This window comes from Oncorhynchus mykiss, chromosome 1, assembly GCF_057628025.1.
Source record: "Oncorhynchus mykiss isolate SJ-2025 chromosome 1, ASM5762802v1, whole genome shotgun sequence".
In the NCBI taxonomy this organism is placed as follows: domain Eukaryota; kingdom Metazoa; phylum Chordata; class Actinopteri; order Salmoniformes; family Salmonidae; genus Oncorhynchus; species Oncorhynchus mykiss.
In genome coordinates, this window is record NC_143022.1 from 85434634 (window position 1) to 85578812 (window position 144179).

Sequence of the window (144179 nt, forward strand, 5' to 3'; positions counted from 1 at the left end):
GTTACCTTTTCTCCCCCGCTTTCCCCCAGCTGTTCCTTGTCTCCTCCTAACTACCCATTCACCCCGTTTCCCACCTGTTCCCTTTTTCCCTCTGATTAGGTCCCTATATCTCTCTCTGTTTTTGTTCCTGTCCTTGTCGGATTCTTGTTTGTTGTGTTTCATGCCTGAACCAGACTATCGTCATGTTTGCTGTAACCTTGTCCTGTCCTGTCGGAATCTGCCGGTCTGTCTGAACCTACCTATGTTTGGTTATTAAAGAAGCTCTGTTAAGTTAATTCGCTTTTGGGTCCTCATTCACTCACCGTGACAGAAGAATCCGACCAAGAATGGACCCAGCGACTTCGGATCCTCTCCACTCAGCCGTCGAGATCCAGGGAGCGATGCTAGGCAGACACGAGCAGGAATTGTCTGCTGCTCGACATGCCGTTGAGACCCTGGCCACCCAAGTCTCCAACCTCACAGAACAGGTTCACCATCTCCGCCTCGATCCACCGGCCACTTCCAGGGCTTTCGAATCTCCGGAGCCCAGAATCAATAACCCGCCGTGTTACTCTGGGGAGCCCACTGAATGCCGCTCGTTCCTCACCCAGTGTGATATTGTGTTTTCTCTCCAGCCCAACACTTACGCCAGGAGCACTGCTCGTGTCGCCTACGTCATATCTCTCCTTACTGGACGGGCTCGTGAGTGGGGCACGGCAATCTGGGAGGCAAGGGCTGAGTGTACGAACCAGTATCAGGACTTTAAGGAGGAGATGATACGGGTTTTTGATCAATCTGTTTTTGGGGAGGAGGCTTCCAGGGCCCTGTCTTCCCTATGTCAAGGCAATCGATCCATAACTGACTACTCTATTGAGTTTCGCACTCTTGCTGCCTCCAGTGGCTGGAACGAGCCGGCCTTGCTCGCTCGTCTTCTGGAGGGTCTCCGCGCAGAGGTAAAGGATGAGATTCTCTCCCGGGAGGTTCCTTCCAGCGTGGATTCCTTGATTGAACTCGCTATTCGCATTGAGCGACGGGTTGATCTTCGTCACCGAGCTCGTGGAAAGGAGCTCGCACTCTCCGTTGCCCCCCTCTCCGCATCACTACCATCTTCCTCTGCCGGCTCGGGAGCTGAGCCTATGCAGCTGGGAGGTATCCGCATCTCGACTAAGGAGAGGGAACGGAGAATCACCAACCGCCTCTGTCTCTATTGCGGTTCTGCTGGTCATTTTGTCACTTCATGTCCAGTAAAAGCCAGAGCTCATCAGTAAGCGGAGGGCTACTGGTGAGCGCTACTACTCCTGTCTCTCCTTCAAGATCCTGCACTACCTTGTCGGTCCATCTACGCTGGACCGGTTCGTCAGCTTCCTGCAGTGCCTTAATAGACTCTGGGGCGGAGGGCTGTTTTATGGACGAGACCTGGGCTCGGGAACATGACATTCCTCTCAGACAGTTAAGGGAGTCCACGGCCTTGTTCGCCCTGGATGGTAGTCCTCTCCCCAGGATTCAGCGTGAGACGCTACCTTTAACCCTCACTGTTTCTGGTAATCATAGCGAAACCATTTCTTTTTTAATTTTTCGTTCACCTTTTACACCTGTTGTTTTGGGCCATCCCTGGCTAGTTTGTCATAATCCTTCCATTAATTGGTCTAGTAATTCTATCCTCTCCTGGAACGTCTCTTGTCATGTGAAATGTTTAATGTCTGCTATCCCTCCTGTTTCCTCTGTCTCTTCTTCACAGGAGGAGCCTGGTGATTTGACAGGGGTGCCGGAGGAATATCACGATCTGCGCACGGTGTTCAGTCGGTCCAGGGCCACCTCTCTTCCTCCACACCGGTCGTATGATTGTAGTATTGATCTCCTTCCGGGAACCACTCCCCCCCGGGGTAGACTATACTCTCTGTCGGCTCCCGAACGTAAGGCTCTCGAGGATTATTTGTCTGTAGCTCTTGACGCCGGTACCATAGTCCCCTCCTCCTCTCCCGCCGGAGCGGGGTTTTTTTTTGTCAAGAAGAGGGACGGGTCTCTGCGCCCCTGCATAGATTATCGAGGGCTGAATGACATAACAGTGAAGAATCGTTATCCGCTTCCTCTTATGTCTTCAGCCTTCGAGATCCTGCAGGGAGCCAGGTTTTTCACTAAGTTGGACCTTCGTAACGCTTACCATCTCGTGCGCATCAGGGAGGGGGACGAGTGGAAGACGGCGTTTAATACTCCGTTAGGGCACTTTGAATACCGGGTTCTTCCTTTCGGCCTCGCTAACGCTCCAGCTGTCTTTCAGGCATTAGTCAATGATGTCCTGAGAGACATACTGAACATCTTTGTTTTCGTTTACCTTGACGATATCCTGATTTTTTCACCGTCACTCCAGATTCATGTTCAGCACGTTCGACGTGTCCTCCAGCGCCTTTTAGAGAATTGTCTTTTTGTGAAGGCTGAGAAGTGCACTTTTCATGCCTCCTCCGTCACATTTCTCGGTTCTGTTATTTCCGCTGAAGGCATTAAGATGGATCCCGCTAAGGTCCAAGCTGTCATTGATTGGCCCGCCCCTAAGTCACGCATCGAGCTGCAGCGCTTTCTCGGCTTCGCGAACTTCTATCGTCGTTTCATCCGTAATTTCGGTCAGGTGGCAGCTCCTCTCACAGCCCTTACTTCTGTCAAGACGTGCTTTAAGTGGTCCGTTTCCGCCCAGGGAGCTTTTGATCTCCTCAAGAATCGTTTTACATCCGCTCCTATCCTTGTTACACCTGACGTCTCTAGACAGTTCGTTGTCGAGGTTGACGCGTCAGAGGTGGGCGTGGGAGCCATTCTTTCTCAGCGCTCCCTCTCTGACGACAAGGTCCACCCATGCGCGTATTTTTCTCATCGCCTGTCGCCGTCGGAACGTAACTATGATGTGGGAAACCGCGAACTGCTCGCCATCCGGTTAGCCCTAGGCGAATGGCGACAGTGGTTGGAGGGCGCGACCGTTCCTTTTGTCGTTTGGACTGACCATAGGAACCTTGAGTACATCCGTTCTGCCAAACGACTTAATGCGCGTCAGGCGCGTTGGGCGCTGTTTTTCGCTCGTTTCGAGTTCGTGATTTCTTATCGTCCGGGCTCTAAGAACACCAAGCCTGATGCTTTATCTCGTCTCTTCAGTTCTTCAGTAGCCTCCACTGACCCCGAGGGGATTCTCCCTGAGGGGCGTGTTGTCGGGTTGACTGTCTGGGGAATTGAGAGGCAGGTAAAGCAAGCGCTCACTCACACTCCGTCGCCGCGCGCTTGTCCTAGGAACCTTCTTTTCGTTCCCGTTCCTACTCGTCTGGCCGTTCTTCAGTGGGCTCACTCTGCCAAGTTAGCCGGCCACCCTGGCGTTCGGGGTACGCTTGCTTCCATTCGCCAGCGTTTTTGGTGGCCCACCCGGGAGCATGACACGCGTCGTTTCGTGGCTGCTTGTTCGGTCTGCGCGCAGACTAAGTCCGGTAACTCTCCTCCTGCCGGCCGTCTCAGGCCGCTTCCCATTCCCTCTCGACCGTGGTCTCACATCGCCTTAGATTTTGTCACCGGACTGCCTTCGTCAGCGGGGAAGACTGTTATTCTTACGGTTGTCGATAGGTTCTCTAAGGCGGCTCATTTCATTCCCCTTGCTAAGCTTCCTTCTGCTAAAGAGACGGCACAAATCATCATCGAGAATGTTTTCAGAATTCATGGCCTTCCGTCAGACGTCGTTTCGGACAGAGGTCCGCAATTCACGTCTCAATTTTGGAGGGAGTTTTGCCGTTTGATTGGGGCTTCCGTCAGTCTCTCTTCCGGCTTTCACCCCCAGTCTAACGGTCAAGCAGAACGGGCCAATCAGACTATTGGTCGCATCTTACGCAGTCTTTCTTTTCGCAACCCTGCGTCTTGGTCAGAACAGCTCCCCTGGGCAGAATACGCCCACAACTCGCTTCCTTCGTCTGCGACCGGGCTATCTCCTTTTCAGAGTAGCCTCGGGTACCAGCCTCCGCTGTTCTCATCTCAGTTCGCCGAGTCCAGCGTCCCCTCCGCTCAGGCTTTTGTCCAACGTTGCGAGCGCACCTGGAAGAGGGTCAGGTCTGCACTTTGCCGTTATAGGACGCAGACTGTGAGGGCTGCTAATAAGCGTAGAACTAAGAGTCCAAGATATTGTCGCGGTCAGAGAGTTTGGCTCTCCACTCAGAACCTTCCCCTTAAGACGGCTTCTCGCAAGTTGACCCCGCGGTTCATTGGTCCGTTCCGTATTTCTCGGGTCATTAATCCTGTCGCAGTTCGACTTCTTCTTCCGCGATACCTTCGTCGCGTCCACCCGGTCTTCCATGTCTCCTGTATCAAGCCCGTTCTTCGCGCCCCCGCTCGTCTTCCCCCCCCCCCCCATCCTTGTCGAGGGCGCACCCATCTACAGGGTCCGCAGGATTTTGGACATGCGTCCTCGGGGCCGTGGTCACCAGTACCTCGTAGATTGGGAGGGGTACGGTCCTGAGGAGAGGAGTTGGGTTCCCTCTCGGGACGTGCTGGACCGTGCGCTGATCGAGGATTTCCTCCGTTGCCGCCAGGTTTCCTCCTCGAGTGCGCCAGGAGGCGCTCGGTGAGTGGGGGGGTACTGTCATGTATTGTCATGTTGTGTCTTTCTGTCCTTTCCTTTCACCCTGTCTCCCTCTGCTGGTCGTATTAGGTTACCTTTTCTCCCCCGCTTTCCCCCAGCTGTTCCTTGTCTCCTCCTAACTACCCATTCACCCCGTTTCCCACCTGTTCCCTTTTTCCCTCTGATTAGGTCCCTATATCTCTCTCTGTTTTTGTTCCTGTCCTTGTCGGATTCTTGTTTGTTGTGTTTCATGCCTGAACCAGACTATCGTCATGTTTGCTGTAACCTTGTCCTGTCCTGTCGGAATCTGCCGGTCTGTCTGAACCTACCTATGTTTGGTTATTAAAGAAGCTCTGTTAAGTTAATTCGCTTTTGGGTCCTCATTCACTCACCGTGACATTGTGACATCAGCTGATGTAAGAATGGCTTTATAAATACATTTGATTGATGGTCTCCATGTGTGTTTGTTTTGAACTATTATTTTAGGGTGAGGGACAAGATATCGACCACTCCTTATGTAGATGTTTCATAAGAACACTTTCCTCCCAATGTGTTTTCCAAACACCACCCCATGATGTAACAGTGGAGTTTCCAATGTGTCAGCCATAGGGAACCACTGTTTGAAGCTCACTGTATGCAGTAAAGAGGGTCAAATAATACATACAAATACTAGATGTGTAACACAGACACTGGGAGTTAGGAAGCAAGTACAAGGGGTGAATGTAATAACAAATAGAATAATACAAAACAAGAGTTTAGCATCTGGACATGAGGAAGATAACTAATACTGTCTGGGGACACAACCAAAGGGAATGACAGATAAAGGGGAGGTAATCAGAAGTGATGGAGTCCAGGTGAGTCTCATGAGATGGGGTGCGCCTTACGATGGTGGCAGGTGTCCATAATAATAAGTAAACTGCCGACAATGAGGAGAGGGGAAGGGGGAGTAGACGTGACAGTACCCCCTCCCTGAAGCGGGGCTCAAGAAGCAGGACGCCGACCAGAGGAACGGTCCCGAGTACCAGGAGCAGGCCGGTCACCTCTGATGAGGCACGGGAACCTGAAGAGCCAGCTGAAGCGCGGGACCAAGTCGAGCCGGCTGAGGCATGGGAAACAGTCGAATCGGCTGAGGCGCGGGAGCCTGACGGACTGTCTAAGGTATCCCCGGTAGCTTCGGCAGTGGCCCTTGGACCTGACATTACCAGCAAAAAATTATTACAAAAAAATGTAAAATCACTTTTGCTTCCATTTGTTGTGGCAGTATTCTGTAACGCAGACACTGGGAGACTGCAAGCAAGTACAGGGTGTAAAATAAATAATAAATGGAACAATATAAAACAAGAGTAGCATCTAGAAATAGAAACATAACTAATACTGCTTGGGGAACGAACCAAAGGGAATTACAGACATAAGGTAGGTAATCAAAGAAGTGATGGAGTCCAGGTGAGTCTCATGAGGTGCAGGTGCGCATAACGATGGTGGCAGGTGTGCGTAATAATAAGTAAACTGGCTACAAAGAGTGCTAGAGAGGGGGAGCAGGAGTAGAAGTGACAAGAAGTGCCATGCATTGCCCCCTGGTCGCATAACATTGGGGTTGAGTATGAGCAACACTGTTCAATCAAACTAGGCAGAAAGTCCAGTTCAAGATCTGACCCTTGTCCGCCTAAAATATCCAAATCTAACTGCTTGTAGCTCAGGACTTGAAGCAAGGATATGCATATTCTTGTTATTATTTCAAAGGAAACACTTTGAATGTAGGAGAATATAACACATTAGATCTGGTAGAAGATAATACAAACAAAAAAACATGTGTTTTCTATTTTTCTTGTTACATCATCTTTGCAATGCAATAGAAAGGCCAGACAGTGATGTATGATTCTAGGTGTAATTTAGATGTTGTCCACAAGATGAGGGCAGTGTGTGCAAAGTTTACTGATCCAGTAAAGAACTACATCACTACGCAATATGCTGTTTAATTTCTTCCAGGTGTTTGCCCAAATGTGCCAAATTGGTCAATTTATACATTTTATTTGTTATTCTTTTTTAACCCCTTTTTCTCCCCAATTTCGTAGTATCCAATTGTTTAGTGGCTACTATCTTTTCTCATCGCTACAACTCCTGTACGGGCTCGGGAGAGACGAAGGTTGAAAGTCATGCGTCCTCCAATACACAACCCAACCAAGCCGCACTGCTTCTTAACACAGCGCCGTCCAACCCGGAAGCCAGCCGCACCAATGTGTCGGAGGAAACACTGTGCATCTGGCAACCTTGGTTAGCGCACACTGCGCCCGGCCCGCCACAGGAGTTGCTGGTGCGCGATGAGACAAGGATTTCCCTACCGGCCAAACCCTCCTTAACCCGGACGACGCTAGGCCAATTGTGCGTCGCCCCACGGACCTCCCGGTCGCGTCCGATTACGACAGAGCCTCGGCGCGAACCCAGAATCTCTGGAATGAGAAAGATTGGCACCATTACAATACAGCTAACATTGCAGCATTTCCCTTAAACTATCTCAACCCATCTTTGGCTGGGTTAAGACAATAGAGTATGGTTTTAGTTTGCAATTCAGTCACACTGTTTCCCTTTAACTATCTCACAACTTGCTGTGTTCTATTTTAATTTTACTAGGCAAGTCAGTTAAGAACAAATTCTTATTTTCAATGACAGCCTAGGAACAGTTAACAGTTAACTGCCTGTTCAGGGGCAGAACGGCAGATTTGTCAGCTCGGGGGGTTTGAACTTGCAACCTTCCGGTTACCTTCCGGTTACTAGTCCAACGCTCTAACCACTAGGCTACCCTGCTGCTCATTTAATTTATGTGAACTTGTTGGCAAGGAACTTTTGTTTGCATCCCTGCATCCATAATTGGGGAATTGACATAGTAAGACAGAGGAAGCTTGCTGTCCTTGCTGTGTTGTGAAACAACAACTCTAGTTTAACTTCTAGGGGTAGGGGGGGACTTTTCAAAACAGTTTTGAAAAGTCCTCTCCCTTCCCCTAGAAGTTAAACCAGAGTTTCCTCTGTCTTCCTCTGTCAATTCCCCAATTATGGATGCAGGGATGCAAACAAAAGTTTGTTGCCAACAAGTTCACCTAAATTAAATGAGCCAAGAAATGGGCCAATAAAAGGGCACTATAAAATGTGCAGTTTTGTGACACAGCACAATGCCACAGATGTCTCAAGTTTTGAAGGAGCGTGCAATTGGCATGTTGACTACAGGAATGTCCACCAGAGCTGTTGCCAGATAATTTTATATGAATTTCTCTACCATAATCCGTCTCCAAAGTTATTGGAATTTGGCAGTACGTCCAACTGGCCTCACAACCGCAGACTATGTGTAGACCTTACAGTGAAATACTTACTTACGAGCCCTTAACCAACAATGCAGTTTTAAGAAAATACCTAAAAAAAAGTAAGAGTAACAAATAATTAAAGAGCAGCAGTAAAAAACAATAGCGGGGCTATATACAGCGGGTTCCGGTACAGAGTCAATTTGCGGGGGCACCGGTGTCGAGGTAATTGAGGTAATATGTACATGTAGGTAGAGTTTTAAAGTGACTAAACTTAGATAATAGTAGAAAGTAGCAGCAGCATAGGGAGGGGGGGGTGTCAATGCAAATAGTCTGACTAGCCATTTGATTAGATGTTCAAGCTTGGGGGTAGAAGCTGTTTAGAAGCCTCTTGGACCTAGACTTGTTGCTCCGGTACCACTTGCCGTGCGCTAGCAGAGAGAACAGTCTATGACTAGGGTGGATGGAGTCTGACAATATTTTGGCCGTTTCTCTGACACCGCCTGGTATAGAGGTCCTGGTTGGCAAAAAGCTTGGCCCCAGTGATGTACTGGGCCGTATGCACTACCCTCTGTAGTGCCATGCGGTCGGAGGCCGAGCAGTTGCCATACCAGGCAGTGATGCAACCCGTCAGGATGGTCTCGATGTTGCAGCTGTAAAACCTTTTGAGGATCTGAGGATCCATGCCAAATCTTTTCAGTCTCCTGAGGGGGAATAGGTTTTGTCATACCCTCTTCATGACTTTCTTGGTGTCCTTGGGCCATGTTAGTTTGTTGGTGATGTGGAAGCCAAGGAACTTGAAGTTACCCTTACCCTTCAGGAAGTCCAGGATCATGTTGCAGAGGGAGGTATGCAAATTGGAATGGGTCCAGGGTTTCTGGGATAATGATGTTAATGTGAGCCATGACCAGACTTTCAAAGCATTTCATGGCTACAGACGTGAGTGCTACGGGTCGGTAGTCATTTAGGCAGGTTACCTTAGTGTTCTTGGAAACAGGAGCAATGGTGGTCTGCTTGAAACATGTTGGTATTACAGACTCAGACAGGGAGAGGTTGAAAATGTCAGTGAAGACACTTGCCAGTTGGTCAGCGCATGCTCGGAGTACACGTCCTGGTAATCCATCTGGCCCTGCGGCCTTGTGAATATTGACCTGTTTTAAGGTCAAGGTCCGGAACAACTGATGCTCTCATGCATGTTTCAGTGTTATTTGCCTCTAAGCGAGCATAGAAGTTATTTGATTGATTTCCTTATATGAACTGTAACTTATTATGTTGTAGTTATATTTTTGTTCAATATAAAGTGTTCAACCGTGAGTTTCTACCATGCTTTGGGGAAATAGGATGCGGGCAAAGGGGAGATTTATTTTGAATTCAGCCTAGTGCTGTTGGAATTCACCTGCTTCTACATATGGGAGAAATTATGAGAAATTATATATGTGATGCCATCTTATCAGGTGAAATACAGCACAGTATGTAAGAATAGCTGGAAACAGAAGTGCTCTTCAAATAGCATTTATTGCTCAGCACATTCAGGCATGATCAAATCACATTATCAACCATTCTCATTATCATCCCTATGCACACTATCATCCATTAATGAGAAGTAAATAGATACAGCAAAATACAGCTTTTGATTTGTTACATTCAATATTACAGTACATCTCTCTTGCAGGAGTTCATTAATTGTGCCTCATAATCAGGGGCGGGGGGGGGGGGGTGGGGCGACATGTCCCGTCCCCATCCCCAGTGAAAGTTGCGTCCCTGGTGATAATTGATAACCATGATACTTTACATGTTAAGTGTCAGTTAGTATTTTAAGGCGGAGCAGTTCTCATATTGCTTTATAGGCTTGCACTAACCATGCACCTCCTGTAAAGCTGTTCTAGTCTATTTAAAATTGCACCTGTTCTGTTATCTTCTCATCAACTGTCTGATCTTTCAAACCCACGGCTGATACATCCTGTTCTTTCACTGGTGATATCTTTGTAATAGATATCTCAACATGTTCAGGTTTTAACTCAGAGGCCTTGGTCTTCACGCTAACTGTATTTGTGGGTCCATCTTTGGGATCTGTAACCTTCTCAGGCTCTTTGTCCATACTTTCCTCTGGTTTCTCTTGAATTGTGTTGCTTTCTGGTGCCCCCCTGTGTGAGTCCTTGCTCTCTGCAACTGCAGGCATCTGTTTCTCTGGTGGTGTGATTGTCTTAGCTTTGTCACCACTGCCCATCATTTCACTCTCTTCTGTAGGGGTGGTCGTTGTTTCTGGGGTGAGGGTTGAGTCTGGTTTAGGGGTGGTTGTTGATTCTGGGGTGAGGGTTGAGTATGGTTTAGGGGTGGTCGTTAATTCTGGGGTGAGAGTTGAGTCTGGTTTAGGGGATATTTCCTCTTTAGGGGTGATGGTTGGGTCTGGTTTTGGGAAAGTTTCTACTTTAGGGGTGACTGCTGGTTCTGGTTTTGGGGAAGTTTCTTCTTTAGGGGTGACTGCTGGTTCTAGTTTTGGGGAACTTTCTTCTATATGTGTGACTGCTAGTTCTGGTTTTGGGGAAGTTTCTACTTTAGCGGTGACTGCTAGAGATGATTTTGTGGAAGTTTCTTCTTTAGCGGTGACTGCTGGTTCTGGCTTTGGGGAAGTTTCTTCTCTGGTTGTGACTGCTAGTTCTGGTTTTGGGGAAGTTTCTACTTTAGTGGTGACTGCTCGTTCTGGTTTAGGAGATGTCTCCTCTTTAGGGGCAACAGTGGGGAACGGTTTAGGGGATGTTTCTTCTTTAGTGGTGACAGTGGGATACGGTTTAGGGGATGTCTCCTCTTTAGGGGCAATAGTGGGGAACGGTTTAGGGGATGTTTCTTCTTTAGTGGTGACAGTGGGATATGGTTTAGGGGATGTCTCCTCTTTAGGGGTGACTGTTGGTTCCTGTTGCGGGGATGTTTCTTCTTTAGCGGTGACAGTGGGGTACGGTTTAGGGGATGTCTCCTCTTTAGGAGTGACAGTTGGCTCTGGTTGCGGGGTTGTTTCTTCTTTAGGAGTGACAGTGTGCTCTGGTTTTAGGGAAATTTCTACATTAGTGGTGACTGCTGGCTTTGGAGAAGTTTCTACTTTAGCGGTGACTGCTGGTTCTGGTTTTGGGGAAGTTTCTACTTTAGGGGTGACTGCTGGTTCTGGTTTTGGGGAAGTTTCTTCTTTAGGAGTGACAGTGGGGTCTGGGTTAGTGAATGTTTCATTTTTAGGGGTGACTGCTGGTTCTGGTTTTGGGGAAATTTCATCTTTAGGTGTGACTGCTAGTACTGGTTTTGGGGAAGTTTCTACTTTAGCCGTGACTGCTAGTTCGGGTTTTGGTGAAGTTTCTACTTTAGGGGTGACTGCTAGATCTGGTTTTGGGGAAGTTTCTTCTTTAGGGGTGATGGTTAAATCTGATTTTGGGGAAGCTTCTTCTTTAGGGGTGACTGCTGGTTCTGGTTTAATGGAAGTTTCTTCTTTAGGGTTGATAGTGGGGTACGGTTTAGGGGGTGTCTCCTCTTTAGGAGTGACAGTTGGCCCTGGTTGAGAGGTTGTTTCTTCTTTAGGAGTGACACTGGGCTCAGGGTTAAGGAATGTTATATTTTTAGGGGTGACTGCTAGTTCTGGTTTTGGGGAATTTTCTTCTTTAGGGGTGATTGTTGGTTCTGGATTTGGGGAAATTTCTTCTTTAAAGGTGATGGTTGAGTCTGCTTTTGGGGAAGTTTGTTCTTTAGTGGTGACTGCTAGATCTGGTTTTGGGGAAGTTTCTAATTTAGCGGTGACTGATAGTTCTGGTTTAGGGAATGTCTCCTCTTTAGGTGCGACTGTCGGGAATGGTTTTGGGGATGTCTCCTCTTTAGGGGTGACAGTTGGCTCTGGATGCGGGGTTGTTTCTTCTTTAGGAGTGACAGTGGGGTCCGGTTTAGGGAATGTGTCATCTTTAGGGGCGACTGCTGGTTCTGGTTTTGGGGACGTTTCTTTTTTAGGGGTGATGGTTGAGCTTTGTTTTGGGGACGTTTCTACTTTAGGGGTAACTGCTAGTTCTGGTTTGGGTGAAGTTTCTACTTTTGGGATGACTCCTGGTTCTGGTTTTTGGGACGTTTCTTCTTTAGGGGTGACTGCTGGTTCTGGCTCTGGGGAAGTTTGTTCTTTAGGGGTGACTGCTAGATCTGGTTTTGGGGAAGTTTCTAATTTAGCGGTGGCTGATAGTTCTGGTTTAGGGAATGTCTCCTCTTTAGTGGCGACTGTCAGGAATGGTTTTGGGGGTGTTTCCTCTTTAGGGGTGACAGTGGGGTATGGTTTAGGAGATGTCTCCTCTTTAGGGGTGACAGTTGGCTCTGGATGCGGTGTTGTTTCTTCTTTAGGAGTGACAGTGGGGTCCAGTTTAGGGGATGTGTCATCTTTAGGGGTGACTGCTGATTCTGGTTTTGGGGACGTTTCTTCTTTAGGGGTGATGGTTGAGATTGGTTTTGGGGAAGTATCTACCTTTGGGATGACTCCTGGTTCTGGTTTTTGGGACGTTTCTTCTTTAGTGGTGAATGCTAGTTCTGGTTTTGGGGAAGTTTCTAATTTAGCCGTGACTGCTAGTTCTGGTTTTGGGGACGTTTCTTCTTTAGTGGTGACTGCTATTTCTGGTTTTGGGGAAGTTTCTTCTTTAGTGGTGACTGCTAGTTCTGGTTTTGGGGACGTTTCTTCTTTTGCAGTGACTGCTGGTTCTGGTTTAATGGAAGTTTCTTCTTTAGGGGTGACAGTTGGGTCGGGTTTGGGGGATGTCTCAGATTCTTTCCTTTTTTCCTCACCCATTGAGACATCTTTTGTGACCTTTTCACTGCCAACAATTTTTACACTATCATCCTTGCTGCTCACTTTTTGCTCTGTCGGACCCACCTCCTTTTTAGGAATCTTTTGCACAAGGTCTTCCTTACACTCACTTGTTGTGCTGAGAATTCTGTCTGGCATTTTACCTCCTACTGTTCTCTCATCTTGTGTCGTTTTTACACCAGAATCATCAGGTGACTTCACCTGCTCCACTGTCTCCTTGGTTGAACTGGTGTTGAGCTCTGCAGTGTTATCAGGGGATTCCATGTCCTTCTCTGTGGGCTCAGGGAGATCCTCTTCTTGTGTTGTCACAGCACTCTCTGCCTCTTGAGGTTGGTCTGACTCTCTGTGCTCCTTCTGATCAGGTTTCTGCTCCAGTGTTGGGGCACTCTGGTCTGTCAGATCTACCTTTTTCCCCTCTTTGATGGGACTTTCTTTTGGGCTATCTTGTTGTTGCTCTGTTGGGGCACTCTCCTCTTTCAGATCTACCTCTTTTTTCTCTTGTAAAGGGCTTTCTATTTTTCTCTCCTCTGACACCTTTTTGGGTTCTTTGGAGATGTCCTCTGTGGGGACCTGTGGTTCACCCTTTATTGAACTTCCTGTTTTGCTATCCTCTGACTCTGACGTTTTGGGTTCTGTTGAGATGTCACCATTCATGGGAACCTCTAGTTGGGATTTGCCTTGTTTTGGGGTGTCATCTTTTTCTAATGTCTCGTTTATCTCGCTGTCTAGCTTCTCTGTTGTGTCCAGTTTTTCCTTCTCTCCCTCACTGGTGGCCTCAGCTGATTTGACTTCACTTTGTGTATTTTCACCTCTGTCAATGTCCTCTGTCTTTTTGATTGCATCTGGCTCACCCCCCTTTTCCTCCTCTCTTTCATCATCTCCCTCCTCTCCATTTTCTCCCTCACTAGGGCTAACTCCATCTCCATTTACCTCGACCTCTGCTGATGTGACCATCTGCTGTCTCTTAGACTCTTCCTCCTGTTCACCCTCTTCCTCCGGGGCGTCCACTTCAACATCCACTTTACCTCTAGCTTTCTCTTTATGCTCATCCACCTGTTCCCCACTTCTCCTCTCAGCTTTGTCACTCTCTTCTCCCTGCTTCTGTCTCAACTTGTCTCCCTCTCCCCCGACCGTCTCCTCGGAGCCTTTCTCCTCAATCTCGGACATCTCCATGTCTCTGGTGGTCTCAGAGATGATCTCCTCAACAAACTTGTACTGGGGTTCAGACCTGCGTGTGGGCCCTCCCTGCCGGGCCAGGCAAGGCAGGGTGTAGACGGGGGACTGGCGGTAGATGCAGGGCATGGAGATGTGGGTGTCAGAGATGGTGTACAGATGGGACTCCTCACCCTCCAGGAGTTTCCTATAGGGAGGCAGAGAGACGTGTTATTACCGTCATGACTATAATATGGATATGTCCCAATGTGTTAGCCTCGTAAATGCCAGACTGATCAATTCTGCACACATCCATGTCAGCTTGTGAGAACAGTGTGTGTGGATATGTCTGAATATCCATATCATGATTAAAGTGTCATTCTGTGTTGTGAAATGGTCTATGTTCATTTGATGTTAAATATGAAATCAAACTATTTCAATTAAATGTCTACTGTTTAATTTGATTAGTCTTTATTTATTATTCACTATTGACTGTGTTTTGTAGTAATCTCTCACCATCGCTATGACACTATTGCACAGTTTTGCTGTAACACAGCACTGAGTTGAATCAGATGTGTTAGCGCTGGGCTAGAATAAAATGTCCACACCCCGGTTATCCTCAGAAAAAGATCCAGGAACACACTAAAAATATACGGTAGAGTTGATGTCTCTTACCTGTAAGAGAGAATCTCCACATCCAAAGCCATTTTGACATTCAGCAGGTCCTGGTTCTCTCTCAGGTAGCCAGACATGTCTAGTTTAGCATTGGTCAGCTCATTCTCCAGCTGCCTGATAGTGTCCTGGACAGAAAAGTACACAATAAGAGTCAATAATAGGGTCAACCAGCCACTTTGTCTGGTATGAAAACCAGGATATATTTAGGGGGGGAAATATTGTTCTACCCATATGGTCCAATATGAGAAAATTATATTCCAATAATGATACAGTTCACATGGGGCCTATATTTGTGGCCTACACCTAGTACATAGCCCTGAATACAAATATGAATCATCAAAATGTGTATGTTTACTTACATTTGTTAGAGGTACAAAATAAACCACAGTCTACCTGGTAATGAATCAATTCTGCATAGTGACGCTCCTCCAGCTCTTGTAGTTGTTTTTCCAGGGCCTCTCTCATTCCTTTACCACAGTCCAGTTCAATTGTCTTCCCCTGCAGGTGCCTTCTATTCTCCTGGATCTCCTGTTGGGTTGCCTTCAACGCCTCCCTGTTACTTTCTGCCGCTTTGGTTAACTTTGCGAACTGGACACGGAAGCCCTCCTCGGCCTGCTGAATGTCGGAAGTGGCGTGACCTTCTAACTGCACACGGATGTCCCGGAGAGCCTCTGTGATGTCAGGTTTGCCAAAGTTGTATGCCTTGACCGTTACTTGAGCCTCTTGGATCTGGGCCACCATTTCTGATATCTCGTCCTCATGGTTGTTCTTCAGGAAGTGGATCTCGTCCACCAAAGACTGCGCTTTGTTGTCCAACTGAAGTTTGGCAAGGTATGCATCGTTGGCGTCCTTTTTCAGCACAAGGATACCGTTCTCTGCGTTCGAGCGGTCACGTGCCTCCTGCTCATACTTGTCTCTCAAGATGAGGAAATCTTCCTCCAGGTTCTGATGCTCTATCTCGATCTGACGCTTCTGAAGGGAGATGTCATGAACTAGGTTCCTCAGGTCCATAAGCTCCGGCTCGTGCTCCTGGGCCAGAGACGCAGGGGACTGTGCCTTTAGTTTGATTTCCTCGATTTCCCTCTCAAACAATTCATTTTCATGCTCCAAATGACGCACCTTCTCTATGAATCCGGCGAAACGGTCGTTCAGCCCATGGAGCAGTTCTTTCTCATTCATTTTTGTCAAAACCTCGGTAAATGGGTTTGATAAATCGAAAAGGCTCTCCGATGATCTCGGAACGGATCCGAATTCGCTCTTCAGCGTCGTCGCATATCCTCTGTTCGTGTATGTGGTAGTCGACTCAAAGCCAACGGTCCTGGATGCAGAGGGGGATCCGGTCAGTTTGGGTTGATAGCAGCAATACTCAGCTTGAGCTCCCCTATGCGGAGAACCCGAATGATAGTCCATTCTGTGGCTCATATTGCCTCAGTAAACTATACAGTGTCAGTTTGCAGGCTAAGCAGCGCGGCTCCTACCTTTTTATACCCCCTCTGTCTGCTCGCACTGCAGAATGGAACTGTCTATAGTGCTGAAAATGTATAGCATCAGCTGTAGGCTTGACTGTCTGCCAACGCTTGCGCCCTCACCTGTGTTCTCTCTCTCTCCGTCTCTCTTTCTCCCTCATCGTTTTGTCTCAGACAGCATTGACGGATAGGAGATCATTTCACTTCAAAACGTCGGCAGTCTACAATGACACCTCAAAATTAAAAGTCATATGTCTTCAATAAATTGTCAGGTGTTCAGACTATTGTTTTATCCAAGGGGCTATATATCTTTCTTTGTTTGGTTGATTTTTTAAATATTATAGAAAGGGGTTGCAGAATCTGGATTGGCTGAATGTGTCTGCCTTGTAATATAACTGTATATTACTGTATATAAGAGACAGTAATGCAAGTGTAAAATAGTCATGTAAGAATGACCCTAAGCCAAGACATAACTGCTTCCATTTCTCAGTCAAGCAGCACTTTTCAAGGGCATTTCAAACACTTTTCAACCTCATATTCATCATCTCCAGCACCAAACCAGTGAAAATTAGGTTGGAAATGGGTGGAGTTGCCCTTTAATCTTGAACCTTTTTACAAATGTCTACATGAGGAAAATGCATGGGTCTGCTTGGCTTGGCGGAGACAGACTGGCTGAAAGGGGTTGGCCTGGATGTGTTCCAGTGATACAGCTTTCATTTACACCTCACAGTATACGGTAGGTTGCTCCTAGAAATCAATGATGGATTTCAGTGAATAATGTGAATATGATATCGCATGATATTTACACTCTTAATCAGACATGAAAATCTCTATAGAGAGAGATTAGTAAATAGAACATGTGACTAAACAATGTCTCTGCAAACATATTTTTTATTGTAAAATAGTGTATCATCACTAAAATAAACACTACATTAACTCATGTCACTTGATAGATGTATGTTAGAAAAGGATACACAGTGATTCACATATTTTAACACATTTCATATTCAACATTTTTATAATTTCGAGGTATTGTAATATGTAACACCTAACTGTCCTCACCCCACCCCCTATACAAACATAAGTGTTGAGAAAGTGCTTTTAGATCAGGTGAAAGTCACTCAGTAGATACACTGACTGTACAAAACATTAGGAACACCTTCCTAATATTGTGTTGCACTCAATTCATCAGTGCATGGACTCTACAAGGTATTAAAAGCATTCCACAGGGATGCTGGCCCAAGTTGATTCCAATGCTTTTGTCACTGTCAAGATTCTGTCAAGTTGTCTGAATCTCCTTTGAGTGGTGGACCATTCGTGATATGCACGGGAAACTGTTGAGCGTGAAAAACCCAACAGCATTGCAGTTCTTGACATACTAAAACCGGTGCTCCTGGTACCTACTACCATACCCCATTGAACGGCACTTAAATATTTTGTCTTGCCCATTCACCCTCTGAATGGCACACACAAAATCCATGTCTCAAGTGTCTCAAAGCTTAAACGTCCTGAAAATCTGTGATACATCTCCTTTGCATAGAGTTGATCAGGCTGTTGATTATGACCTGTGGAATGTTGTCCCACTCCTCTTCAATGGCTGTGCGGAGTTGCTGGATATTGGCACAAACTGGAACACGCTGTCGTACAAGTCGATCCAGAGCATCCCAAACATGCTCAATGGTTGGCATGTCTGGTGGGTATGCAGGCCATGGAAGAACTGGGACATTTTTAGTTTCCAGAAGTTGTGTACAGATCCTTGCAACATGGGCCGTGCATTATCATGCTGAAACATGAGGTGATGAATGGCATGATATTGTGCCTCAGGATGTCGTCAAGGTATCTCTGTGCATTCAAAATCCCATAAATAAAATGCAATTGTGTTTGTTGTCATCCGTAGCTTATGCCTGCCCATACCATAACCACACCACCACCATGGGGCTCTCTGTTCACACCGATGACATGAGCAAACCACTTGCCCTCGCGACACAGTACACGCTGTTTGCCATCTGCCCGGTATGAATGTAACCTGCATTTATCCATGATTTATCCACTTCTGCAGCATGCCAGCGGCCTTCTAAGGTGAGCATTTAACCACTGAAGTGATTACGACGCCAAACTGCAGTCAGGTCAAGACCCTGGTGAGGACGACGAGCACGCAGATGAGCTTCCCTGAGACTGTTTCTGACAGTTTATGCAGAAAGTCTTCGGTTGTGCAAACCCATAGTTTCATCAGCTGTCCGGGTGGCTGGTCTCAGACGATCCTGCAGGTGAAAAAAACGGATGTGGAGGTCCTGGGCTGGCGTGGTTACACGTGGTCTGCGGTTGTTAGGCCTGTTGGAGGTACTGCCAAATTCTCTAAAACGATGTTGGAGGCGGCTTATGTTAAATAAATGAACATTCAATTATCTGGCAACAGCTCTGGTGGACGTTGCTGCAGTCAGCATGCCAATTGCACGCTACCCAAAAAACTTTAGACATCTGTGGCATTGTGGTGTGTGAACTCAACTGTGAATGGTCCTGGAGCACCAAGAAAAAGTGTCAAGGGAAGCCAGTTTGGATTTGGCTTCCCTCCTATCACATCACATCGAGAGCAATACATCATTGACAAAACAACTTGTTGTTGTAGCTAACTAGCTAAAATTGACCCTTTCCTAAATTAGCCATGGATGGAGATAGGGGTTTGGACTTGTGTTTTTACTTAATTCTAATACTGGTCAATGATTATAACGCTGATTCTGATCTACCCATAAATTCATACATTGTTGTGCATTGTTGTAGCTAGATGTAGAAGGCTAATGTTAACTAGTGTGACGTCCCTGGGTTTTTCAGCGGGGATATCGACAATGCCGCTGGAGCATGCTTTTGCGGCACAGTCTATAGCGCCCTGGACTTTGGGTTAGAAGGTTATTACAAAAAATACAAGTGTGCACTGTACGACAGAGTCATAGTCCGTTTGTCAACATGAAAGAGAGGATGTCATTGACGTTTCTCTACAGGTAGATTGAGTCAACATTTGTTTTCAACTTGCATACACACACACACACACACACACACACACACACACACACACACACACACACACACACACACACACACACACACACACACACACACACACACATATATATATATTTAGCTTATATTGATTGGACTAAATCATTTTTGGTATCTTTTAGTTGTCACTGTATTAGACTAAGCAATGTGATTTGATGATGTTGAATTGTTTCAGTTGAAGTGGTGCTGGATCGAACTGACCAAGTGTCGTCCGGGTTAGGGAGGGTTTGCCCCGGCAGGGATATCCTTGTCTCATCGCGCACTAGCGACTCCTGTGGCGGGCCGGGCGCAGTGCCCGCTGACCAAGTTGCCAGGTGTAAGGCTGGCAGGTCTCAAGGCTTATGAACTAACAGGTTATAGTGCAAACAACGCAATTATCACAACACATCGGTTGTAATATGGCTTTATTTTCTGTTGTGATAATTGTGTTGTTTGCTCTATAACCAGTGATTTTACCAACACAACTCTACTGATTACAGTCTGTGGCTCCAGGAAACTGTGCAGACACAGTTACCTGAGCTATATGATTGGCCACCGGTTGCTCTCTGGGCCTGCCGGGTAGGTGGAGTTCTACATTCAGACACATGAAATGGTAAAAAAATGTGAACACTTTGCCTTCCCGGTGCTAGGGATGCTGAATCAAGTGCACCTACCCCCAACAGCAAAAAAATACATTTAAAAAAAGAACCAAAGTCTTTATCGTTTGGTTTTTTACAGAATTGTTTGGTGATCGACTAGGAATGCATTAGAGATCGACCGGTTGGGGACAACTGCTGTACTTTAAATGTATTTAGGAAAGTTCAGTCGGTAAGGCTGGTTTGAATGGACCAACTCTATAATTCACATTGCTTGCTTCCTATCTCACTAGTCAGCATAGCAGGTATTTGTATGTTAGTGTATTTATTGACACCTCATCAGGATAGCCTCACGTCTCTCTTCCTCTTTACCATTAGCAAGCGGGTGGAATGTCCTTCACCTATTAACTTCTGCCAATGAGCATGGCACACTAATGCATTTCCACCATGCTTGCTGATTAACCTATGGACTCACTTGTGCAATAATCAGACTGGGACTGGGAACCCTCGTTACGGGCTCCGGACTGACGAGGCTGGGGAGACCTACTGGAGGCCTGGTCCGTGGAGGAGGCACAGGATGAACCGAGCTTTGGGGGAGCACTGAAGATCTGGTGCGTAGCCTTGACGCCACTCTTCCAGGCTGAATGCCCACTCTAGCCAGGCACCTCCAGAGCGCAGGCACAGGTCGAACTGGGCTGTCCATTGAGGATTTTCAATGTGCTTTAAGTTACATTTTGATTTGATTCCGAGTTTAGATGGTTTGAAGCAGACGATACCAACCATTTTCTGTCACAACTGTTGACCTGTGTTGTGTCCAGTAGTATTTCTACTGTTGGGGTTTGGAGGGGGGCATTAAGTTCATTGTAGTGCTAGGCTTTGCACCTTTCGTTGACACATTCTTCTGAGCAGACAGCCTCACTACTCCACCCACAGCATTTTGTGAAGTCTGACTGACAGATGTTAGATACAGAATATGCTATATTGAAGCTTTTGGGGAGACAATCAATGTTTCTGAATTCCAACGGCTTGAATGGGTTTAGATGTTGCATTGGGGTTGAATACTGGACAAACAGATCTAATTCCTGTCTAGAGGAATATTGGAGCAAGTAAACTAGCTGAATGATTAGCGGCATGTTGATCTGACCTCTTTAAAGAAAGGTTTAGCAATGTTCACGTATTCGTCGTCTATTTCACATGCTACCACTTGACCACTCTCTGGTACAACCAACGCCATGTTCAGGGTGTTGTACCCTGTGTACATCCCTGGAGAGAGGAAAATATTAATATTAGTCTCTTCTGATATTATAATGAGGGCAGTTCATTCAGAATTAGTGAATGTTGAAAAGATTGGCACAATGAAATATGTTACATATAATATAGTAACATTAAATGTTTTCAGGATTAAGCTTGTTTTATCATTACATACCAATTTCAATGGTTTTGCTGGCATTGATCAGTTTGGCCAGATTTGCCATCAGTTGTGCTTGTTCACTAGCAACCAGCATGATGCTCCATGGGTCCTCAAGGGTTTTCTGCAACATGAAGGAAGGAGGATTTTAATTGTATTTATTTTATTTAACCTTTATTTAACTAGGTAAATCAGTTAAGAACAAATTCAATGATGGCCTATCAAAAGGCAAAAGGCCTCCTGCGGGGACGGGGGATGGGATTAATGTTTTGTTTTGTTTTTATTTTTTTTAAATATAGGACAAAACACACATCACAACAAGAGAGACAACACAACACTGCATAAAGAGAGACCTAAGACAACAACATAGGAAGGCAGCAACACATGACAACACAGCATAGTAGCAAAACAACATGACAACAACATAGTAGCAACACACAACATGGTACAAACATTATTTGGCACAGACAACAGCACAAAGGGCAAGAAGGTAGAGACAACAATACATCACACAAAGCAGCCACAACTGTCAGTAAGAGTGTCCATGATTGAGTCTTTGAATGAAGAGATTGAGATAGAACTGTCTAGTTGAGTGTTTGTTGCAGCTCGTTCCAGTCGCTAGCTGCAGCGAACTGAAAGACGAGTGACCCAGGCATTGTGTGCTTTGGGGACCTTTAACGGAATGTGACTGGCAGAATGGGTGTTGTATGTGGTGGATGAGGGCTGCAGTAGAAGGTTTTATAAATAAGCATCAACCAGTGGGTCTTGCGACGGGTATACAGAGATGACCAGTTTACAGAGGAGTATAGAGTGCAGTGATGTGTCCTATAAGGAGCATTGGTGGCACATCTGATGGCCGAATGGTGAAGAACATCTAGCGAGAGCACCCTTACCTGCCGATCTATAAATCACATCTCCATAATCTAGCCTGGGTAGGATGGCCATCTGAATTAGGGTTAGTTTGGCAGCTTGGGTGAAAGAGGGGCGATCACGATAGAGGAAACAAAGTCTAGATTTAACTTTAGCCTGCAGCTTTGATTTGTGCTGAGAGAAGGACAGTGTACAGTCTTGCCAAACATGACCTTTGTTAAGGAGGTGTTCAGAACAAGGTTAAGGGTTGAGAAAGCTTGTTGGACACTAAGAAAGCTTTGTTATAGAGTGTTTAACACAACATTTGATTTCAAACATATACAAAAAAACATTACTTTTTTATGACATAATCTAATCAAACAATGTAATTACGCTGTATTGCAGCTTCAGCACAGTGTTTGTATAGTACTGTGCTGACCTCTAGTGGTTATAGTAGCCTATTTAACTGTCATGATACTGTAGAAAACCAGAATCTCTCTGTATCTATCTGGTTTGTATGTACAGTACATTCCTGCTTTTCATCTCATTAACACCCTGGTTCTCCCCAGTCTTACAATTCCAACCCTAGCCCTAGTTTCATGTCCTCATCCCGGTTCAACCCTAACACTAGCCTCAACCTCAACCCTAACCCTGGCTCTAACCCAGCCCAGCCTTACCAGTCTGAGTTTGGTCATGACAGGATGTTCTCTCAGTGAGTTGTTCACGACATACTGCAGCACTGGGTTGTTCTTCCCTCCACTGTGGCTCTTACCTGGCAGGGCAGATCCTATTCCTGTGCCTGACCAAAAAAACATCAGTTACAAATTTAGTTTGGCATGGTAACCCATCTAAACATCATTTTGATTGTCAGCCCCAAAGCCATGTTCACAACCATGGCTAATATTGATTACAGCGGGTTCAGGATTTAGCAAGTTAACCTTTGTAAAGAATTCTTTACTGTCAACATCAGGAAAAGAAATTGAAGTGCTTAAAGATGTTACAAAGATGGATATTCTCTGAGTCTGTGCCCTTGTTTGGCATGTAAGGAAAAAACAGAATGGTGTGGGCTTACTGGTTAAAAACAGCTGAATTTGCCAGCTCAGCCAATGAGATGTGCATGAACTTGGATATTCAAATGATCTACCAACTCAGAGTTCCATGTGGGGACAAGCTGCTCTGGCTGCACCTGATGTCCAGCATGCAGACTTGCCTTTGCAGCTTGTAAACCACGTTGTGTGGAGATTCTGTTTTACCACTCTTTCTTGTTGGCTAGCCATCTATCTACGTTTGCAGCGATTGCTAGCTAAGTGTTTCTTAACAGCAAACTACGCTGCTGCACTGCGTGAATTCTAGAACATTGTCAACTCACAGTGATGGCCATAACTTACACACTTCAATGCAAAATGTCATATGTCTATTCACCTGTTAAATACATTCTACTGTATGTTATAAACCAGCTTCCTTTCTGTGCATAGAGCAAAATACTTGAATTAATAGCGTATCTAATTGGCCCAGTTAAATGAGAGATGCGCATGGTAATTGTTTGTAGTCTGTGGCTACTTCGGGAATATGAACCCATCATGGCCGAAAAGGTTTAAGAATTTATTCTGCAATGGTTCTGAAAATATGTATTATGTGTATAAACGCAATATTGTCTACTAGAGAAATGTGAAATTACAGTATTCAGACGAAAACTACAGAAGTAACCTACAACCATCTGTGCCACAGTTAATAAACTGTGCTCTGGATCCGAGCTCTGGATCGGATGGTTTAGAGTAAAATAGCTTGTCTATTTACTACTATGAAGTGGGTGCAATTAAACGAGATATGGGACAAATAGTATACAGTACTTGTTCTAGGTCTATGTGCTAGCAACCTGGTGAGTATGAAACCATCACAGAAACGGTGAGGAATTTATTATGCAATGATCATGTAAATTAAATAAATAATAGCCTATAAAATGTATGCCTATTTCTAATTATTTTAAAATGCAAAGATGAATTAAATAGATTTTCTCTCTACTCACTAACAGCAAATTATTAACCTGTTTATTTTTATGAACAAGCATGTCCAGTATATTTCCCACATGCACAACATACTAATCTACTTGCCTGCTTGCAATGCAAAACTTCAACCACTAGAAAGTGCATACACAGTCTAAAGTTTGCTGGAAGGTGAGCACATTTTCAAGTCAAGTTCAGTTTTTATAAATTCTAACTTTTGTGTGAAAACTGGTACATGCACATTTTGGGGTATATTTTGTATGTAAATGTTTATAAATGAGGCCCCTGAGCCTAGGTCTCCCCCTAGTCAGCAGGTACTGTAGCCTAGTAGTTAGAGCCGAAAGGTTGCTGGATCGAATCCCCGAGCTGACAAGGTAAAAATCTGTCATTCTGCCCCTGAACTAGGCAGTTAACCCACTGTTCCCCGGTAGGCTGTCATTGTAAATAAGAATTTGTTCTCAACTGACTTGCCTAGTTAAATAAAGCTTAAATAAAAACATTTGTCTCCTCTCTAATGGAAAAATTGCACAGCGAGATATTTACCTGTTAGTGCAAGAACAAGCTGAAAGCAGAAATACATCTTGATATCTGGAGCCATTTTGGAAGTGTCTATTCAGCTATATAGAGTGAACACCAAAGAGACATTATTGAAGGAATGTGGGTCTACTATTTAACCAGAGTGGATGGGAAAGTCCACTGGCCTCCATGTGTGTTTGTTTTGAACTATCTTTTAGGGTGAGGGACAAGATATCGACCACTCTGTATGTAGATGTTTCACAAGAACACTTTCCTCACAATGTGTTTTCCAAACACCACCCCATGATGTAAGAGTGGAGTTTCCAAGGTGTCAGCCATAGGGAACCACTGTTTGAGGCTCACTGTATGCAGTAAAGAGGGTCAAATAATACATACAAATACTACATGTGTAACACAGACACTGGGAGTTAGGAAGCAAGTACAGGGGGTGAATTTAATAATAACTAGAACAACACAAAACAAGAGTTTAGCATCTGGACATGAGAAAGATAACTAATACTGCCTGGGGACACAACCAAAGGGAATGACAGATATAGGGGAGGTAATCAGAAGTGATGGAGTCCAGGTGAGTCTCATGAGGCGCAGGTGTGCATAATGATGGTGGCAGGTGTGCATAATAATAAGTAATGAGTGCCAGAGAGGGGGAGCTGGAGTAAACGTGACAAGATGTGACATGCTTTGCCCCCCGGTGGCATAACATTGGGGTTGAGTATGAGCAACACTGTTCAATCAGATTGGGCAGGCAGCCCAATTAAGAATCAGGATCCTTTTTTTCAATTTCCGGCTAAAATACCCAAATCTAACTGCCTGTAGCTCAGGACCTGAAGCAAGGATATGCATATTCTTGATACTATTTTTATTTTATTTTATTTTTATTTCACCTTTATTTAACCAGGTAGGCAAGTTGAGAACAAGTTCTCATTTACAACTGCGACCTGGCCAAGATAAAGCAAAGCAGTTCGACACATGTAACAACACAGTGTTACACATGGAGTAAAACAAACATACAGTCAATAATACAGTAGAAAAATAAGTCTATATACAATGTGAGCAAATGAGGTGAGATAAGGGAGGTAAAGGCAATATATAGGCCATGGTGGCGAAGTAAATATAATATAGCAATTAAAACACTGGAATGGTAGATTTGACAGTAGATGAATGTGCAAAGTAGAAATACTGGGGTGCAAAGGAGCAACATAAATAAAGAATGGAACTGTCTATAGTGCTGAAAATGTATAGCATCAGCCGTAGGCTAGACTGTCTGACAACGCTTGCGTCCTCACCTGTGTTCTCTCTCTCTCCGTCTCTCTTTCTCCCTCATCGTTTTGTCTCAGACAGCATTGACGGATAGGAGATCATTTCACTTCAAAATGTCGGCAGTCTACAATGACACCTCAAAATTAAAAGTCATATGTCTTCAATACATTATCAGGTGTTCAGACTATTGTTTTATCCAAGGGGCTATATATCTTTCTTTGTTTGGTTGATTTTTTAAATATTATAGAAAGGGGTTGCAGAATTTGGTTTGGCTGAATGTGTCTGCCTTGTAATTTAACTGTATATTACTGTATATAAGAGACAGTAATGCAAGTGTAAAATAGTCATGTAAGAATGACCCTAAGCCAAGACATAACTGCTTCCATTTCTCAGTCAAGCAGCACTTTTCAAGGGCATTTCAAACACTTTTCAACCTCATATTCATCATCTCCAGCACCAAACCAGTGAAAATTAGGTTGAAAATGGGTGGAGTTGCCCATTCATCTTGAACCTTTTTACAAATGTCTACATGAGGAAAATGCATGGGTCTGCTTGGCTTGGCGGAGACAGACTGGCTGAAAGGGGTTGGCCTGGATGTGTTCCAGTGATACAGCTTTCATTTACACCTCACAGTATACGGTAGGTTGCTCATAGAAATCAATGATGGATTTCAGTGAATAATGTGAATATGATATCACATGATATTTACTCTCTTAATCAGACATGAACATCTCTATAGAGAGAGATTAGTAAATAGAAAATGTGACTAAACAATGTCTCTGCAAACATATTTTTTATTGTAAAATAGTGTATCATCACTAAAATAAACACTACATTAACTCATGTCACTTGATAGATGTATGTTAGAAAAGGATGCACAGTGATTCACATATTTTAACACATTTCATATTCAACATTTTTATAATTTCGAGGTATTGTAATATGTAACACCTAACTGTCCTCACCCCACCCCCTATACAAACATAAGTGTTGAGAAAGTGCTTTTAGATCAGGTGAAAGTCACTCAGTAGATACACTGACTGTACAAAACATTAGGAACACCTTCCTAATATTGTGTTGCACTCAATTCATCAGTGCATGGACTCTACAAGGTATTAAAAGCATTCCACAGGGATGCTGGCCCAAGTTGATTCCAATGCTTTTGTCACTGTCAAGATTCTGTCAAGTTGTCTGAATCTCCTTTGAGTGGTGGACCATTCGTGATATGCACGGGAAACTGTTGAGCGTGAAAAACCCAACAGCATTGCAGTTCTTGACATACTAAAACCGGTGCTCCTGGTACCTACTACCATACCCCATTGAAAGGCACTTAAACATTTTGTCTTGCCCATTCACCCTCTGAATGGCACACACACAATCCATCTCTCAACTGTCTCAAGGCTTAAACGTCCTGAAAATTTGTGATACATCTCATTTGCATAGAGTTGATCAAGCTGTTGATTGTGACCTGTGGAATGTTGTCCCACTCCTCTTCAATGGCTGTGCGGAGTTGCTGGATATTGGCACAAACTGGAACACGCTGTCGTACAAGTCGATCCAGAGCATCCCAAACATGCTCAATGGTTGGCATGTCTGGTGGGTATGCAGGCCATGGAAGAACTGGACATTTTTAGTTTCCAGAAGTTGTGTACAGATCCTTGCAACATGGGCCGTGCATTATCATGCTGAAACATGAGGTGATGAATGGCATGATATTGTGCCTCAGGATGTCGTCAAGGTATCTCTGTGCATTCAAAATCCCATAAATAAAATACAATTGTGTTTGTTGTCATCCGTAGCTTATGCCTGCCCATACCATAACCACACCACCACCATGGGGCTCTCTGTTCTCACCGATGACATGAGCAAACCACTTGCCCTCGCGACACAGTACACGCTGTTTGCCATCTGCCCGGTACGAATGTAACCTGGATTTATCCATGATTTATCCACTTTCGCAGCATGCCAGCAGCCTTCTAAGGTGAGCATTTAACCACTGAAGTGATTACAACGCCAAACTGCAGTCAGGTCAAGACCCTGGTGAGGACGACCTTTGCCTTCCCGGTGCTAGGGATGCTGAATCAAGTGCATCTACCCCCAACAGCAAAAAAATAAATTTAAAAAAAGAACCGAAGTCTTTATCGTTTGGTTTTTTACAGAATTGTTTGGTGATCGACTAGGAATGCCTTAGAGATCGACCGGTTGGGGACAACTGCTGTACTCGAAATGTATTTAGGAAAGTTCAGTCGGTAAGGCTGGTTTGAATGGATCGGCATTTCATTCACCTTGTAAACTCTATAATTCACATTGCTTGCTTCCTATCTCACTAGTCAGCATAGCAGGTATTTTTATGTTAGTGTATTTATTGACACCTCATCAGGATAGCCTCACGTCTCTCTTCCTCTTTACCATTAGCAAGCGGGTGGAATGTCCTTCACCTATTAACTTCTGCCAATGAGCATGGCACACTAATGCATTTCCACCATGCTTGCTGATTAACCTATGGACTCACTTGTGCAATAATCAGACTGGGACTGGGAACCCTCGTTGCGGGCCCCGGACTGACGAGGCTGGGGAGACCTACTGGAGGCCTGGTCCGTGGAGGAGGCACATGATGAACCAGGCTGGGGAGTCCTACTGGAGGCCTGGTCTGAGGAGGAGGCACAGGATGAACCAGGCTGGGGAGACCTACTGGAGGCCTGGTCTGTGGAGGAGGCACAGGATGAACAAGGCTGGGGAGACCTACTGGAGGCCTGGTCCGTGGAGGAGGCACAGGATGAACCGAGCTGTGGGGGAGCACTGAAGATCTGGTGCGTAGCCTTGACGCCACTCTTCCAGGCTGAATGCCCACTTTAACCAGGCACCTCCAGAGCGCAGGCACAGGTCGAACCGGGCTGTCCATTGAGGATTTTCAATGTGCTTTAAGTTACATTTTGATTTGATTCCGAGTTTAGATGGTTTGAAGCAGACGATACCAACCATTTTCTGTCACAACTGTTGACCTGAGTTGTGTACAGTAGTATTTCTACTGTTGGGGTTTGGAGGGGGGCATTAAGTTCATTGTAGTGCTAGGCTTTGCACCTTTCGTTGACACATTCTTCTGAGCAGACGGCCTCACTACTAGCATTTTGTGAAGTCTGACTGACAGATGTTAGATACAGAATATGCTATATTGAAGCTTTTGGGGAGACAATCAATGTTTCTGAATTCCAACGGGTTGAATGGGTTTAGATGTTGCATTGGGGTTGAATACTGGACAAACAGATCTAATTCCTGTCTAGAGGAATATTGGAGCAAGTAAACTAGCTGAATGATTAGCGGCATGTTGATCTGACCTCTTTAAAGAAAGGTTTAGCAATGTTCACGTATTCGTCGTCTATTTTACATGCTACCACTTGACCACTCTCTGGTACAACCAACGCCATGTTCAGGGTGTTGTACCCTGTGTACATCCCTGGAGAGAGGAAAATATTAATATTAGTCTCTTCTGATATTATAATGAGGGCAGTTCATTCAGAATTAGTGAATGTTGAAAAGATTGGCACAATGAAATATGTTACAAATAATATAGTAACATTAAAAGTTTTTATCATTACATACCAATTTCAATGGTTTTGCTGGCATTGATCAGTTTGGCCAGATTTGCCATCAGTTGTGCTTGTTCACTAGCAACCAGTGTAACCGATGTGAAATGGCTAGCTAGTTAGTGGTGATGCGCGCTAATAGCGTTTCAATCGGTGACGTCACTCGCTCTGAGACCTGAAGTAGTTGTTCCCCTTGCTCTGCAAGGGCAGTGGCTTTTGTGGAGCGAAGGGTAACGATGCTTCGTGGGTATCAGTTGTCTATGTTTGCAGAGGGTCCCTGGTTCGAGCCCGGCGAGGGGACGGACTAAAGTTAAACTGTTACGTTGATGCTGTTGACCCGGATCACTGGTTGCTGCGTAAAAGGAGAAGGTCAAAAGGGTGGTGAGTGTAACTGATGTGAAATGGCTGGCTAGTTAGCAGTGGTGCGCACTAAGAGCGTTTCAATCGGTGATGTCACTCGCTCTGAGACCTGAAGTTCCTTGCTCTGCAAGGGCCGCGGCTTTTGTGGAGCGATGGGTAACGATGCTTCGTGGGTGAATTTTTATTTTATTTAACCTTTATTTAACCTTTAAGTAAGTCAGTTAAGAACAAATTCAATGACGGCCTATCAAAATGCAAAAGGCCTCCTGCGGGGACTGGGGCAGGGATTCAGTTTTACATATATATTTTTTTAATGTAAGACAAAACACACATCACGACAAGAGAGACAACACAACACTGCATAAAGAGAGACCTAAGAAAACAACATTGGAAGGCAGCAACACATGACAACACAGCATGGCAGCAACACAACATGGTAGCAACACAACATGGTAGCAGCATAAAACATGGTACAAACATTATTGGACACAGACAACAGCACAAAGGGCAAGAAGTTAGAGACAACAATAGATCAGGCAAAGCGGCCACAACTGTCAGTAAGAGTGTAAGTCTTTATTGAAGACTCATCTCTTCAGTAGGTCCTATGATTGAGCCGCCCTTGCTTTGTCTGCCTGACCGGTTCCCCTCTTTCCACTGGGATTCTCTGCCTCTAACCCTATTACAGGGGCTGAGTCACTGGCTTACTGGTGCTCTTCCATGCCGTCCCTAGGAGGGGTGTGTCACTTGAGTGGGTTGATCTTCCTGTCCGGGTTGGCGCCCCACCTTGGGTTGTGCCGTGGTGGAGATCTTTGTGGGCTATTCTCGGCCTTTTCTGAGGATGGTAAGTTGATGGTTGAAGATATCCCTCTAGTGGTGTGGGGGCTGTGTTTTGGCAAAGTGGGTGGGGTTATATCCTGCCTGTTTGGCCCTGTCCGGGGGTATCGTCGGACAGGGCCACAGTGTCTCCCGACCCCTCCTGTCTCAGCCTCCAGTATTTATGCTGCAGTAGTTAATGTGTAGGGGGGGCTAGTGTCAGTCTGTTTTATCTGGAGGATTTCTCCTGTCTTATATTTTATTAATATTTTAATTTCACCTTTATTTAACCAGGTAGGCTAGTTGAGAACAAGTTCTCATTTGCAACTGCGACCTGGCCAAGATAAAGCAAAGCAGTGTGACACAGACAACAACAGAGTTACACATGGAGGAAACAAAAAACAAGCCAATAACACAAACAAGTCAATGACACAGTAGAGAAAAGAAAGTCTATACACAGTGTGTGCAAAAGGCATGAGGAGGTATGTAATAAATAGGCCATAGGAGCGAATAATTACAATTTTAGCAGATTAACACTGGAGTGATAAATGAGCAGATGATGATGTGCAAGTAGAGATACTGGTGTGCAAAAGAGCAGAAAAGTAAATAAAATAAAAACAGTATGGGGATGAGGTAGGTAGATTGGGTGGACTATTTACAGATGGACTATGTACAGCTGCAGTGATCGGTTAGCTGCTTAGATAGTTGATGTTTATTAAAGTTGGTGAGGGAAATAAAAGTCTCCAAATTCAGCGATTTTTGCAATTCGTTCCAGTCACTGGCAGCAGAGAACTGGAAGGAAAGGCGTCCAAATGAGGTGTTGGCTTTGGGGATGATCAGTGAGATATACCTGCTGGAACGTGTGCTACGTGTGGGTGTTGTTATCGTGACCAGTGAACTGAGATAAGGCGGAGCTTTACCTAGCATAGACTTATAGATGACCTGGAGCCAGTGGGTCTGGAGATGAATATGTAGCGAGGGCCAGCCGACTAGAGCAACAGGTCGCAGTGGTGGGTGGTATAAGGTGATGTGGTAACAAAATGGATGGCACTATGATAGACTGCATCCAGTTTGCTGAGTAGAGTGTTGGAAGCTATTTTGTAGGTGACATCGCCCGAAGTCGAGGATCGGTAGGATAGTCAGTTTTAATAGGGTAAGTTTGGCGGCGTGAGTGAAGTAGGCTTTGTTGCGAAATAGAAAGCCGATTCTAGATTTGATTTTGGATTGGAGATGTTTAATATGAGTCTGTAAGGAGAGTTTACGGTCTAGCCAGACACCTAGGTATTTATAGTTGTCCACATATTCTAGGTCAGAACCATCCAAGGTGGTGATGCTAGTCGGGCGGGCGGGTGCAGGCAGCGAACGGTTGAAAAGCATGCATTTGGTTTTACTAGCGTTGAAGAGCAGTTGGAGGCCACGGAAGGAGTGTTGTATGGCATGGAAGCTCGTTTGGAGGTTAGTTAGCACAATGTCCAAGGAAGGGCCAGAAGTATACAGAATGGTGTCGTCTGCGTAGAGTTGGGTCAGGGAATTGCCCGCAGCAAGAGCGACATCATTGATATATACAGAGAAAAGAGTAAGCCAGAGAATTGAACCCTGTGGTACCCTCATGGAGACTGCCAGAGGTCCAGACAACATGCCCCCCGATTTGACACACTGAACTCTGTCTGCAAAGTAGTTGGTGAACTAGGCGAGGCAGTCGTCAGAAAAACTAAGGCTATTGAGTCTGCCGAAAGGAATACGGTGATTGACAGAGTCGAAAGCCTTGGCCAGGTCGATGAAGACGGCTGCACGGTACTGTCTTTTATCGATGGCAGTTATGATATCGTGTAATACCTTGAGCGTGGCTGAGGTGCACCCATTACCGGCTCGGAAGCCGGATTGCACAGCGGAGAAGGTACGGTGGGATTCTAAATGGTCAGGGCAGGATGGATATCCGGTGTCCTGTGTGAATTTAAGTGTGCTCTCCTTAAGACCATGCCTCAGGACTACCTGGCCTGATGACTCCTTGCTCACCACTGCTGCTCCAGATTCAACTGTTCTGCCTGCGGCGATGGAATACTGACCTGTTCACCGGACATGCTACCTGTCCCAGACCTGCTGATTTCAACTCTCTAGAGACAGCAGGAGCGACAGAGATACTCTGAATGATCGGCTATGAAAAGCCAACTGACATTTACTCCTGAGGTGCTGACCTGTTGCACCCTCGACAACCACTGTGATTATTATTATTTGACCCTGCTGGTCATCTATGAACATCTTGGCCATGTTCTGTTATCATTTCCACCCAGCACAGCCAGAAGAGGACTGGACACCCCTCATAGCCTGGTTCATCTCTAGGTTTCTTCCTAGGTTCTGGCCTTTCTAGGGAGTTTGTCCTAGCCACCGTGCTTCTACACCTGCATTGCTTGCTGTTTGGGGTTTTAGGCTGGGTTTCTGTGCAGCACTTTGTGACATCAGCTGATGTAAGAATGGCTTTATAAATACATTTGATTGATGGTCTCCATGTGTGTTTGTTTTGAACTATTATTTTAGGGTGAGGGACAAGATATCGACCACTCCTTATGTAGATGTTTCATAAGAACACTTTCCTCCCAATGTGTTTTCCAAACACCACCCCATGATGTAACAGTGGAGTTTCCAATGTGTCAGCCATAGGGAACCACTGTTTGAAGCTCACTGTATGCAGTAAAGAGGGTCAAATAATACATACAAATACTAGATGTGTAACACAGACACTGGGAGTTAGGAAGCAAGTACAACGGGTGAATTTAATAACAAATAGAACAATACGAAACAAGAGTTTAGCATCTGGACATGAGGAAGATAACTAATATTGCCTGGGGACACAACCAAAGGGAATGACAGATAAAGGGGAGGTAATCAGAAGTGATGGAGTCCAGGTGAGTCTCATGAGACGGGGTGCGCCTTACGATGGTGGCAGGTGTCCATAATAATAAGTAAACTGCCGACAATGAGGAGAGGGGAAGGGGGAGTAGACGTGACAGTACCCCCTCCCTGAAGCGGGGCTCAAGAAGCAGGACGCCGACCAGAGGAACGGTCCCAAGTACCAGGAGCAGGTCGGTCACCTCTGATGAGGCACGGGAACCTGAAGAGCCAGCTGAAGCGCGGGACCAAGTCGAGCCGGCTGAGGCATGGGAAACAGTCGAATCGGCAATGCAATAGAAAGGCCAGACAGTGATGTATGATTCTAGGTGTAATTTAGATGTTGTCCACAAGATGAGGGCAGTGTGTGCAAAGTTTACTGATCCAGTAAAGAATTACATCACTACGCAATATGCTGTTTCATGTCTTCCAGGTGTTTGCCCAAATGTGCCAAATTGGTCAATTTATACATTTTTTTTTATTTGTTATTCTTTTTTAACCCCTTTTTCTCCCCAATTTCGTGGTATCCAATTGTTTAGTGGCTACTATCTTGTCTCATCGCTACAACTCCTGTACGGGCTCGGGAGAGACGGAGGTTGAAAGTCATGCGTCCTCCAATACACAACCCAACCAAGCCGCACTGCTTCTTAACACAGCGCCCTCCAACCCTGAAGCAAGCCGCACCAATGTGTCGGAGGAAACACCGTGCATCTGGCAACCTTGATTAGCGCGCACTGCGCCCGGCCCGCCACAGGAGTCGCTGGTGCGCGATGAGACAAGGATTTCCCTACCGGCCAAACCATCCTTAACCCGGACGACGCTAGGCCAATTGTGCGTCGCCCCACGGACCTCCCGGTCGCGGCCGATTACGACAGAGCCTCGGCGCGAAACCAGAATCTCTGGTGGCGCATCTGGTGCTGCAGTACAGCGCCCTTAACCACTGCACCACCCGGGAGGCAATTTATACATTTTCAAGTAACTATAGCGAACATACAACAATGCTATGGTAATAAAATTGTTTAAGTTTACACACTCCCAGGAATGTCATACATGATGGGTCATTAGCTTCCTTACAGAAAACCTTCACACATCTAGAGGGCTGGGCGGGGTGTGTGTAGAGCCAGAGAAAGCAGTGGGGTCAAACTGCGGAACCCAGTTCCTACATTTGAATATAAAAATATATATTTTTAAACAAGACAATACTACATTTTTTATCTGGGACCCTTAGGATGACAAATCAGAGCAAGATTACTGAATGTCAGTACATTATTTACCTTCAGAGGTGAATGTATCAAACCAGTTGCAATGATAAAAGTGTTTTGTTGTTGTGCACTATCCTCAAACAATGGCATGGTCTTTTTCTGCTGTAATAGCTACTGTAAATTGAAAACAGCAGTCAGATTAACAAGAATGTAAGCTTTCTGCTCACATAAGACATGTCTATGTCCCGGAAAGTTGGCTGTTGTTTACAACGTCATTCTAGTAACATTATCACATACTGAGCAACAACTGTCGTAGTATTAGGGACACCAATCCCGTAGAGGTTAAAGACTTTGTTAAAGGGTAAGTTCACCCTAAGATCAAAGTTTCTTAGTAAACAATCTATCTAAAATCAGCCTTAGTTGAGCTGAATCTATATTACATAATACACATTTCTTGTAGATGTCTTTTAGTGTTTAGGCCTCAATCACAACTGAATGAGAAAGATTGGCACCATTTCAATACAGCTAACATTGCAGCATTTCCCTTAAACTATCTCACATCTTCCTATTTGGCTGGGTTAAGACAATAGAGTATGGTTTTTGTTTGCAAGTCAGTCACACTGTTTTGCCCCTGCGTGTTTCCCTTTAACTATCTCACAACTTGCTGTGTTCTATTTTAATTTTACTAGGCAAGTCAGTTAAGAACAAATTCTTATTTTCAATGACAGCCTAGGAACAGTGGGTTAACTGCCTGTTCAGGGGCAGAACGACAGATTTGGAGCTTGTCAGCTCGGGGGGTTTGAACTTTCAACCTTCCGGTTACTAGTCCAACACTCTAACCACACTCTAACCACTAACCGCTACCCTGCTGATCATTTAATTTATGTGAACTTGTTGGCAAGGAACTTTTGTTTGCATCCCTGCATCCATAATTGGGGAATTGACATAGTAAGACAGAGGAAGCTTGCTGTCCTTGCTGTGTTGTGAAATAACAACTCTAGTTTAACTTCTAGGGGTAGGGGGGGACTTTTCAAAACAGTTTTGAAAAGTCCTCTCCCTTCCCCTAGAAGTTAAACCAGAGTTTCCTCTGTCTTCCTCTGTCAATTCCCCAATTATAGATGCAGGGATGCAAACAAAAGTTTGTTGCCAACAAGTTCACATAAATTAAATGAGCCAAGAAATGGGCCAATAAAAGGGCACTATAAAATGTGCAGTTTTGTGACACAGCACAATGCCACAGATGTCTCAAGTTTTGAAGGAGCGTGCAATTGGCATGTTGACTACAGGAATGTCCACCAGAGCTGTTGCCAGATAATTTTATATGAATTTCTCTACCATAATCCACCTCCAAAGTTATTGGAATTTGGCAGTACGTCCAACTGGCCTCACAACCACAGACTATGTGTAGACCTTACAGTGAAATACTTACTTACGAGCCCTTAACCAACAATGCAGTTTTAAGAAAATACCTAAAAAAAGTAAGAGTAACAAATAATTAAAGAGCAGCAGTAAATAACAATAGCGGGGCTATATACAGCGGGTTCCGGTACAGGTAGGTAATATGTACATGTAGGTAGAGTTATTAAAGTGACTAAACTTAGATAATAGCAGAAAGTAGCAGCAGCATAGGGAGGGGGGGTGTCAATGCAAATAGTCTGACTAGCCATTTGATTAGATGTTCAAGCTTGGGGGTAGAAGCTGTTTAGAAGCCTCTTGGACCTAGACTTGTTGCTCCGGTACCACTTGCTGTGCGCTAGCAGAGAGAACAGTCTATGACTAGGGTGGCTGGAGTCTGACAATATTTTGGCCGTTCCTCTGACACCGCCTGGTATAGAGGTCCTGGTTGGCAGAAAGCTTGGCCCCAGTGATGTACTGGGCCGTATGCACTACCCTCTGTAGTGCCATGCGGTCGGAGGCCGAGCAGTTGCCATACCAGGCAGTGATGCAACCCATCAGGATGGTCTCGATGTTGCAGCTGTAAAACCTTTTGAGGATCTGAGGACCCATGCCAAATCTTTTCAGTCTCCTGAGGGGGAATAGGTTTTGTCATACCCTCTTCATGACTTTCTTGGTGTCCTTGGGCCATGTTAGTTTGTTGGTGATGTGGAAGCCAAGGAACTTGAAGTTACCCTTACCCTTCAGGAAGTCCAGGATCATGTTGCAGAGGGAGGTGTTCAGTCCCAGGGTCCTTAGCTTAGTGATGAGCTTTGAGGGCATTATGGTGTTGAATTTGAGTTGTAGTCAATGAATAGCGTTCTCACTGTAGTTGTTCCTTTTGTCCAGGTGTGAAAGGGCAGTGTGGAGTGCAATAGAGATTGCATCATCTGTGGATCTGTTGGTGTGGTATGCAAATTGGAATGGGTCCAGGGCTTCTGGGATAATGATGTTAATGTGAGCCATGACCAGACTTTCAAAGCATTTCATGGCTACAGACGTGAGTGCTACGGGTCGGTAGTCATTTAGGCAGGTTACCTTAGTGTTCTTGGAAACAGGAGCAATGGTGGTCTGCTTGAAACATGTTGGTATTACAGACTCAGACAGGGAGAGGTTGAAAATGTCAGTGAAGACACTTGCCAGTTGGTCAGCGCATGCTCGGAGTACACGTCCTGGTAATCCATCTGGCCCTGCGGCCTTGTGAATATTGACCTGTTTTAAGGTCTTACTCACATCAGCTGCAGAGAGCGTGATCATACAGTCGTCCGGAACAACTGATGCTCTCATGCATGTTTCAGTGTTATTTGCCTCTAAGCGAGCATAGAAGGTATTTGATTGATTTCCTTATATGAACTGTAACTTATTATGTTGTAGTTATATTTTTGTTCAATATAAAGTGTTCAACTGTGAGTTTCTACCATGCTTTGGGGAAATAGGATGCGGGCAAAGGGGAGATTTATTTTGAATTCAGCCTAGTGCTGTTGGAATTCACCTGCTTCTACATATGGGATAAATTATGAGAAATTATATATGTGATGCCATCTTATCAGGTGAAATACAGCACAGTATGTAAGAATAGCTGGAAACAGAAGTGCTCTTCAAATAGCATTTATTGCTCAGCACATTCAGGCATGATCAAATCCCATTATCAACCATTCTCATTATCATCCCTATGCACATTATCATCCATTGGTCAGAAGTAAATAGATACAGCAAAATACAGCTTTTGATTTGTTACATTCAATATTACAGTACATCTCTCTTGCAGGAGTTCATTAATTGTGCCTCATAATCAGGGGCGCATCTTTGATTTTAGAAGTGGGGGGGGGCGACATGTCCCGTCCCCGTCCCCAGTGAAAGTTGCGGCCCTGGTGATAATTGATAACCATGATACTTTACATGTTAAGTGTCAGTTAATATTTTAAGGCGGAGCAGTTCTCATATTGCTTTATAGGCTTGCACTAACCATGCACCTCCTGTAAAGCTGTTCTAGTCTATTTAAAATTGCACCTGTTCTGTTATCTTCTCATCAACTGTCTGATCTTTCAAACCCACGGCTGATACATCCTGTTCTTTCACTGGTGATATCTTTGTAATAGATATCTCAACATGTTCAGGTTTTAACTCAGAGGCCTTGGTCTTCACGCTAACTGTATTTGTGGGTCCATCTTTGGGATCTGTAACCTTCTCAGGCTCTTTGTCCATACTTTCCTCTGGTTTCTCTTGAATTGTGTTGCTTTCTGGTGCCCCCCTGTGTGAGTCCTTGCTCTCTGCAACTGCAGGCATCTGTTTCTCTGGTGGTGTGATTGTCTTAGCTTTGTCACCACTGCCCATCATTTCACTCTCTTCTGTAGGGGTGGTCGTTGTTTCTGGGGTGAGGGTTGAGTCTGGTTTAGGGGTGGTTGTTGATTCTGGGGTGAGGGTTGAGTATGGTTTAGGGGTGGTCGTTAATTCTGGGGTGAGAGTTGAGTCTGGTTTAGGGGACATTTCCTCTTTAGGGGTGATGGTTGGGTCTGGTTTTGGGAAAGTTTCTACTTTAGGGGTGACTGCTGGTTCTGGTTTTGGGGAAGTTTCTTCTTTAGGGGTGACTGCTGGTTCTAGTTTTGGGGAACTTTCTTCTATATGTGTGACTGCTATTACTGTTTTTGGGGAAGTTTCTACTTTAGCGGTGACTGCTAGAGATGATTTTGTGGAAGTTTCTTCTTTAGCGGTGACTGCTGGTTCTGGCTTTGGGGAAGTTTCTTCTCTGGTTGTGACTGCTAGTTCTGGTTTTGGGGAAGTTTCTACTTTAGTGGTGACTGCTCGTTCTGGTTTAGGAGATGTCTCCTCTTTAGGGGCAACAGTGGGGAACGGTTTAGGGGATGTTTCTTCTTTAGTGGTGACAGTGGGATACGGTTTAGGGGATGTCTCCTCTTTAGGGGCAATAGTGGGGAACGGTTTAGGGGATGTTTCTTCTTTAGTGGTGACAGTGGGATATGGTTTAGGGGATGTCTCCTCTTTAGGGGTGACTGTTGGTTCCTGTTGCGGGGATGTTTCTTCTTTAGCGGTGACAGTGGGGTACGGTTTAGGGGATGTCTCCTCTTTAGGAGTGACAGTTGGCTCTGGTTGCGGGGTTGTTTCTTCTTTAGGAGTGACAGTGTGCTCTGGTTTTAGGGAAATTTCTACATTAGTGGTGACTGCTGGTTTTGGAGAAGTTTCTACTTTAGCGGTGACTGCTGGTTCTGGTTTTGGGGAAGTTTCTACTTTAGGGGTGACTGCTGGTTCTGGTTTTTGGGAAGTTTCTTCTTTAGGAGTGACAGTGGGGTCTGGGTTAGTGAATGTTTCATTTTTAGGGGTGACTGCTGGTTCTGGTTTTGGGGAAGTTTCTACTTTAGCTGTGACTGCTGGTTCTGGTTTTGGGGAAGTTTCTACTTTAGGGGTGATGGTTGAGCTTTGTTTTGGGGAAGTTTCTACTTTAGGGGTAACTGCTAGTTCTGGTTTCGGGGAAGTTTCTACTTTTGGGATGAGTCCTGGTTCTGGTTTTTGGGACGTTTCTTCTTTAGGGGTTACTGCTGGTTCTGGTTCTGGGGAAGTTTGTTCTTTAGGGGTGACTGCTAGATCTGGTTTTGGGGAAGTTTCTAATTTAGCGGTGACTGATAGTTCTGGTTTAGGGAATGTCTCCTCTTTAGGGGCGACTGTCAGGAATGGTTTTGGGGGTGTTTCCTCTTTAGGGGTGACAGTGGGATACGGTTTAGGAGATGTCTCCTCTTTAGGGGTGACAGTTGGCTCTGGATGCGGTGTTGTTTCTTCTTTAGGAGTGACAGTGGGGTCCGGTTTAGGGGATGTGTCATCTTTAGGGGTGACTGCTGGTTCTGGTTTTGGGGACGTTTCTTCTTTAGGGGTGATGGTTGAGTTTGGTTTTGGGGAAGTTTCTACTTTTGGGATGACTCCTGGTTCTGGTTTTTGGGACGTTTCTTCTTTAGTGGTGAATGTTAGTTCTGGTTTTGGGGAAGTTTCTAATTTAGCGGTGACTGATAGTTCTGGTTTAGGGAATGTCTCCTCTTTAGGGGCGACTGTCAGGAATGGTTTTGGGGGTGTTTCCTCTTTAGGGGTGACAGTGGGATACGGTTTAGGAGATGTCTCCTCTTTAGGGGTGACAGTTGGCTCTGGATGCGGTGTTGTTTCTTCTTTAGGAGTGACAGTGGGGTCCGGTTTAGGGGATGTGTCATCTTTAGGGGTGACTGCTGGTTCTGGTTTTGGGGACGTTTCTTCTTTAGGGGTGATGGTTGAGTTTGGTTTTGGGGAAGTTTCTACTTTTGGGATGACTCCTGGTTCTGGTTTTTGGGACGTTTCTTCTTTAGTGGTGAATGTTAGTTCTGGTTTTGGGGAAGTTTCTAATTTAGCCGTGACTGCTAGTTCTGGTTTTGGGGAAGTTTCTACTTTAGGGGTGACTGCTGGTTCTGGTTTTGGGGAAGTTTCTTCTTTAGGGGTGACTGCTGGTTCTAGTTTTGGGGAACTTTCTTCTATATGTGTGACTGCTATTACTGTTTTTGGGGAAGTTTCTACTTTAGCGGTGACTGCTAGAGATGATTTTGTGGAAGTTTCTTCTTTAGCGGTGACTGCTGGTTCTGGCTTTGGGGAAGTTTCTTCTCTGGTTGTGACTGCTAGTTCTGGTTTTGGGGAAGTTTCTACTTTAGTGGTGACTGCTCGTTCTGGTTTAGGAGATGTCTCCTCTTTAGGGGCAACAGTGGGGAACGGTTTAGGGGATGTTTCTTCTTTAGTGGTGACAGTGGGATACGGTTTAGGGGATGTCTCCTCTTTAGGGGCAATAGTGGGGAACGGTTTAGGGGATGTTTCTTCTTTAGTGGTGACAGTGGGATATGGTTTAGGGGATGTCTCCTCTTTAGGGGTGACTGTTGGTTCCTGTTGCGGGGATGTTTCTTCTTTAGCGGTGACAGTGGGGTACGGTTTAGGGGATGTCTCCTCTTTAGGAGTGACAGTTGGCTCTGGTTGCGGGGTTGTTTCTTCTTTAGGAGTGACAGTGTGCTCTGGTTTTAGGGAAATTTCTACATTAGTGGTGACTGCTGGTTTTGGAGAAGTTTCTACTTTAGCGGTGACTGCTGGTTCTGGTTTTGGGGAAGTTTCTACTTTAGGGGTGACTGCTGGTTCTGGTTTTTGGGAAGTTTCTTCTTTAGGAGTGACAGTGGGGTCTGGGTTAGTGAATGTTTCATTTTTAGGGGTGACTGCTGGTTCTGGTTTTGGGGAAGTTTCTACTTTAGCTGTGACTGCTGGTTCTGGTTTTGGGGACGTTTCTTTTTTAGGGGTGACTGCTAGATCTGGTTTTGGGGAAGTTTCTTCTTTAGGGGTGATGGTTGAATCTGGTTTTGGGGAAGCTTCTTCTTTAGGGGTGACTGCTGGTTCTGGTTTAATGGAAGTTTCTTCTTTAGGGTTGACAGTGGGGTCCGGTTTAGGGAATGTGTCATCTTTAGGGGCGACTGCTGGTTCTGGTTTTTGGGACGTTTCTTTTTTAGGGGTGATGGTTGGTTCTGGATTTGGGGATGTTTCTTCTTTAAAGGTGATGGTTGAGTCTGCTTTTGGGGAAGTTTGTTCTTTAGTGGTGACTGCTAGATCTGGTTTTGGGGAAGTTTCTAATTTAGCGGTGACTGATAGTTCTGGTTTAGGGAATGTCTCCTCTTTAGGGGCGACTGTCGGGAATGGTTTAGGGGATGTTTTCTCTTTAGGGGTGACAGTGGGGTACGGTTTAGGAGATGTCTCCTCTTTAGGGGTGACAGTTGGCTCTGGATGCGGGGTTGTTTCTTCTTTAGGAGTGACAGTGGGGTCCGGTTTAGGGAATGTGTCATCTTTAGGGGTGACTGCTGGTTCTGGTTTTGGGGACGTTTCTTCTTTAGGAGTGACTGCTGGTTCTAGTTTTGGGGAAGTTTCTTCTATATGTGTGACTGCTAGTACTGTTTTTGGGGAAGTTTCTACTTTAGGGGTGACTGCTAGAGATGATTTTGTGGAAGTTTCTTCTTTAGCGGTGACTGCTGGTTCTGGCTTTGGGGAAGTTTCTTCTCTGGTTGTGACTGCTAGTTCTGGTTTTGGGGAAGTTTCTACTTTAGTGGTGACTGCTCGTTCTGGTTTAGGGGATGTCTCCTCTTTAGGGGCAACAGTGGGGAACGGTTTAGGGGATGTTTCTTCTTTAGTTGTGACAGTGGGATACGGTTTAGGGGATGTCTCCTCTTTAGGGGCAATAGTGGGGAACGGTTTAATGGAAGTTTCTTCTTTAGGGTTGACAGTGGGGTACGGTTTAGGGGAAGTCTCCTCTTTAGGAGTGACAGTTGGCTCTGGTTGCGGGGTTGTTTCTTCTTTAGGAGTGACAGTGTGCTCTGGTTTTAGGGAAATTTCTACATTAGGGGTGACTGCTGGTTTTGGAGAAGTTTCTACTTTAGCGGTGACTGCTGGTTCTGGTTTTGGGGAAGTTTCTACTTTAGGGGTGACTGCTGGTTCTGGTTTTGGGGAAATTTCATCTTTAGGTGTGACTGCTAGTACTGGTTTTGGGGAAGTTTCTACTTTAGCGGTGACTGCTGGTTCTGGTTTTGGGGAAGTTTCTACTTTAGGGGTGACTGCTAGATCTGGTTTTGGGGAAGTTTCTTCTTTAGGGGTGATGGTTGAATCTGGTTTTGGGGAAGCTTCTTCTTTAGGGGTGACTGCTGGTTCTGGTTTAATGGAAGTTTCTTCTTTAGGGTTGACAGTGGGGTCCGGTTTAGGGAATGTGTCATCTTTAGCGGCGACTGCTGGTTCTGGTTTTGGGGACGTTTCTTTTTTAGGGGTGATGGTTGAGCTTTGTTTTGGGGAAGTTTCTACTTTAGGGGTAACTGCTAGTTCTGGTTTCGGGGAAGTTTCTACTTTTGGGATGAGTCCTGGTTCTGGTTTTTGGGACGTTTCTTCTTTAGGGGTTACTGCTGGTTCTGGTTCTGGGGAAGTTTGTTCTTTAGGGGTGACTGCTAGATCTGGTTTTGGGGAAGTTTCTAATTTAGCGGTGACTGATAGTTCTGGTTTAGGGAATGTCTCCTCTTTAGGGGCGACTGTCAGGAATGGTTTTGGGGGTGTTTCCTCTTTAGGGGTGACAGTGGGATACGGTTTAGGAGATGTCTCCTCTTTAGGGGTGACAGTTGGCTCTGGATGCGGTGTTGTTTCTTCTTTAGGAGTGACAGTGGGGTCCGGTTTAGGGGATGTGTCATCTTTAGGGGTGACTGCTGGTTCTGGTTTTGGGGACGTTTCTTCTTTAGGGGTGATGGTTGAGTTTGGTTTTGGGGAAGTTTCTACTTTTGGGATGACTCCTGGTTCTGGTTTTTGGGACGTTTCTTCTTTAGTGGTGAATGTTAGTTCTGGTTTTGGGGAAGTTTCTAATTTAGCGGTGACTGATAGTTCTGGTTTAGGGAATGTCTCCTCTTTAGGGGCGACTGTCAGGAATGGTTTTGGGGGTGTTTCCTCTTTAGGGGTGACAGTGGGATACGGTTTAGGAGATGTCTCCTCTTTAGGGGTGACAGTTGGCTCTGGATGCGGTGTTGTTTCTTCTTTAGGAGTGACAGTGGGGTCCGGTTTAGGGGATGTGTCATCTTTAGGGGTGACTGCTGGTTCTGGTTTTGGGGACGTTTCTTCTTTAGGGGTGATGGTTGAGTTTGGTTTTGGGGAAGTTTCTACTTTTGGGATGACTCCTGGTTCTGGTTTTTGGGACGTTTCTTCTTTAGTGGTGAATGTTAGTTCTGGTTTTGGGGAAGTTTCTAATTTAGCCGTGACTGCTAGTTCTGGTTTTGGGGAAGTTTCTTCTTTAGCCGTGACTGCTAATTCTGGTTTTGGGGAAGTTTCTTCTTTAGTGGTGACTGCTAGTTCTGGTTTTGGGGACGTTTCTTCTTTAGTGGTGACTGCTAGTTCTGTTTTTGGGGAAGTTTCTTCTCTAGTGGTGACTGCTAGTTCTGGTTTTGGGGACGTTTCTTCTTTTGCAGTGACTGCTGGTTCTGGTTTAATGGAAGTTTCTTCTTTAGGGGTGACAGTTGGCTCTGAATACAGGCTTGTTTCTTCTTTAGGAGTCACAGTGGGGTCAGGTTTGGGGGATGTCTCCGATTCTTTCCCTTTTTCCTCACCCATTGATACATCTTTTGTGACCTTTTCACTGCCAACAATTTTTACACTATCATCCTTGCTGCTCACTTTTTGCTCTGTCGGACCCACCTCCTTTTTAGGAATCTTTTGCACAAGGTCTTCCTTACACTCACTTGTTGTGCTGAGAATTCTGTCTGGCATTTTACCTCCTACTGTTCTCTCATCTTGTGTCGTTTTTACACCAGAATCATCAGGTGACTTCACCTGCTCCACTGTCTCCTTGGTTGAACTGGTGTTGAGCTCTGCAGTGTTATCAGGGGATTCCATGTCCTTCTCTGTGGGCTCAGGGAGATCCTCTTCTTGTGTTGTCACAGCACTCTCTGCCTCTTGAGGTTGGTCTGACTCTCTGTGCTCCTTCTGATCAGGTTTCTGCTCCAGTGTTGGGGCACTCTGGTCTGTCAGATCTACCTTTTTCCCCTCTTTGATGGGACTTTCTTTTGGGCTATCTTGTTGTTGCTCTGTTGGGGCACTCTCCTCTTTCAGATCTACCTCTTTTTTCTCTTGTAAAGGGCTTTCTATTTTTCTCTCCTCTGACACCTTTTTGGGTTCTTTGGAGATGTCCTCTGTGGGGACCTGGGGTTCACCCTTTATTGAACTTCCTGTTTTGCTATCCTCTGACTCAGACGTTTTGGGTTCTGTTGAGATGTCACCATTCATGGGAACCTCTAGTTGGGATTTGCCATGTTTTGGGGTGTCATCTTTTTCTAATGTCTCATTTATCTCGCTGTCTAGCTTCTCTGTTGTGTCCAGTTTTTCCTTCTCTCCCTCACTGGTGGCCTCAGCTGATTTGACTTCACTTTGTGTATTTTCACCTCTGTCAATGTCCTCTGTCTTTTTGATTGCATCTGGCTCACCCCCCTTTTCCTCCTCTCTTTCATCATCTCCCTCCTCTCCATTTTCTCCCTCACTAGGGCTAACTCCATCTCCATTTACCTCGACCTCTGCTGATGTGACCATCTGCTGTCTCTTAGACTCTTCCTCCTGTTCACCCTCTTCCTCCGGGGCGTCCACTTCAACATCCACTTTACCTCTAGCTTTCTCTTTCTGCTCATCCACCTGTTCCCCACTTCTCCTCTCAGCTTTGTCACTCTCTTCTCCCTGCTTCTGTCTCAACTTGTCTCCCTCTCCCCCGACCGTCTCCTCAATCTCGGACATCTCCATGTCTCTGGTGGTCTCAGTGATGATCTCCTCAACAAACTTGTACTGGGGTTCAGACCTGTGTGTGGGCCCTCCCTGCCGGGCCAGGCAAGGCAGGGTGTAGACGGGGGACTGGCGGTAGATGCAACGCATGGAGATTTGGGTGTCAGAGATGGTGTACAGATGGGACTCCTCACCCTCCAGGAGTTTCCTATAGGGAGGCAGAGAGACGTGTTATTACCGTCATGACTATAATACAGATATGTCCCAATGTGTTAGCCTCGTAAATGCCAGACTGATCAATTCTGCACACATCCATGTCAGCTTGTGAGAACAGTGTGTGTGGATATGTCTGAATATCCATATCATGATTAAAGTGTCATTCTGTGTTGTGAAATGGTCTATGTTCATTTGATGTTAAATATGAAATCAAACTATTTCAATAAAATGTCTACCGTTTCATTTGATTAGTCTTTATTTATTATTCACTATTGACTGTGTTTTGTAGTAATCTCTCACCATCGCTATGACACTATTGCACAGTTTTGCTGTAACACAGCACTGAGTTGAATCAGATGTGTTAGCGCTGGGCTAGAATAAAATGTCCACACCCCGGTTATCCTCAGAAAAAGATCCAGGAACACACTAAAAATATACGGTAGAGTTGATGTCTCTTACCTGTAAGAGAGAATCTCCACATCCAAAGCCATTTTGACATTCAGCAGGTCCTGGTTCTCTCTCAGGTAGCCAGACATGTCTAGTTTAGCATTGGTCAGCTCATTCTCCAGCTGCCTGATAGTGTCCTGGACAGAAAAGTACACAATAAGAGTCAATAATAGGGTCAACCAGCCACTTTGTCTGGTATGAAAACCAGGATATATTTAGGGGGGGAAATATTGTTCTACCCATATGGTCCAATATGAGAAAATTATATTCCAATAATGATACAGTTCACATGGGGCCTATATTTGTGGCCTACACCTAGTACATAGCCCTGAATACAAATATGAATCATCAAAATGTGTATGTTTACTTATATTTGTTAGAGGTACAAAATAAACCACAGTCTACCTGGTAATGAATCAATTCTGCAGAGTGACGCTCCTCCAGCTCTTGTAGTTGTTTTTCCAGGGCCTCTCTCATTCCTTTACCACAGTCCAGTTCAATTGTCTTCCCCTGCAGGTGCCTTCTATTCTCCTGGATCTCCTGTTGGGTTGCCTTCAACGCCTCCCTGTTACTTTCTGCCGCTTTGGTTAACTTTGCGAACTGGACACGGAAGCCCTCCTCGGCCTGCTGAATGTCGGAAGTGGCGTGACCTTCTAACTGCACACGGATGTCCCGGAGAGCCTCTGTGATGTCAGGTTTGCCAAAGTTGTACGCCTTGACCGTTACTTGAGCCTCTTGGATCTGGGCCACCATTTCTGATATCTCGTCCTCATGGTTGTTCTTCAGGAAGTGGATCTCGTCCACCAAAGACTGCGCTTTCTTGTCCAACTGAAGTTTGGCAAGGTATGCATCGTTGGCGTCCTTTTTCAGCACACGGATGCCGTTCTCTGCGTTCGAGCGGTCACGTGCCTCCTGCTCATACTTGTCTCTCAAGATGAGGAAATCTTCCTCCAGGTTCTGATGCTCTATCTCGATCTGACGCTTCTGAAGGGAGATGTCATGAACTAGGTTCCTCAGGTCCATAAGCTCCGGCTCGTGCTCCTGGGCCAGAGACGCAGGGGACTGTGCCTTTAGTTTGATTTCCTCGATTTCCCTCTCAAACAATTCATTTTCATGCTCCAAATGACGCACCTTCTCTATGAATCCGGCGAAACGGTCGTTCAGCCCATGGAGCAGTTCTTTCTCATTCCTTTTTGTCAAAACCTCGGTAAATGGGTTTGATAAATCAAAAAGGCTCTCAGATGATCTCGGAACGGATCCGAATTCGCTCTTCAGCGTCGTCGCATATCCTCTGTTCGTGTATGCGGTAGTCGACTCAAAGCCAACGGTACTGGATGCAGAGGGGGATCCGGTCAGTTTGGGTTGATAGCAGCAATACTCAGCTTGAGCTCCCCTATGCGGAGAACCCGAATGATAGTCCATTCTGTGGCTCATATTGCCTCAGTAAACTATACAGTGTCAGTTTGCAGGCTAAGCAGCGCGGCTCCTACCTTTTTATACCCCCTCTGTCTGCTCGCGCTGCAGAATGGAACTGTCTATAGTGATGAAAATGTATAGCATCAGCTGTAGGCTTGACTGTCTGCCAACGCTTGCGCCCTCACCTGTGTTCTCTCTCTCTCCGTCTCTCTTTCTCCCTCATCGTTTTGTCTCAGACAGCATTGACGGATAGGAGATCATTTCACTTCAAAACGTCGGCAGTCTACAATGACACCTCAAAATTAAAAGTCATATGTCTTCAATAAATTGTCAGGTGTTCAGACTATTGTTTTATCCAAGGGGCTATATATCTTTCTTTGTTTGGTTGATTTTTTTAAATATTATAGAAAGGGGTTGCAGAATCTGGATTGGCTGAATGTGTCTGCCTTGTAATATAACTGTATATTACTGTATATAAGAGACAGTAATGCAAGTGTAAAATAGTCATGTAAGAATGACCCTAAGCCAAGACATAACTGCTTCCATTTCTCAGTCAAGCAGCATTTTTCAAGGGCATTTCAAACACTTTTCAACCTCATATTCATCATCTCCAGCACCAAACCAGTGAAAATTAGGTTGGAAATGGGTGGAGTTGCCCTTTAATCTTGAACCTTTTTACAAATGTCTACATGAGGAAAATGCATGGGTCTGCTTGGCTTGGCGGAGACAGACTGGCTGAAAGGGGTTGGCCTGGATGTGTTCCAGTGTTACAGCTTTCATTTACACCTCACAGTATACGGTAGGTTGCTCATAGAAATCAATGATGGATTTCAGTGAATAATGTGAATATGATATCACATGATATTTACACTCTTAATCAGACATGAAAATCTCTATAGAGAGAGATTAGTAAATAGAAAATGTGACTAAACAATGTCTCTGCAAACATATTTTTTATTGTAAAATAGTGTATCATCACTAAAATAAACACTACATTAACTCATGTCACTTGATAGATGTATGTTAGAAAAGGATACACAGTGATTCACATATTTTAACACATTTCATATTCAACATTTTTATAATTTCGAGGTATTGTAATATGTAACACCTAACTGTCCTCACCCCACCCCCTATACAAACAAAAGTGTTGAGAAAGTGCTTTTAGATCAGGTGAAAGTCACTCAGTAGATACACTGACTGTACAAAACATTAGGAACACCTTCCTAATATTGTGTTGCACTCAATTCATCAGTGCATGGACTCTACAAGGTATTAAAAGCATTCCACAGGGATGCTGGCCCAAGTTGATTCCAATGCTTTTGTCACTGTCAAGATTCTGTCAAGTTGTCTGAATCTCCTTTGAGTGGTGGACCATTCTTGATATGCACGGGAAACTGTTGAGCGTCAAAAACCCAACAGCATTGCAGTTCTTGACATACTAAAACCGGTGCTCCTGGTACCTACTACCATACCCCATTGAAAGGCACTTAAATATTTTGTCTTGCCCATTCACCCTCTGAATGGCACACACAAAATCCATGTCTCAACTGTCTCAAAGCTTAAACGTCCTGAAAATTTGTGATACATCTCCTTTGCATAGAGTTGATCAGGCTGTTGATTATGACCTGTGGAATGTTGTCCCACTCCTCTTCAATGGCTGTGCGGAGTTGCTGGATATTGGCACGAACTGGAACACGCTGTCGTACAAGTCGATCCAGAGCATCTCAAACATGCTCAATGGTTGGCATGTCTGGTGGGTATGCAGGCCATGGAAGAACTGGGACATTTTTAGTTTCCAGAAGTTGTGTACAGATCCTTGCAACATGGGCCGTGCATTATCATGCTGAAACATGAGGTGATGAATGGCACGATATTGTGCCTCAGGATGTCGTCAAGGTATCTCTGTGCATTCAAAATCCCATAAATAAAATGCAATTGTGTTTGTTGTCATCCGTAACTTATGCCTGCCCATACCATAACCACACCACCACCATGGGGCTCTCTGTTCACACCGATGACATGAGCAAACCACTTGCCCTCGCGACACAGTACACGCTGTTTGCCATCTGCCCGGTATGAATGTAACCTGCATTTATCCATGATTTATCCACTTCTGCAGCATGCCAGCGGCCTTCTAAGGTGAGCATTTAACCACTGAAGTGATTACGACGCCAAACTGCAGTCAGGTCAAGACCCTGGTGAGGACGACGAGCACGCAGATGAGCTTCCCTGAGACTGTTTCTGACAGTTTATGCAGAAAGTCTTCGGTTGTGCAAACCCATAGTTTCATCAGCTGTCCGGGTGGCTGGTCTCAGACGATCCTGCAGGTGAAAAAAACGGATGTGGAGGTCCTGGGCTGGCGTGGTTACACGTGGTCTGCGGTTGTTAGGCCTGTTGGAGGTACTGCCAAATTCTCTAAAACGATGTTGGAGGCGGCTTATGTTAAATAAATGAACATTCAATTATCTGGCAACAGCTCTGGTGGACGTTGCTGCAGTCAGCATGCCAATTGCACGCTACCCAAAAAACTTTAGACATCTGTGGCATTGTGGTGTGTGAACTCAACTGTGAATGGTCCTGGAGCACCAAGAAAAAGTGTCAAGGGAAGCCAGTTTGGATTTGGCTTCCCTCCTATCACATCACATCGAGAGCAATACATCATTGACAAAACAACTTGTTGTTGTAGCTAACTAGCTAAAATTGACCCTTTCCTAAATTAGCCATGGATGGAGATAGGGGTTTGGACTTGTGTTTTTACTTAATTCTAATACTGGTCAATGATTATAACGCTGATTCTGATCTACCCATAAATTCATACATTGTTGTATATTGTTGCAGCTAGATGTAGAAGGCTAATGTTAACTAGTGTGACGTCCCTGGGTTTTTCAGCGGGGATATCGACAATGCCGCTGGAGCATGCTTTTGCGGCACAGTCTATAGCGCCCTGGACTTCGGGTTAGAAGGTTATTACAAAAAATACAAGTGTGCACTGTATGACAGAGTCATAGTCCGTTTGTCAACATGAAAGAGAGGATGTCATTGACGTTTCTCTACAGGTAGATTGAGTCAACATTTGTTTTCAACTTGCATACACACACACACACACACACACACACACACACACACACACACACACACACACACACATATATATATTTAGCTTATATTGATTGGACTAAATCATTTTTGGTATCTTTTAGTTGTCACTGTATTAGACTAAGCAATGTGATTTGAAGATGTTGAATTGTTTCAGTTGAAGTGGTGCTGGATCCAACTGACCAAGTGTCGTCCGGGTTAGGGAGGGTTTGCCCCGGCAGGGATATCCTTGTCTCATCGCGCACTAGCGACTCCTGTGGCGGGCCGGGCGCAGTGCACGCTGACCAAGTTGCCAGGTATAAGGCTGGCAGGTCTCAAGGCTTATGAACTAACAGGTTATAGTGCAAACAACGCAATTATCACAACACATCGGTTGTAATATGGCTTTATTTTCTGTTGTGATAATTGTGTTGTTTGCTCTATAACCAGTGATTTTACCAACACAACTCTACTGATTACAGTCTGTGGCTCCAGGAAACTGTGCAGACACAGTTACCTGAGCTATATGATTGGCCACCGGTTGCTCTCTGGGCCTGCCGGGTAGGTGGAGTTCTACATTCAGACACATGAAATGGTAAAAAAATGTGAACACTTTGCCTTCCCGGTGCTAGGGATGCTGAATCAAGTGCACCTACCCCCAACAGCAAAAAAAGACATTTAAAAAAAGAACCGAAGTCTTTATTGTTTGGTTTTTTACAGAATTGTTTGGTGATCGACTAGGAATGCATTAGAGATCGACCGGTTGGGGACAACTGCTGTACTTTAAATGTATTTAGGAAAGTTCAGTCGGTAAGGCTGGTTTGAATGGACCAACTCTATAATTCACATTGCTTGCTTCCTATCTCACTAGTCAGCATAGCAGGTATTTGTATGTTAGTGTATTTATTGACACCTCATCAGGATAGCCTCACGTCTCTCTTCCTCTTTACCATTAGCAAGCGGGTGGAATGTCTGGACTGAAGAGGCTGGGGAGACCTACTGGAGGCCTGGTCCGTGGAGGAGGCACAGGATGAACCGAGCTTTGGGGGAGCACTGAAGATCTGGTGCGTAGCCTTGACGCCACTCTTCCAGGCTGAATGCCCACTCTAGCCAGGCACCTCCAGAGCGCAGGCACAGGTCGAACTGGGCTGTCCATTGAGGATTTTCAATGTGCTTTAAGTTACATTTTGATTTGATTCCGAGTTTAGATGGTTTGAAGCAGACGATACCAACCATTTTCTGTCACAACTGTTGACTTGTGTTGTGTCCAGTAGTATTTCTACTGTTGGGGTTTGGAGGGGGGCATTAAGTTCATTGTAGTGCTAGGCTTTGCACCTTTCGTTGACACATTCTTCTGAGCAGACAGCCTCACTACTCCACCCACAGCATTTTGTGAAGTCTGACTGACAGATGTTAGATACTGAATATTCTGTATTGAAGCTTTTGGGGAGACAATCAATGTTTCTGAATTCCAACGGGTTGAATGGGTTTAGATGTTGCATTGGGGTTGAATACTGGACAAACAGATCTAATTCCTGTCTAGAGGAATATTGGAGCAAGTAAACTAGCTGAATGATTAGCGGCATGTTGATCTGACCTCTTTAAAGAAAGGTTTAGCAATGTTCACGTATTCGTCGTCTATTTTACATGCTACCACTTGACCACTCTCTGTGTTGTACCCTGTGTACATCCCTGGAGAGAGGAAAATATTAATATTAGTCTCTTCTGATATTATAATGAGGGCAGTTCATTCAGAATTAGTGAATGTTGAAAAGATTGGCACAATGAAATATGTTACAAATAATATAGTAACATTAAAAGTTTTTATCATTACATACCAATTTCAATGGTTTTGCTGGCATTGATCAGTTTGGCCAGATTTGCCATCAGTTGTGCTTGTTCACTAGCAACCAGTGTAACCGATGTGAAATGGCTAGCTAGTTAGTGGTGATGCGCGCTAATAGCGTTTCAATCGGTGACGTCACTCGCTCTGAGACCTGAAGTAGTTGTTCCCCTTGCTCTGCAAGGGCAGTGGCTTTTGTGGAGCGAAGGGTAACGATGCTTCGTGGGTGTCAGTTGTCTATGTTTGCAGAGGGTCCCTGGTTCGAGCCCGGCGAGGGGATGGACTAAAGTTAAACTGTTACGTTGATGCTGTTGACCCGGATCACTGGTTGCTGCGGAAAAGGAGAAGGTCAAAAGGGTGGTGAGTGTAACTGATGTGAAATGGCTAGCTAGTTAGCAGTGGTGCGCACTAAGAGCGTTTCAATCGGTGATGTCACTCGCTCTGAGACCTGAAGTTCCTTGCTCTGCAAGGGCTTCGGCTTTTGTGGAGCGATGGGTAACGATGCTTCGTGGGTGAATTTTTATTTTATTTAACCTTTATTTAACCTTTAGGTAAGTCAGTTAAGAACAAATTCAATGACGGCCTATCAAAATGCAAAAGGCCTCCTGCGGGGACTGGGGCAGGGATTCAGTTTTACATATATATATTTTTAATGTAAGACAAAACACACATCACGACAAGAGAGACAACACAACACTGCATAAAGAGAGACCTAAGAAAACAACATTGGAAGGCAGCAACACATGACAACACAGCATGGTAGCAACACAACATGGTAGCAACACAACATGGTAGCAGCATAAAACATGGTACAAACATTATTGGGCACAGACAACAGCACAAAGGGCAAGAAGTTAGAGACAACAATACATCAGGCAAAGCGGCCACAGCTGTCAGTAAGAGTGTAAGTCTTTATTGAAGACTCATCTCTTCAGTAGGTCCTATGATTGAGCCACCCTTGCTTTGTCTGCCTGACCGGTTCCCCTCTTTCCACTGGGATTCTCTGCCTCTAACCCTATTACAGGGGCTGAGTCACTGGCTTACTGGTGCTCTTCCATGCCGTCCCTAGGAGGGGTGTGTCACTTGAGTGGGTTGAGTCACTGACGTGATCTTCCTGTCCGGGTTGGCGCCCCACCTTGGGTTGTGACGTGGTGGACATCTTTGTGGGCTATTCTCGGCCTTTTCTGAGGATGGTAAGTTGATGGTTGAAGATATCCCTCTAGTGGTGTGGGGGCTGTGTTTTGGCAAAGTGGGTGGGGTTATATCCTGCCTGTTTGGCCCTGTCCGGTGGTATCGTCGGACGGGGCCACAGTGTCTCCCGACCCCTCCTGTCTCAGCCTCCAGTATTTATGCTGCAGTAGTTTATGTGTAGGGGGGGCTAGTGTCAGTCTGTTTTATCTGGAGGATTTCTCCTGTCTTATATTTTATTTTATTAAATATTTTAATTTCACCTTTATTTAACCAGGTAGGCTAGTTGAGAACAAGTTCTCATTTGCAACTGCGACCTGGCCAAGATAAAGCAAAGCAGTGTGACACAGACAACAACAGAGTTACACATGGAGGAAACAATAAACAAGCCAATAACACAAACAAGTCAATGACACAGTAGAGAAAATAAAGTCTATACACAGTGTGTGCAAAAGGCATGAGGAGGTAGGTAATAAATAGGCCATAGGAGTGAATAATTACAATTATAGCAGATTAACACTGGAGTGATAAATGAGCAGATGATGATGTGCAAGTAGAGATACTGGTGTGCAAAAGAGCAGAAAAGTAAATAAAATAAAAACAGTATGGGGATGAGGTAGGTAGATTGGGTGGACTATTTACAGATGGACTATGTACAGCTGCAGTGATTGGTTAGCTGCTTAGATAGTTGATGTTTATTAAAGTTGGTGAGGGAAATAAAAGTCTCCAAATTCAGCGATTTTTGCAATTCGTTCCAGTCACTGGCAGCAGAGAACTGGAAGGAAAGGCGTCCAAATGAGGTGTTGGCTTTGGGGATGATCAGTGAGATATACCTGCTGGAACGTGTGCTACGTGTGGGTGTTGTTATCGTGACCAGTGAACTGAGATAAGGCGGAGCTTTACCTAGCATAGACTTATAGATGACCTGGAGCCAGTGGGTCTGGCGATGAATATGTAGCGAGGGCCAGCCGACTAGAGCAACAGGTCGCAGTGGTGGGTGGTATAAGGTGATGTGGTAACAAAATGGATGGCACTATGATAGACTGCATCCAGTTTGCTGAGTAGAGTGTTGGAAGCTATTTTGTAGGTGACATCGCCGAAGTCGAGGATCGGTAGGATAGTCAGTTTTAATAGGGTAAGTTTGGCGGCGTGAGTGAAGTAGGCTTTGTTGCGAAATAGAAAGCCGATTCTAGATTTGATTTTGGATTGGAGATGTTTAATATGAGTCTGTAAGGAGAGTTTACGGTCTAGCCAGACACCTAGGTATTTATAGTTGTCCACATATTCTAGGTCAGAACCATCCAAGGTGGTGATGCTAGTCGGGCGGGCGGGTGCAGGCAGCGAACGGTTGAAAAGCATGCATTTGGTTTTACTAGCGTTGAAGAGCAGTTGGAGGCCACGGAAGGAGTGTTGTATGGCATGGAAGCTCGTTTGGAGGTTAGTTAGCACAATGTCCAAGGAAGGGCCAGAAGTATACAGAATGGTGTCGTCTGCGTAGAGTTGGGTCAGGGAATTGCCCGCAGCAAGAGCGACATCATTGATATATACAGAGAAAAGAGTAAGCCAGAGAATTGAACCCTGTGGTACCCTCATGGAGACTGCCAGAGGTCCAGACAACATGCCCCCCGATTTGACACACTGAACTCTGTCTGCAAAGTAGTTGGTGAACTACGCGAGGCAGTCGTCAGAAAAACTAAGGCTATTGAGTCTGCCGAAAGGAATACGGTGATTGACAGAGTCGAAAGCCTTGGCCAGGTCGATGAAGACGGCTGCACGGTACTGTCTTTTATCGATGGCAGTTATGATATCGTGTAATACCTTGAGCGTGGCTGAGGTGCACCCATTACCGGCTCGGAAGCCGGATTGCACAGCGGAGAAGGTACGGTGGGATTCTAAATGGTCAGGGCAGGATGGATATCCGGTGTCCTGTGTGAATTTAAGTGTGCTCTCCTTAAGACCATGCCTCAGGACTACCTGGCCTGATGACTCCTTGCTCACCACTGCTGCTCCAGATTCAACTGTTCTGCCTGCGGCGATGGAATACTGACCTGTTCACCGGACATGCTACCTGTCCCAGACCTGCTGATTTCAACTCTCTAGAGACAGCAGGTGCGACAGAGATACTCTGAATGATCGGCTATGAAAAGCCAACTGACATTTACTCCTGAGGTGCTGACCTGTTGCACCCTCGACAACCACTGTGATTATTATTATTTGACCCTGCTGGTCATCTATGAACATCTTGGCCATGTTCTGTTATCATTTCCACCCAGCACAGCCAGAAGAGGACTGGACACCCCTCATAGCCTGGTTCATCTCTAGGTTTCTTCCTAGGTTCTGGCCTTTCTAGGGAGTTTATCCTAGCCACCGTGCTTCTACACCTGCATTGCTTGCTGTTTGGGGTTTTAGGCTGGGTTTCTGTGCAGCACTTTGTGACATCAGCTGATGTAAGAATGGCTTTATAAATACATTTGATTGATGGTCTCCATGTGTGTTTGTTTTGAACTATTATTTTAGGGTGAGGGACAAGATATCGACCACTCCTTATGTAGATGTTTCATAAGAACACTTTCCTCCCAATGTGTTTTCCAAACACCACCCCATGATGTAACAGTGGAGTTTCCAATGTGTCAGCCATAGGGAACCACTGTTTGAAGCTCACTGTATGCAGTAAAGAGGGTCAAATAATACATACAAATACTAGATGTGTAACACAGACACTGGGAGTTAGGAAGCAAGTACAACGGGTGAATTTAATAACAAATAGAACAATACAAAACAAGAGTTTAGCATCTGGACATGAGGAAGATAACTAATATTGCCTGGGGACACAACCAAAGGGAATGACAGATAAAGGGGAGGTAATCAGAAGTGATGGAGTCCAGGTGAGTCTCATGAGACGGGGTGCACCTTACAATATTGGCAGGTGTCCATAATAATAAGTAAACTGCCGACAATGAGGAGAGGGGAAGGGGGAGTAGACGTGACAGTACCCCCTCCCTGAAGCGGGGCTCAAGAAGCAGGACGCCGACCAGAGGAACGGTCCCGAGTACCAGGAGCAGGTCGGTCACCTCTGATGAGGCACGGGAACCTGAAGAGCCAGCTGAAGCGCGGGACCAAGTCGAGCCGGCTGAGGCATGGGAAACAGTCGAATCGGCAATGCAATAGAAAGGCCAGACAGTGATGTATGATTCTAGGTGTAATTTAGATGTTGTCCACAAGATGAGGGCAGTGTGTGCAAAGTTTACTGATCCAGCAAAGAATTACATCACTACGCAATATGCTGTTTCATGTCTTCCAGGTGTTTGCCCAAATGTGCCAAATTGGTCAATTTATACATTTTTTTTTATTTGTTATTCTTTTTTAACCCCTTTTTCTCCCCAATTTCGTGGTTTTCAATTGTTTAGTGGCTACTATCTTGTCTCATCGCTACAACTCCTGTACGGGCTCGGGAGAGACGGAGGTTGAAAGTCATGAGTCCTCCAATACACAAACCAACCAAGCCGCACTGCTTCTTAACACAGCGCCCTCCAACCCTGAAGCAAGCCGCACCAATGTATCGGAGGAAACACCGTGCATCTGGCAACCTTGATTAGCGCGCACTGCGCCCGGCCCGCCACAGGAGTCGCTGGTGCGCGATGAGACAGGGATTTCCCTACCGGCCAAACCCTCCTTAACCCGGACGACGCTAGGCCAATTGTGCGTCGCCCCACGGACCTCCCGGTCGCGGCCGATTACGACAGAGCCTCGGCGCGAAACCAGAATCTCTGGTGGCGCATCTGGTGCTGCAGTACAGCGCCCTTAACCACTGCACCACCCGGGAGGCAATTTATACATTTTCAAGTAACTATAGCGAACATACAACAATGCTATGGTAATAAAATTGTTTAAGTTTACACACTCCCAGGAATGTCATACATGATGGGTCATTAGCTTCCTTACAGAAAACCTTCACACATCTAGAGGGCTGGGCGGGGTGTGTGTAGAGCCAGAGAAAGCAGTGGGGTCAAACTGCGGAACCCAGTTCCTACATTTGAATATAAAAATATATATTTTTAAACAAGACAATACTACATTTTTTATCTGGGACCCTTAGGATGACAAATCAGAGCAAGATTACTGAATGTCAGTACATTATTTACCTTCAGAGGTGAATGTATCAAACCAGTTGCAATGATAAAAGTGTTTTGTTGTTGTGCACTATCCTCAAACAATGGCATGGTCTTTTTCTGCTGTAATAGCTACTGTAAATTGAAAACAGCAGTCAGATTAACAAGAATGTAAGCTTTCTGCTCACATAAGACATGTCTATGTCCCGGAAAGTTGGCTGTTGTTTACAACGTCATTCTAGTAACATTATCACATACTGAGCAAGAACTGTCGTAGTATTAGGGACACCAATCCCGTAGAGGTTAAAGACTTTGTTAAAGGGTAAGTTCACCCTAAGATCAAAGTTTCTTAGTAAATAATCTATCTAAAATCAGCCTTAGTTGAGCTGAATCTATATTACATAATACACATTTCTTGTAGATGTCTTTTAGTGTTTAGGCCTCAATCACAACTGAATGAGAAAGATTGGCACCATTTCAATACAGCTAACATTGCAGCATTTCCCTTAAACTATCTCACATCTTCCTATTTGGCTGGGTTAAGACAATAGAGTATGGTTTTTGTTTGCAAGTCAGTCACACTGTTTTGCCCCTGCGTGTTTCCCTTTAACTATCTCACAACTTGCTGTGTTCTATTTTAATTTTACTAGGCAAGTCAGTTAAGAACAAATTCTTATTTTCAATGACAGCCTAGGAACAGTGGGTTAACTGCCTGTTCAGGGGCAGAACAACAGATTTGGAGCTTGTCAGCTCAGGGGAAGGAAGCTCAGCTCAGCTCGGAAGGTTGAAAGCTCAACTTTCAACCTTCCGGTTACTAGTCCAACACTCTAACCACTAGGCTACCCTGCTGATCATTTAATTTATGTGAACTTGTTGGCAAGGAACTTTTGTTTGCATCCCTGCATCCATAATTGGGGAATTGACATAGTAAGACAGAGGAAGCTTGCTGTCCTTGCTGTGTTGTGAAACAACAACTCTAGTTTAACTTCTAGGGGTAGGGGGGGACTTTTCAAAACAGTTTTGAAAAGTCCTCTCCCTTCCCCTAGAAGTTAAACCAGAGTTTCCTCTGTCTTCCTCTGTCAATTCCCCAATTATAGATGCAGGGATGCAAACAAAAGTTTGTTGCCAACAAGTTCACATAAATTAAATGAGCCAAGAAATGGGCCAATAAAAGGGCACTATAAAATGTGCAGTTTTGTGACACAGCACAATGCCACAGATGTCTCAAGTTTTGAAGGAGCGTGCAATTGGCATGTTGACTACAGGAATGTCCACCAGAGCTGTTGCCAGATAATTTTATATGAATTTATCTACCATAATCCACCTCCAAAGTTATTGGAATTTGGCATTACGTCCAACTGGCCTCACAACCACAGACTATGTGTAGACCTTACAGTGAAATACTTACTTACGAGCCCTTAACCAACAATGCAGTTTTAAGAAAATACCTAAAAAAAGTAAGAGTAACAAATAATTAAAGAGCAGCAGTAAATAACAATAGCGGGGCTATATACAGCGGGTTCCGGTACAGAGTCAATTTGCGGGGGCACCGGTGTCGAGGTAATTTAGGTAATATGTACATGTAGGTAGAGTTATTAAAGTGACTAAACTTAGATAATAGCAGAAAGTAGCAGCAGCATAGGGAGGGGGGGTGTCAATGCAAATAGTCTGACTAGCCATTTGATTAGATGTTCAAGCTTGGGGGTAGAAGCTGTTTAGAAGCCTCTTGGACCTAGACTTGTTGCTCTGGTACCACTTGCCGTGCGCTAGCAGAGAGAACAGTCTATGACTAGGGTGGATGGAGTCTGACAATATTTTGGCCGTTCCTCTGACACCGCCTGGTATAGAGGTCCTGGTTGGCAGAAAGCTTGGCCCCAGTGATGTACTGGGCCGTATGCACTACCCTCTGTAGTGCCATGCGGTCGGAGGCCGAGCAGTTGCCATACCAGGCAGTGATGCAACCCATCAGGATGGTCTCGATGTTGCAGCTGTAAAACCTTTTGAGGATCTGAGGACCCATGCCAAATCTTTTCAGTCTCCTGAGGGGGAATAGGTTTTGTCATACCCTCTTCATGACTTTCTTGGTGTCCTTGGGCCATGTTAGTTTGTTGGTGATGTGGAAGCCAAGGAACTTGAAGTTACCCTTACCCTTCAGGAAGTCCAGGATCATGTTGCAGAGGGAGGTGTTCAGTCCCAGGGTCCTTAGCTTAGTGATCAGCTTTGAGGGCATTATGGTGTTGAATTTGAGTTGTAGTCAATGAATAGCGTTCTCACTGTAGTTGTTCCTTTTGTCCAGGTGTGAAAGGGCAGTGTGGAGTGCAATAGAGATTGCATCATCTGTGGATCTGTTGGTGTGGTACGCAAATTGGAATGGGTCCAGGGCTTCTGGGATAATGATGTTAATGTGAGCCATGACCAGACTTTCAAAGCATTTCATGGCTACAGACGTGAGTGCTACGGCTCGGTAGTCATTTAGGCAGGTTACCTTAGTGTTCTTGGAAACAGGAGCAATGGTGGTCTGCTTGAAACATGTTGGTATTACAGACTCAGACAGGGAGAGGTTGAAAATGTCAGTGAAGACACTTGCCAGTTGGTCAGCGCATGCTCGGAGTACACGTCCTGGTAATCCATCTGGCCCTGCGGCCTTGTGAATATTGACCTGTTTTAAGGTCTTACTCACATCAGCTGCAGAGAGCGTGATCATACAGTCGTCCGGAACAACTGATGCTCTCATGCATGTTTCAGTGTTATTTGCCTCTAAGCGAGCATAGAAGGTATTTGATTGATTTCCTTATATGAACTGTAACTTATTATGTTGTAGTTATATTTTTGTTCAATATAAAGTGTTCAACTGTGAGTTTCTACCATGCTTTGGGGAAATAGGATGCGGGCAAAGGGGAGATTTATTTTGAATTCAGCCTAGTGCTGTTGGAATTCACCTGCTTCTACATATGGGATAAATTATGAGAAATTATATATGTGATGCCATCTTATCAGGTGAAATACAGCACAGTATGTAAGAATAGATGGAAACAGAAGTGCTCTTCAAATAGCAATTATTGCTCAGCACATTCAGGCATGATCAAATCACATTATCAACCATTCTCATTATCATCCCATGAACATTATCATCCATTGGTCAGAAGTAAATAGATACAGCAAAATACAGCTTTTGATTTGTTACATTCAATATTACAGTACATCTCTCTTGCAGGAGTTCATTAATTGTGCCTCATAATCAGGGGCGGGGGGGGGGGGGCGACATGTCCCGTCCCCGTCCCCAGTGAAAGTTGCGGCCCTGGTGATAATTGATAACCATGATACTTTACATGTTAAGTGTCAGTTAATATTTTAAGGCGGAGCAGTTCTCATATTGCTTTATAGGCTTGCACTAACCATGCACCTCCTGTAAAGCTGTTCTAGTCTATTTAAAATTGCACCTGTTCTGTTATCTTCTCATCAACTGTCTGATCTTTCAAACCCACGGCTGATACATCCTGTTCTTTCACTGGTGATATCTTTGTAATAGATATCTCAACATGTTCAGGTTTTAACTCAGAGGCCTTGGTCTTCACGCTAACTGTATTTGTGGTTCCATCTTTGGGATCTGTAACCTTCTCAGGCTCTTTGTCCATACTTTCCTCTGGTTTCTCTTGAATTGTGTTGCTTTCTGGTGCCCCCCTGTGTGAGTCCTTGCTCTCTGCAACTGCAGGCATCTGTTTCTCTGGTGGTGTGATTGTCTTAGCTTTGTCACCACTGCCCATCATTTCACTCTCTTCTGTAGGGGTGGTCGTTGTTTCTGGGGTGAGGGTTGAGTCTGGTTTAGGGGTGGTTGTTGATTCTGGGGTGAGGGTTGAGTATGGTTTAGGGGTGGTCGTTAATTCTGGGGTGAGAGTTGAGTCTGGTTTAGGGGATATTTCCTCTTTAGGGGTGATGGTTGGGTCTGGTTTTGGGAAAGTTTCTACTTTAGGGGTGACTGCTGGTTCTGGTTTTGGGGAAGTTTCTTCTTTAGGGGTGACTGCTGGTTCTAGTTTTGGGGAACTTTCTTCTATATGTGTGACTGCTATTACTGTTTTTGGGGAAGTTTCTACTTTAGCGGTGACTGCTAGAGATGATTTTGTGGAAGTTTCTTCTTTAGCGGTGACTGCTGGTTCTGGCTTTGGGGAAGTTTCTTCTCTGGTTGTGACTGCTAGTTCTGGTTTTGGGGAAGTTTCTACTTTAGTGGTGACTGCTCGTTCTGGTTTAGGAGATGTCTCCTCTTTAGGGGCAACAGTGGGGAACGGTTTTGGGGATGTTTCTTCTTTAGTGGTGACATTGGGATGCGGTTTAGGGGATGTCTCCTCTTTAGGGGCAATAGTGTGGAACGGTTTAGGGGATGTTTCTTCTTTAGTGGTGACAGTGGGATATGGTTTAGGGGATGTCTCCTCTTTAGGGGTGACTGTTGGTTCCTGTTGCGGGGATGTTTCTTCTTTAGCGGTGACAGTGGGGTACGGTTTAGGGGATGTCTCCTCTTTAGGAGTGACAGTTGGTTCTGGTTTTGGGGAAGATTCTTCTTTAGGGGTGACTGCTAGTTCTGGTTTTGGGGAAATTTCATCTTTAGGTGTGACTGCTAGTACTGGTTTTGGGGAAGTTTCTACTTTAGCTGTGACTGCTGGTTCTGGTTTTGGGGAAGTTTCTACTTTAGGGGTGACTGCTAGATCTGGTTTTGGGGAAGTTTCTTCTTTAGGGGTGATGGTTGAATCTGGTTTTGGGGAAGCTTCTTCTTTAGGGGTGACTGCTGGTTCTGGTTTAATGGAAGTTTCTTCTTTAGGGTTGACAGTGGGGTCCGGTTTAGGGAATGTGTCATCTTTAGGGGCGACTGCTGGTTCTGGTATTTGGGACGTTTCTTTTTTAGGGGTGATGGTTGGTTCTGGATTTGGGGATGTTTCTTCTTTAAAGGTGATGGTTGAGTCTGCTTTTGGGGAAGTTTGTTCTTTAATGGTGACTGCTAGAGATGATTTTGTGGAAGTTTCTTCTTTAGCGGTGACTGCTGGTTCTGGCTTTGGGGAAGTTTCTTCTCTGGTTGTGACTGCTAGTTCTGGTTTTGGGGAAGTTTCTACTTTAGTGGTGACTGCTCGTTCTGGTTTAGGGGATGTCTCCTTTTTAGGGGCAATAGTGGGGAACGGTTTAGGGGATGTTTCTTCTTTAGTGGTGAGAGTGGGATATGGTTTAGGGGATGTCTCCTCTTTAGGGGTGACTGTTGGTTCCTGTTGCGGGGATGTTTCTTCTTTAGTGGATACAGTGGGGTACGGTTTAGGGGAAGTCTCCTCTTTAGGAGTGACAGTTTGCTCTGGTTGCGGGGTTGTTTCTTCTTTAGGAGTGACAGTGTGCTCTGGTTTTAGGGAAATTTCTACATTAGTGGTGACTGCTGGCTTTGGAGAAGTTTCTACTTTAGCGGTGACTGCTGGTTCTGGTTTTGGGGAAGTTTCTACTTTAGGGGTGACTGCTGGTTCTGGTTTTGGGGAAGTTTCTTCTTTAGGAGTGACAGTGGGGTCTGGGTTAGTGAATGTTTCATTTTTAGGGGTGACTGCTGGTTCTGGTTTTGGGGAAATTTCATCTTTAGGTGTGACTGCTAGTACTGGTTTTGGGGAAGTTTCTACTTTAGCCGTGACTGCTAGTTCGGGTTTTGGTGAAGTTTCTACTTTAGGGGTGACTGCTAGTACTGGTTTTGGGGAAGTTTCTACTTTAGCGGTGACTGCTAGTTCGGGTTTTGGGGAAGTTTCTACTTTAGGGGTGACTGCTAGATCTGGTTTTGGGGAAGTTTCTTCTTTAGGGGTGATGGTTAAATCTGATTTTGGGGAAGCTTCTTCTTTAGGGGTGACTGCTGGTTCTGGTTTAATGGAAGTTTCTTCTTTAGGGTTGATAGTGGGGTACGGTTTAGGGGGTGTCTCCTCTTTAGGAGTGACAGTTGGCCCTGGTTGAGAGGTTGTTTCTTCTTTAGGAGTGACACTGGGGTCAGGGTTAAGGAATGTTATATTTTTAGGGGTGACTGCTAGTTCTGGTTTTGGGGAATTTTCTTCTTTAGGGGTGATTGTTGGTTCTGGATTTGGGGAAATTTCTTCTTTAAAGGTGATGGTTGAGTCTGCTTTTGGGGAAGTTTGTTCTTTAGTGGTGACTGCTAGATCTGGTTTTGGGGAAGTTTCTAATTTAGCGGTGACTGATAGTTCTGGTTTAGGGAATGTCTCCTCTTTAGGTGCGACTGTCGGGAATGGTTTTGGGGATGTCTCCTCTTTAGGGGTGACAGTTGGCTCTGGATGCGGGGTTGTTTCTTCTTTAGGAGTGACAGTGGGGTCCGGTTTAGGGAATGTGTCATCTTTAGGGGCGACTGCTGGTTCTGGTTTTGGGGACGTTTCTTTTTTAGGGGTGATGGTTGAGCTTTGTTTTGGGGACGTTTCTACTTTAGGGGTAACTGCTAGTTCTGGTTTGGGTGAAGTTTCTACTTTTGGGATGACTCCTGGTTCTGGTTTTTGGGACGTTTCTTCTTTAGGGGTGACTGCTGGTTCTGGCTCTGGGGAAGTTTGTTCTTTAGGGGTGACTGCTAGATCTGGTTTTGGGGAAGTTTCTAATTTAGCGGTGGCTGATAGTTCTGGTTTAGGGAATGTCTCCTCTTTAGTGGCGACTGTCAGGAATGGTTTTGGGGGTGTTTCCTCTTTAGGGGTGACAGTGGGGTATGGTTTAGGAGATGTCTCCTCTTTAGGGGTGACAGTTGGCTCTGGATGCGGTGTTGTTTCTTCTTTAGGAGTGACAGTGGGGTCCGGTTTAGGGGATGTGTCATCTTTAGGGGTGACTGCTGATTCTGGTTTTGGGGACGTTTCTTCTTTAGGGGTGATGGTTGAGATTGGTTTTGGGGAAGTATCTACCTTTGGGATGACTCCTGGTTCTGGTTTTTGGGACGTTTCTTCTTTAGTGGTGAATGCTAGTTCTGGTTTTGGGGAAGTTTCTAATTTAGCCGTGACTGCTAGTTCTGGTTTTGGGGACGTTTCTTCTTTAGTGGTGACTGCTATTTCTGGTTTTGGGGAAGTTTCTTCTTTAGTGGTGACTGCTAGTTCTGGTTTTGGGGACGTTTCTTCTTTTGCAGTGACTGCTGGTTCTGGTTTAATGGAAGTTTCTTCTTTAGGGGTGACAGTTGGGTCGGGTTTGGGGGATGTCTCAGATTCTTTCCTTTTTTCCTCACCCATTGAGACATCTTTTGTGACCTTTTCACTGCCAACAATTTTTACACTATCATCCTTGCTGCTCACTTTTTGCTCTGTCGGACCCACCTCCTTTTTAGGAATCTTTTGCACAAGGTCTTCCTTACACTCACTTGTTGTGCTGAGAATTCTGTCTGGCATTTTACCTCCTACTGTTCTCTCATCTTGTGTCGTTTTTACACCAGAATCATCAGGTGACTTCACCTGCTCCACTGTCTCCTTGGTTGAACTGGTGTTGAGCTCTGCAGTGTTATCAGGGGATTCCATGTCCTTCTCTGTGGGCTCAGGGAGATCCTCTTCTTGTGTTGTCACAGCACTCTCTGCCTCTTGAGGTTGGTCTGACTCTCTGTGCTCCTTCTGATCAGGTTTCTGCTCCAGTGTTGGGGCACTCTGGTCTGTCAGATCTACCTTTTTCCCCTCTTTGATGGGACTTTCTTTTGGGCTATCTTGTTGTTGCTCTGTTGGGGCACTCTCCTCTTTCAGATCTACCTCTTTTTTCTCTTGTAAAGGGCTTTCTATTTTTCTCTCCTCTGACACCTTTTTGGGTTCTTTGGAGATGTCCTCTGTGGGGACCTTTGGTTCACCCTTTATTGAACTTCCTGTTTTGCTATCCTCTGACTCTGACGTTTTGGGTTCTGTTGAGATGTCACCATTCATGGGAACCTCTAGTTGGGATTTGCCTTGTTTTGGGGTGTCATCTTTTTCTAATGTCTCGTTTATCTCGCTGTCTAGCTTCTCTGTTGTGTCCAGTTTTTCCTTCTCTCCCTCACTGGTGGCCTCAGCTGATTTGACTTCACTTTGTGTATTTTCACCTCTGTCAATGTCCTCTGTCTTTTTGATTGCATCTGGCTCACCCCCCTTTTCCTCCTCTCTTTCATCATCTCCCTCCTCTCCATTTTCTCCCTCACTAGGGCTAACTCCATCTCCATTTACCTCGACCTCTGCTGATGTGACCATCTGCTGTCTCTTAGACTCTTCCTCCTGTTCACCCTCTTCCTCCGGGGCGTCCACTTCAACATCCACTTTACCTCTAGCTTTCTCTTTATGCTCATCCACCTGTTCCCCACTTCTCCTCTCAGCTTTGTCACTCTCTTCTCCCTGCTTCTGTCTCAACTTGTCTCCCTCTCCCCCGACCGTCTCCTCGGAGCCTTTCTCCTCAATCTCGGACATCTCCATGTCTCTGGTGGTCTCAGAGATGATCTCCTCAACAAACTTGTACTGGGGTTCAGACCTGCGTGTGGGCCCTCCCTGCCGGGCCAGGCAAGGCAGGGTGTAGACGGGGGACTGGCGGTAGATGCAGGGCATGGAGATGTGGGTGTCAGAGATGGTGTACAGATGGGACTCCTCACCCTCCAGGAGTTTCCTATAGGGAGGCAGAGAGACGTGTTATTACCGTCATGACTATAATATGGATATGTCCCAATGTGTTAGCCTCGTAAATGCCAGACTGATCAATTCTGCACACATCCATGTCAGCTTGTGAGAACAGTGTGTGTGGATATGTCTGAATATCCATATCATGATTAAAGTGTCATTCTGTGTTGTGAAATGGTCTATGTTCATTTGATGTTAAATATGAAATCAAACTATTTCAATTAAATGTCTATTGTTTCATTTGATTAGTCTTTATTTATTATTCACTATTGACTGTGTTTTGTAGTAATCTCTCACCATCGCTATGACACTATTGCACAGTTTTGCTGTAACACAGCACTGAGTTGAATCAGATGTGTTAGCGCTGGGCTAGAATAAAATGTCCACACCCCGGTTATCCTCAGAAAAAGATCCAGGAACACACTAAAAATATACGGTAGAGTTGATGTCTCTTACCTGTAAGAGAGAATCTCCACATCCAAAGCCATTTTGACATTCAGCAGGTCCTGGTTCTCTCTCAGGTAGCCAGACATGTCTAGTTTAGCATTGGTCAGCTCATTCTCCAGCTGCCTGATAGTGTCCTGGACAGAAAAGCACACAATAAGAGTCAATAATAGGGTCAACCAGCCACTTTGTCTGGTATGAAAACCAGGATATATTTAGGGGGGGAAATATTGTTCTACCCATATAGGCCAATATGAGAAAATTATATTCCAATAATGATACAGTTCACATGGGGCCTATATTTGTGGCCTACACCTAGTACATAGCCCTGAATACAAATATGAATCATCAAAATGTGTATGTTTACTTATATTTGTTAGAGGTACAAAATAAACCACAGTCTACCTGGTAATGAATCAATTCTGCAGAGTGACGCTCCTCCAGCTCTTGTAGTTGTTTTTCCAGGGCCTCTCTCATTCCTTTACCACAGTCCAGTTCAATTGTCTTCCCCTGCAGGTGCCTTCTATTCTGCTGGATCTCCTGTTGGGTTGCCTTCAACGCCTCTCTGTTACTTTCTGCCGCTTTGGTTAACTTTGCGAACTGGACACGGAAGCCCTCCTCGGCCTGCTGAATGTCGGAAGTGGCGTGACCTTCTAACTGCACACGGATCTCCCGGAGAGCCTCTGTGATGTCAGGTTTGCCAAAGTTGTACGCCTTGACCGTTACTTGAGCCTCTTGGATCTGGGCCACCATTTCTGATATCTCGTCCTCATGGTTGTTCTTCAGGAAGTGGATCTCGTCCACCAAAGACTGCGCTTTCTTTTCCAACTGAAGTTTGGCAAGGTATGCATCGTTGGCGTCCTTTTTCAGCACAAGGATGCCGTTCTCTGCGTTCGAGCGGTCACGTGCCTCCTGCTCATACTTGTCTCTCAAGGTGAGGAAATCTTCCTCCAGGTTCTGATGCTCTATCTCGATCTGACGCTTCTGAAGGGTGATGTCATGAACTAGGTTCCTCAGGTCCATAAGCTCTGGCTCGTGCTCCTGGGCCAGAGACGCAGGGGACTGTGCCTTTAGTTTGATTTCCTCGATTTCCCTCTCAAACAATTCATTTTGATGCTCCAAATGACGCACCTTCTCTATGAATCCGGCGAAACGGTCGTTCAGCCCATGGAGCAGTTCTTTCTCATTCCTTTTTGTCAAAACCTCGGTAAATGGGTTTGATAAATCGAAAAGGCTCTCCGATGATCTCGGAACGGATCCGAATTCGCTCTTCAGCGTCGTCGCATATCCTCTGTTCGTGTATGCGATAGTCGACTCAAAGCCAACAGTCCTGGATGCAGAGGGGGATCCGGTCAGTTTGGGTTGATAGCAGCAATACTCAGCTTGAGCTCCCCTATGCGGAGAACCCGAATGATAGTCCATTCTGTGGCTCATATTGCCTCAGTAAACTATACAGTGTCAGTTTGCAGGCTAAGCAGCGCGGCTCCTACCTTTTTATACCCCCTCTGTCTGCTCGCGCTGCAGAATGGAACTGTCTATAGTGCTGAAAATGTATAGCATCAGCTGTAGGCTTGACTGTCTGCCAACGCTTGTGTCCTCACCTGTGTTCTCTCTCTCTCCGTCTCTCTTTCTCCCTCATCGTTTTGTCTCAGACAGCATCGACGGATAGGAGATAATTTCACTTCAAAACGTCGGCAGTCTACAATGACACCTCAAAATTAAAAGTCATATGTCTTCAATAAATTGTCAGGTGTTCAGACTATTGTTTTATCCAAGGGGCTATATATCTTTCTTTGTTTGGTTGATTTTTTAAATATTATAGAAAGGGGTTGCAGAATCTGGTTTGGCTGAATGTGTCTGCCTTGTAATATAACTGTATATTACTGTATATAAGAGACAGTAATGCAAGTGTAAAATAGTCATGTAAGAATGACCCTAAGCCGAGACATAACTGCTTCCATTTCTCAGTCAAGCAGCACTTTTAAAGGGCATTTCAAACACTTTTCAACCTCATATTCATCATCTCCAGCACCAAACCAGTGAAAATTAGGTTGGAAATGGGTGGAGTTGCCCATTAATCTTGAACCTTTTTACAAATGTCTACATGAGGAAAATGCATGGGTCTGCTTGGCTTGGCGGAGACAGACTGGCTGAAAGGGGTTGGCCTGGATGTGTTCCTGTGATACAGCTTTCATTTACACCTCACAGTATACGGTAGGTTGCTCATAGAAATCAATGATGGATTTCAGTGAATAATGTGAATATGATATCAGAATAGGATATTTACTCTCTTAATCAGACATGAAAATCTCTATAGAGAGAGATTAGTAAATAGAAAATGTGACTAAACAATGTCTCTGCAAACATATTTTTTATTGTAAAATAGTGTATCATCACTAAAATAAACACTACATTAACTCATGTCACTTGATAGATGTATGTTAGAAAAGGATACACAGTGATTGACATATTTTAACACATTTCATAGGCAACATTTTTATAATTTCGAGGTATTGTAATATGTAACACCTAACTGTCCTCACCCCACCCCCTATACAAACAAAGTGTTGAGAAAGTGCTTTTAGATCAGGTGAAAGTCACTCAGTAGATACACTGACTGTACAAAACATTAGGAACACCTTCCTAATATTGTGTTGCACTCAATTCATCAGGGCATGGACTCTACAAGGTATTAAAAGCATTCCACAGGGATGCTGGCCCAAGTTGATTCCAATGCTTCCCACAGTTGTATCACTGTCAACTTGTCTGAATCTCCTTTGGGTGGTGGACTGTTATTGATACACACAGGAAACTGTTGAGCATGAAAAACCCAGTCGCGATGCAGTTCTTGAAAAACTTAAACCGGTGCGCCTGGTACCTACTACCATACCCCGTTGAAAGGCACTTAAATATTTTGTCTTGCCCATTCACCCACTGAATGGCACACACACAATCCATGTCTCATTTGTCTCAAGGCTTAAAAATCCTTCTTTAAGCTGTCTGCTCCTCTTCATCTACACTGATTGAAGTGTACTTAACAAGTGACATCAATAAGGGATCATAGCTTTCACCTGGATTCACCTGGTCAGTCTACAGTATGTCATGGAAAGAGCGGGTATTTCTAATGTTCTGTACACTCACTGCAAATCCACTGAATTGCAACGTGCAATAATTTCAAACATTTCACTGAATTTCAGTTCATAGACGGATATCAGTCCATTTAAATTACTTAGGACCTAATCAATGGATTTCACATTACTGGGAATACAGACATGCATCTGTTGGTGACAGATAGCTTAAAAGAAAAGTAGGGGCCTGAATCAGAAAACCAGTCAGTATCTGGTGTGACCACCATTTGCCTCATTCATCATGACACATATCCTTCGCATAGAGTGGTTCAGCCTGGTGATTGTGGCCTGTGGAATGTTGTCCCATTACTCTTCAATGGGTGTGCGAAGTTGCTGGATATTGGCGGGAACTGGAACACATTGTCGTACACGTCGATCCAGAGCATCCCAAACATGTTCAATGGGTTGCATGTCTGGTGAGTTTCCAGGAATTGTGTACAGATCCTTGCGACATGGGGCTGTGCATTATCATGCTGAAACACTCCGGTCACACCGTTGACACGAGCAAACCACTCGCCCACACAATGCCATACATGCTGTCTTCTGTCTGCGTGGTAAGGTTGAAACCGGGATTTATCCGTGAAGAGCACACTTCTCCAGCGTGCCAGTGGCCATCAAAGGTGAGCATTTGCTCACTGAAGTCAGTCACGTTGCCAAACTGCAGTCAGGTCAAGACCCTGGTGAGGATGACGAGCACGCAGATGAGCTTCCCTGAGACTGTTTCTGACAGTTTATGCAGAAAGTCTTCGGTTGTGCAAACCCATAGTTTCATCAGCTGTCCGGGTGGCTGGTCTCAGACGATCCTGCAGGTGAAAAAAACGGATGTGGAGGTCCTGGGCTGGCGTGGTTACACGTGGTCTGCGGTTGTTAGGCCTGTTGGATGTACTGCCAAATTCTGTAAACGATGTTGGAGTCGGCTTATGTTGAATAAATGAACATTCAATTATCTGGCAACAGCTCTGGTGGACGTTCCTATAGTCAGCACGCCAATTGCACTCTCCCAAAAACTTGAGACATCTATGTCATTGTGATGTGTGAGCTCAACTGTGAATGGTCCTGGAGCACCAAAATAAAGTGTTAAGCGAAGCCAGTTTGCATTTGGTTTCACCCCAATCATATCATATCGAGAGCAATACATCATTGTCTGAAACACCTTGAATAGTTGCTTCTCTGTTGTGTTGTTGTAGCTAACTAGCTAAAATTGACCCTTTCCTAAATTAGCCATGGATGGAGATAGGGAGTTGGACTTGTGGTTTTGCTCAATTCCAGTACTAGCATGTAACCTGGAGACCTGTCATCAGATCCCTCTTCTCCCAGCTGGAGGGTTTAATGATTTTAGTCACACCCTGGGAAAAAAAATCTCTGGTAGTAAAACGTAGTGATTTTGCTCTTACTGAGACAGAGGCTGACATGCTTTCGAATATCAAGTAAAAAGTGGATCTCACTCATACATGTACACGTGCTTGTTGAAAATAACATGTATTTAATTCCAGCCCTTCATGTTTACCACATTTCAAATAAATCCCCAAGAAATTACAGTGGGTTTGGAGTAAGCATGGGTTAAGCATGAGTCATCACGGGTTAGTATGAGTTAGCATGGGTTATCGTTAGCGTTTGATGGCCAGGGCGAGTCCGTTGCCCACAGTGAGCATGCTCAGATCAATCCTCTGGTCTGTGTGGAGTTTCTTGTTGAGCTTGTCCAGAGCCTGGGAGGTCAGGTCATCAGGAGCAGGGTCCACCACTTTACCACTTCAGAGTACCTGGGGGAAGAAGGTGGGGGGATCAGAGATACAGGTGAGGTGTCCTGTGGTCAGAAGGTCAGAAAGACAGGTCAAGGAAGTGTAATTAGATAGACAGGTGATAGACAGGTCAAGGAAGGGTAATTAGATAGACAGGTCAAGAGAGGGTAATTAGATAGACAGGTCAAGGAAGGGTAATTAGATAGACATATTAGAGCAGTGAGGTGAAGGGGGAGACATGTGAGGGGAGAGGCTCAGACTGAGGACAGAAGTGATAGGTTGCCATCTTTCTCTGTTATTTATATGTAGGCCTATCTTTTCATGCATCTTTACCTCAGCTTATTAGATCAAATCGATTGCATGCTGGCATTATTCAAATCATATTCAAAATCACGACTCGCTTGTAGGATTAAAAGTTTGGGCATAGGCTACTCACATTATCGATGGCAATGATGCCCCCTTGTCTCACAAGCTCAAGAGACTTCTCGTAATATCTGTCATAGTTCCTTTTATCCGCATCGATGAAAACAAAGTCATAGGTTCCAACTTCCCCAGCAGCTATCAACTCATCTAGGACAAACAAAAGATCACGTTGAAAAGGTTTGAACCGTTTCACAACGGAATCGGGTTCTTTAAAATCAGTCACCTACCCAGTGTTTTTATACACATTTGAAGATGGACAGTAATTTTATCCTCGACTCCGGCCTAGAAAAGAAAAAGGTAGTTAGTTACATGTCTTTCATTGTCTAGGCATCTTTACTGTAAAGTCCATTTAGATGTTTCAATGTGCTTTAAATTACATTTTGATTTGATTCCGAGTTTAGATGGTTTGAAGCAGACGATACCAACCATTTTCTGTCACAATGGTTGACCTGTGTTGTGTACAGTAGTATTTCTACTGTTGGGGTTTGGAGGGGGGCATTAAGTTCATTATAGTTGACACATTCTTCTGAGCAGACGGCCTCACTACTCCACCCACAGCACTTTGTGAAGTCTGACTGACATATTTTAGATACTGAATGCTTCTACACCTGCATTGCTTGCTGTTTGGGGTTTTAGGCTGGGTTTCTGTACAGCACTTTGAGATATCAGCTGATGTACGAAGGGCTATATAAATACATTTGATTTGATTTGAATATTCTGTATTGAAGCTTTTGGGGAAACAATCAATGTTTCTGAATTCCAACGGGTTGAATGGGTTTAGATGTTGTATTGGGGTTGAATACTGGACAAACAGATCTAATTCCTGTCTAGAGGAATGATGGAGCAAGTGGGGGATGTAACGCAAACAAAAGCCCAGGCCCAGTCAAAATAAGTGGACATGTGTTAAAACCTCTTGAAACTAGGGGCACTATTTTCATTTTTGGAAAAATAACGTTCCCAAAGTAAACGGGCTATTTTGTCAGGACAAGATGCTAGAATATACATATAATTGACAGCTTAGGCCATGTTTCTGTCGATATTATGGAGCTAATTCGGAATATTTTTTTGGTGTTTTTGTGACCGCAATTTCCGGTGGAATTCTCAGCCAAACGTGAAGAACTAACAGAGTTATTTCGGCTACAAAAAATAATATTTTTGGAAAAAAGGAAGATTTGCTATCTAACTGGGAGTCTCGTGAGTGAAAACATCTGAAGCTCATCAAATGTAAACGATTTAATTTGAATGCTTTTCTGATTTTCGTGACCAGGTTGCTTGATGCTAGCTAGGCATAATGCTATGCTAGGCTATCGATAAATTTACACAAATGCTTGTCTTGCTTTGGCTGTAAAGCAGCATTTCAAAATCTGAGATGACAGGGTGATTAACAAAAGGCTAAGCTGTGTTTCAATATATTTCACTTGTGATTTCATGAATATGAATATTTTCTAGCAATATTTTTTGTCAGTTGCGTTATGCTAATTAGTGTCAGTTGATGACAATTCTCCCGGATCCGGGAGAGGGAGTTCCAAGATTAAAGCACTGTGCTGAACAATTGGCTGGAGTTTTTACAGACATTTTCCAATCCTCACTCGACCAGCAACACATGCCAGTATTGTGGAAAAACGCACAATTTTATACCGGGCTGGGGAGACGCACAGGAGGCTTGGTGCGTGGCGCTGGCACAGGATGTACCGGACTGTGGAGGCGCACTGTAGGTCTGGAGCGTAGAGCTGGCACAAAGTGTCCTGGACAGATGACAACCTTAGCACGGCAAGTGCGGCGAGCTGGCACAGGACTTTCCTGGGCTGTGGAGGCGCACTGGTCTCCAGTTCTACGGTGCGTAGAACCGGCACACATTGTACCGGAACGATAACACGCTCCTCAAAGTGAGTATGGAGAGCTTGCACAGGACATGCAGGGCTGGGGAAGCGTACCGGAGACCTGGTGCGTGGCGGTACAGTCTTCAACAGACGGCTAGCATGCTCCTCAGGACGAGTACAGAGAGCTGACTCAGGTGGCATTAAACTGAGGACACGCTCCTTAGGGCAAATGTCGTGCCTCATGCCCCAACACAACAGCTCTCTAATAACTCTCTCCTCCAATTTCCCCATCAACTCACTGACTGTCTCTGATTCACTCCCTTCACTCTCCTCTCCCAGACTGGCTCTGGTTCACACCTCGGCTCCGCCAACCACCCCGTGTGCCCCTCCCAAAAAATGTTTTGAGGCTACTTCTTGGGCCTACGTCGTGGCCGCGAACCCCGGTGTCATCGCTGTCCCTCCCTCGCTGCTTCCGTCTGCTCCCATGGAAGGCGATCCTTTCCGGCCAGGATTTCCTCCCACGTCCAGGATCCCTTATCGTCCAATATATCCTCCCACGTCCAGACTGTCTGCTCCTCCTGAGCACGCTGCTTGGGGTGGTGGGATGTTCTGTCACGAACATTGTTATATGAATCGGACGTGGTATGGTTCCATCCTCTTTATTTGGAAGTGAAACACACAGAAAACAATAAAGCGAAACGTGAAGCTAATCTAGTGCTCGCAGGCAACTATACATAGACAAGATCCCACAAAAACCCAGTGGGAAAAGGCTGCCTATAATGATTCCCAATCAGAGACAACGGTAGACAGCTGCCCCTGATTGGGAACCATACCAGGCCAACATAGAAATAAAAAAACTAGAGCACCCACCTTAGTCACACCTGACTTCTAACCAACATAGAGAATAAAAGGCTCTCTATGGTCAGGGCGTGACACTCTGTGCTGAATGACTACCGCCCTGTCGCCTTGACATCCTTGTAATGAAATGCCTTGAGAAAATTGTGAAAAATCATATTCTCAGTCTCACCCAGAAGCATCTCGACCCATTTCAGTTTGCCTATCAGACTAGCAGAGGAGTTGATGATGCCATTCTTACCCTCCTTAACATGTTCTAGAGGGTGCCAAATCCCATGTCAGGGTTCTGTTTGTTGACTTTTCTTCTGCCTTCACACAATCCAGCCTTACATTTTGGCAGAGACTCATTTGGGACTTCTCCTTAGATACGGGGGCTGGTTTTGTGGTACAACCAACAGGGTGTTGTACCCTGTGTACATCCCTGGAGAGAGGAAAATATTAATATTAGTCTCTTCTGATATTATAATGAGGGCAGTTCATTCAGAATTAGTGAATGTTGAAAAGATTGGCACAATGAAATATGTTACAAATAATATAGTAACATTAAAAGTTTTTATCATTACATACCAATTTCAATGGTTTTGCTGGCATTGATCAGTTTGGCCAGATTTGCCATCAGTTGTGCTTGTTCACTAGCAACCAGCATGATGCTCCATGGGTCCTCAAGGGTTTTCTGCAACATGAAGGAAGGAACATTTTAATTTAATTTACCCTTTATTTAACTAGGTAAGTCAGTTAAGAACAAATTTAATGGCGGCCTACCAAAAGGTAAAAGGCCTCCTGCGGTGACTGGGATTTGTATTACATTTTTTTATTTTTGTAAATATAGGACAAAGCACACATCACAACAAGAGAGACAACACAACACTGCATATAGAAAGACCTAAGACAACAACATAGCAAGGTAGCAAAACATGACAACACAGCATGGTAGCAACACAACATGGTAGCAACACAACATGGTAGCAGCACAAAACATGGTACTAACATTATTAGGCACAGACAACAGTGCAAAAGGCAAGAAGGTAGAAACAACAATACATCACGCAAAGGAGCCACAACTGTCAGTAAGTGTCCATGATTGAGTCTTCGAATGACGAGATTGAGATAAAACTGTCTAGTTGAGTGTTTGTTGCAGCTCGTTCCAGTCGCTAGCTGCAGCTAAATGAAAGACGAGCGACCCTGGGATATGTGAGCTTTGGGGACATTTAACAGAATGTGACTGGCAGAACGGGTGTTGTATGTAGAGGATTAGGGCTGCAGTAGTAATCTCAGATAGGGGGGAGTGAGGCCTAAGAGCGTTTTATAAATAAGCCTCAACCAGTGGGTCTTGACAGGTATACTGAGATGACCAGTTTACAGAGGAGTATAGAGTGCAGTGATGTGTCCTATAAGGAGCATTGGTGGCAAATCTGATGGCCGAATGGTAAAGAACATCTAGCGAGAGCACCCTTACCTGCCGATCTATAAATTACATCTCCATAATCTAGCATGGGTAAAATGGTCATATTGAATCAGGGTTAGTTTGGCAGCTGAGATTACGATAGAGGAAATCAAGTCTAGATTTAACTTTAGCCTGCAGCTTTGATTTGTCAGATGCACAATCGAGAGCATCCTGTTGGGCTGTATCACTGCCTGGCACGGCAACTGCTGCGCCCACAACCGTAAGGCTCTCCAGAGGGTAGTGAGGTCTGCACAATGCATCACCGGGGGCAAACTACCTGCCCTCCAGGACACCTACACTAGAGGTCGACCGATTAATCGGAATGGCCGATTAATTTGGGCCGATTTCAAGTTTTCATAACAATTGGAAATCGGTATTTTTGGACACCGATTTTGCCAATTTTTTAGAATTATTAATATTATTATTTTTTTTACACCTTTATTTAATCTTGATTTAACTAGGCAAGTCAGTTAATAACACGTTCTTATTTTCAATGACGGCCTAGGAACGGTGGGTTAACTGCCTCGTTCAGGGGCAGAATGACAGATTTTCACCTTGTCCGCTCGGTGGATCCAATCTTGCAAACCTACAGTAACAACGCAAAAATGACCTGCCTCTCCACAAGGAGACTGACTGCCTGTTATACGAATGCAGTAGAAGCCAAGGTAAGTTGCTAGCTAGCATTAAACTTATCTTCTAAAAAACAATCAATCAATCATAATCACGAGTTAACTCCACATGGTTGATGATATTACTAGATATTATCTATGCTCTGACTGAGCATACAAGTATCTGACTGAGCGGTGGTAGGCAGAAGCAGGCGCAAACATTCATTCAAACAGCACTTTCGTGCGTTTTGCCAGCAGCTCTTCGTTGTGCGTCAGTCATTGCACTGTTTATGACTTCAAGCCTATCAACTCCAGAGATGAGGCTGGTGTAACCGAAGTGAAATGGCTGGCTAGTTAGCGCGCTAATAGCGTTTCAAATGTCACTCGCTCGCTCTGAGACTTGGAGTGGTTGTTCCCCTTGCTCTGCATGGGTAACGCTGCTTCGATGGTGGCTGTTGTCGTTGTGTTGCTGGTTCGAGCCCAGTGACAATAAGAACATCCAATAGTCAAAGGTTAATGAAATACAAATGGTATAGAGAGAAATAGTCCTATAATAACTACAACCTAAAACTTATTACCTGGGAATATTGAAGACTCATGTTAAAAGGAACCACCAGCTTTCATATGTCCTCATGTTCTGAGCAAGGAACTTAAACGTTAGCTTTCTTACATAGCAAATATTGCACTTTTACTTTCTTCTCCAACACTTTGTTTTTGCATTATTTAAACCAAATTGAACATGTTTCATTACTTATTTGAGGCTAAATTGATTTTATTGATGTATTATATTAAGTTAAAATAAGTGTTAATTCAGTATTGTTGTAATTGTCATTATTACAAATAAAAAATTAAAAACGGCCGATTAATCGGCATCGTTTTTTTTGGTCCTCCAATAATCGGTATCTGCGTTGAAAAATCATAATCGGTCGACCTCTAACCTACACCACCCGATGTCACAGGAAGGCCATAAAGATCATCAAGGACAACAACCACCCAAGCCACTGCCTGTTCACCCCGCTATCATCCAGAAGGCGAGGTCAGTACAGGTGCATCAAAGCAGGGGCAGAGAGACTGAAAAACAGCTTCTATCTCAAGGCCATCAGACTGTTAAACAGCCACCACTAACATTGAGTGGCTGCTGCCAACACACTGACTCAACTCCAGCCACTTTAATAATGGAAATTGATGGAAAAATATATCACTAGCCATGTTAAACAATGCTACTTAATATAATGTTTACATACTCTACATTACTCATCTCATATGTATTACATAAAGATGCAGTAGATGATATAGAGTGCAGTAAATACTGTACTCTATATCATCTACTGCATCTTCATGTAATACATGTATCACTAGCCACTTTAAAGTAGTCCACTTTGTTTACATACCCTACATTACTCATCTCATATGTATATACTGTACTCGATACCATCTACTGCATCTTGCCTATGCCGTTCTGTACCATCACTCATTCATATATCTTTATGTACATATTCTTTATCCCTTTACACTTGTGTGTATAAGGTAGTAGTTTTGGAATTGTTAGGTTAGATTACTCGTTGGTTATTACTGCATTGTCGGAACTAGAAGCACAAGCACTTCGCTACACTAGCATTAACATCTGCTAACCATGTGTATGTGACCAATACAATTTGATTTGATTTGATTTGTGCTGAGAGAAGGACAGTGTACAGTCTAGCCATACTCCCCAAGTATTTGTATGGGGTGACAACCTCAAGCTCTAAACCCTCAGAGCTGGTAATCACACCTGTGGGAAGAGGGGCATTTTTCTTACCAAACCACGTGACCTTTGTTTTGGAGGTGTTCAGAACAAGGTTAAGGGTTGAGAAAGCTTGTTGGACACTAAGAAAGCTTTGTTATAGAGCGTTTAACACAAAATCAGAATGATGTTGTTTGATTTCAAACATTGACAAAAAAAGACTAAAACATTTAGGCACTTTTTTTAATGACTTAATCTAATCAATGTATTTAGCTTCAGCACAGTGTTTGTATAGTACTGTGCTGACCTCTAGTGGTTATAGTAGCCTATTTAACTGTCATGATACTGTAGAAAACCAGAATCTCTCTGTATCTATCTGGTTTGTATGTACAGTACATTCCTGCTTTTCATCTCAAAAACACCCTGGTTCTCCCCAGTCTTACCATTCCAACCCTAGCCCTAGTTTATTGTCCTCATCCCGGTTCAACCCTAACACTAGCCTCAACCTCAACCCTAACTATGGCTCTAACCCAGCCCAGTCTTACCATTCCAACCCTAGCCCTAGTTCCGTGTCCTCATCCCAGTTCAACCCTAACACTAGCCTCAACCTCAACCCTAACCCTGGCTCTAACCCAGCCCAGCCTTACCAGTCTGAGTTTGGTCATGACAGGATGTTCTCTCAGTGAGTTGTTCACGACATACTGCAGCACTAGGTTGTTCTTCCCTCCACTGTGGCTCTTACCTGGCAGGGCAGATCCTATTCCTGTGCCTGACCAAAAAAACATCAGTTACAAATTTAGTTTGGCATGGTAACCCATCTAAACATCATTTTGATTGTCAGCCCCAAAGCCATGTTCGCAACCATGGCAAACATTGACTACAGCGGGTTCAGGATTTAGCAAGTTAACCTTTGTAAAGAATTCTTTACTGTCAACATCAGGAAAAGAAATTGAAGTACTTAAAGATGTTTAAAAGATGGATATTCTCTGAGTCTGTGCCCTTGTTTGGCATGTAAGGAAAAAACAGAATGGTGTGGGCTTACTGGTTAAAAACAGCTGAATTTGCCAGCTCAGCCAATGAGATGTGCATGAACTTGGATATTCAAATGATCTACCAACTCAGAGTTCCATGTGGGGACAAGCTGCTCTGGCTGCACCTGATGTCCAGCATGCAGACTTGCCTTTGCAGCTTGTAAACCACGTTGTGTGGAGATTCTGTTTTGCCACTCTTTCTTGTTGGCTAGCCATCTATCTACGTTTACAGCGATTGCTAGCTAAGTGTTTCTTAACAGCCAGCTTTTATTAAACACATCATTTGAAAAAGTGACTGGCGAGATAGTTGTGGCAATCCTGTGGCCTCATTTATAACCATTTCGTAAATTGCACACTTAACTTGGTGCATGGAATATGCACGTTGTATGTATGTTTCCCGTTTACCAATCAGACCCGTCCTGGAAGTGTGTACGTATCAACAAGCATTAAACCCCCGCTTGAAAATGCCCATCGTTCACCTTTTATTGTGACAATAACGCCCTTATTTCCTGTATACTTTGGAGCTAGGCCAAGGCAGAATGTTAAACCTTTGCAGTGACATTTGCTGTAGACCGTAGCTATCTGACAGACAAAACGTTTATGTAAGACAACAACAAAGGCAAATAGCTGTGGACCTTTAAACAGACCGTTTGAATTCAATAGGACTTCATGTTTTGCATTTACTTTTTCTCCAACCTACGTTGCTGCACTGCCCGAATTCTAGAACATTGTCTACTCACAGTGATGGCCATAACTTACACACTTCAATGCAAAATGTCATATGTCTATTCACCTGTTAAATACATTCTACTGTATGTTATAAACCAGCTTCCTTTCTGTGCATAGAGCAAAATACTTGAATAGCGTATCTAATTGGCCCAGTTAAATGAGAGATGCGCTTGGTAATTGTTTGTAGTCTGTGGCTACTTCGGGAATATGAACCCATCATGGCCAAAAAGGTTTAAGAATTTATTCTGCAATGCTTCTGAAAATATGTATTATGTGTATAAACGCAATATTGTCTACTAGAGAAATGTGAAATTACAGTATTCAGACGAAAACTACAGAAGTAACCTACAACCATCTGTGCCACCGTTAATAAACTGTGCTCTGGATCCGAGCTCTGGATCGGATGGTTTAGAGTGAAATAGCTTGTCTATTTACTACTATGAAGTGGTTGTAATTAAACAAGATATGGGACAAATAGTATACGGTACTTGTTCTAGGTCTATGTGCTAGCAACCTGGTGAGTATGAAACCATCACAGAAACGGTGAGGAATTTATTATCCAATGATCATGGAAATTAAATAAATAATAGCCTTGGAAATAGATGCCTATTTCTAATTATAGATAGTCTCTCTTCTCACTAACAGCAAATGATTGCACCTTGTTATTAACCTGTTTATTGTTATGAACAAGTGTGTCTAGTATATCCATAATTTGCACAATATACTAATCTAATACTTCAACCAATAGAAAGTGTGTATTTGCAGTCAAAAGTTTGCTGGAAGGTGAGCACATTTTCAAGTCAAGTTCAGTTTTTAGAAATGCTAACTTTCGTGTGAAAACTGGTACACGCACATTTTTGGTTATATTTTGTATGTAAATGTTTATAAATGAGGCCCCTGAGCCTAAGTCTCCCCTGGTCTCCTTCTCTCTCATGGAAAAAAAACAAGCTTCTGGTTACAAGAAATCACAAGAAAATCACAAGCGTTTTTTTTGTTTCAAAAACAAGTATGAAATAGGGTTTTATGAGTCAACAACATTATTTGAGCACGTTAATATGAGCTTTGAAAATGAGATTTTCTTTGGACAGTTACTTTAAAATAGGATTCCAACATGACAAGCTATCCTACTACCAACATGTTAAATCATTATTGTGTCTCATATCCACGTTGCATATCATAGATTATTTGTGACAGCTGTAAAACAAACGTTGACTGTACTTCTAAGCAATCAATTATAATATCAGTTTGGTATGGACCACATCACATCAGCGTGACATTTACCTGTTAGTGCAAGAACAAGCTGAAAGCAGAAATACATCTTGATATCTGGAGCCATTTTGGAAGTGTGTCTATTCAGCTATATAGAGTGAACACCAAAGAGACATTATTGAAGGAATGTGGGTCTACTATTTAACCAGAGTGGATGGGAAAGTCCACTGGCCTCCATGTGTGTTTGTTTTGAACTATCTTTTAGGGTGAGGGACAAGATATCGACCACTCTGTATGTAGATGTTTCATAAGAACACTTTCCTCCCAATGTGTTTTCCAAACACCACCCCATGATGTAAGAGTGGAGTTTCCAAGGTGTCAGCCATAGGGAACCACTGTTTGAGGCTCACTGTATGCAGTAAAGAGGGTCAAATAATACATACAAATACTAGATGTGTAACACAGACACTGGGAGTTAGGAAGCAAGTACAGGGGGTCAAATAATATATAAAAATACTAGATGTGTAATGCAGACACTGGGAGTTAGGAAGCAAGTACAGGGGGTCAAATAATACATACAAATACTAGACCTGCCATGCATTGCACCCTGGTGACATAACATTGGGGTTGAGTATGAGCAACACTCTTCAATCACACTGATGTTAAAGAGTTAGTTCAAGAGTAAGTTCACCCTAACATCAACATTTCTCAGATGATTTACTACCTAAAATCAGCCTTAGTTGAGCTGAATCTATATTACATAATACACATTTCCTGTAGATGTCATTTTGTGTTTAGGCCTCAGTCCCAACTGAATGAGAGAGATTGCCACCATTACATGACAGCTATTTACAACTTCCTATTTTCTGTTTGGCTGGGTTAAGACACCTGACCAATACAGTATGGTTTTAGTTTGCAAGTCATTCACACTGTTTTGCTGCTACCTGCCTGTGTGTTTCCCTTTAACTGGCTCACAACCTGCTGTGTCGTGAAACAACAACTCTAGTTTAACTTCTAGGGGAAGGGTTGGGGGGACTTTTCAAAACAGTTTGGGGGGATGTGAGGTCTCTCCAAGGACACCAAGCTTCCTCTGTCTTCTTCTGTCTTCCTCTGTCAATTCCCTAATTATGGATGCATGGATACAAACAAAACCTATTTGCCAACAACTACACATAAATTAATTGAGCCATGACCTGAACTGTCTTTGGAGGAGAGATTCTCGTCCGAGATCTCTGAGTGTTGACTGGTATAGGAAAGGGAAGGGATGCCTTGGATTGAGCGTGCAGCACTGCTCAGCTCAGGTCTTCCCATCGATGCCTTGTTGTTTCCCACATCCTCCTTTCTGCCCCCCCACCCCCGTTGCGCTGGCCCTCTGCTTATGTGACGTTAATTGCTCCTGCTACTTGTGCCAAGAACCGACTGTTCCCTGGCACATTCCACAGACAGAACTGGGTTCCCTCAGCTGCCCTTTGTGTTTAGGGAACGTGGAGATACGTGTTGCCATGTGCAGCAGGCTTCCTCGCTCGTCTTCCTCCTCACCGGTGAAGTAGTGGTAGAGAAAAGGTGGGTAAACTGTAAACTCCAATGGGTGTTCGAGATAAGACAAACAACGATTTTATCAGGAAACCACATTTCAATTTCAGGGGACGCCACAAGCTTGGGAACCACCGCACTAACCTCTATGTCAGCTTGCATCCTCTCTGTCTGTCTAGTAGCATGAGGAGTCTTCACGGCCCCCTTGGCTGTCAGCGCTTCACAGCGATACAACACACACGGTCATACTGTGATACACACACACACACACACACACACACACACACACACACACACACACACACATTGAAATATACAGTTGAAGTCGGAAGGTTACATACACCGTAGCCAAATACATTTAAACTTAGTTTCACAACTCTTGACATTTAATCCTAGTAAAAATTCCCTTTCTTAGGTCAGTTAGGATCACCACTTTGTGTTAAGAATGTGAAATATCAGAATAATAGTAGAGAGAATGATTTATATCAGCTTTTATTTCTTTCATCACATTCTCAGTGGGTCAGAAGTTTACATACATTCGGTTCATCTCTAGGAGACAGAACGCGTCTCCTTCCTGAGCGGTATGACGGCTGCGTGGTCCCATGGTGTTTACACTGTCATACTATTGTTTGTACAGATGAACGTGGTACTTTCAGGCGTTTGGAAATTGCTCCCAAGGATGAACCAGACTTCTGGAAGTCTACAATTTTTTTCTGAGGTCTTTGCTGAGATCCTTTCATTTTCCCATGACGTCAAGCAAAGAGGCACTGAGTTTGAAGGTAGGCCTTGAACTACATCCACAGGTACACCTCCAATTGACTCAAATGATGTCAATTAGCCTATCAGAAGTTTCTAAAGCCATGACATAATTTTCTGGAATTTTCCAAGCTGATTAAAGGCACAGTCAACTTAGTGTATGTAAACTTCTGACCCACTGACATTGTGATACAGTGAATTATAAATGAAATAATCTGTCTGTAAATAATTGTTGGAAAAATATATTGTGTCATGCACAAAGTAGATGTCCTAACCGACTTGCCAAAACTATAGTTTGTTAACAAGAAATTTGTGGACTTGTTGAAAATCGAGTTTTAATGACTCCAACCTAAGTGTATGTAAACTTCCGACTTCAACTGTATACACACACACTCTCTCTCTGTCTCTCTCTCTCTCTTTGTCTCTCTGTCTCTCTGTCTCTCTTTGTCTCTCTCTCTCTCTCTCTGTGTCTCTCTCTGTCTCTCTGTCTCTCATTGTCTCTCTATCTCTGTCAGAGGTCAGAGGTGAGGGATTGCAGTGGATGAAAAAATAACTTTAAATATGAAACAAAAGAATTCAGGAGCATCCTGTTTTGATGTCTTTAGAAGAATGTAGTGAATAGAGTGCAGTTAAAACTAATGCGCAGTAGGAGTTCTGGTGGTAGTGTAGGCCCAAACGGAATGCCAGAACCTTTGATGTTCATGATTCCTTAAACTCCCCAAGAGTCTTGCTCCCAGGCAGACTAAATAACTTTTTTGCCCGCTTTAAGGACAATACAGTGCCACTGACACGGCCCGCAACTAAAACATGCGGACTCTCCTTCACTGCAGCCGACGTGAGGAAAACATTTAAACGTGTCAACCCTCGCAAGGCTGCAGGCCCAGACGGCATCCCCAGCCGCGCCCTCAGAGCATGCGCAGACCAGCTGGCTGGTGTGTTTACGGACATATTCAATCAATCCCTATCCCAGTCTGTTGTTCCCACATGCTTCAAGAGGGTAACCATTGTTCCTGTTCCCAAGAAAGCTAAGGTAACTGAGCTAAACGACTACCGCCCCGTAGCACTCACTTCCGTCATCATGAAGTGCTTTGAGAGACTAGTCAAGGACCATATCACCTCCACCCTACCTGACACCCTAGACCCACTCCAATTTGCTTACCGCCCAAATAGGTCCACAGACGATGCAATCTCAACCACACTGCACACTGCCCTAACCCATCTGGACAAGAGGAATACCTATGTGAGAATGCTGTTCATCGACTACAGCTCGGCATTTAACACCATAGTGCCCTCCAAGCTCGTCATCAAGCTCGAGACCCTGGGTCTCGACCCCGCCCTGTGCAACTGGGTACTGGACTTCCTGACGGGCTGCCCCCAGGTGGTGAGGGTAGGCAACAACATTTCCACCCCGCTGATCCTCAACACTGGGGCCCCACAAGGGTGCGTTCTGAGCCCTCTCCTGTACTCCTTGTTCACCCACAACTGCGTGGCCACGCACGCCTCCAACTCAATCATCAAGTTTGCGGACGACACAACAGTGGTAGGCTTGATTACCAACAACGACGAGACGGCCTACAGGGAGGAGGTGAGGGCCCTCGGAGTGTGGTGTCAGGAAAATAACCTCACACTCAACGTCAACAAAACTAAGGAGATGATTGTGGACTTCAGGAAACAGCAGAGGGAACACCCCCCTATCCACATCGAGGGAACAGTAGTGGAGAGGGTAGTAAGTTTTAAGTTCCTCTGCGTACACATCACAGACAAACTGAATTGGTCCACCCACACAGACAGCATCGTGAAGAAGGCGCAGCAGCGCCTCTTCAACCTCAGGAGGCTGAAGAAATTTGGCTTGTCACCAAAAGCACTCACAAACTTCTACAGATGCACAATCGAGAGCATCCTGTCGGGCTGTATCACCGCCTGGTACGGCAACTGCTCCGCCCACAACCGTAAGGCTCTCCAGAGGGTAGTGAGGTCTGCACAACGCATCACCGGGGGCAAACTACCTGCCCTCCAGGACACCTAGACTACCCAATGTCACAGGAAGGCCATAAAGATCATCAAGGACAACAACCACCCGAGCCACTGCCTGTTCACCCCGCTATCATCCAGAAGGCAAGGTCAGTACAGGTGCATCAAAGCTGGGACCGAGAGACTGAAAAACAGCTTCTATCTCAAGGCCATCAGACTGTTATACAGCCACCACTAACATTGAGTGGCTGCTGCCAACACACTGACTCAACTCCAGCCACTTTAATAATGGACAAATTGATGGGAAATTATGTAAAATATATCACTAGCCACTTTAAACAATGCTACCTAATATAATGTTTACATACCCTACATTATTCATCTCATATGTATATGTATATACTGTACTCTATATCATCTACTGCATCTTTATGTAATACATGTCTCACTAGCCACTTTAACTATGCCACTTTGTTTACATACTCATCTCATATGTATATACTGCACTCAATACCATCTACTGTATCTTGCCTATGCCGCTCTGTACCATCACTCATTCATATATCTTTATGTACATATTCTTTATCCCTTTACACTTGTGTCTATAAGGTAGTAGTTTTGGAATTGTTAGCTAGATTACTTGTTGGTTATTACTGCATTGTCGGAACTAGAAGCACAAGCATTTCGCTACACTCGCATTAACATCTGCTAACCATGTGTATGTGACAAATAAAATTTGTGATTTTTGATTTTGATTTGATTTTGATTTGATTTGAGACCGGAGGTGTTTTGTGCCTGTGATATAATCACATTGTCTTAGAAGGTGAATCCAGAAATGCAAAAAATCTAAGAAACTAGACTATGCAGGATATAGGCTACACCCCTCAAACTCAACACTGTGCCTCAAAGACCATTCCACTGCATGTTTTTATTGTTCCCCTCTAATCAGGTGGGTGCAGTTAACTATCAGGTAGAACAGAAAACCAGCAAGAGTTGAATACCCCTGGGCTACACTATCGGCATTGTACTATAGACCTATAGGCCCACTGTAGGCCTATATGTATTTTTACAGGCGTTGTAGTGTATTACCAGCAATTCACCAGCAAGCGGCAATATTGTCTAGTGAATCTGCCGTTCTCCCAGAGCCTCTAGCCCTGTCTAATAATGGGAAGGACAGACTACAACTGCTATTCGGTAGTTTTGGGACATGACGTGTCTTATCGGCCTTGATGAATTCAGTCAATGACATCATCAGTTCAAGTATTGGACATGCCTGTAACGGCACGCCGATGACACCATCAGTTGGAATTGTATTATGGGATGTCTGTGATATATCGCTTAGTTACCGCAGTCAGTTTTGTGTTCCATGCACCACCATCCTCTCAGCAGTCAGAAAGGTCTTCATGCATGACTGCTAAGTGATGTTAATCGTAGCGGAGTAGAACGTCAAGACGATTGACAGACATTTTCTCTTCCTTTTTCTGATGGGAGTTTCAATTGACATGTTTAGAGTTGTCCTGCGTTCATCAGCTGATGTCTCCTAACATGACAGGGCTGCTTAGAGATACCTCTACACCAGACACTGTGGGAGACGAGCTTGTTGACTACACTGGGTGACTGTGACTGCGCCGGACCTGGGCAAAAATTGCAGAAGAATAAGTGTGCACAGAAGCACGTACGCACACACACACACATACACACATGCATGCACGCACACACATACACTGCACACTCACAAAGGACCTCTGCTTTGCATCTAGGTCATTCTCCAAGAGTTAGCTGAATTTAGATTGAGATGTAATAAAATCACTTCAAAAACATACTTTTTCAAGCATTGAAAATCTGGAATGATAGCTCTATAGAAATATAGAGGGATTAACCAATTCAATTTACAGCACAGTCATCCCCCCTTTGTATTTTTAAACCCCATTGTAACAGTGACAGGGAATCTGCCACAGCATAAAACCAGTTTTGAGTGGCAGGTGGGGTTGTTTGACTTTCATCTTTTTTATTAACCTGGCATGTAAATAGATACTGATTTCAATTTCCATGGAGTCACGCGAGGAGCTGACAGACCTCGGAAACATCAAACGGTGTGCTGGGGGGCACGGGAGGCCCTGTGAAACCTCAGGTACAAGCGAGAGGTGCTGAGGTGCTAACACCTTGAGCAAGGAACCCAGGAAGACAAAATGACATTTCTTCAGAAACAATTAGTGGTCCCTCGGAATTGAAGGCAGCGACTCTTGCGGCTGTCTAATCTAACCCCCTGGCTGACTGGCACTGCTATCGGTGTCTGTGTCAGTGACACTTGGAGATTCTACGAGGTAGAGATAGATCTGCTATTTCTGGATATGCTGAGACTTGTCTGAATATTAAGTGTCACAGGAATATCTCATAATAACTCTAGTTCTTTAGGAGAAAGGAACATATTCTCTCTCCATCAGTCTGCAAATCCTTTGTCCTGCTTGTGATATGAATGAACTCATATTGCCCCTCCAATCCTCTCCAGTCAGACTCTCTCTCTCTCTCTCTCTCTCTCTCTCTCTCTCTCTCTCTCTCTCCCTCTCTCTCTCTCTCTCTCTCTCTCTCTCTCTCTAATGATAATATTGTAACTCAGATCAATTTGCTATGGCCATTGGATCCTCTTAATTGACTTAATTATGTGCTCTCTCAGATAGAGATGGACCCTCTGGACTGGCTGAAGGGGTGAATGGAGTGATGGAGAGAACAGCGAGAGAGAGAGACACAGAGAGAGACACAGAGAGAGAGAGATGTTATTTTAAATTATCAAATATACAGACCTCAAATTGGCTACACTCAAACTACACAACATTGTCCTCACTGCAGGTATTTCCCCCAATATTTGGAACCAAGGATTGATCACACCAATCTATAAAAATGGAGACACATTTCACACAAATAATTACAGAGGAATTTACATTAAGAGTAACTTGGGGAAGATTCTGTGCAATCATAAATAGCAGAATACTTCATTTCCTTGATGAACACAACGTCCTTAGCAGAAGCCAATTTTAACAAATGACTGCACAACAGACCACATTTATACCCTCCACGCTCTAATTGACAAACAAGTAAACCAAAACAAAGGCAAAAGCATTTGATTCAATTAGGCACAAAGTCTTTTTTTTTATAAACAAATAGAAAGTGGTATTAGAGGGAAAACATATGATTCTATTAATTCAATGTACACTAAAAACAAATGTTCAGTTAAAATTGAAAACAAGCTAACAGACTTTTTCTCCCAGGGATGTGGAGTGAAACAGGGCTGCCTAATAAGTCCAACACTATTTAACATTTACATTAATGAATTGGCAAAAACTTTAGAAGAATCTGCAGCACCTGGTCTCATCCTACACAACACTGAAATCAAGTGTCTGCTGTACGCAGATGACCTGGAGCTGCTGTCTCCCACTAGAGAGGGGTTACAGCAGCACCTAGATCGTCTTCACGGGTTCTGTCAGACCCGGGCTCTGACATTTACCTAAAAAACAAAAAGAGGTCCGGAAATCAGGATCAGAATATCAGAATATAAATTATATTTGTACACAGTTCTATTATAACACACCAAAAACTACACGTATCTAGGACTAAATATCAGCAACACAGTTAGCATTCACATGGCTGTGAACGAGCTGAGGGACAAAGCAATAAGAGCATTCTATGCCATTAAAGGGAATATTAAAATTGGAATTCCTATTAGAATCTGGCACAACATTTTCCAATCAGTTATAGAACCAATTGCTCTATACAGCAGCGAAGTATGGAGTCCACTCTCTAATAATGAATTTACCAAATGGGACAAACATCCAGTCGAAATTCTGCATGCTGAGTTTTACAAGAGTGTATTGTAAGTGCAAAGAAAAACTCAAAATAACGCATGCAGAGCAGAATTGGGATAATACCCCCTCCTTATTCAAATAGGAAAAAGAGCCATCAAATTTTACAACCATCTAACAACAAGCGAACCCGAAACATTTCATCACACAGCTCTACAATGTCAAGAAATGAAACAAGAGAAGAGACCCCTCAGCCAGCTGGTTCTGAGGCTCAGTTCATTAACCCAAACAAACCCCATAGAGCCTCAGAACAGCACTCAGAAAATCTGGCCCAACCAAATCATCCCAAAGCAAAGAGAAAAATATATCACTCATCACCCACACCACAAAACAATCGAAGAAAATTCTACTTGGCTCTAAACAGACAGTAGATGGTGGCAGACTATCTGACCACTGTGACTGATAGAAAACTGAGGAAAACACTGACTAGGTACAGACTCAGTGAGCCCAGCCTGGCTATAGAGACAGGTCGTCACAAAAAAACATGGCTGCCCAGAGAGGTAGAGACAGAGCGGCATTTACAATTACTTTGTGACATATACTCAGATCTGAACTACCGTTCAAAAGTTTGGGGTCACTTAGAAATGTCCTTGTTTTTAAATAAAAGTATAGACATTGTTAATGTTGTAAATGACTATTGTAGCTGGAAACGGCAGATTTTTTATGGAATATCTACATAGGCGGACAGAGGCCCATTATCAGCAACCATCACTCCTGTGTTCCAATGGCACGTTGTGTTAGCTAATCCAAGTTTAGCATTTTAAAAGGTTAATTGATCATTAGAAAACCCTTCTGCAATTATGTTAGCACAGCTGAAAACTGTTGATCAATTAATTTAAAGAAACAATAAGCCCGTAACGAAAAGGGAGACAAGGTAGAGATAAGAAATAACAAAAATATATTTATTAACTGTGGTAACCTATATACAATTAACAATGGTGTGTGTAGTCAGTAATCAGTAGGGTAAGTGAGTGGTTGCGTGTATAGAGGTGATAATGCGCCCCTCCCTCGGCCTTCTCCCTTTTCGGGCAAGCATGTCGCTTATGACCAACATCCCCACACTCAAAACACCGTTGACTACCCGTACTAGCATAAGCCATATACAATCTATTGTCATACTTGACTTTAAACGATAACTCTAAAGTCTGAGAGTGAGTCCAAAAACATAAACACCTGTCGCCGAAATGACATTACCTGTTTCAACGCCGGGTGTTTGCAACCCAACGGGACAACCTTAATTGAACTGGCGAACTTCCCAAAGCGCAATAACTCGCACTCCAATAGCTCATTTGGAATAAACGGTGGTACATTTGAAATCGTTACCCTTGTTGACGGAGAAAAAAGCGGCGTAACTTGAATAAACATTCCTTTAAGAAGTACGTCATGCTCAACCATCCGATCAACTAGACACTCTCCTTTAAGAATTACACCATGCTCAACCATACGATCAACCAGACACTCTTCTTTAAGAAGTACACCATGCTCAACCGTCTGATCAACAAGACACTCTTCTTTAAGAAGTACACCATGCTCAACCATCCGATCTACAAGACACTCTTCTTTAAGAAGTACGCCATGCTCAACCATACGATCAACCAGACACTCTTCTTTAAGAAGTACACCATGCTCAACCATCCGATCAACAAGACACTCTTCTTTAAGAAGTACACCATGCTCAACCATCCGATCAACAAGACACTCTTCTTTAAGAAATACACCATGCTCAACAAGACACTCTTCTTTAAGAAATACACCATGCTCAACCATCCGATCAACAAGACACTCTTCATTAAGAATTACACCATGCTCAACCATCCGATCAACCAGACACTCTTCTTTAAGAATTACACCATGCTCAACCATCCGATCAACCAGACACTCTTCTTTAAGAATTACACCATGCTCAACCATCCGATCAACAAGACACTCTTCTTTAAGAATTACACCATGCTCAACCATCCGATCAACAAGACACTCTTCTTTAAGAATTACACCATGCTCAACCATCCGATCAACCAGACACTCTTCTTTAAGAAGTACACCATGCTCAACCATCCGATCAACCAGACACTCTTCTTTAAGAAGTACACCATGCTCAACCATCCGATCTACAAGACACTCTTCTTTAAGAATTACACCATGCTCAACCATCCGATCTACAAGACACTCTTCTTTAAGAAATACACCATGCTCAACCATCCGATCAACCAGACACTCTTCTTTAAGAATTACACCATGCTCAACCATCCGATCAACCAGACACTCTTCTTTAAGAATTACACCATGCTCAACCATCCGATCAACCAGACACTCTTCTTTAAGAATTACACCATGCTCAACCATCCAATCAACAAGACACTCTTCTTTAAGAAGTACACCATGCTCAACCATCCAATCAACAAGACACTCTTCTTTAAGAAGTACACCATGCTCAACCATCCGATCAACCAGACACTCTTCTTTAAGAAATACACCATGCTCAACCATCCGATCAACCAGACACTCTTCTTTAAGAAGTACGCCATGCTCAACCATACGATCAACAAGACACTCTTCTTTAAGAAGTACACCATGCTCAACCATCCGATCAACTAGACACTCTCCTTTAAGAAATACCACCACAGCTTTATTCATCCGGGATGCATAAGCAATATTCTCATAGCCTACCTTCTCTCCTACGGCGACCAGAAACTCCTCCACCGTGACAGTAGCTTCAGTAACACACCTAAAGCCATGCCGAAGTGACAGGGACAGCATCCCCATTCGGGCTGCCATCCCAGCCAAAATCAGGGTAATTTCGATACGAAAAACAAAATACTTAATTCTACCACAACAACAATAATAATAACCCTAATCATGCACAGAAGAAAACCAAAAAAATGCCACCAAGAAACAGCAAACCGAAAGAAAGTTGTGAATATCTAACTCTCCACAACACACGCACTCCTTCACTCAAACAATTCCCAGCATGCACCAATCACTCCCAGCATGCAGAGAGAGAGAGAGAGAGAGGGAGGTCAAAGGAGATCGAGAGAGAGAGCGAGAGAGAGAGCGAGAGAGAGAGGTCAAAGGAGATCGAGAGAGAGAGGTCGAGAGGGAGGTCAAAGGAGATCGAGAGAGAGAGAGAGAGGTCAAAGGAGATCGAGAGAGAGCTGGAGGGAACAGAGAGAGAGAGAGAGAGGGGGGGAGCTAGAGGGAACAGAGAGAGAGAGAGAGAGAGAGAGAGAGCTGGAGGGAACAGAGAGAGAGAGCTGGAGGGAACAGAGAGAGAGCTGGATGGAACAGAGATCGAGAGAGAGAGAGAGAGAGAGAGAGAGGGAGGTCAAATGGGATCGAGGGAGAGAGAGAGAGAGAGAGAGAGAGCTGGAGGGAACAGAGAGAGAGAAAGAAAGAGCTACAGATATATTTCAGTTTTTTTGTTTTTAGAATGAGATAAACACTTGAATCACAAAATAATTCAAGACAAGAAGTGATGAACAACAACTCTATTCAATCAAAATTGAAAAAAGTAACCTTTCTTCTCAAATTAAGAAGTTTTGACTCTAGCTAGCTAGCTACACAACAAAAAATTAGCCAGCAGACTAACAAGCAAGACAGAAAAACTTGAGTGAGTAAACCAAAAAGGACTAACTTTAAACATATCTTCTGTTTGAAGATTTTTCACTCGTTTTGCTGTTTTTTGAGCTAAATTAGAGCTAGCTAGCAATAGCAGCAGGCAAACAACCATGTTGCCATGGCAACGGGGTAGCAGAACAGAGCAGCAGCAACAGTAGTAGTAGAGCCCACAGGCACCATGTCCCCACTCCCCCTCAGCGCTGAATCCATTCTCTACCCTCCAGAAGCAAAAGATGACACACCGAGGAAAGCTTTTAAACAGAAACTACTAAAGGGGAGGCCAGAAACACTTTTCGCAGACCTCTACAAAAACGGTGATGTGAGTAATCTCATCTTCCTCACTGACCAGCCAAATGCATGGCGCTCAGCAGTCTGCTCTCACTACCCATCCATAAAGAAAGAGAGAATCTGTAATGGATGGAAGCTGAAAGTCAAAGAGACAGACGACCCTGACAGCACCATGACAACAATCAACCTCTACAAATCCTAACCAAGGTGTTAACAGCAACCAGACATCCACACCTTAGAGGAGCTCCGAACCAAGGTGTAAACAGCAACCAGACAACCACACCTTAGAGGAGCTCCTAACCAAGGTGTAAACAGCAACCAGACAACCACACCTTAGAGGAGCTCTTAACCAAGGTGTAAACAGCAACCAGACATCCACACCTTAGAGGAGCTCTTAACCAAGGTGTAAACAGCAACCAGACAACCACACCTTAGAGGAGCTCTTAACCAAGGTGTAAACAGCAACCAGACAACCACACCTTAGAGGAGCTCTTAACCAAGGAGCAGGACAGCAGCCTTGCAGGTTCAGCAACCAAGAGACGGACTCAAGAGAGAGCTGGCTGATCTAACAAAGGAGGTGAGAGAGCTCCAAAACGACAAGCAGAGCATTAATAAGGAGCTGACCACAACAAGAGAGGAGCTGCAGGAGAGAAAGAGAACAGAGGACAGGCTAGATCACCACTATATGACCTGCCCTCACACAGCAGAAGAACACACCTCAACCAGCCAGGCCTCCCTGGGAACAGAGAGAGAGAGAGAGAGAGAGAGAGAGAGAGAGATGGAGGGAACAGAGAGAGAGAGATGGAGGGAACAGAGAGAGAGAGATGGGGGGAACAGAGAGAGAGAGAAAGAGAGAGAGAGAGGGGATGGAACAGAGGAGGGAACAGGCAGAGGGAGACGGAGGGAACAGAGAGAGAGAGATGGAGGGAACAGAGAGAGAGATGGAGGGAACAGAAATAGAGAGATGGAGGGAACAGAGAGAGAGATGGAGGGAACAGAGGAGGGAACAGAGAGAGAGAGATGGAGGGAACAGAGAGAGAGAGGAGGGAACAGAAAGAGAGAGAGATGGAGGGAACAGAGAGAGATGGAGGGAACAGAGAGAGAGAGACGGAGGGAACAGAGAGAGAGAGAGATGGAGGGAACAGAGAGAGAGAGAGGAGGGAACAGAGGAGGGAACAGAGAGAGAGAGACAGAGGGAACAGAGAGAGAGATGGAGGGAACAGAGAGAGATGGAGGGAACAGAGAGAGAGAGAGACGGAGGGAACAGAGAGAGAGCGACGGGGGGAACAGAGACAGAGAGAGGAGGGAACAGAGAGAGAGATGGAGTGACAGCATTCCCTCCCACATATGCCCCCCTAGGCACAACTATGACAACATAACCAACAAAAACGGGTCACAACTCCTGCAGCTCTGTCGCACGCTGGGTATGTACATAGTCAATGGTAGGCTTCGAGGGGACTCCTATGGTAGGTACACCTATAGCTCATCTCTTGGCAGTAGTGCTGTAGACTACTTTATCACTGACCTCAACCCAGAGTCTCTCAGAGCGTTCACAGTCAGCCCACTGACACCCCTATCAGACCACAGCAAAAGCACAGTCTACTTAAACAGAGCAATACTCAATCATGAGGCATCAAAGCCAAAGGAACTGAGTAACATTAAGAAATGCTATAGATGGAAGGAATGCAGTTTGGAAACCTACCAAAAAACAATTAGGCAACAACAAATTCAATCCCTTTTAGACAATTTCCTGGGTAAAACGTTCCACTGTAATAGTGAAGGTGTAAACTTGGCAGTAGAAAATCTTAACAGTAAATTTGACCTCTCAGCTTCCCTATCAAATCTAAAAATCTCAAATAGAAAACCGAAGAAAATTAACAACAATGACAAATGGTTTGATGAAGAATGCAAAAATCTAAGAAAGAAATTGAGAAACCTGTCCAACCAAAAACATAGAGACCCGGAAAACCTGAGTCTACACCTTCACTATGGTGAATCACTAAAACAATGCAGAACTACACTACGGAAAAAGAAGGAACAGCATGTCAGAAATCAGCTCAATGTAATTGAAGACTCTAACCACTTCTGGGAAAATTGGAAAACACTAAACAAACAACAACACAAAGAATTATCTATCCAAAATGGAGATGTATGGGTAAACCACTTCTCCAATCTTTTTGGCTCTATAACAAAGAATAAAGAGCAAAAACATATACATGATCAAATACAGATCTTAGAATCAACTATTAAAGACTACCAGAACCCACTCGATTCTCCAATTACATTGAATGAGTTACAGGACAAAATAAAAACCCTCCAACCCCAAAAGGCCTGTGGTGCTGATGGTATCCTCAATGAAATGATCAAATATACAGACAACAAATTCCAATTGGCTATACTAAAAAACTCTTTAACATCATCCTTAGCTCTGGCATCTTCCCCAATATTTGGAACTTGTGGATTGGGACTGATCACCCCAATCCACAAAAGTGGAGACAAATTTGACCCCAGTAACTACCGTGGAATATGCGTCAACAGTAACCTTGGGAAAATCCTCTTCATTAACAGCAGACTCGTACATTTCCTCAATGAAAACAAAGTACTAAGCAAATGTCAAATTGGCTTTTTACCATATTACCGTACAACAGACCATGTATTCACCCTGCACACCCTAATTGACAACAAAACAAACCAAAACAAAGGCAAAGTCTTCTCATGCTTTGTTGATTTCAAAAAAGCCTTCGACTTAATTTGGCATGAGGGTCTGCTATACAAACTGATGGGAAGTGGTGTTGGGGGTAAAACATACGACATTATAAAATCCATGTACACAAACAACAAGTGTGCGGTTAAAATTGGCAAAAAACACACAAATTTCTTCACACAAGGTCGTGGGGTTAGACAGGGATGCAGCTTAAGCCCCACCCTCTTCAACATATATATCAACGAATTGGCGCAGGCACTAGAAAAGTCTGCAGCACCCGGCCTCACCCTACTAGAATCCGAAGTCAAATGTCTGCTGTTTGCTGATGATCTGGTGCTTCTGTCACCAACCAAGGAGGGCCTACAGCAGCACCTAGATCTTATTCACAGATTCTGTCAGACCTGGGCCCTGACAGTAAATCTCAGTAAGACCAAAATAATGGTGTTCCAAAAAAGGTCCAGTCACCAGGACCACAAATACAAATTCCATCTAGACACTGTTGCCCTAGAGCACACAAAAAACTATACATACCTTGGCCTAAACATCAGCGCCACAGGTAACTTCCACAAAGCTGTGAACGATCTGAGAGACAAGGCAAGAAGGGCATTCTATGCCATCAAAAGGAACATAAATTTCAACATACCAATTAGGATTTGGCTAAAAATACTTGAATCAGTCATAGAGCCCATTGCCCTTTATGGTTGTGAGGTCTGGGGTCCGCTCACCAACCAAGACTTCACAAAATGGGACAAACACCAAATTGAGACTCTGCACGCAGAATTCTGCAAAAATATCCTCCATGTACAACGTAGAACACCAAATAATGCATGTAGAGCAGAATTAGGCCGATACCCACTAATTATCCAAATCCAGAAAATAGCCATTAAATTCTATAACCACCTAAAAGGAAGTGATTCCCAAACCTTCCACAACAAAGCCATCACCTACAGAGAGATGAACCTGGAGAAGAGTCCCCTAAGCAAGCTGGTCCTGGGACTCTGTTCACAAACACAAACACACCCTACAGAGCCCCAGGACAGCAGCACAATTAGACCCAACCAAATCATGAGAAAACAAAAAGATAATTACTTGACACATTGGAAAGAATTAACAAAAAAACAGAGCAAACTAGAATGCTATTTGGCCCTACACAGAGAGTACACAGCTGCAGAATACCTGACCACTGTGACTGACCCAAAATTAAGGAAAGCTTTGACTATGTACAGACTCAGTGAGCATAGCCTTGCTATTGAGAAAGGCCGCCGTAGGCAGACATGGCTCTCAAGAGAAGACAGGCTATGTGCTCACTGCCCACAAAATGAGGTGGAAACTGAGCTGCACTGCCCAATGTATGATCATATTAGAAAGACATATTTCCCTCAGATTACACAGATCCACAAAGAACTCGAAAACAAATCCAATTTTGAAAAACTCCCATATCTACTGGGTGAAATTCCACAGTGTGCCATCACAGCAGCAAGATTTGTGACCTGTTGCCACGAGAAAAGGGCAACCAGTGAAGAACACACACCATTGTAAATGCAACCCATATCGATGCTTATTTATTTTATCTTGTGTCCTTTACCATTTGTACATTGTTAAAACACTGTATAAATATATATAATATGACATTTGTAATGTCTTTATTGTTTTGAAACTTCTGTATGTGTGATGTTTAATGTTAATTTTTATTGTTTATTTCACTTTATATATTCACTTTATATATTATCTACCTCACTTGCTTTGGCAATGTTAACACATGTTTCCCATGCCAATAAAGCCCTTGAATTGATTGGAGGGAACAGAGAGAGAGAGAGATGGAGGGAACAGAGAGAGAGATGGAGGGATCAGAAAGAGAGAGACGGAGGGAACAGAGAGAGAGAGACGGAGGGAACAGAGAGAGAGATATGGAAGGAACAGAAAGAGAGACGGAGGGAACAGAAAGAGAGACGGAGGAAACAGAGAGAGAGAGAGGAGGGAACAGAGGAGGAACAGAGAGAGAGAGAGATGGAGGGAACAGAGAGAGAGACGGAGGGAACAGAGAGAGAGAGAGATGGAGGGAACAGAGAGAGAGAGAGACGGAGGGAACAGAGAGAGAGAGACGGAGGGAACAGAGAGAGAGATATGGAAGGAACAGAAAGAGAGACGGAGGGAACAGAAAGAGAGACGGAGGGAACAGAGAGAGAGAGAGGAGGGAACAGAGGAGGAACAGAGAGAGAGAGAGATGGAGGGAACAGAGAGAGAGACGGAGGGAACAGAGAGAGAGAGAGATGGAGGGAACAGAGAGAGAGAGAGACGGAGGGAACAGAGAGAGAGAGACGGAGGGAACAGAGAGAGAGAGACAGAGGGAATAGAGAGAGAGAGAGATGGAGGGAACAGAGAGAGAGAGATGGAGGGAACAGAGAGAGAGAGAGATGGAGGGAATAGAGAGAGAGAGACGGAGGGAACAGAGAGAGAGAGAGATGGAGGGAACAGAGAGAGAGAGAGATGGAGGGAACAGAGAGAGAGAGACGGAGGGAATAGAGAGAGAGAGAGAGACGGAGGGAACAGAGAGAGAGAGACGGAGGGAATAGAGAGAGAGAGAGAGAGACGGAGGGAACAGAAAGAGAGAGAGACGGAGGGAACAGAAAGAGAGAGAGAGACGGAGGGAACAGAGCGAGAGAGACGGAGGGAACAGAGAGAGAGAGAGAGAGACGGAGGGAACAGAGAGAGAGAGAGAGACGGAGGGAACAGAGAGAGAGAGAGATGGAGGGAACAGAGAGAGAGAGACAGAGGGAACAGAGAGAGAGACGGAGGGAACAGAGAGAGAGAGACAGAGGGAACAGAGAGAGAGATGGAGGGAACACAGAGAGAGACGGAGGGAACACAGAGAGAGACGGAGGGAACAGAGAGAGAAAGATGGAGGGAACAGAGAGAGAAAGATGGAGGGAACAGAGACAGAGAGAGACGGAGGGAACAGAGAGAGAGATGGAGGGAACAGAGACAGAGAGAGACGGAGGGAACAGAGAGAGAGAGAGATATGGAAGGAACAGAGAGAGAGAGAGATGGAGGGAACAGAGAGAGAGAGAGACGGAGGGAACAGAGAGAGAGAGTGACGGAGAGAACAGAGAGAGAATGATGGAGAGAACAGAGAGAGAGATGGAGGGAACAGAGAGAGAGATGGAGGGAACAGAGAGAGAGATGGAGGGAACAGAGAGAGAGAGAGACGAGACGGAGGGAACAGAGAGAGAGTGAGATGGAGAGAACAGAGAGAGAGAGAGAGATGGAGGGAACAGAGAGAGAGAGACGGAGGGAACAGAGAGAGAGAGAGAGATGGAGGGAACAGAGAGAGAGAGAGATGGAGGGAACAGAGACAGAGAGAGACGGAGGGAACAGAGAGAGAGAGATGGAGGGAACAGAGAGAGAGAGATGGAGGGAACAGAGAGAGAGACGGAGGGAGCAGAGAGAGCGAGACGGAGGGAACAGAGAGAGAGATATGGAAGGAACAGAGAGTGAGAGAGACGGAGGGAACAGAGAGAGAGTGAGATGGAGAGAACAGAGAGAGAGAGAGAGATGGAGGGAACAGAGAGAGAGAGACGGAGGGAACAGAGAGAGAGAGAGAGATGGAGGGAACAGAGAGAGAGAGAGATGGAGGGAACAGAGACAGAGAGAGACGGAGGGAACAGAGAGAGAGAGATGGAGGGAACAGAGAGAGAGAGATGGAGGGAACAGAGAGAGAGACGGAGGGAGCAGAGAGAGCGAGACGGAGGGAACAGAGAGAGAGATATGGAAGGAACAGAGAGAGAGAGAGACGGAGGGAACAGAGACAGAGAGAGACGGAGGGAACAGACAGAGAGAGATGGAGGGAACAGAGAGAGAGAGATGGAGGGAACAGAGAGAGAGAGACGGAGGGAACAGAGAGAGAGAGAGATGGAGGGAACAGAGAGAGAGAGAGAGAGATGGAGGGAACAGAGAGAGAGAGAGATGGAGGGAACAGAGAGAGAGAGAGAGATGGAGGGAACAGAGAGAGAGAGACTGAGGGAACAGTGACAGAGAGAGATGGAGGGAACAGAGAGAGAGAGATGGAGGGAACAGAGAGAGAGAGAGATGGAGGGAACAGAGAGAGAGAGACGGAGGGAACAGAGAGAGAGAAAGAGATGGAGGGAACAGAGAGAGAGAGAGACGGAGGGAACAGAGAGAGAGAGACGGAGGGAACAGAGAGAGAGAGACGGAGGGAACAGAAAGAGAGAAAGACGGAGGGAACAGAGAGAGAAAGATGGAGGGAACAGAGACAGAGAGAGACGGAGGGAACAGAGAGAGAGAGACGGAGGGAACAGAGAGAGAGAGAGAGACGGAGGGAACAGAGAGAGAGAGAGAAAGACGGAGGGAACAGAGAGAGAGAGAGAGACGGAGGGAACAGAGAGAGAGAGAGATGGAGGGAACAGAGAGAGAGAGACAGAGGGAACAGAGAGAGAGAGATGGAGGGAACAGAGAGAGAGAGAGATGGAGGGAACAGAGAGAGAGAGAGACGGAGGGAACAGAGAGAGAGAGACGGAGGGAACAGAGAGAGAGAGAAAGATGGAGGGAACAGAGAGAGAAAGATGGAGGGAACAGAGACAGAGAGAGACGGAGGGAACAGAGAGAGAGAGACGGAGGGAACAGAGAGAGAGAGAGAGATGGAGGGAACAGAGAGAGAGATAGATGGAGGGAACAGAGAGAGAGAGAGATGGAGGGAACAGAGAGAGAGAGAGAGACGGAGGGAACAGAGAGAGAGAGAGAGATGGAGGGAACAGAGAGAGAGAGAGAGAGGCGGAGGGAACAGAGAGAGAGACGGAGGGAACAGAGAGAGAGAGACGGAGGGAACAGAGAGAGAGAGATGGAGGGAACAGAGAGAGAAAGATGGAGGGAACAGAGAGAGAGATGGAGGGAACAGAGAGAGAGCGAGACGGAGGGAACAGAGAGAGAGAGACGGAGGGAACAGAGAGAGAGAGAAAGATGGAGGGAACAGAGAGAGAAAGATGGAGGGAACAGAGACAGAGAGAGACGGAGGGAACAGAGAGAGAGAGAGACGGAGGGAACAGAGAGAGAGAGACGGAGGGAACAGAGAGAGAGAGAAAGATGGAGGGAACAGAGAGAGAAAGATGGAGGGAACAGAGACAGAGAGAGACGTAGGGAACAGAGAGAGAGAGAGACAGAGGGAACAGAGAGAGAGAGACGGAGGGAACAGAGAGAGAGAGAGAGATGGAGGGTACAGAGAGAGAGATAGATGGAGGGAACAGAGAGAGAGAGAGATGGAGGGAACAGAGAGAGACAGAGACGGAGGGAACAGAGAGAGAGAGAGATGGAGGGAACAGAGAGAGAGAGAGAGGCGGAGGGAACAGAGAGAGAGAGAGACGGAGGGAACAGAGAGAGAGAGACGGAGGGAACAGAGAGAGAGAGATGGAGGGAACAGAGAGAGAGAGAGAGATGGAGGGAATAGAGAGAGAGATACGGAGGGAACAGAAAGAGAGAGAAAGAGAGAGATTGAGGGAACAGAAAAGAGAGAGAAAGAGAGATGGAGGGAACAGAAAGAGGAGGGAACAGAGAGAGAGAGAGAGGAGGGAACAGAAAGAGGAGGGAACAGAGAGAGAGCAAGAGCTACACTTCCTAAGCTCCTGCCAAATGTATGACCACATTAGAGACACATATTTCCCACAGATCTAAAGACCCACAATGAATTTGAAAACAAATCAAACCTTGATAAACTCCCGTATCTGTTAGGTGAAATACCCAAGTGTGCAGTCAGAGCAGCAAGATTTGTGATCTGTTATCAGTAGAAACAGGCAACCAGTGGAGCACAAACAACATTGTAAATACAACCATCTGTTTTTTTATTTTCCCAACAAGTACAATGTGCCCAAACCTTTTCATACGACTATAAGTATTTACACCCTTTACTTGTTGAAGAACCGTTGGCAGGGATTACAGCCTCGAGTCTTCTTGGGTATGATGCTACAAGCTTGGCATACCTGGATTTGGGGAGTTTCTCCCATTCTTCTCTGCAGTTGCTGCACAGCTGTTTTCAGGTCTCTCCAGAGATGTTTGATCGAGTTCAAGTCTGGGCTCTGGCTGGGCCACTCAATGACTTTCAGAGACTTGTCTCGAAGCCACTCCTGTGTTGTCTTGGCTGTGTGCTTAGGGTCGTTGTCCTGTTGAAAGGTGAACCTTTGTCCTGATCGCTCTGGAGCAGGTTTTAATCATTGATCCCTCTGTAATTTGCTCTATTCATCTTTCCCTCAATCCTGACTAGTCTCCCCGTACCTGGTCCTGAAAAACATCCCCACAGCATGATGCTGCCACCATCATGCTCTTCAACCGATCGCTACGTGTACCTACCCGCCTGTCCAACATTACTACTCTGGACGGCTCTGACTTAGAATACGTGGACAACTACAAATACTTAGGTGTCTGGTTAGACTGTAAACTCTCCTTCCAGACCCATATCAAACATCTCCAATCCAAAGTTAAATCTAGAATTGGCTTCCTATTTCGCAACAAAGCATCCTTCACTCATGCTGCCAAACATACCCTTGTAAAACTGACCATCCTACCAATCCTCGACTTTGGCGATGTCATTTACAAAATAGCCTCCAATACCCTACTCAACAAATTGGACGCAGTCTATCACAGTGCAATCCGTTTTGTCACCAAAGCCCCATATACTACCCACCATTGCGACCTGTACGCTCTCGTTGGCTGGCCCTCGCTTCATACTCGTCGCCAAACCCACTGGCTCCATGTCATCTACAAGACCCTGCTAGGTAAAGTCCCCCCTTATCTCAGCTCGCTGGTCACCATTGCATCTCCCACCTGTAGCACACGCTCCAGCAGGTATATCTCTCTAGTCACCCCCAAAACCAATTCTTTCTTTGGCCGCCTCTCCTTCCAGTTCTCTGCTGCCAATGACTGGAACGAACTACAAAAATCTCTGAAACTGGAAACACTTATCTCCCTCACTAGCTTTAAGCACCAACTGTCAGAGCAGCTCACAGATTACTGCACCTGTATATAGCCCACCTATAATTTAGCCCAAACAACTACCTCTTTCCCTACTGTATTTTATTTATTTATTTATTTTGCTCCTTTGCACCACATTATTTTTATTTCTACTTTGCACATTCTCCCATTGCAAATCTACCATTCTAGTGTTTTACTTGATATATTGTATTTACTTTGCCACCATGGCCTTTTTGCCTTTACCTCCCTTATCTCACCTCATTTGCTCACATCGTATATAGACTTGTTTATACTGTATTATTGACTGTATGTTTGTTTTACTCCATGTGTAACTCTGTGTCGTTGTATGTGTCGAACTGCTTTGCTTTATCTTGGCCAGGTCGCAATTGTAAATGAGAACTTGTTCTCAACTTGCCTACCTGGATAAATAAAGGTGAAATAAATAAAATATAAAAATAAAATCATGTTTCACCGTAGGGATGGTGCCAGCTTCCTCCAGATGTGACGCTCGGCCAGAGAGTTCAGTCTTGGATTCATCAGACCAGAGAATCTTGTTTCTCATGGTCTGAGAGTTGTCATGTGCCTTTTACTGAGGAGTGGTTTCCGTCTGGCTACTCTACCATAAAGACCTGATTGTTGGAGCGCTGCAGAGATGGTTGTCTTTCTGGAAGGTTCTCCCATCTCCACTGAGGAACTCCGGAGCTCTGTCAGTGAACATCGGGTTTTTGGGCACCTCCCTGACCAAGGCCCTTCTCCCCTGATTGCTCAATTTGTCTGGGTGGCCAGCTCTAGGAAGAGTCTTGGTGGTCCCAAACTTCTTCCATTTAAGAATGATGGAGGCCACTGTGTTCTTGGGGACCTTCAATGCTGCAGAAATGTTTTGGTACCCTTCCCCAGACCTGTGCTTCAACACAATCCTGTCTCAGAGCTTTAAGGACAATTCCTTCAAACTCATGGCTTTTGCTCTGACATGCACTGAAAACTATGCACTGTCAACTATGGGTTCAATCAATTGAATTTACCACAGGTTGACTCCAATAAAGTTCTAGAAACATCTCAAGGATGATCAATGGAAACAGGATGCACCTGAGCTCAATTTCAAGTCTTATAGCAAAGGGTCTGAATACTTGTGTAAATAAGCTATTTCTGTTTTTTATTTTTAATAAATTTGCAACATTTTCTAAAAACCTGTTTCACTTTGTCATTATTGGGTGTATTGTGTGTAGATTGATGAGGATCTTTTTCTAATGGAATCCATTTTAGTATAAGGCTAGAATGTCACAAAATTGGGAAAAGGTCAAGGGGTCTGAATTCTTTCCGAACACACTATATATGGGTGTGTTGTGCTTTCAATATTTGATACAACTTTTCATTGTTTCAGGTGTTAGTTGAGGTACTGCCATAATGCAAAAGTGTATCTAAATGATCAAGGAATACCTAGCTACCATTGTAGACACATTCGGGTGATACCATGCTCTGTCCCCAGTGTGTCTTAGTAGACCTTGTGCTAACTGCACCACTGTGTATTGTGCTGAAGCAACTGAGATAGAAACAAACCACGTGAATATAACAAGAGAAACTGTGCTACAGTATTATAATATCGAGGGGGGCTGAGACGTGCTGCATATTATATAGTTTCACTAACAGTAAAAAGGCCCCAAACTAATAGGTGTCATATAATACTTGGAGATGCTGCCTAGCAGAGCGTTGTGCTTTTCCTTTTGAGAGGCACGAAACATATCAAATAAAATATGGATGCTCACACAGGCTCCTAAGCTTCAGTGCTCCACACATGAGCCGATGTAACATTTTAAAGGACTTTTAACTCTCTTCATTTCCTGGGTGTATTCCGAGGCGGAGGAAGAGGGAGGGAGGGGAGCGGCGGGAGAAGGAGGGAGGGAGAGTTTGCGGCGGGAGCGGGAGGGAGGGGAGCGGCGTAGCTCTTTGTATGAAAACAGGGCTGAGGCTAATGTTCCATGAAGACCATGGTGAATTCATATTGATGGGAAAGCAGCCTCTGAGACCAGGCGGCCATTACTTTTTCATAAAGCCGCCAGGAACAAGTAGTCAGTCAGCTGACAGGTGCCAACGCCGCAGACGCAGAACAGAGCTGTGGAGAAGAGATGGGACACGCAAGAGAGAGACAAGAAGAGAGAGAGAGTGAGTGCGAGGGGGAAAGGGGGAGAGAAGAGAGAATAGAGAGAAAGAAATAGACAGGGAAAGGGAGAGAGAGCACTGCGGGTTTGTTTTTTCAAAACGCTTTTCAGAACACAATCCGTCCTGCTGTGCAGTGTGCGTTGTAATGTGTGTGTTTGCTCACTGCACCCTGAATATCGCTGGAGAGGATTTCACGGCAGAGAGACTGTGCAAACACCAGAATGCATGTCAAATATGATGAGTCTTGATAGCTGTAAAACATATCCAAGGACAACTCCTCACTTATTATGTGCAGAAACGAGATGCCTGCAGCTACTTCAACTGTATCTTCCTGCATCTCCTCTCCGCTCTGCCTTCTCTGCTCACACGTCAGGGCCACAAGGCCCTCTCTGGAAAGCATTGATTATTTTGGCATGAGAAAGGGAGGCGAGGTGTGATTTCTTTTGTGTTCACTCAGAAAAAATATCAGGAAAAATAGAAGCACATTGGGGAGAAATAAAGATGATGGATTTGCCGGTTGATGTTGATGTGTGTGTGCTTGTGTGTGTCTGTCTGTGTGTGCCTGTGTGCGTGTGCGTGTGTGTGTGTGTGTGTGTGTGTGTGTGTGTGTGTGTGTGTGTGTGTGTGTGTGTGTGTGTGTGTGTGTGTGTGTGTGTGTGTGTGCGTGCGCGCTTGTAGGGCCCCAGAGATTTATACGAGCTTTCACGTGCGTGCGAGTGAGTGAGTGAGTGCGTGCGTGCGTGAGTGTGTTCATCATATTGCAATGGAAATTTATACAGTCATTTTAGGTATCATCAACAGTAAAACGCTTTTTACTGAAGCATACTGTAAATGATGGTGCATTGTGTGAAAATGTGTTGTATTTAAAATGGTCCTGTAATTTCACAGAACACTGTACCCTATCTTTGGAACACCAAAAACATTTTGACCACTAGTGGGTGCATGGCACTGTTGTTATAATTAACATATTTGGAGGCTTGCCTTGTAATAGGCTATATTTATTGCGCCTGTGAGTGAGAATGCTGTACCAATATAACTCTGATGTGGTTATAGTGCCCCATCAATTGAAAATGTATAGAGGACAGATTGGAATGGCAGCTAGTCTTAAACCTTAAATGGTTTACATGTCCTTTAAGTTTGTTTTGCCCTGTAGTCACTGCCAGTTTGGAAGCCTTTGTTAAGGCCTCTAGAAGTGCAAGTGATATAAAACACCAAATATTCATCAATATGCTGTAATGTGTAAACACTTTATCAAGCAGCCAGCCTGGTGAATTACAGTAAAATACAAACCCCTCCCCTCAATGAATTCCATTCATTCATCCATTCATTCATCCATTCATTCATTCATCCATTCATCCATTCATTCATCCATTCCTTCATTCATCCATTCATCCGTTCATTCATTCATCCATTCATCCGTTCATTCATTCATCCATTCATCCATTAATTCATTCATCTATTCATTCATCCATTCATTCATTCATTCATCCATTCATTCATTCATTCATTCATTCATCCATTCATTCATCCATTCATTCATTCATTCATTCATTCATCCATTCATTCATCCATTCATTCCGATTACGGTAGCATTTACTTTCTTTAAAAACAGTATAATACAGGCCATTTTACAGTATTGTACTATGTGTTATTACACAGTACTTGCTTTGACACCGTATTTATACTACAGTAGGTATACTGTAATATAAAATATGGAATTTTACTCACCACCGAGTTGCCTGTAAGATACTGTCAAATTCATTGCAACCCTTTTACAGTACACAGCTCTCCTCAGAGGGCCTAGCTGCATGTCTACCAACCTGCGGCCATGGCTGGGCTCCTTCAGTCAACTTTACTACCTTCATCTAGGCTGACGAATGGCTGGCTGCCTTATGAGCACCTCTCCCTGCAGGCCCCCGGGGGCTCCCAGGATCACAACACTGTCCACAGCCTCCAGAGGTCATACACGCACACCAGCTGGAGAGAGAGGGGAGGGATAAGGGGAGGGAGGAATGTATGAGGAGGAACAAAGGTAGGGAAGGAGGGAGGGAAAGAGTAGAGGAGGGAAGGAAGGAGAGAGAGAGGGGATATGAAGGTAGGAAAGGAGGGAGGGAGGGAGAGAGAGAGTAGAGGAGGGAAGGAAGGAAGGCAAGAGGGGGATATGAAGGTAGGGAAGGAGGGAGGGAGGGAGAGAGTAGAGGAGGGAAGAAATGAGAGAGGGAGGGGATATGAAGGTAGGGAAGGAGGGAGGGAGGGAGAGAGTAGAGGAGGGAAGGAAGGAGAGAGGGAGGGAGGGGATATGAAGGTAGGGAAGGAGGGAGGGAGAGAGTAGATGAGGGAAGGAAGGAGAGAGGGAGGGGATATGAAGCTAGGGAAGGAGTGAGGGAGAGAGTAGAGGAGGGAATGAAGGAGAGAGGGAGGGGGATATGAAAGTAGGGAAGGAGGGAGAGAGTAGAGGAGGGAAGGAAGGAGAGAGGGAGGGGATATGAAGCTAGGGAAGGAGTGAGGGAGAGAGTAGAGGAGGGAATGAAGGAGAGAGGGAGGGGGATATGAAGGTAGGGAAGGAGGGAGAGAGTAGAGCAGGGAAGGAAGGTGAGAGGGAGGGGATATGAAGGTAGGGAAGGAGGGAGAGAGTAGAGCAGGGAAGGAAGGTGAGAGGGAGGGTGATATGAAGGTTGGGAAAGAGGGATGGAGAGAGTAGAGCAGGGAAGGAAGGTGAGAGTAGAGGAGGGAGAGAGTAGAGGAGGGAAGGAAGGTGAGAGGGAGGGGATATGAAGGTTGGGAAAGAGGGAGGGAGAGAGAGCGAGATTAGAGGAGCGAATGAAGGTGAGAGGGAGGGAGATATGAAGGTAGGGAAGGAGGATGTGTAGGAGAGGAGATAATTGAAGGAGGAAGGACGGAAGGAGAGGAAAAAGGTATCAAGGTAAGAAAGGATATACAGTTATGAAGGGAGGAAGAAAGGAGAGGTCAGAGTTATGAAGGGGGGAAGAAAGGAGAGGTCAGAGTTGTGAAGGGAGGAAGAAAGGAGAGGTCAGAGTTATGAAGGGAGGAAGAAAGGAGAGGTCAGAGTTATTATGAAGGGAGGAAGAAAGGAGAAGTAAAGAGTTATTATGAAGGGAGGAAGAAAGGAGAAGTCAGTTATTATGAAGGGAGGAAGAGAGTAGCTTTGGGAACAGATGAAAGCTAGCATAGGTGTAGCTTGAAACTCCATGTCCGGGGTACAGGTCTCCACACAGCTACCCAGCACAGAGGCTCCAGTCTGGGGAATACACACACTCAGTCCAGCCTGGCCAAGCACACATCCATCAGACAGATATTACAGTAATTCAGAGGTGATTATATTAGACCAGGTAGCAGGGGGATAGTGGGTGTTTGTGATGGATACCTCCCTCCATCCCTCCACTCGCTGACTTACAGCGGCCTCTCACCTCCTCTGCTTTCCTCTCATCTCTCCTCCACAGTAACATTCCACTATCGCTAACCATTTTTTGCTTAAGCCATTATCTACATTTATTGTAAGGTAGTACAAGCCGTATTTTATTCTTAATCACACTGCCCAAAGGATTGAAACGTATTTCTGCCAAAGAGAGTGCTGCAAAGTTGCCACGCTCTTATGAAAGCAATACATTACTGAGGCACTTAGGTGAGCTGAAGAGGAGCGATGGAGCTATTCTCACCGTGCTCGTGGTGCGTTTCTAAGACTGTACTAGTGTCTCTGTGGGGCCTCGACCATCCTAACGCCATCAATTATGGCAAAGACTCTATCTTAACTTACATAAATCCTACCTTAGGGTTATTATGAATATTTTTTTTTGCCCCAGTTATGTTTACTATTCTGTTTTATGGTATATATTCCTTATTAAAAGGTATGTATCTTGTTCTTCTGAGAAGGATGGAAACTGCATATAGAGTTGTGCCAAAAACCAGATAGATAGATTTCAGGTACATCTTAAATGTTTAATGAGTGATGAATTCACTAGTTCAGAAGAAGGTGCAAGGACAAACGCTGAGTGTTGACAGCAGTTCTTACAATCAAATACCCATCCAGCCATCCAGCACAGACAGAGAGAGAAAGAAAGACAGAGGTAGGCTATCATATGGCTAAATACAGTTCCCATATGAGGACCTGTGCTGTCTGTGTTGTGTGTTTACCCGAAAGACAGGTTAGGGCAGGGGGAATGGAAAGACATCTCTCCTCTCCAGGGCTCAGAAGGGTCTTCTGGATAGAGTCAGAGTCACCCTTTTGGTGACTAATAGAGAGAGGTGTGATGTGGGAACTGGGAACCTAGAATGATGTTCTGGTCAGGATGAAAGGTAGACAGTAGAATATAATAGAATAATTGTGTACAGAAGGCTACAGCCAATGTTAATTGTAGCTGTAGTTGAAATATCTCAAGGTAAAAACCTAGAGAATCATACAATTATAGAATAGGCTGAGTGTTGTCGTGTCGATTAAGTGATATGACATGCTATTCTATAAAATTATTTATCCGTAATTAATATCACTTGATTGAGCTAATCATGTAAATATAATTAACTAGAGAGTCGGGCACCACGAAATAATATTTATAGAGCTGTTATCTTCCGAATAAACTCTTAAAGACCTAGTCATATTTTACAATAGCAGTCAATATCAATCATCATCTTAATTCAGTCTCATCTGAAAGTTGTAAATCCATGGTTATCTGCACGAAACCTGGCTAACAATTTGAATCAGCCATGCAAAATTGGGTTTAATTATTTATTTACTAAATACCAAACTAATCACACAGAATTACACATAAACATAATTAAATCATAACTTGATTACAAATTACGTCATAAAGGAAAACGTCCCTAGCGGGCGGAACAGATATGACAGCTTGTTACTCAAAAGAAAAGGGGCTGGGTTGAGTGAAAGAGCAGGAAGACAGGAACAAAGGGTGAAGCTGTGCTATCGTAAATACAGTATCTTATGCATTCTAAATTACTGCCCATTTGGAAAATGAAAATGCAATAAATATTTACTCTGAGCTGCGCTTCGGTAGGTTGGTGGTAGATGGAAGGCCGTGTTGCCAAACCGAGTCCTTTGAATAATGTCTCTGGTTGTCAATTGCATACGTTGTAGTAACGTCATTGGGTGATAGACGGGATACTCTGTCTGTTCCTTCCTAACCCTCGTTGCATCTGCTGTTGCTAACTCAACGGCTAGGAGGTATCACTTCTGTAGTGAATAAGAGTTCAAAGTTCATATCATTCGCAACCAAAGCTCACGCTGATGTTGGCTTCGTTCTGTAGTTATTATCTGAACCATTCTGACATGGGACCGTCGTCCTCACATCCTCGGAACAGGAAGTTAATATTGTCGTCAAGGCTTTATATTGGAAGGGAGAGGAGGGCGTGTTTGAAAAGTTTTATAGCCCATGTCCCTTCAAAGGGGCGGGCCACTGATTGAGCAGTCCTATCTTATGAAAACCCACATCTCACATTTTAGAAGCTAAAATCACATTTCATCCCATCACAAATAATTTCATATTCAAACATTTAAATTGAACAACAATTCCATGTGAATCCGATAACTCTGATGTGTAGACTTTCCACTGTAGAGTTTGTCATCTTATCATTGATGAGAATGTCTCAGATGACAACCGAACTGACAACATATTCATTAAGTACCCCCGCATATGTTCAATTGGTCGGATTACCAGAATATAGTTCATTTCCCCCCACCTTCTGATGTTCCCAGAATCTCTATGTTAACCAAGGGGTTTGCAAATGTAACATCAGTTGGGTAGAGAGAGGAAAAAGGGAGGAAGAGGTATTTATGACTGTCATTAACCTACCCCCCAGGTCAACGTCATGACAGTGTGATATAATTATTTAGAATGCACAGGGACCTAGATTTTTGGAAATGGGGTACATGTAGATTTCCTGTCGCCCTCTCTGTCTGTCTGTCTGTCTGTCTGTCTGTCTGTCTGTCTGTCTGTCTGTCTGTCTGTCTGTCTGTCTGTCTGTCTGTCTGTCTGACTGACTGAGCTGGTAGCAGGGGGACAGTGGGTGTTTGTGATGGATACCTCCCTCCATCGCTCCACTCGCTGACTGTTACAACGGCTTTGATAGCCTCCATCCTGTGCCAAGATGATAATATCAAAAAGACCAGACTGACAGCAGCTGTCTGACAGACGTCTCCTGCCTAAATACACTCCTGGTCCCCAAAGCCAGAGCTCTCTGTCTTTCTGTGTTTCTCTGTCTGTCCGTGTGTCTCTCTCTCTCTCTCTGTCTATCTGTCTATTTCTCTCTATTTGTCTCTCTATCTCTCTCGCCCACTCTTTCCTCCTCTCTTCAGGTGAAAGTAAGAAACTCAAATATAAAAACAATGGATGTTTTAAACTAGCACCTGTCACTGTGAAACATTGTTTTGCTTAGTGCAACAGGGAACATGGATCCTATGAGAATCTACTTATGCCAACTTAAAACTCTTTTCCTACAACCATGTCCAATTACTGGCATTTCAACAGAATGTATCTGATTATATACCGCTGATTGTTCTCTCAGTGCTGTCTTGCTATGTGAAGACAGTTAGCCTAGTTAGCTGTGTCGGCAAGGGCTTGTCGTCTCAATGTGAAACGGTGTAACTTAGATAGATAGTTGCATCACTGCCTGGTATGGCAACTGCTCAGCCTCCGACCGCAAGGCACTACAGAGGGTAGTGCGTACGGCCCATTATATCACTGGGGCAAAGCTTCCTGCCATCCAGGACCTCTATACCAGGCGGTGTCAGAGGAAGGCCCTAAAAATTGTCAAGGACTCCAGCCACCCAAGTCATAGACTGTTCTCTCTGCTACTGCATGGCAAACGGTACCGTAGCGCCAAGTCTAGGTCCAAGAGGCTTCTAAACAGTTTTCACCCCCAAGCCATAAGACCCCTGAACATCTAATCAAATGGCCACCCAGACTATTTGCATCGCCCCCCCCCCCCCCTCTTTTACACCACTGCTACTCTCTGTTGTTATCATCTATGCATAGTCACTTTAATAACTCTACCTACATGTACATATTACCTCAACTAACCGGTGCCCCCGCACATTGACTGTACTGGTACCCCCCTGTATTTAGTCTCGCTATTGTTGTTTTACTGCTGCTCTTTAATTATTTATTACTTTTATTTCTTATTCTCATTCGGATTATTATAATATTTTTTTTAACTGCATTGTTGGTTAGGGGCTTGTACGTAAGCATTTCACTGTACGGTCTTTGGCGCATGTGACTAATGAAAATGGATTTGATTTGATCTGCCAGACACAAACACAGAGGGAGATCTGGTGTGGGCGCGCACGCGCACACACACACACACACACACTCACCCGCCTGCCTTGTGCTCTGGATTTCTCAGTTTGTCATTGTGTTTCGTCAGCCTCAGTGAGACTGTCCGATCTGAACTAACATTGTCAGATGACACACTTAGACTGCCTTCAGGAAGTATTCACACCCCATGACTTTTTCCACATTTTGTTGTGTGTTACAGCCTGATTTTAAAATGGATTAAATGGAGATTTTTTGTGTCACTGGCCTACACACAATACCCCATAATGTCAAAATGTTTTTCTACATTTGTACAAATTAATTAAAAATGAAAAGCTGAAATGTCTTGAGTCAATAAGTATTCAACATCTTTGTTATGACAAGCCTAAATAAGTTCAGGAGTAAAAATATGCATTACATGTCTCAGAATAAATTGCATGGACTCACTCTGTGTGCAATAATAGTATTAACATGATTTTTGAGTGACTACCCCATCTCTGTACTCAAAACATATAATTATCTGTAAGGTCCCTCAGTCGAGCAGTGATTTTCAAACACAAGAGTCAATCACAAAGACCATGGAGGCTTTCCAATGCCTAACAAAGAAGGGCACCTATTGGTAGATGGGTAAAACATGTTTTAAAGCAATCATTGAATATTACTTTTGAGCATGACGAAGTTATAAACTACACTTTGGCTGGTGTATCAATACACCCAGTCACGACAAAGAGACAGTCATCCTTCCTAACTCAGTAGCCAGAATGGAAGAAAACCGCTCAGGGACTTGACCATGAGGTCAATGGTGACTTTAAAATAGTTACAGACTTGAATGGCTGTGATAGGAGAAAATGGATCCACAACATTGCCATAACTCCACAATACTAACCTAATTGATAGAGAGAAAAGAAGGAAGCCAGTACAGAATACAAATATTATATAACATTCATCTTGTTTGCAACAGGGTAATACAGTAATACTGCAAAGAATGTCAAAGCATTGAACTTTTAGTCCTGAATACAATGGGTTATGCTTTGGGCAAATCCAACGCAACACATTACTGAGTACCACTCTTCATATTTTCAAGCATAGTGTTGGCTGCATCATGTTATGGGTATGCTTGTAATTGTTAAGGACTGAGGAGTTCAGGATAAAAAGTCAACAGAATGGAGCTAAGCACAGGCAAAATCCTAGAGAAAAACCTGGTTCAGTCTACTTTCCACCAGACGCGTGGAGATTAATTCATCTTTCAGCAGGACAATAACCAAAAACACAAGGCCAAATATATACTGGAGTTGCTTACCAAGAAGACAGTGAATGTTCCTGAGTGGCCAAGTTACAGTTTTCACTCAAATCTATTTGAAAAGCTATGGCAAGACCTGAAAATGGTTGTCTTGCAATGACAGAGCTTCAAGAATTTTGAAAAGAATAATGGGCAAATGTTGCACAATCCAGGTGTGGAAAGCTCTTAGGGACTTACCCAGAAAGACTCACATCTCTTCCAAATGTGATTCTACAAAGTATTGACTAAGGGGTGTGAATACTTATGTAAATGAGATATTTCTGTATTTGATTTTCAATATATTTGCTAAAATTTCAAAAAACATGTTTTTGCTTTGTCATTATGGGGTATTGTGTGTAGATGGGTGACAAAAAAATATATACTTAATCCATTTTAAATTCAGGCTGTAACACAACACAATGTGGAATAAGTCAAGGGGTATGAATACTTTCGGATGGCACTGTAGATCATTCTAAACACATTAAAACCCTTTCCTGCAGTCAAATGACCCAGTGGCCTCATGGGTGGAATGTTATTCATATTTTTCATAATTAATAATCATTATTTGAAAAAAACCTACGAAAATCTGGCGTCTCTATGTGAAATGTTTTTGTTATATTTCAGTCTTCAGTGATGTATATAAAGTCTAATATTGGGATGCAAACTCAAAATCGAATACATTTCAACTCTATATCTGACAAGTATTTTTTTTAAGCCCATAACCATGTGTGTGAGGTGGATACTTTTGTTTCAAAGTAGATCTGTTTAAGACTACCATGAATCACTCTGTGTGACGATGATTTAGCCCACTGCAGTAAAAGGTTAATAAAAGCTGAAAGAGAAGAGCTTTGCACGTCTCATCTGTCAGCAGTCTCTCCACACTTCTTTCAACTACATTGCCTTATATAAGAAAGCCCTTACCCTAGTTCATCGTCATAGTGATACTTTATATAAGTAAAATATGTGTCAGCTTGGGTGACAAATATCAACATTTGCATTTTGACAAATGAGACCATGTTGGAATGGAAGCAGCTGAGACCTCAGATATACCTCCACTCTCTAACTAGGTATCCCCTAATGTGTCTTAATGTGTCACCTGCCCTTTCAGGGCCCTGGTTGCTTACTCAAATAACCCCATTTATTCTCTACTTCTCTGCTCCAGCACTGAGCCCTAAGCCCAGGCTATACAGGACCATTAGGGTTTGTTGAAGAGAAGAGACACAGGGGGCATATTAAGTTTCTCCCTTGAACAAGCCCCAGCCCAGAACTCTTAATATAGTTAATGAGAGAAGGCCAGGATCCATGGATCCTCATAAGGCTTGTCGTGTCTTTGGCTATGCCGGATTAAGTGATATGACATGCTATTCTATAAAATCCTGTTTCTGTAATTAATATTACCTGATTGAGCTAATCATGTAAATGTAATTAACTAGAAAGTCGGGGCACCACGAAAGAGTGTTTATAGAGCTGTTATCTTCCGAATAAACTCTTGAAGAGCTAGTAATATTTTACATCAATAGCAGTCAATATTAATCGTCACCTTATTTCAGTCTCATCTGAACGTTGTAAATTCTTCATCTTCACAAACCCTGGCTAACAAATTGAATCAGCAATACAAAATTGGGTTTAATTAGTTATTTACTAAATACTTAACTAATCACACAGAATTACACATACACAGAATGCAAATTATGTCATACAGAAAACATCCCTGGTGGACAAAGCCGACATCATTTCTAGTTACACAAAGAAAAGGGGCTGGGTTTGAGTGAAAGAGCGGGAAGACAGAGGAACAAAGGGAAGAAGCTGTGCTATCGTAAATACAGTATCTTATGCATTCTAAATTACCGCCCATTTGGAAAAGGAAAATGCAATAAATATTTACTCTGAGCTGCGCTTCGGTAGGTTGGATGTAGATGCTGGCCGTGTTGGCAAACAGAGATTTTCCTATCCTCGGAAGAATGTCTCTGGTTGTAAATTGGATACGTTGTAGTATCGTCATTGTGGGTTAGACTGGGTACGTTGTCCGTCCTTTCCTAGCCCACGTTTACAATTGCTGCTGCTAACTCAACAGCTAGGATGTCTCACTTCTTTAGTGAATAAGAGTTCAAAGTTCATACCATTCACAGCCAAAGCTCACGCTGGGGTTGGCTTAGATCTGTAGTTGATATGTTAGTCCTTTTTAACATATGGACCATCGTTCTATCGTTCTCGGAACAGAAGGCTACATTTTCGTCAAGGACTTATATAGTGGAGGGAGAGAAGGGTGTGTTTCATAGTTTATAACCCATGTCTCTTCACAGGGGCGTGCCACTGATTGAGCAGAGCTCTAACCTTATCTCATTTGGAAGCTAAAATTGCATTTAATCTTTTCACAAATAGTTTCATTTTCAAACATTTAAATTGTACAACAATTCCAAGTGAATATGATAACTAGAATGCGTAGACATTCCCAGATACAGTTTATGCCATCCTGTCATCAGTCTTAATGTCTCAGATGACAACCGAACTGATATCATATTCATTAAGTACCAACGCATATTTTCATCTGGTTCCATTAACGAAATATGGTTCCTTTCCCCCACTTGTTTGATGTTCCCAGACTCTCTATGTTTAACAAAGGCTATTCAAGAGTCCTTCAGTAGAGTCAGAGAGAGAGGGAAGGGAGAAAGGTATTTATGGGGGGGGTCATAAACCTTACCCACAGGCCAACGTCATGACAGGCTGTAATTGTGACCTTTCCCTGAGAGAGAGAGAGAGAGAGAGGGATAGAGAGAGAGAGAGAGAGAGAGAGAGAGAGAGAGAGAGAGAGAGAGAGGGAGAGAGAGAGAGAGAGGGAGCGAAAAAGAGTGAGAGAGAGTGTGTGTGATTGGTTTATTAAACTACCAATGCAAATTCGAGAGAAATGCATACACACACACACACACACGCACACAAACATGCACACCTGCACCCACACACTTATACCCTAGGGATTCAGGGGTTATACTCAATCATGGTGAAGTAATCAACTAACCTCTCAACTAGAACAGGGAATCCTCTATTGAAACTCCCCCAGGGGTGTCTGGCAAAACACCCACAGACCCATCACACATACAGTACACATGGACTGGTTTCAGCCTTAAACATATATATTTTGGCTTTGTTCAGTTGCCCCAGTAAACTGTAAACGCTGTTATTGTGAATTGGAAACATTTAGGAGAAACAACAGCTCAGCCGCGAATGGTAGGCCACACAAGCTCATAGAAAGGGACTGCAGACTGCTGTCCCGTTCAATCGTCTGTCCTCGGTTGCAACACTCACTATCGAGTTCCAAACTGCCTCTGAAAGCAAAATCAGCACAAGAACTGTTCGTCGGGAGCTTCATGAAATGGGTTTCCATGGCCGAGCAGCTGCTCAGAAGCTGAAGATCACCATGCGTAATGCCAAGCGTCGGGCTGAGTGGTGTAACTCTCGCCGCTATTGGTTTCTGGAGCAGTGAAACGCGTTCTCTAATCAAATCAAATCAAATGTTATTTGTCACATACACATGGTTAGCAGATATTAATGCGAGTGTAGCGAAATGCTTGTGCTTCTAGTTCCAACAATGCAATAATATCCAACGAGTAATCTAACCTAACAATTTCACAACAACTACCTTATACACACAAGTGTAAAGGGATGAAGAATATGTACATAAAGATATATGAATGAGTGATGGTACAGAACGGCATAGGCAAGATGCAGTAGATGGTATCGAGTACAGTATATACATATGAGAAGAGTAATGTAGGGTATGTAAACATTATATTAAGTGGCATTGTTTAAGTGGCTAGTGATATATTTTTTACATCAATGTTCCATTATTAAAGTGGCTGGAGTTGAGTCAGTATGTTGGCAGTAGCCACTCAATGATAGTGATGGCTGTTTAACAGTCTGATGGCCTTGAGATAGAAGCTGTTTTTCAGTCTCTCGGTCCCTGCTTTGATGCACCTGTACTGACCTCGCCTTCTGGATGATAGCGGGGTGAACAGGCAGTGGCTCGGGTGGTTGTTGTCCTTGATGATCTTTGTGGCCTTCCTGTGACATCGGGTGGTGTAGGTGTCCTGGAGGGCAGGTAGTTTGCCCCCGGTGATGCGTTGTGCAGACCTCACTACCCTCTGGAGAGCCTTACGGTTGTGGGCGGAGCAGTTGCCATACCAGGCGGTGATACAGCCCGACAGGATGCTCTCGATTGTGCATCTGTAAAAGTTTGTGAGTGCTTTTGGTGAAAAGCCGAACTTCTTCAGCCTCCTGAGGTTGAAGAGGTGCTGCTGCGCCTTCTTCACCACGCTGTCTGTGTGGGTGGACCAATTCAGCTTGTCTGTGACGTGTACGCCGAGGAACCTAAACTTACTACTACTCTCCACTACTGTCCCGTCGATGTGGATAGGGGGGTGCTCCCTCTGCTGTTTCCTGAAGTTCACGGTCATCTCCTTTGTTTTGTTGATGTTGAGTGTGAGGTTATTTTCCTGACACCACACTCCGAGGGCCCTCACCACCTCCCTGTAGGCCGTCTCGTCGTTGTTGGAAATCAAGCCTACCACTGTAGTGGCAAACTTGATGATTGAGTTGGAGGTGTGCATGGCCACGCAGTCGTGGGTGAACAGGGAGTGACAGGAGAGGGCTCAGAATGCACCCTTTTGTGGGGCCCCAGTGTTGAGGATCAGCGGGGTGGAGATCTTGTTACCTACCCTCACCACCTGGGGGCGGCCCATCAGAAAGTCCAGTACCCAGTTGCACAGGGCGGGGTCGAGACCCAGGGTCTCGAGCTTAATGACGAGTTTGGAGGGTACTATTGTGTTAAATGCTGAGCTGAGGTCAATGAACAGCATTCTTACATAGGTATTCCTCTTGTCCAGATGGGTTAGAGCAGTGTGCAGTGTGGTTGCGATTGCATCATCAGTGGACCTGTTGGGGTGGAAAGCAAAATGGAGTGGGTCTAGGGTGTCTCTCAAAGCACTTCATGATGACGGGAGTGCTACGGGGTGGTAGTTGTTGAGCTCAGTTACCTTAGCTTTCTTGGGAACAGGAACAATGGTGGCCCTCTTGAAGCATGTGGGAACAGCAGACTGGGATAAGGATTGATTGAATATGTCCATAAACACACCAGCCAGCTGTTCTGTGCATGCTTTGAGGGCGCAGCTGGGGATGCCTTCTGGGCCTGCAGCCTTGCGAGGATTAACACGTTTAAATGTTTTTCTCACTTCGGCTGCAGTGAACGAGAGTCCGCAGGTTTTGGTAGCGGGCTGTGTCAGTGGCACTGTATTGTCCTCAAAGCGAGCAAAGAAGTTGTTTAGTCTGTCTGGGAGCAAGACATCCTGGTCCGCGACGGGCTGGTTTTCTTTTTTTAATCCGTGATTGACTGTAGACCCTGCCACATACCTCTTGTATCTGAGCCATTGAATTGCGACTCTACTTTGTCTCTATACCGACGCTTAGCTTGTTTGATTGCCTTGCGGAGGGAATAGCTACACTGTTTGTATTTCAGAAATTCCAGAAAATTATGTCATGGCTTTAGAAGCTTCTGATAGGCTAATTGACATAATTTGAGTCTATTGGAGGTGTACCTGTGGATGTATTTCAAGGCCTATCTTCAAACTCAGTGCCTCTTTGCTTGGGAAAATCAAAAGAAATCAGTCAAGACCTCAGAAAAAACATTGTAGACCTCCACCAATCTGGTTCATCCTTTCCAAATGCCTGAAGGTACCACGTTCATCTGTATAAACAAGAGTACGCAAGTATAAACACCATGGGACCACGCAGCCGCCATACCACTCAGGTAGGAGACGCATTCTGTCTCCTAGAGATGAACGTACTTTGGTGTGCGAAAAGTGCAAATCAATCCCAGAACAACAGCAACAGACATTGTGCAGATGCTGGAGGAAACAGGTACAAAAGTATCTATATCCACAGTAAAAACGAGTCTTATATCGACATAACCTGAAAGGCCGCTCAGCAAGGAAGAAGGCACTGCTCCAAAACCGCCATAAAAAAGCCAGACTACGGTTTGCAACTGCACATGGGGACAAAGTTCGTACTCTTTGGAGAAATGCCCTCTAGTCTGATAAAACAAAAATAGAACTGTTTAGCCATAATGACCATCGTTATGTTTGGAGAAAAAAGGGGGAGGCCTGCAAGCCGAAGAACACCATCCCAACTGTGAAGTACGGGGGTGGCAGCATCATGTTGTGGGGGTGCTTTGCTGCAGGAGGGACTGGTGCACTTCACAAAATAGATGGCATCATGAGGAAAGGAAATTATGTGGATACATCAGTCTTGAGATGTTAAAGCTTGGCCACAAATGGGTCTTCCAAATGGACAATAACCTCAAGCATACTTCCAAAGTTGTGTCAAAATGGCTTAAGGACAACAAGGTCAAGGTATTGGAGTGGCCATCACAAAGCCCTGACCTCAATCCTATGGAATATTTGTGGGCAGACCTGAAAAAGCGTGTGTGCGAGCAAGGAGGCCTACAAACCTGACTCAGTTACACCAGCTCTGTCAGGTGGAATGGGTCATAATTCACCCACTGTATATATATCTATTGTTTTTTTTACTGAAAAAAGACAAAATATACATGAGTACACTGAACAAAAATATAAACACAAAATGTAAAGTGTTGGTCCCATGTTTTAGGAGCTGAAATAAAACATTCCCAAAATGTACACAAAGTATTTTTGTTTGTGGTTTAAATCCCTGTTAGTGATAATTTCTCCTTTGCCAAGATAATCCAACCACCTGCCAGATGTGGCATATTAAGAAGCTGATTAAACAGCATGGTCATTACACAGATGCACCTTGTGCTAGGGACAATAAAAGGCCACTCTAAAATGTGCCGTTTTGTCACACAACACAATGCCACAGATGTCTCAAGTTTTGAGGAAGTATGCAATTGGCTTGCTGACTGCAGGAATGTCCACTAGAGCTGTTGCCAGATAATTGATTGTTCATTTCTCTACCATAAGCCACCTCCAATGTTGTTTAGTAGAATTTGGCAGTACATCTAACTGGCCTCACAACCACAGACCACGTGTATGGTATTGTGTGGGCATACGGTTTGCTGATGTCAATGTTGTAAACAGAGTGCCCCATGGTGGTGGTGGGGTTATGGTATGGGCCGGCATAAGCTACGGACAAGGAACACAATTGCATTTTGTCGATGGCAATTTGAATGCACAGAGATACCGTGACGAGATCCTGAGGCCCATTATCGTGCCACTCATCCACCACCATCACCTCATGTTTCAGCATGATAATATACGGCCCCATGTCGCAAGGATCTGTACACAATTCCTGGAAGCTGAAAATGTCCTAGTTCTCTCCATGGCCTGCATACTCACTAGACATGTCACCCGTTGAGCATGTTTGGAGATGCTCTGGATTGACATGTACGACAGCATGTTCCAGTTCCCGCCAATATCCAGCAACTTTACACAGCCATTTAAGAGGAGTGGGACAACATTCCACAGGCCACAATCAACAGCCTAATCAACTCTATGCCAAGGATGTGCAAATGGTGGTCACACCAGATACTGACTGGTTTTCTGATGCACGCCCCTACCTTTTGTTGTTGTTGTATCTGTGACCAACAGATGCATATCTGTATTCCCAGTCATGTGAAATCCATAGATTAGGGCCTAATTAATTCATTTCAATTGACTGATTTCCTTATATGAACTATAACTCAGTAAAATCTTTGAAATTGTTGCATGTTGCGTTTATATTTTTGGTCAGTATATTGTATATACTGTATGTTTATACAATATGTCATGAAAATAAAGCATCTGTCTGGATTTAGCTCCCAGATGTTGCTTTGTAAAGACAGAATGACATCTCCATCTCCTTGTTAATCTCATCCCTGGTGTTTGATGTGTTTGGTTAAATGTTATGCATGTTTACCTACACTTTAATTAGCTCCTTTGGACACACAGCTGTTTCAAAAACCATTTTTACGGCTCACAAAGTCATAAAATAGAGATAGAATAAAGACTACAGTTCCCAAGGCTTTCATTTGTCAATTATTAAATCATGATTACATTTCATTTTATCACCATTAGCAACTGGGGACTCACAATCCCTTTGAGTTAGGTCACTAACTCTTCCTCGCCATACTATCCAGAATAATAAAAAATAAAGTAAGTATTCATTTAAATCACCATGATATGCTTCTAGCCTCGTCCAATTTAGCTAATGAAGTGTGCAGATGATTCATGGCAGACATATACATAATTCATAATTAAATTACCGCTTGATAGAGTGGAATTGATTAATTGTGAGGACACATGCGCTGCTGTTAATACTCTAATCTATCTCCAGAGTTGTTTTTCTCTTTTTATCTCTTCCTTTATTGGCACATAGCTCACTGGCCCTGTAGTCAGCTCAGCTGCTGTAGGGTCCAGTTACCAAGTTGTGGCTAACACATTGTTCCAACAAACGATCTGCAAGGAGAGGGCAGACGCTAAGTGATGGCTACAATATGCATTTGCCTTTAAAACTCAAGGGGCGACTTTAATTTATTGCGAGTGTCAAATGGGCCTAGTCTAGTGAGTAATTACTTCAGAGCAGAGACATTAATGTATTCCAAGACTGCAGGGGGGGTAACCAGGCGGAGACGTCCCTTCGTCTCCTCTCTCTGTCTTTTTTTTGTTCAATGATGGCCATGGCTGAGCTAGGCTAAAGCCTCTTTATATACTTGTGTTAACTGGAAGTAGCTTTGGGTGCTTCCGAAGCCCTGGATAAATGACCATAAAATGAGGGGCAGTGGGTCAATAGCCCCAAAATAGTCCATCTCCTTCATAGCTAAACCCAGAGTTTATTCTCATCAGCTTTATGTGAGCTGAAGAAACTCCTGGTCTTATTAGCCACCTCTCAGCTAGGATAGGTGATACTCTATCAGTGAGTTTTGGATACAGTGTAGGGATTCAAATTGTCCCAAAAACCTACAAGGTTTCAATAAAGGGAATAATTCATATTTATCCCGAGAGTTCTGGGAAATACCTCAAAAATCAGAAGTGCACACTTAAAGCGTTTAAAACCAAAATATGGTCACTATGCCAGGGTCCTCCCAAAATAAGAATGTCCCAGCGCCACATTGCCGGCTTGGCTATGCCACTATGTAAAGATTTCACAGCAAGTGAAGCTGATATTAATTAATGATAGAGTAACTTTGACCACCAATTACATTGTTGTGAATTGCAAAACAGGCCATTCATAAATTCAGAGCGTTATCATGTTCCTCAATTAATTAATCACATTTCAGCAGTAGGCCTAGGCTATCTTGACACAGAGCAAGTTCAGGACTCACAGAGCACACCCAGAGTAGGTGCAAAACAATCTCACACTAAATTCATGCAAATATTTACAAAAAGTATTTCAACCGATTTTGTGCACAGAAAAGCAGTACAAGTCAGCACAATGAAAGCGGTACTAGACAGCACAATGAAAGCAGTACAAGACAGCACAATGAAAGCAGTACAAGACAGCACAATGAAAGCAGTACAAGACAGTACAATGAAAGCAGTACAAGACAGCACAATGAAAGCAGTACAAGACAGTACAATGAAAGCAGTACAAGACAGATCAGAGAAAGCAGTACAAGGCAGCACAGAGAAAGCAGTACAAGGCAGCACAATGAAAGCAGTACAAGACAGCACTATGAAAGCAGTACTAGACAGCACTATGAAAGCAGTACAAGACAGCGCAGACAAAGCAGTACAAGACAGCGCAGAGAAAGCAGTACAAGGCAGCACAAAGAAAGCAGTACAAGACAGCACAGTGAAAGCAGTACAAGACAGCACAGAGAAAGCAGTACAAGACAGGACAGAGAAAGCAGTACAAGACAGCACAAAGAAAGCAGTACAAGACAGCACAAAGAAAGCAGTACAAGACAGCATGGAGAAGGCAGTACAAGACAGCGCGGAGAAAGCAGTACAAGACAGCAAGGAGAAGGCAGTACAAGACAGCGCGGAGAAAGCAGTACAAGACAGTGCAGAGAAAGCAGTACAAGACAGCGCGGAGAAAGCAGTACAAGACAGTGCAGAGAAAGCAGTACAAGACAGCACTATGAAAGCAGTACAAGACAGTGCAGAGAAAGCAGTACAAGACAGCATGGAGAAGGCAGTACAAGACAGCGCGGAGAAAGCAGTACAAGACAGCAAGGAGAAGGCAGTACAACACAGCGCGGAGAAAGCAGTACAACACAGCGCGGAGAAAGCAGCACAACACAGCGCGGAGAAAGCAGTACAACACAGCGCGGAGAAAGCAGTACAAGACAGTGCAGAGAAAGCAGTACAAGACAGCACAATGAAAGCAGTACAAGACAGCATGGAGAAAGCAGTACAACACAGCGCGGAGAAAGCAGCACAACACAACGCGGAGAAAGTAGTACAACACAGCGCGGAGAAAGCAGCACAACACAGCGCGGAGAAAGCAGTACAACACAGCGCGGAGAAAGCAGTACAACACAGCGCGGAGAAAGCAGTACAACACAGCGCGGAGAAAGCAGCACAACACAGCGCGGAGAAAGCAGTACAAGACAGCGCGGAGAAAGCAGTACAACACAGCGCGGAGAAAGCAGTACAACACAGCGCGGAGAAAGCAGTACAACACAGCGCGGAGAAAGCAGTACAACACAGCGCGGAGAAGCGGGAGAAATGTTATAGCGGTATTTTGACATAGGCTAGACTTGCTTTGATAATGCAATTACAGAATAAAGTTAGGAATTTTCATGCAAAACAGAATTAAGAATTTTGAGTTTCAGTGGGACGTGTGGTCTCGACAGTCCCGACATCCCGGCTACCAATGTTAATGATTATTCCTGGTCTTCACCCTGTCACTGCAGCCACAAGTGTTCCCTCCAGACAAACAAGGGGCTTATATCAATATAACAGGCCTAGATAATAACACTGCCTTAAGCAGCCAGCAGAAATCAAATCAAATCAAATGTATTTATATAGCCCTTCGTACATCCGCTGATATCTCAAAGTGCTGTACAGAAAACCAGCCTAAAACCCCAAACAGCAAGTAATGCAGGTTTTGAAGCACGTTGGCTAGGAAAAACTCGCTAGAAAGGCCAAAACCTAGAAAGAAACCTAGAGAGGAACCAGGCTATGAGGGGTGGCCAGTCCTCTTCTGGCTGTGCCGGGTGGAGATTATAACAGAACATGGCCAAGATGTTCAAATGTTCATAAATGACCAGTATGGTCAAATAATAGGTCTGGGACAGGTTGCACGTCCGGTGAACAGGATTCCATAGCCGCAGGCAGAACAGTTGAAACTGGAGCAGCAGCACGGCCAGGTGGACTGGGGACAGCAAGGAGTCATCATGCCAGGTAGTCCTGAGGCATGGTCCTAGGGCTCTGGTCATCCGAGAGAGAGAAAGAAAGAGAGAAAGAGAGAATTAGAGAGAGCATACTTAAATTCACACAGGACACCGGATAAGACAGGAGAAGTACTCCAGATATAACAAACTGACCCTAGCCCCCCGACACATAAACTACTGCAGCATAAATACTGGAGGCTGAGACAGGAGGGGTCAGGAGACACTGTGGCCCCATCCGATGATACCCCCGGACAGGGCCAAACAGGAAGGATATAACCCCACCGACTTTGCCAAAGCACAGCCCCCAAACCACTAGAGGGATATCTTCAACCACCAACTTACCATCCTGAGACAAGGCAGAGTATAGCCCAGAAAGATCTCCGCCACGGCACAGCCCAAGGGGGGGGCGCCAACCCAGACAGGAAGATCACATCAGTGACTCAACCCACTCAAGTGACGCACCCCTCCTAGGGACGGCATGAAAGAGCACCAGTAAGTCAGTGACTCAGCCCCTGTAATAGGGTTAGAGGCAGAGAATCCCAGTGGAAAGAGGGGAACCGGCCAGGCAGAGACAGCAAGGGTGGTTCATTGCTCCAGAGCCTTTCCATTCACCTTCACACTCCTGGGCCAGACTACACTAAATCATATGACCCACTGAAGAGATGAGTCTTCAGTAAAGACTTAAAGGTTGAGACCGAGTTTGCGTTTCTCACATGGGTAGGCAGACCATTCCATAAACTTGGAGCTCTATAGGAGAAAGCCCTGCCTCCAGCTGTTTGCTTAGATATTCTAGGGACAATTAGGAGGCCTGTGTCTTGTGACCGTAGCGTATGTGTAGGTATGTACGGTAGGACCAAATCAGAGAGATAGGTAGGAGGAAGCACATGTAATGCTTTGTAGGTTAGCAGTAAAACCTTGAAATCAGCCCTTGCCTTGACAGGAAGCCAGTGTAGGGAGGCTAGCACTGGAGTAATATGATATTTTTTTTTGGTTCTAGTCAGGATTCTAGCAGCCGTATTTAGCACTAACTAAAGTTTATTTAGTGCTTTATCCGGGTAGCCGGAAAGTAGAGCATTGCAGTAGTCTAACCTAGAAGTATCAAAAGCATGGATTCATTTTTCTGCATCATTTTTGGACAGAAAGTTTCTGATTTTTGCAATGTTACGTCGATGGAAAAAAGCTGTCCTTGAAACAGTCTTGAAATCTCTTCCATTATCTATTGATTCACTCTTGGTGACGTATATGCCTCCTTCTCATAGCCATTACCAGGAACACTAGAACACTGTAGGCTTTTCAACAGAAACAATAAGAGGCTTGTCAGTGCACGGCCAGAAAATCTGAGGAAGCATCTGCCCTGTTCAGATGAACTCATGACTCGGTCTGTGGTGAAAAAAATAACCCTCCCTCCAGCCCTCCATCCCTTCTTCTATGAAATGTGGGAAAGGGAGAAGAGGGGGAGTGAGCTGATTGTGAATGCTGTGGTAAATGTAATGGCTGCAAAGATTAATCTCACTCATTTCACAGGGGGGGGGGGGGGGGGGGTGGTTGTAAGGGTGGTGCAGGTGTAGAGTGGGGTAAGGGGTGGACAGTGGATGAGGCGAAGAGGAGGGGTGCACCCCCCAAAAATTGAAGCTTGGCTCCTAGACTATAAACCTGTCACACAGATATATCTCCGGTGATGATGACTCACTCACTCACTCAATTCACCTCGCTACCCGCATCCCCAGCCTTCCCTTCTCTCTTCCCCTCACCCTGTTTACTGCTTTCTACCCGGTATGTCACCCTGCTCTTTAAGACAACGGCCAATCCAGCTCTAAATTGTGTGCCTTGCAGAAGGTCTGTACGTTCTGTATCCTAGAACTGTTAGATTCACCATGAAGCACCCTCAATGTCATCGACAATGATTTACAGTTCTTTCGCATCCTCCTCTTCCACTAAATCACAGTGATAAAGATAATTAAGTGATGGGTTATAGGTTCTTCTTCCTTAGTCTATTGATTTCTTCACCCCTCAGAAGGATCCTGAGCATTCTGATTATTGAGCCCTGCCCGTTTGATTCAGGTTTAATAGACTGCTGGGGAGAGGCGTAGCTCTCTTCCGTTCTAACGTGGTTAAAACAAAAGTTTGCTGTTTTTATACTTGGTTAATGGGCTTCCAAGTATACTGGCTTACCTTGTTTGGTTTATCTGGGGCCTGTGTGGTATGCACAGCCTGTTTGGTTGATGGTTGGTTGGTGACAAACCTTCCTAGATCACCCTGCTTTCCCTGACCTACAGGCTCTGTGGTTCCCAGTGATTTCTCCCCTGGACAAGGGACATTCATACATAGAAATATACTGTAAATACTGAATGGAAATGTTCTTAGGCTGGTTTGTGGTAGGGACTGAGTTTTATTGGTGCTGGTGTTCAATCTCTCATCAACAACATGCTGTGGGGGGACAGACTCTAGTGTTTGTTGGAAGTGCATTGTTGATAGTGATTCTACTTTAGAATCCTACAGTAAAATTAGTAGGGCCATACTTTTTGAATGATGTCATTGATTAGAATCAGTTAGAATAACTAACGGAAGAGCCGAAGTTGCATGAGTTGCACCTCTGTCACTCGGTCGCGTCAAGCCATTGTTATGATCATTCTAAAGACGCTTCAGCCACAGTGATACCCAGTCATTCTGAACGGGGACTAAAGTCTGTTTCATCTAAATTACACTATAGTGCCTGGAAATACGATGACATTGTTAAAGTAGGCAAATTATAGTAGCAAATAACTTTGCCATCATTATTAAGCCCTCAAATGTACTTTAGAGAGATGGCAACGTTACCATTAGCTGGCAAAGTTAGTCAAAAATAGCTAGCAATCTAGTTAGCAATCTTAGCTAGATAGATAATGTTATACTGCATCTAAAGTCTTGTGATATCACAATGAGGACAAAAAGCTTTCCTACTAATTTGCACTATAATGCAATTTAGACTAAATCTTCAACAGCGCCAATTAAGAATGCCAAGTAGAATGTTCAGTCGGGCACCAGTACTCAAGAGAATTTCACATAACAATATTGTGAAGCAACCTGCAACCTACGAATACTGCCTATGTTCCACAAAGGGTTAAATAACTGTCTATCTGTTTGTGATCAAAACAATAGTAGTTTTTCTGTAGTGAACGTGTTTGTGTCTGTAGCCTCGCTCTGCTTCCCCCAGGACGTAAACTAAAGCTAACAGCAGTAGTTACCAGGGACAATGTTCTTGTACACTGGGACTGTGTGGCTGTCAGAGAGATGCCAGTCATCCAGCTGGGAGACCTGGGGATTCCTCCATCTCCATGTACCTGTTAATTCTTGTTTCTCCCACTTCTCCCAGCACGACACACACACACATGCACGCACACACACACACACACACACACACACACACACACACACACACACACACACACACACACAAGCACGTAAGCGCACATACACATATGCAATCACACACACACGCACATGAACACAAGTACACACACACATATAGTCATGCAGTCATGCGAATGCACACGGGCACACACACACTTGCCTGGAGCGCCGCAGAGAGCCACAGCACACTTACCAAAGGCTGACAGTTGGCTTCTTAACAAAGCAGGAAATATAATTAAATGATATTTAACTTTGTTACCCAGCCAGCTATGTGATTAATTAATTCACCCAGGGTGTGCTGGAATTACAGAGAGAGAGAGAGAGAGAAAGAGAGATGTAGGGGGCGAGAGAGAGAGAGAGAGAGAGAGTACCCTGGGGTAAAAGCCACCCAATCCAGACCTCTTTGTTAATTGTTGGGTGCATTTGATACAAATATAACTAACCATTAAGGGATAATTGAGGAGAAAAATACCACTAATATTAGACAAAAAACTACTTCGTAGCTTCAGAGGAACAGGAAGTAGTGGTTGTGTACTATACATGTGAAATAATAACCCTGGTCTGATGATACCATATCATGTGAAGTGCTCTAAGCGCCCATACACACAGAAACAAACGCATGCACACACCCACCCACCCAAACAAACACGAACACACACACACACACACACACACACACACACACACACACACACACACACACACGCACGCACACACAAACACGAACCCATGTACACACAGACACACACACACACTCACACACACACACACACACACACACACACACACACACACACACAAACACAAACGTATGCACACACACACACAAACATGCATGCATGCACACACACACAAACGCACGTACACGAGCACACACTCGTATGTACACACCTATTATGATTTAATGTAATCAAATCTTGTAAGATTTTATTTTGTACAGAACTCTCACTAAAGTCAACTGTCACAAATTGTTTAGCAGAAAATAGCACAACCTCCCTAACAGCACGCCCAAAGCAAATACAGCGGCTAGAAAACGCTATGGTACTGCAGCACTACCTAAATGACTTTCCTTCTGTAAATCTTTCCCTGTTAAATGATAAACCTGTCTTTTGCCTATAAGCACCCCAAGGCTGATGTAAAAAAAAAAAGAAACAAAGATAAACAAACACATTACATTAAACATTTATGTTCCTCCACAAGTGGCTCAACCAGGACCATGTTTTGTTGGGACTGTTTCATTGGAATGTTTCTACCTCTTTGGTATTCTGTTCGTCTCTAAAGAAGCGTTCTGGGGTAAATTCCTCTTCCTGCGTTACCAGGACCATCAAGCATCTAGAATCAATCTAATTTATCGTCCAGATAAATTAGATTTGCTGCCTGTCAGTCTAAAAACACAGCTGTATTGTTATGTTCCTTTCGTCTTCGTTTGTAAATTACTGCCTCTCAGCCAAGTAAAATGCATCCAAAACCACTTCTGTAAATTATCGTCGATAAATAGTCATGAATCACTCATTGAATTGAGAGAGTGTTGATTTATAATTGGGCTGCTGCTGACTGCAGGAGGATATATAGCCTTCAGAGCCCAGGAGGATAATGTGAGGTCCATATGCACATTCATCACCCCACACTGTGCTCTACTGAGGCTATTATGTCATGTACTGTTACTGAGTGCCAAAAAGCACCCCATTTCCTATGTAGTGCACCACTTTTGACCAGGACCCATAGGACTCTGGTCAAAAGTAGAGCACTATATAGGGAACAGGGTGCAATTTGGGATGCAACCATAGAAAGATACAGCTTTCCCCCAGTTGACCCTATATTATGTTCTAGTCCAATGCTTTTTATCTTTGTCCAACCACAAATCCAGTTTATAACCACTAACAGACTGACTACACCGCTCGTGTTGTGTGCGCGTTGCAAAACACATTTTGAAATCTATATTATTCAATTATTGCACCCACACTGCTCGCGCGCGCCAACGAGAGTCTGTGTTGCCAAGGGCTAAAATAGAAGTCAGTTTTATTTCTGATGCAGATCGCACTGAAAGTCCTGCCTCTCCTATGTCCTCATAGGTTTATAGAAGCAGGTACCCACGTTTCACCTCCTCATTAGTTATACCAACATGGGTGAATGAAAGACGAACAAGGTCAGTGGCGTAATGCACCTAATTTATGAAAGTTGCCAATCGCAATATAAAGAGAGAAGAAAAACCTGGAAGGAGGAGAGATGACTAGAAACGATTCGGTTGACCGTTTTATGTGTGGATTAACTGGTGGAGTAGAAGACCTTGTGCAATTCAGGTAAAATAACAACTCAATGTTATTATCCCAGGACAAATTAGCTAGCAACAGCAAGCTAGCTAAATAGGACAAATTAGCTAGCAACAGCAAGCTAGCTAAATAGGACAAATTAGCTAGCAATTGTAAGCTAACCAGCTAAATTGCCAAATTTTTTTAATGCTTTTCAACCTGTCCCCAAATTAATATAATTGGTTCAGAGTTTGTTTTGATATTTTAACCTGCGTGTCGTGATCGCGTTTGGTTTGGGGGGACACGATGGCGCACGCGCGCAGCCGGTTTGGGTTCTGTGTAACCCTACCCTTGACCTTTAACCTAACTTTACCGCTTTATTAAGAGCACCCAGCACCAGACTTTTCATTAAATCTTTGTAAGACTAGATGTATCTTAAGAGCAATTTTGGGAGTAATTGACTAATGATTGTGCTGGATAAGAGAAAATTATTACTTTCATAGAACTGAGTGCCCATCAATGAAAATATATTGTCTGTTCTTAGGCTTACCTGCCTTTCAGTAAGCACAGTTTTTTTATTCATTTTCATTTTTTGTATGGTGTTGATTAGTAAAAGTAATGTTTCATTAGCTCATCAACATGATAGTCAAACTTCAGTTGTGATAATATTTTACCTGCAAACATCTGTCAATAAAACCCCATTGAATAATCAACCATATCACCAGAATGCCATTGATACATGGAACACATGTTCAGTGGCCACTACTCTAGCAGTGTCCAATATAGCAACGACTTTAAGTGGAGATTGGTTTAACTATCAACACACACACACACACACACACACACACACACACACACACACACATGACCAAAAGCATCATACCAATGGTTAGTTAAACCTTGTTCACATTGATAGTTTGAAGTTACTCAAATCCTATGGATTCGCATGTCTGATTTGAATCTTCCAAATAGCTCAGATATTTCAAACCGCATTTCAAATTACCTTTGTAGGTTTGGAATCAGATACAAATATCATTCTTGGTCATGCGACTTATGCCTGAATGGTCAAATGTGGTATATTTGCCATCAAGTGGTATTTAGACTATTGTTTGGCATATCTTGTTGCTTACAAGCTACTCCATTGACAGTTTTGACAAGAACATGTGGTAACTAACTAGCTTGTTAATTGTTTCCAAACAAATAAGTGAATGTGCTAGAAAGCTAAACAGCTACCTAGCTAGCTAGTTGACTTCTGTGGCTAGCTAAACAGCTACCTAGCTAGCTAGTTGACTTCTGTGGCTAGCTAAACAGCTACCTAGCTAGCTAGTTGACTGCTGTGGCTAGCTAAACAGCTACCTAGCTAGCTAGTTGACTGCTGTGGCTAGCTAAACAGCTACCTAGCTAGCTAGTTGACTGCTGTGGCTAGCCAGAAAGGACTCATTTTGAAAGTTGCATCATCTTATGTTTTGAGGCTTTAAAAGTGTTCTTATACTATGATTTTGAACATTCGAAGCCACTGGGAAACGTCCATGACAGGCATTGTTGTCACCTTAGCTTGATACATAACTTCTGAGTGATAGGAAGCACTAGCACCAATCAGCCTGCTCCACTGCACACACAGCAGTCGTTACTATGACAACTAGCATAGCCATGTCAGCAAATGACTTATGTCTGAACACACGCAAATCAGATTTTGTCACATGAAATTTGTTGTTTGGAGAGTCGCTATTCCAAAACAAATTTTAAAAACATAACTGATTTGAACATTAAGGCCTGCAATTTGCTCACATATCGTGAGTCTTAGTAAGAGGAAAATGTCACACCTTGTCATTGAGTTGTATCCATCGGTAGGGCTGGCGTACCCTGTGGCCATATCCTGATCACAATATGTAGGTCCCACTGCAATCTAAAGAGCATTTAGCCTGACAATATGCTGGCTTCATAATGGTTAGTGATATTTGTATCAAACGCACCCAACAATTAAAAATGAAGTCTGGATTGGTTGGCCTTAACCCCAGAGTACTCTCTCTCTCGCCCTACATCCCTCCCTTCCTCTCTCTCTCTCTCTCTCCTCAAAGTCCAGTGGCAGTCAGTTAGTCCAGTCCAATGATTTATGTTAGCGTGAAAATACTTATGATGATGCTGAGGCAGCAGGCAGCAGGATGAGGGAGGCTGAGGGCCCGGGGCCATTGGGGGCCCTTGGTATTGAATGCTTCAGTGGCGTGTGCATGAAGTTCACTGCCCTCGTAGCCATGATAAATGTCAAGAGCAACAAAAATCTTGTACATAAGACACAGGGCTGCCAAAGACATCACCATCACCCTCATACTGACTGCCAGAGGACAGCTCTATACTCTCTTCCTGGCCCGCTTTCTTTCTCTCTTTCTCTTTCTGTCTCTCTCTCTCTCTCTGTCTATCTCACTGTCTCTCTCTCTATCTCTCCCTGTGTCTATCTCACTGTCTTACTCTCTCTCGCTCTGTGTGTGTGTGTGTGTGTGTGTGTGTGTGTGTGTGTGTGTGTGTGTGTGTGTGTGTGTGTGTGTGTGTGTGTGTGTGTGTGTGGGTGTGTTGTGTGTGTGTATACTGCAACTATTACCTACATTTGTATAGCTGTTGTACGTTTATAAATACAACTATATTAATGTTCTCCTTGTTTATTCTATAATAATGGGAGCTTTTTCCTATTTTCCACAGGTACTGTGTATTCACCCAGACGTTACAATGTTACTCAGTGCTGCCACCTAATGGACAAAGCTGCTTGTATTAGAAGCCACGTGTTCAGCAGTGGTCAACCGTGGTTACACAGAGCAACTTGGTGTTCCAGTCCAACACTAACTGATTCAACCAAGCCTCTAGTTGTATAGGATTAGCTGAATCAAGTGTGTTAATGCTGGGAGGGACAAAAGCCTGCACACCCTGTCGTTCACCAGGAATATTTTTTCACCAGGAATATTTTTTTTTTTTAGTAAATGATGCCTTCACTATAACTACAATACATAAACATCCCAAAAAGTGATGATAGCTAATAGGAATGTGATAAGAATACATATAATTTCAGTGTTATATCCTGTAGATGGAAGACACGACTGTGTGTGTGTGTGTGTGTGTGTGTGTGTGTGTGTGTGTGTGTGTGTGTGTGTGTGTGTGTGTGTGTGTGTGTGTGTGTGTGTGTGTGTGTGTGTGTGTGTGTGTGTGTGTGTGTGTGAGTCTGTTGTTCTGGAAAGGACATATGTACTTCAGTCATGTGCTCATGTCTCCTAAACACACAACTAGCTCTCACAGTCTCACATCAGAAAGTAACAGAGCTCACTGTTGCCCCTTGTGGCCGGTTTCCACATCCTCTCCCGATGTCCTCACACATGGATGTATCACAGATGACCTGGCTGCTACACTAGCCCTGCTTGCCTGGGGCCAAAATACATGTTAGATTAGTCTTAGACATCCACACACACACAAACATACATACATAAATAAACTCAAACACACACACGCGCACGCGCACACACACACACACACACACACACACACACACACACACACACCACAAGAAGACAGAGTCAGGTGTTTTTCCTATTTTACAGCGACTAGGCGCCTTTATCTAATTCTGAGATGTCATCTGAGGACTTGGCTAAGTCATCCTGGGATTCGGGAACACTCACTTCAAAGTATCATCTGATTTGATCAACCCCCTCTCCTCCTTCTGGGGTTTCCACTTTGGTTTTGAAGGGAGGAACAGAACTGAGCAGAACAGGGCTGGAAGGAACAGGCCTCAGTGCTATTACAGTTATCCGGCTGCCTGGGGAAGTACAGTCCTCTACTGTCCTATCCTGAAAAGTATATATCATCTCTGTTGGCTGGTGTCATCCTCCACTTGATAAACTGCACTTCCTGTCGGCGCATTGGAGGCCACTGAAAGATTGGAGCCTGATATTAAAAAGAACAAAACAACGTCTGTTCTGCTTCCAGAGTGGAACGCCGGTGACACATTCCGCCCCACCGGCCCAGAACATTCCAAATCATTTGGATAATAATTCACAATAGCAGGAGTATGTCTGAACTTCTAGCTAGCCGGTATTCTCCAATGATTATAAACATTGATGTCATGACAGTGCTTTGTGAATTTGACACTAGCCAGGCCATATGAGCATCTGAGCAAGTAGACACATACTTCGCTGTGACATAAAACATGCGCCATGACAACAGTATGCAAACATTTGCCTGCATGCACTCAACAGTATTATACGGGCGCATAAATTAAGGCACCTCATAATTTTTTGACAGAGAGGCAGTCCATTGTTTAACTCAACAATCCCCTTGTCTCACAGACATCACTGGCACCACTCAGAGTTGGCCCGGGAGTGTTCGCTTCTATATCCTGGCTATGACCGCACCGCACGCAGGCTTCAGCTCTCTCTCGCTCTCTTCCCCCCTCTATCTCTCTTCTGCCCCCCCCTCTCTCTCTATCTCTCTTCTGCCCCCCCTCTCTCTCTATCTCTCTTCTGCCCCCTCTCTCTCTATCTCTCTTCTGCCCCCCCTCTCTCTCTATCTCTCTTCTGCCCCCCCTCTCTCTCTATCTCTCTTCTGCCCCCCCTCTCTCTCTCTATCTCTCTTCTGCCCCCCCCCTCTCTCTATCTCTCTTCTGCCCCCCCCTCTCTCTATCTCTCTTCTGCCCCCCCCTCTCTCTATCTCTCTTCTGCCCCCCCCCTCTCTCTCTATATATATATATATATATATATATATATATATTTATCTTATGCCCCCTCTCTCTCACTCTCTCTCTGTCTTCCCCCCTCTATCTCTATCTCTCTTCCCCCTCTCTCTCTTCCCCCCCCTCTCTCTCTCTATCTCTCTTCTGCCCCTCCCCTCTCTCTATCTCTCTTCTGCCCCCCCCTCTCTCTATCTCTCTTCTGCCCCCCCCTCTCTCTATCTCTCTTCTGCCCCCCCCCTCTCTCTCTATATATATATATATATATATATATATATATATATTTATCTTATGCCCCCTCTCTCTCACTCTCTTCTGCCCCCCCTCTCTCTCTATATATATATATATATATATATATATATTTCTCTTCTGCCCCCCCTCTCTCTCTTTCCCCCTCTCTCTCTATATATTTATACATATTTCTCTTCTGCCCCCTCTCTCTCTCTCTCTCTCTCTCTCTCTCTCTTCCACCCATCTCTCTTCTGCCCCCCTCTCTCTTCTGCCCCCCTCTCTCTCTCTCTCTCTCTCTCTCTCTCTCTCTCTTCTGCCCCTCTCTCTCTCTTCTGCCCCTCTCTCTCTCTTCTGCCCCTCTCTCTCTCTTCTGCCCCTCTCTATCTCTTCTGCCCCCATCTCTCTTCTGCCCCCGCCCCCTCTATCTCAATTCTACCCTCCCACTCTCTCTCTCTCCCTCTCTATCTCTATCTGTCTTCTGCCCACCCCCCGCCCTCTCTCTCTCTCTCTTCCCCCTCTATCTCTCTCTTCCCCCCTCTCTCTCTCTTCCCCCTCTATCTCTCTCTCTTCCCCCTCTATCTCTCTCTCTTCCCCCTCTATCTCTAACTGTCTTCTGCCACCCCCTCTCTCTCTCTCTCTTCCCCCTCTATCTCTAACTGTCTTCTGCCACCACCCTCTCTCTCTCTTCCCTCTATCTCTGTCTTCTGCCACCCCCTCTCTCTCTCTTCCCCCTCTATCTCTAACTGTCTTCTGCCACGCCTCTCTCTCTCTACCCCCTCTATCTCTAACTGTCTTCTGCCACCCCCCTCTCTCTCTCTCTCTCTTCCCCCTCTATCTCTAACTGTCTTCTGCCACCCCCTCTCTCTCTCTACCCCCTCTATTTCTAACTGTCTTCTGCCCACCCCTCTCTCTCTTCCCCCTCTATCTCTAACTGTCTTCTGCCCACCCCTCTCTCTCTCTCTCTCTTTCTTCTCCCCTCTCCTTTTCCAGACAGAGAGAGAGATATATATATAGGGTTTTATTTTGCTCCGGGTGGAGGCTGGTTAGAGCCCTGCTTGTAAAACATATTTTGGCATGTACATTGGTTTTACTGGAGCACCTCCTGTCACACAACAGCGATACATCACTAGCAGAGCGGAGGGGTGTAGCACAGGAACCTGCCTCCCCAACCCACCCTGCACTGTTTTTTCCTCAAGGGCCTCCATTTTGGAGAGAGGCTCCCAGACTGCAAACACCTAACAGACATATTTGGTTTTGTCAGTGTGATGTTTGATGGAAAGCAGTCCTCTTTCTACCTGTCTCTCAAATACAGTTAGATGGATGCCAAGTCCGTGCCAATGACGGCCATTAAGATATGCTGGAGTTTTGCCTATCTACAATAACATCTCTGTATTCAACTTGTCTGGAAATCATCCCCTCAGTTCTCCTCATGTAGCCTACACTTGACCTACACAGGTGTATCTACAGACTGACAGTGTCAATCTTCCTACAATTTACAACCTGTAGGTTTTCCATGCAAGATGAGACCCAGACCCCGGTCTCTCCTACCCCATCATATCCTAGCCCCTAATCTCCTAACCCTAACCTCCTAACCCTCATCTCCTAACCCTCATCTCCTAACCCCTCATCCCCTACCCCCTAATCCCCTACTCCTCTCTCTTTCTTCTACCCCCTTAACAAAGCCACCATAGCTCCGCTCTCTCTCACACTCTCTCTATCGGCCGTCTTTCCGTCTGGCTAGGCAACACAACAGTCCTTTCCTGGCCTGCCTCCAAGTCTCCTCTGACTCCCTCCTCTGAGCAGGAAGTATCGAAGAGGTCTGCTACCTGCCACCTAACTTCCAGTGTGATTTGTGACGGGGCCGTCTGACCAGAACAATTGCATTAACAAGCCGCCCAAAGGCCTTGGCTGTCAGAGAACCCGCTGATACCATGTGAGATCTTTATTAAATTACAATTATAAAACGACAAGTCCTCTCCATGTCCCACCTCACCTGCCCGTGGACCGGATGGACTCGAGGGACGGCACAGAGGCTTCGACACGTGCCACTGTCACATGAAGGCTGGGTGAGTCAAGGGGCCTGATGGCTGGTCTGTGTGAGTACCTCCTCCTGCCGACCTCGCTCTCTTCTGCAATACAAGGGCCCATGTTCAAAAAGTGTGTTACAATGGGAGGAGTTTTAAAAGGAGTTTTTAATTGTCAGTACACTCTTCAAAAAGAGGGTTCCAAAAGGGAACTGTCCCCACAGGATAATCCTTTTTGGTTCAAGTTAGAACCATTTTTGGTTCCAGGTAGACCAACCATCTGTGGAAAGGGTTCTAACTGGAACCAAAAAACTATTTCTGCAAAGGGTTCTCCAATGGGGACAGCCAAGGAACCCTTTAAGGATCTAAATAGCACCTTTTTTTTAAGTGTATAGAAAGGTTTATGCCTCATGGTTTTACAGGAGTATTAGCAATTGATTCTCATAACCATGGTTCTGATATATGGAGATTGATGTAACGGCTAGGCTTGGTGGCACAACACCAGTACTGCGGCCTGGGGAAACGCCAAACCTCACCCCGCCTGGCCGCAATCCTTAAAACTGCACTTCGGGGTCCAATATTAAGGATATTGTCCTGCAAGTCCAGCAAGAAGTAAGTGGATAAACAATTACTCTCAGCAATCTTCCTGGGTGCATTACAGTTATTTATGTGCGCCCTGTAAATACATAAATTGGAAATCAAGTCCTCTCCAGGGTGCCGTGCAAGTCACGGCATCCGGAATGTAATAACTTACCGATGCAGATAACAATGGCAGAGTGTGCATATTACAATATACTGTAGGGTCTCTGTGGGGTAAAATATGCCTGGTACTTAGGCTGCATGGGCAGGGGAAGTGACATATGCAGAGAGGCAGCGAGCTAGCTGGCGCTCCGTGATGATCAATAAAATGCCGCCAGGTTGGAGATTTACGAGGACACGCCATCGATCAATTAGGAGCTGACTGCACAGAGTGCTCAGAAATGCCAATGGGTATTATAACTCAATCAGACACACGGTAGAATTACTGTACTGTACCAAAGACAAACCTGAGTGTTGAGGCACTGGACAAGCTTTTCACATGTTGATGAGTGTAGACAGAGATGGACTACGTGTCTACATACCTACTATAGGAGAAGTCATGGTCACGTTATGTGCCGCAAGGCACTTTGACTTTTTGCTGTTATATGAAAAATGCTACACGGGAGTGATGAAATACATTATTATTAATATACTGTATTTTCATATAAAAGTAGTGGAAGGAAAACCATTAGGCCTACGTGAGCCCTGGAGAATAAGTAATGAACTGGATGTTCAACTGTAACTGTGACTCATCTCCAAGAAGTAACTGGATGTTCCGCTGTAACTGTGACTCATCTCCAAGAAGTAACTGGATGTTCTGCTGTAACTGTGACTCATCTCCAAGAAGTAACTGGATGTTCAACTGTAACTGTGACTCATCTCCAAGAAGTAACTGGATGTTCCGCTGTAACTGTGACTCATCTCCAAGAAGTAACTGGATGTTCTGCTGTAACTGTGACTCATCTCCAAGAAGTAACTGGATGTTCAACTGTAACTGTGACTCATCTCCAAGAAGTAACTGGATGTTCAACTGTAACTGTGACTCATCTCCAAGAAGTAACTGGATGTTCAACTGTAACTGTGACTCATCTCCAAGAAGTAACTGGATGTTCAACTGTAACTGTGACTCATCTCCAAGAAGTAACTGGATGTTCAACTGTAACTGTGACTCATCTCCAAGAAGTAACTACACCGGATGTTTCATTCTAATGATGACTGAGGTAGAACAGGAGAGAGAGCAAGAGAGAGAGATTATTCAGAAAATAGATAGAGAGAAAGGGGAAATGGAAAGCAAAAAACAGAGAAATACAGAAATAGAGAGAGGGGGAGACTCTAGAGAGAGAGAAAGAGACCCTCCCCATACCTTCTCAGGGGAATGGAGTCATTTAGTATATCTCTCTCCCTGCAACCTATCACTCAGACAGATCAGCTCTTTCAGCGTGGTGCGGCTGATAATCATACATATTCTATATGCCGGAGGGCCATAAATCTCTGTCCCAGTTTCATCTGGCCGTCATTCATCAATCACCCGGCAGAGAGCAGGATGGAACACCGCAGTCTGCTCCCCAATATATCACGTTAGTACCTGGGATGTTTACCAAGATAATAGGAGACAACAGCAGAGGGTGAAATATAGCACTGCTGCGTTCGTCAAATTAAAACCACTCCCCATCCTCCTCCCTCCTCCTCCCTCCTTCCTCCCATCAGGATCCAGATCTCCCTGGACTGGGCTGGGCTGAGAGACTTTATGTTTCTGTGAACTGTGAAGAGATGATCACGAGACTCCAATAATGTTCTTTCCACATCCCAATACTTTTTATGATATCCTCTTCTCGCCATCTTCCTTCCCTCCCTGCTTTGTCCCAACACTTTCCTTGTCACCTTTCCTTTATCCCTTTGAAGTACACATCAGCAGTCTTTCTGGAGGATGTCCCTGCCACTGACATGTAGCATTGAAGACAGTATGTTTTAAGAAGAAAAATCCAATAGCTAATTTAAGTGTAATCTCTAATGTCTTTGGGGGGAAATGTTAATCAGAGATTAACATCTAAAAATCCTACCCATAATACCCTGTAATATCACAACGTTTAAAAACCTATCACATACCAACTCTAAAGATCATTTTCCTCATGCAACGTAATCTAACACGTATTAATGATTATTACACCTACAGATGTGGGTTAAAATAACATAGGTTTGCCTCAGCCAGCCCCAGGTCAGGGCTGATTATTAAGTGTAGCGGTGCCGTCTAGCTGGCTGGTAAATGGTACAATCAGTAATTACAGCATGGTAGAGATGAACTAGCATGGCTGCTAATTAAAACAGGTTAATAATGCTAGCTTTGATTTGGCACTTAATTGAGAAATGCCTCCTCTTTAGCCACTCCTCTTTAGCCACTCTTTAGCTCCTCTCTAGCCACAGGAGTAATGTGAACTGACCTTACTTGAAGTTGTCCGTATTTGTAATTGATTGTTTTGTATTGTGTGGTAAAATATCTGTTTCTTGGCCAGACCCAGCTGTTTTCTGATGGAGGACTCAATGAAAGTCATATTATACTGGATCTCGTCTCAAATTAATGACATTTACATAATCTGATTCCTATTGACACATCCTAAGGGCAGGTACTATTCAGAAAATCACTAGCAGCGATTATATCAGCCTGACGTCTGGTACATATTCACCATCCAGAATGAGGAGAGATGCTGGCCTCCAACTCAGCTGTGATCCGTGGTATTATATACAACTCTATAAACAACACAACATAGAGCTATTTAGGATGATTTTGTGGGTGTGTAATCACACATGAGTTGGGAGTTTACTGTACTTTCATTTCAACCTCGAAAACAAATGGTCCCCATACTGTAGTCATTATAGTCGTGCTGATAGGCCTAATGTAAGACGACAGGTTTCAGACAGTACAAACACTGCAGCTATGCTGCAATTCTTCGACATGGAACAACCAAGACCACAACACAAACCATCGCCGAGAAAACAAATTCCTTTGTTCAGAAACAGTTAGCTAGCAATGTTGAACCGTATACAGTTAATGTTGAACCGTATACAGTTAATGTTGAACCGTATACAGTTAATGGTTGAACCGTATACAGTTAATGGTTGAACCGTATACAGTTAATGGTTGAACCGTATACAGTTAATGTTGAACCGTATACAGTTAATGTTGAACCGTATACAGTTAATGGTTGAACCGTATACAGTTAATGTTGAACCGTATACAGTTAATGGTTGAACCGTATACAGTTAATGTTGAACCGTATACAGTTAATGGTTGAACCGTATACAGTTAATGGTTGAACCGTATACAGTTAATGTTGAACCGTATACAGTTAATGGTTGAACCGTATACAGTTAATGGTTGAACCGTATACAGTTAATGTTGAACCGTATACAGTTAATGTTGAACCGTATACAGTTAATGTTGAACCGTATACAGTTAATGGTTGAACCGTATACAGTTAATGGTTGAACCGTATACAGTTAATGTTGAACCGTATACAGTTAATGTTGAACCGTATACAGTTAATGTTGAACCGTATACAGTTAATGTTGAACCGTATACAGTTAATGGTTGAACCGTATACAGTTAATGGTTGAACCGTATACAGTTAATGTTGAACCGTATACAGTTAATGGTTGAACCGTATACAGTTAATGGTTGAACCCCAAACACACATGTAAATAGAGCCTCAGTTGTGGGGGGAGTCCAGACCAAACATGTAGCTAGAATAAATTCAATATTTAAATCAATTATGCATAACTGATTCATTTCTTATCAACTCAACCAAATCACAGCAGAACATGTTCATGACAGGATTCTTCAGTCCGGCCGGTCCTGACAGGTGCGTGTAGTTTGCCTGTTCTGTAGTGAGCTAAACCTGAATGCAAAAAGCACAGTTTCCCCAAAGCATCCAGTAAACACCATGGGCCCAGTCATCCTCTCTATACGGACTGTATCCCTTTTTAGATTGGAAATTTAATTTGGGGAGATGAATGTATTCTATTCCAGTTTGCAGTGGTCAGGGACAGAGCTGTTGTGCTGCTGCTGTGGTATGGCCAGGTAACTAATTTGTATGGCCAGGTAATTAATAGCAGATTCCCTTATGTTACATTTCTTCCTCTCTGACATTTTAATTTCGACAAAAAGCTGCGGTCTCGACGTGGCCCTTCTCTGGAGATCCTAATGGCCTATAAAACATGATGACTGATAGATATGGCGGGGACTTCACTTCGCCAATGATCGTTTGAAACCTTGCTGATCACACTGAATTTAGTCCCCTCTCCTCTTTCCTCCCTCCCCTCCCTTCTCCTCACCTGCCTCCATTCCCTTTCCCACCCAACCTCCTAAATTCCTTTCTTGTCAATTATATTGTGGCTATACGGCGTTCCCGTTGGAAGAATGGGAATCTATCAATGTGTCATCGACTGGGAATTCATTATTGGCCTGGTAACTTTTCAAAAAGCGGGCGAGCACCGAGGCCATTACTCCTTAAAGACGATTGTCATTACTCGGGGTGGGGGGGGGGGGCTGCATTTTTCTGGGCGATGGGGGAATCAATCGTAGCGGAGGGTGACAGATGCCATATCTCACGGCGGACAGGTTTGAATGCTTATATCAAATCAGAATCCTTGGGGTCCGCAGAGACCATTAGTTACCTCGGTGTCAGAGGCTCAGAGCCCCGTGTAGGGTGTCAGAGGCTCAGAGCCCCGTGTAGGGTGTCAGAGGCTCAGAGCCCCGTGTAGGGTGTCAGAGGCTCAGAGCCCTGTGTCGGGTGTCAGAGGCTCAGAGCCCTGTGTAGGGTGTCAGAGGCTCAGAGCCCTGTGTAGGGTGTCAGAGGCTCAGAGCCCCGTGTAGGGTGTCAGAGGCTCAGAGCCCCGTGTAGGGTGTCAGAGGCTCAGAGCCCCGTGTAGGGTGTCAGAGGCTCAGAGCCCTGTGTAGGGTGTCAGAGGCTCAGAGCCCCGTGTAGGGTGTCAGAGGCTCAGAGCCCTGTTTAGGGTGTCAGAAGCTCAGAGCCCTGTGTAGGGTGTCAGAGGCTCAGAGCCCTGTGTAGGGTGTCAGAGGCTCAGAGCCCTGTGTCGGGTGTCAGAGGCTCAGAGCCCTGTGTAGGGTGTCAGAGGCTCAGAGCCCTGTGTAGGGTGTTAGAGGCTCAGAGCCCTGTGTCGGGTGTCAGAGGCTCAGAGCCCTGTGTAGGGTGTCAGAGGCTCAGAGCCCTGTGTAGGGTGTAAGCCAGTGTGTGACACAAATGGCACCCTGTTCCCTATAATGTGCACTACCTTTGACCAGGCCTTTTAGGGCTCTGGTCAAAAGTAGTGCATTATGTAGGGATTAGTGTGCAATTTCAGGGGTATACAGTGATAGGAAGGCAGCACTGGGAGGTTATTCTCTGAATGCAGAACTGCAGAAATGTGCTGAGGTTTTGATCAGCAACTGAAAAAAAGATCCATCATTCATTGAGGCTACTGCAGGGGAAAAAATTATTCTGCACCCATATTAGTAATTGATTTCCTGGTATTTTAAAGATGGTAGTCTAAAAAAGGAAAACAGCAATAAAGACCTTTCCTGTACTGTACACCATGAGTTAGCACCTACGTTCTGGCAATGAATGAAGATGTTACAAAGACGACCAGTTGATCAAAATTATCATTGTGGATCCACTTACTGAAAAGAGGTGCATTGATTTGAATGAGTGCAGTGCAGTGACACACAGTCAGGCTACAACACTGCTCCCTGTTGTTGCTTCCTGCCTGCCTGTGAAATATACTGTACGTCCTCAGGAGAGGAATATCTAAGCAAGAGAGTTTGTTTATCATCTCTCCCTCCCTTCCATCTTCCCTCCCACCGCTGTCCCCTCGTCATGGCACTCTTTTCTGCTGTGTAAGCAAGAGTCCACATATCACTCCTGAAGTGTACCCCCCTTAACCTAACCTTCAAGAGTTCTCCCTGCACCATTTCCACACTGCTTTAATGGCCGA

At 44.5% G+C, this 144179-nt stretch overlaps 3 protein-coding genes, 1 long non-coding RNA gene and 1 pseudogene across 5 annotated transcripts; all 5 read right to left on the reverse strand.

Moving 5' to 3' along the window:
* Nucleotides 1-9288: 9288 nt before the first annotated feature.
* Nucleotides 9289-47298, reverse strand: LOC110532773 (uncharacterized). Its single transcript, XM_090184710.1, has 11 exons — nt 46270-47298; nt 45877-46001; nt 39301-45409; nt 37921-39060; nt 36538-36621; nt 33487-33545; nt 14885-15872; nt 14492-14616; nt 11207-14024; nt 10443-10882; nt 9289-10325 (listed from the first exon to the last, which is right to left on the reverse strand). The coding sequence occupies exons 1-11, from the start codon at nt 47296-47298 to the stop codon at nt 9740-9742; spliced, it is 13503 nt and encodes a 4500-aa protein (XP_090040836.1). The 3' UTR covers nt 9289-9739.
* LOC149985671 (catechol O-methyltransferase domain-containing protein 1-like) lies at nt 16829-24536 on the reverse strand. Its single transcript, XM_090242357.1, has 4 exons — nt 24390-24536; nt 22521-22642; nt 21013-21118; nt 16829-20849 (listed from the first exon to the last, which is right to left on the reverse strand). The coding sequence occupies exons 1-4, from the start codon at nt 24442-24444 to the stop codon at nt 20710-20712; spliced, it is 423 nt and encodes a 140-aa protein (XP_090098483.1). The 5' UTR covers nt 24445-24536; the 3' UTR covers nt 16829-20709.
* Nucleotides 26415-29316, reverse strand: LOC149985672 (uncharacterized). The gene is made up of 2 exons (XR_016497558.1): nt 29241-29316; nt 26415-29094 (listed from the first exon to the last, which is right to left on the reverse strand). It is a non-coding gene; the product is annotated as an uncharacterized LOC149985672 (long non-coding RNA).
* Nucleotides 47299-60821: 13523 nt separating the features above from the next.
* Nucleotides 60822-67982, reverse strand: LOC110530601 (uncharacterized). The gene is made up of 4 exons (XM_090184721.1): nt 66954-67982; nt 66561-66685; nt 62904-66093; nt 60822-62867 (listed from the first exon to the last, which is right to left on the reverse strand). The coding sequence occupies exons 1-4, from the start codon at nt 67980-67982 to the stop codon at nt 60927-60929; spliced, it is 6285 nt and encodes a 2094-aa protein (XP_090040847.1). The 3' UTR covers nt 60822-60926.
* Nucleotides 67983-71139: 3157 nt separating this feature from the next.
* On the reverse strand, nt 71140-81460 carry LOC110532782 (catechol O-methyltransferase domain-containing protein 1-like; annotated as a pseudogene). Its single transcript, XR_016483341.1, has 8 exons — nt 81330-81460; nt 78936-79057; nt 75081-75186; nt 74883-74934; nt 74540-74546; nt 72066-72120; nt 71852-71985; nt 71140-71436 (listed from the first exon to the last, which is right to left on the reverse strand). The product of XR_016483341.1 is annotated as a catechol O-methyltransferase domain-containing protein 1-like (transcript).
* Between the last annotated feature and the right edge of the window lie 62719 nt (nt 81461-144179).

What these genes read in the sequence shown, in the direction of transcription:
- LOC149985671 (XM_090242357.1), bottom strand. Translation starts at nt 24,444, where the DNA reads ATGGCTCCAGATATCAAGATGTATTTCTGCTTTCAGCTTGTTCTTGCA. An exon ending in GCTTGTTCTTGCACTAACAG is followed by an intron (nt 22,643 to 24,389) that starts GTAAATATCTCG and finishes TTTTTTGGTCAG; the next exon opens with GCACAGGAATAGGATCTGCC. An exon ending in CAGCAAAACCATTGAAATTG is followed by an intron (nt 20,850 to 21,012) that starts GTATGTAATGAT and finishes TCCTCTCTCCAG; the next exon opens with GGATGTACACAGGGTACAAC.
- LOC110532773 (XM_090184710.1), bottom strand. Translation starts at nt 47,298, where the DNA reads ATGAGCCACAGAATGGACTATCATTCGGGTTCTCCGCATAGGGGAGCT. An exon ending in TAACAGAACAGGTGCAATTT is followed by an intron (nt 36,622 to 37,920) that starts TAAATAGACTAG and finishes GACTTCCTGAAG; the next exon opens with GGTAAGGGTAACTTCAAGTT. An exon ending in CAGAATTGATTCATTACCAG is followed by an intron (nt 14,617 to 14,884) that starts GTAGACTGTGGT and finishes TTTTCTGTCCAG; the next exon opens with GACACTATCAGGCAGCTGGA.
- LOC110530601 (XM_090184721.1), bottom strand. Translation starts at nt 67,982, where the DNA reads ATGAGCCACAGAATGGACTATCATTCGGGTTCTCCGCATAGGGGAGCT. An exon ending in CAGAATTGATTCATTACCAG is followed by an intron (nt 66,686 to 66,953) that starts GTAGACTGTGGT and finishes TTTTCTGTCCAG; the next exon opens with GACACTATCAGGCAGCTGGA. An exon ending in GTGGAGATTCTCTCTTACAG is followed by an intron (nt 66,094 to 66,560) that starts GTAAGAGACATC and finishes GCCTCCCTATAG; the next exon opens with GAAACTCCTGGAGGGTGAGG.